We start from the raw sequence: 144,179 nt of genomic DNA on the forward strand, positions 1-144,179 counted from the left end.
GAAAACCTTTCTCCAATCATTTCATTTAGGAATCCAAGAATATTAGGTGCACAAGTTGTAGTTTTCGGCTATACTTCACAAAGATGCTCTATAGGCCTTTTTAGGATTAAGACAATATTCTTGTTGGGACAGGTACATAACCAAAAGCCAAGTGACTTTTTCTCCTAATGATTTTTCCTGTAATTTTTTGCCCTTCCTCCAAAAGAAGCCCAGCTCAATAAATCACAAAGCAGCAGAACAATGCAATTAAATGTAATAATAAAAATGTTCAAAAACACTAAAAATGTTAAAAACCTATGCACTATAATAATGACAACTTGGTTGGCTACCTGCATTTTGTTTAAAAGATTACTTTATTTTATTTATTGACTATTCCACTTTCAAACAATTAGGTAAAAGGTAAAGGGCCAGACTGGTTAAGTCCAGTCAAAGGTGACTATGGGGTGTGGCACTTATCTTGCTTCAAGCCAAGGGAGCCAGTGTTTGTCCACAGAAAGCTTTCTGGATCATGTGGCCAGAATGACTAAACCACTTCTGGTGCAATGGAACACTGACAGAAACTAGAGCGTACAGAAACACCGTTTAACTTCCTGCTGCAGCAGTACCTATTTATCTACTTGCACTGGTATGCTTTCAAACTGCTAGGTTGAAAGAAGCTGGGACAGAGCAACGGGAGCTCACCCAGTCACATGGATTCAAAGTGCTGACCTTCCGATCGGCTAGCCCAAGAGGCTCAGTGGTTTAGACCACAGTGCCACCTGCACCCCTTACCTTACCTTTATCTTTAAACAATTATGACTTCCCAAAGTAAATCATACCAATTAAAGAAAGAAAAACAGACACACAGACGTCTGCCAGCAAGCTTACAAATAAAAATAAAGGGTATGAATGGAAGTAGAGTGAAAGGAAAAGGCAGAGGAAGGAGATCAGTTCTTTAAGATCAGAATGTAATGGTAAGCAATAAATGGACATGATTTCTTCCAGTTTGGACCAGGCTGATCTTCCCTTGCATCCTCACGTTTGTCATTGGATGCCCCATCCTTCCTCTTCTTTTTCATATGTTTTACTTTCATGCCAAGACCTTGCTATGGAGTTTGTTGGCCCCATATTCAGGGTGGAATTCGGGAATTTTTTCCACTTGGCAAATTGGCACTGGCCATTTGATTGCCTTCCTCATAGCAATCACCACAACGTTGTGAGGTTAGGCATTGGGTAAGTCTTAGCTGTAGGGGAGGTTGTAGCACCTGTCTGCCCCTACTTGGTTAAGAGTATCCCATTAAAGGGATTGTCAATGGGTTCCTTCTGTTCAGATGCCCAGGTGGAGGCTAGGGCCGTAGAACACCTCCAATGGGCACCTCTCAAGGGTATCCCTATTTGATGTAGGTCATAGGGCCCCCCAGATGTGGTTTACCCTTAGATGAACTCCCAGCAGTGCATCTAAGGGACTGTGGTGGAATAAATGACTATACCCAATGCCTACACCAAACCATTCAAATCTATAATAAAGTTGTGGCCTATTTGAACACAATTTTATGTTGTTGTCTTGTCTGGTTATTCATCACTTAGGGATTGATGGGGTCATGGGGCCTTGGCATACAATAAAATCTCAGGCACTCAGTAATATAATACAAGACAAACTAAAGACTCAAAAACCATAGTCTCTGAAGGCTGGAGAAAATGAGTAAGTTGTTGTTGTTGTTTAGTCATTTAGTCATGTCCAACTCTTCGTGACCCCATGGACCAGAGCACGCCAGGCACTCCTGTCTTCCACTGCCTCCCGCAGTTTGGTCAAACTCATGTTGGTAGCTTCAAGAACACTGTCCAACCATCTCATCCTCTGTCATCCCCTTCTCCTTATGCCCTCAATCTTTCCCAACATCAGGGTCTTTTTCAGGGAGTCTTCTCTTCTCATGAGGTGGCCAAAGTATTGGAGCCTCAGCTTCAGGATCTGTCCTTCCAGTGAGCACTCAGGGCTGATTTCCTTGAGAATGGATAGGTTTGATCTTCTTGCAGTCCATGGGACTCTCAAGAGTCTCCTCCAGCTCTAGAGTAAGTTTTACCAAGTGGCAAAATCCCTATCAATGATGTGGCCATTGGAGAGAATTCTAGAGCTGGGGCACTACTACCATGCTGGCACCATTTGGCTGCTCCTTTATGAACTGATTTAGCTCTAGTGATAGAGATTATCAGAAAGAATGACTTTCCTTGTGTTTCCGTACACCCAGGCTAACTGGAACATGGAGCCGAGTGTTCCTTGCATTGGCGAGTAAGAACCAAGCTCCCCGTTTGTTCTCTAGCTGTTGGAGGGCACCAAGGTAGTCACCTGGCCACAATGTTCATCCCCTTACATCAGAGTTTATTTCCCTTTAGCAGTCATAGGGCATCTGGAGGTTGGAGCAGAGTGCTCTGTTGCTTGTACGTGGCTCAGGAATAAGCTGGACTCCCTGTCTGCTGTATGTGAATAAAGCTGTTTGTGTCTGAGTTTACCTGAAGTGCCTGGAGTCTGGTTCTAAGAAAAGCAGCCCAGCTGGGCAACAACACAAAGATAATGAAGAGGGAAGAAAGAGAATGGTGAATAGCTATCAGAAGCCTTGGCAACCACCTGCCTTTGTAAAACAATGGCTTTGCAGCATTCCTCTTCGTACAACTACGAGGTGATGTGTCTTTGCGGTGTGATGCAAAATCTTGAGTAGCAGTGTGCTGAAACGAAGGCTTGCCTAGCATACAAGCCTCTCCTGTAAACCTCACAAACCTACTACAGAGGAAAGAAAACAACACACAAACCTGTAAATTGGTTGCAGGACTTTCTGCTGAGACTCTAGTTTTGTTCCCAACATGCATTTCCTTAGCCATTGGCTCCTCTTAGTTCCTGTCCCCAATCCAAGACACTGAAGGTGTTGTTTTTTTAAATGGTGATTTGCACACACAGGGTTATATGGATGCTTCATGAAGACGGTGACACTGGTCATCACTCGGCAATTATCACTTGGGGACTTCCACTGTGGGTAACATTTCTGCTTGTTCTTGGGGCTTACCCTCGTATTTCACATGCCATTGTCTGTTTTCAGTGGACGTTCTTTCTAGTGGTACAGATCTGCCTTAAGCAACAAGATGATGAAAAAAGAAACAAAGTTTGTGTTTAAACACTGGCAAGTGCCTCTCCTGCCTGAAGGAAGATGTATGGAGAGCTAACCAGATGACCATGGGCAGTCCAACAGCAGGCAAACATGTTTTGTGTTTTGCCTGGCTAAAGAAGAACCCCAGAATCCAGTGACATCAAAAAGTGTTTAAAAAGCAGGGGGAAATGGGGAAAAGTCCCACAGGTTCAGAGAAATATCTTCTCTCCGCACACACCCTGTGATTTTTGGGAGGATTTTGTTTTATCCCCATCCAGAGAGTGAAGAAATTATATCTTCGGCAAAGCACTAACTTAAATCTACATCTTCATTAAAACATATGTATTTAATTAAGCATTTCTTTTTTAATAAATAAATATATACATATTTAAGGCATACTTTATGGGGAGTGAGCCCCACGGAATGTTTGCTGGGTACAATTGTGTACTAAATGTTACATAGAAACTGAAATCCCAGGCATAAATACCACTGCGGTCAATGGGATTTGCTTATCAGTATAAGTGTTTAGGATTAGAGTGTTTGTGGTTTCTTTGATGTTCAATATTTCTCCAGGAATGAATTTGCAGCATATATTTATTAAGAAATAAGCTACTTTGTATGGCAGTGGAAGAGGATCCCCTTGCCCATCACACACAACACATTTGTAGACATCACAAAGTGCTTGCCTTAACTAAGGGCAAGATTTGTGTTGATAGTATTGCTCAGAAGTGCTAGACAAAAAAATTACAATTTTTTTATAGAAAAAAAATGCCAAATGTGTTCCAAAAGATAATTTCCATATCTCTTCATGAGATCCAAGTCTTAAGTGTTGTAGCACCCAACTGTTAACTTTGATCTCTGAGTGCTGAGGATTATGAAGCACTGAAGTGGAAGACAGCCCTGTGATGGCTGCTAATTACAAACTTCTCATTTCATGAGTTGAAGAATAAAAACAGGTTCACCATAAATTACACAGAGAAGCTGGCTTTTTACCCATTTGTACTGATTTAACTTGTTGAAATATGTTCACAGAAGCCTAATTACAAATGCACAGATAATATTGTTGTCAAACGGCACTGACTTGATTTACAGTTCTCTTAAAAGATAGGAGTACATAAAAATCCAAGCTGTTAGTTATTATTTTGAGGTACTCAGAGTAATGTGCATGCTCAATTAAGGAGAACACCACACTTGGTAGACCACTGTAAGTCCCCAGCTGCACTATATTTTTCAGGCAGTGTCATACCATTTTCAAACAATTATGGCTTCCCCCAAAGGAATGCTGGAAACTGTAGTTTGCTATGGGGCTGAGAGTTGTTAGGAGACACCTTTTCCCCTCACAGAGCTACAATTCTCAGAGTTGTTCAACAACCTGTCCTTTGGGGAACTCTGGGAATTTGAGCTCTTTGAGGACAATCCAAACACCTAAAAAACACTCTTAACAAACCACAGTTGCCAGGATTCTTTGGAGACTGTTTACAGTGGTGTGATGGTGCTTTAAATGTATAGGTTCCTAAGTCCATTGCTCCACTTTCCTACAGCTTTTTCATTTTTAAACCCAAACCAAAAAAAATCAACAGCTTACCTCTAGATAAGTGTTCGTATATATATATAGCTTGGCTACCTTCACATTTCTTCACTTGACCAATGCTTCTGCCTGAATAGCCAATGCTGTAACTTTAGCTGCATCTCCAATAGGGAGGTCAAAGATGAGAATTGATTTCTGTCTCCAGGAAATTGGAGCTGGAACACACTGATTTCCATAGGGATTCTGCCACACATTATTCCTTTATATGTTTCTTCACCTTTTATCTGTAACCCTTTGAGTGGCTCACTGTGTGGATAAGTCACCTTGCCACAGAAGAAACTAGGGCTGAGTGCAAGAAGATTCTCCATTTTATGGTGAAACATTCTAAACAATACAGCTTGATGTGTGGGGGTCTAAGTGCATGTGCACACACAGATACCATTCATTCAGAATCTGCCATGTTTTTAGCAGCATCACACATCCTGTTCTCCCATTGACCAGCCAGATGCTTATGAGAACTTTGCAAGCAAAAATTGCATTCTCCATTGCGTGTTGAGTCCCACAATTACCACCCCAAAAAATTCACACTTCACACATCAATTTTTGTTTAGGTTTTTGGCATAATTTTGGCCACAACTTTATTCAATACAAAAATGTGAGTGGTTGCTTAGGCACTGGTTAGGACTATCTGTCCATGCCCTCAGGGACAGAGCTGGCATTCCGGACACCAGCGGAATCCAGTGTGGGAAACAAGAATTGGGTGAGAACGTGAAGCTGGGCATCAGTCCCGCACTTCTCACCCTCTTGTCCCTTTGGGGCTTGCACGGCCTAAGTCCGATGCCAGGGACAAAGACGAAAAGAATGGCAAGCCCCCGGATTCCTTTAACGGAATTCCCATCGCATCATTTGGAGGGGTAGGCACTTACCCCTCCAAGCACCACTTTAACCAGTGCCTAACCGCCAAGGAGCCCTCAGCTCACCACCAAACCACTCACAACCCCAGCCAAGCCTTAAGCTTGGCTACCACTGCACCCAGCCAAACCTCATTTCCCGAGGCTGAAAGATGCACACCATCGGCTCTAAAAAGGGATGCAGCCTGAAATTGAATCATTGGGTGAGAAATCACATCTCCACCCATCTCGGCCATCTTTTTTGCCACCGCAGCATTGATGCGTTTCCTGGCCCTTTCTGTGGCTGCCGGGCAACGACTGCCTCTCCAAATGCGGCGTCGCAGCAGCTTAGACCAAATAATTTTTGCTGTTGGCACCCAAGCCTGCAGTACCTCCAAGTCATTCAAAATTGCAGCCCGAAGTGAACGACAGTCCATGGACACCAAATCGTTCTCTCCCAGCTGCACCACTATAGCCGTGGGCGGCTCTTCCAAGAGCAGTTGCCTCCGGATTCGCGGCAGGAATTCTGACCAGCGCATTCCCCGCCTGGCCAGCCACGACAGCTGTACATGTGGAGGGAAGCCGAGGCCTGGACCCAATCCGGACTGCCGTGCTGCGACGCCCGCCCAATGGACGATGCTGTGCCCCACCAACCATATGCGGACAGCCGCTAGACCTGGGTAACAAAGCAAAAACAATGTGAGAGTCTGGAATTGTTAGCGGACATAACTTTGAAACGCATTCGACTTCCAACGGCCCAAATCCTTTATTCTCTCAGTCGACAATCCCCAATGAGCCGCTGTCGTTGCTGCCCCAATCCGAAAGGAGTGAGGGGCAAAACCACTGGCCGTGCCGTCACAGGCCAGAATCGCCCTACGCATCACCTGCGCGAACTGGCGCCTAGTTAGGGGCAACCCATTTTCATGTTTAAGCAGAGGCCCATCGCCTGAGGGGCGCATAGCTAAGTACTTGCTGACATCCTTTACAGGGCAAGGGCCAGCCTCCCCCGTAGCAGGGAGGCGAACTACCGCACCTTTGCCCTTCTGATCCGTCTTTGAATTCCTTATTGTAAGCATTAGCTCCGCCAGGAATAACTGCAGATCCCGGAGCAAAAGGCCCCGGGAACGACCATCCCTGTGATTTTCCAACACAAGTTCACCCACTCTCAATGCTCCGAAAAAGGCAATCGAAAAAGCAGCCGAAAAAAGGCGGGCCTCATACCTTGACCAGCACACCACCCGCAGCTTCTTACGCATCCTGCACAACAAGTCAAAAGAAATTGGGTGCCGGGAGGCTGGCTGAGGGGGACGAAGTCTAGACCAGCCTTCCAAGGCCTTGCGTACTAGAAACTTCGCACAAGGGTCTTTATTAAAAAATGTCTTACAGAAAAATGCTATAGCAGCTGCCTGTATCCTAATAGTCTTAGCTGCACGCCCCAGCTGAAATAGATGCGCCAAATAACTTAACACCTGAGAAGAGGTGGGCGGGACACCTACAAAATCACTGGCAGCCCGACCCAGGAATGCCAAAAAATCAGTCCAAGCTTTTGTGTAGGATCTAAGGGTAGAAGGGGAAACAGATGCCGCTACTCCCTGCAAAACTAATTGCTGCCAAGGTTCCAGAGATGATCCGGGAAATATTCCGGACGTATCCGTGCCTCTGGAACCAGAAGTCTGAACCGCTCCATCTGCAAACGGGACAGAGCATCAGCAATTTCGTTAGACACCCCGGGGATAAAACGTGCAGAAAACACTATATTATAACGCAAACAGTGCAACACAAAGGCCCGCAATAAGGCCGACACCCTGGGTGAGCGTGATGACAGCTTTGCCAGGACAGACACCACCGCCTGGTTATCGGTCCAGAAGCAGACACGACGGTTCCTGAATTCCTCGACCCACAAATGCACAGCCACTGCAATGGGAAAAAACTCGAGAAACGTTAGGTCCCGTGTAATGTCTCCTCCCCGCCAAGCGGGCGGCCAACGCTCTGCACACCATCGCCCTTTCCAGAAAAGACCAAAACCCAGGGAACCCGCAGCATCTGATTGAACCTGAAAATCATTGTGCAAATTCAACGTATCTTGCCATAAAGAGACCCCATTGAATTCCTCCAGGAATTCCAACCACATGGAAAGATCCGCCCTCACCTCACTAGAAAGGCGCACTCGATGATGAGGGGCCCTCAACCCCACGGTGAGACGGGCCAGGCGTGAACAGAAGGGGCGCCCTGGCGCCACCACCCTACACGCGAAGTTCAGATGCCCTAACAAGGACTGGATTTGTCTCAAGGACACCTTCTTCAAAGGAAGCAGTTCCTCAATGACAGTCTTCAAGGCTACTAGCTTGTCACGTGGTAAGCTAGAAGTCTGGGAAACCGTGTCCAATAGGATACCCAAGTAAGTAAGCTGGGTTGACGGACCCTCCGTTTTTTCCGCTGCCAGTGGAACCCCCAGCTCCTGCGTGAGGTCTGCGAAGGCTTGCAGCAACACCGAGCACTCGCCAGTGTCGTGAGCAGAGGCCAATAAAAAATCATCCAAATAATGAGTGACTCCGCCCAGTCCAGTTTTGAATTTGAGGGCCCACTCCAAAAAGGTACTAAAGGATTCAAAAGCAGCGCATGCAATTGAACAGCCCATAGGCATGGCCTTGTCAAAATAAAATTTTCCCTCGAACTGGAAACCCAGCAACCAAAAATCATCCGGATGGATCGGGAGAAGGCGAAATGCTGACTCGATATCGCATTTTGCCAATAGAGCAGCACGGCCAAACTTCCGAATCATCTTGATAGCCTGATCAAGTGATGCATACCTCACGGAGCATAGCTCCGGAGGTATAACGTCATTGACTGAAGTGCCCCTGGGATGTGACAAATTATGGATCAAACGAAATTCACCTGGCGCTTTCTTCGGCACGATACCCAGTGGGGATACATGCAAATTATGAAAGGGAGGGGTACCAAAAGGACCAGCCATCCGATGCATGGCGAGCTCCTTTGCAATTTTCTTGCGGGCGACCTCGGGTAGCTCGCGAACTGATTTTTGATTAGAAGGATTCCGTGCCACGGGTGGCATGGCTACTGGAATCCGAAAACCGATAGAGAAACCGTCATTCAAATAACCTGCAGCGTCCCTATTAGGGTAGGACTGCAACCAATGTTGAAGGGCCGGCAGACGAATAGGGGTATGAGCCAAGGCGGTCAAAACCTCATTTCCCTGTGCCTGATGTAGAAGGGAGAGAGGTGTTTTGCTTGGGGGGTTGTTGAGAGCCCCCCTTTCCCCCACGAAAGGGCCGCCGGTACCCAAAACAAGAGGAGGCAGGATGCGAACCGTTGCATTTTTCGCACATGTGTGCGTACCTACACCCTGGGCGCTGGCAGGAACCCTTATTATACTCCCAGCAAGGTAGGCGCCGGCTGGACCGAAATGCAGGGTTCTTCGACTTCTGCTGCTCTGGCCCCTTTCTATCGATGAGTGGAGCAACGTAGGTGGTCCACACATCAAGATCCTTGCGATCCCATCGAGCTGATGGGATCCTAGCAGCACGGCACCTGAAATGCTCATCATATTTTATCGCCGCTTTTTCACCAGCTTTGGTGAAAGCAGAGCGAACAATAGATAAGTAAACTATCAAATGGAGAGACCTCCGTGGGTAGGCCGCCACCACCACGCCAGCAAAGACCTGGAAACAATCAAGCCATTGCTCGAAAGTCCTGTCCATGACGGGGGCGCCCAATCGCTTCTTTGACAAATTTCCCTTCTCCTGGTCCTCCGAAGGAGGAGCCAGTTTGAAAATATCCACATAGCGGCCGTTCAGTATCCTAGACCGCCATTTTGTAGACAAATGCGCACCTGGGATGATGTCTCTGGCGGAATTGGTAGAGACCTTAACGTCAGGTACCAATACGCCATCCCTGCATTCTTGAACGGCCCCATACCTGGCTCGGTGCGTATTGGCCCTCCGATCCCAAGCCCACCGAGGCAGCCCTGAGGCCCACTCACCAAAGCCCCAATAGAGTTCCCTAGAAGCGCCCGCCTCATCATCAGAACTGGAAGATGACATACCAGAGGAAGAGGAAGATGATTCACCCCTCCTTCGCTTGGCATGTTTCCGGGAAGACCTCTTGCGGCGACGTTTTCCACCCGAAGACTTCCTGGCGGGAACCGGCAGACTGTCCTCTATGGAAGACTCCGAGGCAGGGCTCAGCTGTGGAGTACCTGGGGCTGATTGAGGAGAAACAACACGTGAGAGGCCTGAACCTGACGCCACTTCGACCGAAGGTTGGGTGAGTACACCTCGGCGGGTGGAAACTGCCGCCTGATTCCGCCTTCCCGGGGGCCTCCCGGAGGATCGACGTGGCCGTCGCGAACGGCCCCGAACAGCAGGTAAGTCGCGGGGCTGGGCTGGCTGGGAGTCAATCATCAAACCCCCAAATGCTGAGCCATCTCCCCCTTCTTCACTAGATGATGGAGACACTGGAGATGACGCTGCTACTGGACGAGGACGCCTTCCAGACGTGTGCGGCTGGGCAGAGCAGTGTTGAAGGAGGCCGTCCATTTGAGCAGCGAAGCGAGATAAGGCTGCCGGATTGCCAGCCATGCTTTCCACCAGAGATTGCACCCTTCCCACCGGTTGACTCGGGGTGGGAGAGCGAAGCGCCTGCGATGGACCTCTAATAGGCCGCTTTGCACCAGAGGCTGAGCCGGGACGGGCAGCGACTTTCTTAGGAGCCATACCTGCTATTAAAATCAAATAGAGAATTAACGATTGCTATAGTCTGGCGTCACCGCCAACCACAGATGGTGTATGCAAGCAATACTATTATTCCAACTGCTGAAGAATATGCAAAATAAAATCAGTAGGAACAAACCTATCTATCTATCTATCTATCTATCTATCTATCTATTATTCACTAGCTACTTAAAACCCAATATTTATTTATATATTTATGTATTTATGTATTTATGTATTTATTTATTTATTTTAGCAATTTATGATTTATTTTATTATTTATTTGCCTTCCAGTAACTGAATCTGCAATTAAAAGGAATGTACTTACTCCCCTCAACCAGCAGAGGGCACTCGACAACCCCCTTAGCTCAGTCAGGGAAGGCGCAACCCTGCCCTGAGCCACCAGGGGGAGCTCCGAACAGCTCACCTAGCTGCAGAGACACTGCTTGGCCACAAGGTGGAGCCGTCGGGCAAACTAGCAGCAACCGCGAGGAATTGACCTCGCGCGTTGAGCGCAACTGAGGCCCTTAGCCAAAATGTCGGGCGCAGCGCGGGCCGCCGCTCCCGGTCACCGGGGAGCGGCCCCGCCACCTCTTGCTGGAAGGGAAGGGGGAAAGCTGGGCGACCCGAAGGCCAAGCTGCCCGACGCCGCAGCGCCGGCTCGCTGAAGCTGCCGCCGCCCGGCCAAATCCCCCCCAACAAAAACAGGCCGCTCGCGTGCCTCGCCGCCGGCGGGGCCGACGAGCGGCGGAAGGCCTCCTCCGCGCCTCCGGGGAACCATCCCCTCACCCACAGCAGACGCCGCCGCGGCCTGGGGAGAGGCCAAGGAACCGCACCGTCCCTTCTCAATCCCCGGCAGCCGCGAACAGGTAAGGGGGGGGAGACTGATTTCTTTATTTTTATTTTTATTTTTATTTTTTTAAAAAAAGAAGAGAGGGGAAAAGAGGAATAAAGAAGAAACAAAAAGGGGGGGCTTAAGGCAGCAGGTCCTCAAGAGGCCTGAGCAGGCCCACCGCACGCCTCTGCCGCCGACCACCAGCTCCCAGCCGCGGCACCGGGCACGACCGCAAGCAACCCCAAATTATAAAAAGACCAGGTACCTAGCCCGAAGGCAGGCACCCGGAAGGCCGGGGGGGGGAACCCACCCTCAGGCCTGTTGCTGTAGCCCGATCAAGTTAAATTAAAGAAAATTAAAAGGAGAGGAAAATAAGGAGGGAGAGGATCAGGAAGGATGGGGCGATGAGAGGAAAAAGCGCTAGGAGAAGGTAAGGGGGAGAGGGGAGGACAAAATCAAATAAGGCCAGGGAATGACGAGGGGAAATAGGAAAATTTTAGGTAGGCCCAATGAAAGCGAAAGCAAAAGGTGAATACAACCGTCTCCAGCAGCTCCTGATCCGATGGAAAAACGGCCAAGAGGAAGTCCAACTTCTGGCCCCCTGTATTTATAACCTCTAACCCCACCTCCAAACTTGCTACAAACAAATTACCCCAGCAACCCAATCTTAACCCCTTAGGAGGCTTGGGTTTGCCAAACTGCCTAGTCATGGCAAGGTGGCTTGTTTTCCCCAACCGCAACACGTGCTCTCTGTTAAGGAGAACCCGATTTGTTAGCTATTAGATAGATCTACTTTCCACGATTTCTTTTCATCTCCTTTAAAGATATCTTAGCTAGTGGCAGTCACATCTTATGGCAGTGAATCCCACACATTAATGATGTTCTGAGTGCAGAAATACTTCCTTTTATAAGTCCTGAACTTCCTGTCAATCAGTCCCACGGTGTGGGCCTCAGCTACTGTTTATAAACTATCACCCAGTCATTTGACTTTTAACTAGGGCCATATATCATGGTCATATCCTAGTCTGTATCTGTGTCCATATAAAGTTAATAGTGTTTTAATATATTTTTACTGTATTTTAAATTGTGTGTTATGAATGCTTTTAGTCACTTTGGGATATTTTATGTAGCGAGCCACAAATAAATGCAACACCACTCTTCGTCTTCATCCCCAGGGCCAGGGAACCTTTTTTCTGAACTAAAAACCTTTCCTCATATTCCTTTCCCCTGGTCGTTTCTGTCGCTATCTTATGCATATTTTCCAACTCTACAATATTCCTTTTCAGCTGGAACAACCAGAACTACACAGTGAGCCAGCTGTAGCCACACCGTAGAGCTGTATAACAGGAAATGGACACTTTTATAGAAAAGTAGTAGCTGTGTCCATGATCCTGAAATGACTCTGAGTTTAAACCAAACCTCCATTCTCCAATTCAAAAATGCCCTAAGGCTGCAATCCTACACCCACTTACTTGGAATATGTCCCGTTGAACTCAATAGTACTGACAACTGAGTAAACATGGATAAGACTGGGGCAGTAATTCTTCCATTTCCATTCCCTGACGTGCAGGCAAGTTTAGACAATAATTTATGACAGGAAAGAGCATTCTGGGGATTTGCCTCTGCATTGTCAGATGTATATATCACTGTATTGTTTCAGCCAGCATCTCATGGCTCAGAGACTGATATGGAAGCAAGGGATGCAGTTAAACAGGCTTGGTGATATAAGCTGTCTGTCTGGGTGGGTGTCTGGCTGCAAAGCATGCATAAGCCTCTGTGAGCTCTTCGGACATATCAGTTTAACGACAAATATATGAAACAGCCCCATCCTACCTGACAGCAGGCTGAGAGTTCAAAAATAAATTTTGGCAGACCTGCCTTTAAGCCAGAATAACAATTCCTTTTATTTCTCCCACCCCACCCCTTCTGATATAACTACTATGAAAGTGAAAGACCATGTCAGCCTCCCCTTGGATTCTCTGCCTCGTGCCAATCGTGACACAATCTTGTTTATGTTTCTTAATTTTTCTAGCCAGACAAAAATGTGTTCCATGTGGCCTTAGCAAGTGTTGAGGCAGGAGGAGTGTAAGGTTATTGATGATGATGACAAGCTTTGTTGCAGATTTCATCTCATTCTCCTTCAAGCATTTTCATCTGTGTACTGCTCCTTTAATCAGAACCTTCTGAATCTCACGGCAGCTGCACCAGAAGCGATTATTATTATTATTATTTTAAAAAAATCTATGGTGGAATGCATCTTCAGAGATAAAACGGTGAAACAAAGCAATAAAAAAATGGCAAATCATATTTAGATGAATGAGAACTGAGGGCCATTTGGCTAAAGGGGGGTCATTTTCAGTGTAATGTGAATTCATCCCCACACATCAACTTGAATCAGAGCTTGTGTCACTCTACTGTCTAACTATGGAGTGTCACAAGTAAGGATGGAAGAATCTCTGTAAATTGTGGTTTATCTCAGCTTCTCATTTCCCCCAGTTTTAAGTTCAGCTCTCTACACTTCCCCTTCACTTTGCAGAGTTTTTTTAAAGCCCTTGTGAAAATTCATCAGTTTTTCAGCGTCCATTTCCCCTAATACTCACATGTGCAGGCATTTTTTGTCGAAATAGACAGTTTTCCACCACCCCCAAGCACTGACCCCTATAACAATGTGTTTTTGTATATTATCATCCCCAATAGCTGCATCTTTGTACACATTATTCGGCTGGAGAACTGCACCACAAAACTTGGAGAAGTGCGGATTTTGAAGGATAGTCAAGGTTCAGTTTGCACACCAGTATGGTAAATGTGAATTAGGAAGGTTGGCATTAAAATATGAACCAACCTGTTCGCTGTCTTTAATCACAAATTGGCGCAGTCCATTGTGCAAATCCCACTGACATGGATGAAAACTGAGCAAAAGCAGAAGGTACTTTTGTGCAGTTCCCATTCAGTTAGTGGGAGCTTGTACAATATTCAATGGCTACCAGCCTTAAGGTGTTTCTTTTCCTGCCTCTACTGTTGGAGGCAGTATGCCTCTGCATGTCAACTACTGGGAATCACAGGTCTAGAGTGCTGTTGTGCTCAGATCCTGGTTTGGGGCTCCCCATAAGAACCAGATGATAGACCATATGGGCCACTGCAAAGTTCCCAGAGTATTATATTGCAATCTGGTGCATGTTTACTCAGAAGTAAGTCCAAATGTTTTCACTAGGGTCTGTTCCCAGTTTACGTATGCACTGGATTGGTTTGTCAGCTTACAACATTTTTATGTGTGAGGCTAAAATGTCTTTGATCCTCCCTCATAGTGTAGCTGGAATCTAAGCTGTGATTCCTTATTAATGCAAAACACCACAATCAAAACATGTAATGTGCATCAGGATTCTGGCTAATGTAAGCTTTCTATTCACAGTTAAAACCTAAAACTTCATTAAAGCAAAACTTGAAAGACTTGTGTGTAACACACACAAATCGAATGGTACAATTCTGCCATACCTAATATTAACCCAAATGCCACTTCTGCACTGCAAAGCGTCTTTGGGAGTAGACAATTTTCAATGGAGGAGAAATGGAGAGGTGACATGTCTCTTGTTCCAGAATACCCAGAAATAATCTAGGAGCCATTTTCTTAAAAAGGCAAGCAATTCTATGCCCTTTTAAAATATGTGTTTAGTGGTTTTTATTTTATTTTATGTACTTTGTAGTTTTATATTCTGATTATATCCTGTGAATCGCCCTGAGACCTGCAGGTATAGGGCGGTGTAATAAATAAATAAATAAATAAATAGGATTCTTTCCCCTCTTTTCCCCTGTCATATTGGACTTCGAGGATCGTTCTAGTCTCTGCTATACTGATAAAATTAGTTGCTATTAATAGTCATTCTGTAATGCTAGAGTAAAACTGGTGGCATAAGATGAATTATTTGTGTAGCCCAATATAAATTTACAACTTGTATCACAAAGAAGTTGTAATTCACTTTCCACGAAGGTCTGAAATGTCAATAATCTGGTCACTTGTATTGACAAGGCCATCTGCATTTGATCTATCTACTTATAATTGTGGTTGGGTTGGCCTGAAAATCTTGGCTGGAGATTTTGGTCGAACATTTGTTCTTCATTGCCATAAGAAGGCAAAGCAGTGGACTTTTTAACCCCATGGTGGGGAATCTCTGGCACACAGTCCTTATTAGCCTTCCCCGTTTGGCTTCCCAGGCTGTTCTGGCCAAGCCATACCCACCTGCCATATCCCTGATCTCATAAGATGTCAGGTGCGTCGAAAGTAAAGTCACAGGCCAAAAAGGGACTTGCAGGCATTGCCAACCCCCTGATCAGTGGTACTTTGACTCTCTGCTAATCATTTCTGCATCATCTCTCTACTATTAGTCTGTGACTGGATTCCTTACTAAGGAGGTCTGGACAAGACACATTCTTTCTCAGTTTCTTCCCAGATATTGCCCATTAAAATTACGAAACGATTTCCCTATAGCAACAGTATTTTTAAAAAGTACAATGATATGGCATGCAACCCCTTTGTTAATTGTCATTCTTTCGAGAACAGCATACAGTTTCTGGAACTAAAATGCAGTCATTTTAACCTTTGAGTTCTACAGTGGATTCTCTGTGAAGGTAATTACAGCCATTCAGTGGGTTATGATGTTACTTTCGGCTGAGAATTCATTTCTAACATTCTCTCACCTTTTCATAGCAGATCAGATGTTCTTCCACAGCAGGAACCTGCATATGCAGGATGTTATTTTATACATGTCTTCTTCCCTACTTAGAAGTCAAAATGAGTCACACATATCATCATTCCTTAGGCTTTCTGCTAAAATTACTTAACTGAAAAAGGAAGATTCGAAACAGCCCAATGCTACTGTTTTATTTAGAAGCAGAAGAGGTTTACATTTCCTCCTTACAGTCTTTTTAAAAATACATTTTTACCTTCAGGAAGGACTTTTCACAACATTTTTTTACCTGCAGAAGAATCACTATGTGTTGCAGTTACATTCTGCAATGCATTGTATGGTGCACTCTGAATTCATGAATAGCACCCCAGGCGTCAAAAAGAACCATACAGTATTATTTAAGAACTAAAGGTGTGCCCTTAGATCATTCTGAACACTTCCAATTGATTATTCATTGAAACTTAAATTGGTAGTGGTGGATAAACTGCCATTCAGGAAAGCTGCTCTGCCAGTAATGATCTTCTCAGTGAATAACCCCTGATGGTCTTATGAGGAACTCCAAGGTTTCCCCAGAACAATGGAACAATGACATTACAGGAATGCTAACCTTTCAAGCATGATAGCCTTTTCAAAAATATATGAGACAAGTCAAAATATCTACCTTGAAATCTGGACTAGTTTCTTGCTATGCTAAAGAAATTGTCCACTGCAATATCCACTTGCTTTTGGAAAGTCTCTTCAAAGGACTACATGAGAACTTCAATATGTAGGTCAGGTATCAGTACTTTAGGTGCTATATCCAATGATGTCACTCAGTGGACAGTAAGGATTCTATTACTGTTGCCCTAAATCTACTTGGAAAGTCCTTGAACCCTTTGGAGCAGATTAAATGGGGATTGGGGTCTGGAGGGGGAAGAGTTGGGCCTTGTTTCCTTCACTGTTCAGCTGACAGAAGTTTTACCATCTGCTAAGGATGGTCAAATTTGGCTTTTCGCATTTCCATAGCATTTTCTATATTTTTTTTATCTTCCTGAAAATTCACCAGAATTTTGGTGTGAATTTCTCTTAATATGCACAATTTTGTACACAGTTTTGACTAATATACACTGTTTTGACTAGCAAGTTCCCCTAATCTAATTTTTTTATTATTTTCACTAATACGTGCATTTTCGTGCACATTTCTCTTTAGTATATGCATATTTTTTGCACACATTGTAGAGGGAACTGCATTACAAAATTCAGATAAGTGCAAATTTCAAAGGATAGTTGTGTTTGGGTTTGTGATTAGTTCAAGATGTACAAATCAGGTGGTTCCTCATTAAAATGCATAGAAAATATGAAATTCTCCCCTTTCTCTACTATCAGCTGAGCAACACTGTTGTATCTAACCCCAAACAAATATTCTACATCAATAAAAGCCAATTTGCAGCCCTAATTACTTAAAGATTGTGCAAGCATAGACTCATGGAATTCTTTTGGGGGGAAGGCTATTGGGTTACTGCTTTTGGTTTGAATTCATATGTTGTGGTCTTGTTGTGAACTGCCCTGAGACCTCTGGGTATAGGGCAGTGTATTAGTTGAATAATAATAATAATAATAATAATAATAATAATAATCCATGATGCACCATCCATTGGTCAGTGAAGGAGCAGCTGTTCTAAGGCTTGCTTTCATCTTCCCTCCCCATTCCCTTTTCCTTTAGTATTATAAGATTACAAACTGGTAGGCAGGACTTATCTTATGGTATTTATTGCATTTATATCATATCCTTTCCTCCATGGAGAAATACATGCCTCTCTCCCTCAATTAATCCCCACAACAAACCTTTGAGGTGGGGTAGGCTAAGAAGTAGAAACTGTCTGAAGGTCACGATATGAGCTTCATGGCAAATTGGGATTTCAACTGTGGTATCCCAGGTCCTAGTCCAACACTCTAACTACTGCAACACACTGACTTTCTATAGCCACTTTAAATATAAATTATGCAGTGCTTAGAAAAGTTTCGGTGCTTTATTATTAATAATAACAATAATAATCCCCAAACCACAGCAGTTTCACTTTTGCATTTATCTACAATGGTAAAAACAGTCCTGGGGAATGTGAGTGTTATTGCTGTTATTCTAGCATTATTGTTGCTGTTATATTGCAATTTACTTTTAATGATGAAAAAGAGGATTGACTCGGTCCACTCCAACCTACAAACCGTCCACATCAATCTCACGCATCAGCTTTAGCTGTAGAAATCAGGGCACACCAGTGCTAGCCAAATGGGGCATAACTGATTGGCTCTGCTCAGCTTGCAAGGAACTAAGCCTCACTTCTTATTATGACCAGCTTGGAAGTGTGCAAGGCGAATCAATAATACAGCATACATAATGGCTGTAATATTCATATGCCTCACCATGTGGATGATTCCTTTTCTCCGTGCAGAATTTCTACGCCACCGGTAGCTGTTATCAAGAATGTCTGCTGGTGTTGTGGATACTGTCTGTGCGCTGTGGGTGATCCACCTGGCAGGCTGTTTTATATCTTGCACTTGTTGCATAGAGTGGTGATTTCTCCCACCAGGCCCTTTTGAAGATGAGAACACCTTTCGTACTAGTCCAGGCACAAGCCAAGAAGATCAAATAATTGATTGAGATGCATGCCAAAAAGTTGAGTAAATTACCCCTGTAACTTGATGACAATTGACACTGCCCAACTAATACTGATAAAACTTTGTCGTCGAGTCTTGTTTTGTTTTAGGGCCAAGAAACAGGGGCTTATCTACTATTCCCTGTAATGAGGTTTTCCTCTGGTGACAGCTTGAAACAAACCCTGCTTTATGAAGCTAAACAAGCATCTGTTAAATGCCTGCAGCGCTAGCTAATTCAGGTAGCTGATTTTCATAGTATTCTAAATATAAATGTGTCGAGTAGTCAGCAAGTTGGAAGAATCAGTTCCTGTGACTTCTGTGTGCCTGTGCGTGGTTTAGAAGCACTGAGAATTTGAAACAGTTGACAGAAAATGCAGAATCCACATTCAGTTGAGACCGAAGTCCATCTATGAATTGAAATGCTGCTGCTGTTGTTAGTGGGGATGAGGAAATAACAAAATGAGCGATGCAGGCTCTGCCCTCAGGCTTTCCAAGCAAAATGAGATCAGAGGCATTGCCAGGTTTTAGAGGGCCCTGGGCATGGTGCCTTTGAGGGTGAGAGCACTTCCTTGGCCCTGGCAGCCTTGCTAACTTGGCCACTCCTTCTCCCACCTTGCTGCTGCTATGTATTTTCAAAACTTTGGTGGTCAGCAGGGATGGAGTGGGCAGGTGAACAAGCAAGTGGGGAAGTCTGCCTGTCAGGGCAGAATAGGAAAGGTAGTGCTGTTGAGGTAGACAGGGTTCCAGCAAGATGCCTGCCATTTTGAATTAGTGTGGTACCTTGGGTTAAGAACTTAATTTGTTCGGGAGGTCCGTTCTTAACCTGAAACTGTTCTTAACCTAAGGTACCACTTTAGCTAATGGGGTCTTCTGCTGCCACCGCGCCACCGCACGATTTCTGTTCTCATCCTGAAGCAAAGTTCTTAACCTGAGGTACTATTTCTGGGTTAGCGGAGTCTGTAACCTGAAGCGTATGTAACCTGAGGTACCACTGTAAATCATTTCCCAGGGTGAGAACAACAGTGGACAACAGGAACGGCTGCCCCTTTCTGCTCCAGTACAGTTATTGGCCCTACAAAACCAAAAGCTTCCTGCTCGCCCACCCTTGGGTTAGAGCCTTCACTGAACAATTTTGGGTCTCTGGTTGACAGGGCCAGAAAGGATATTTTTCTCTTAACCTGATTGGCACTTGGGGTTTTCTTAGCCTTTCCCTTAGTGAAATTACGGCATTCCTTTGTTAGGATGAAGAACATTGTTTGCATGGGGGCAGAAATGGCATTGGGCAGGATCAACATAGAATATGGGGGCCTGAGGGTAGGATTGACTGCAGCACCCCCAAGGTCGGATAGGGCTATCTGCCTGGTTAGAATCTGCACCCTAGTGGCCCAGTGAGACCTTGCTTGCTTGCTTGCACCACAGAAAGGTTCAACACTGGCCGACTCCCATGTAACAGGTTTGGGACGGTTCAAACCCAACGGATCCATTCCATCAACATGGGGCTTGTGGAATGATGAACTGATCCTGGACCCAGTGCCATGCCAACCCTCCCCCTTGCCTGATGCTGTCAATAAATATTTGGCCTGGTTTTATCCCACCACCATTCTACAGTCTGTTTATTTGCTGCTCTCATGGGTCACATAATGCACCTGCCTGGGCAAGTATGCACATCATCTGTCTTTCTACGCCTAAAGGAAAATGTGTGTGTTAAATTAACCTCTGAAATCAGTTACTGTGGAAGACAGACATATGTATCTCCAAGGAGTGGTCATTCCACTTCTGAGGAATGTAACAGAGAAGGTTCTGCTCCACAGTTTCATACCTTGCGTTGCAGCTGCTGAACTCTAGCAGATCTTAAGCCACGTGGCTCTAGGCTGTTACTTGATTAAGGTCTTGGATATATTCCTTAAAAGAGCTTGCAATACAAAAAGAAATAAAGACTTTTTCTTTCTGTAGGCAATTGCCCAGTTATTTTGAGTCGGTTTCCCTATAAGGAATGCAAACTTGTTTTCCCAACGAAAGGAACATTTCCTCACCAATAAGAAGGTGACTAATGTGAAGGGTTGATGTTTAAGGTCAAAGGACAAGTTCCACTAAGCTTTGCTGCATGGAGCCAGAGACATACAGCTTTGTGCTGTACTTTAAAAACACTGCTTTCTTTTCTTTTTTGCTTTGCCTATATCTCTAAAAAAGTAAAGATAGGCTCTTTACTATGTAATCCAATAGTTTAAATGGAAAGAGACATTTTCAGCATGATTTCTGACCTGCAGTGCATTGGATCAGCATATCTCAAACTCAAGGAATTATAATGAAGAGGGCCAACCATCCAGACTTTAGCAAGACGGGCTTGGTGCCAGGAGTCTAGTATTCAAACCCTGCCTTTCTCAGCCCCCTTGGTACAATTTAACCTGAGTCCCCAGCCTTTGACACAGGCCTGTTCCTTGTCCAAGATGGCAGAGGTCAGGGTTGAGTTTGTCAGTTTCACATGGCATTGCCCATCTAACCATCCCAATAATTTTTACCTTTATTCTGCAAGCATTATTTCAGGCATAATGTGCCACAAAACAAGAAAGCAAATATAGCACCAGCTTAAAGAGATAAAAGGGTTTTTGGAATGACAAATGGATTTTTGCAACACTAATACAGTGGTACCTCAGGTTAAGAACTTAATTCATTCTGTTCTTAACCTGAAGCACCACTTTAGCTAATGAGACCTCCTGCTGCCATTGCGCTGCTGCTGAATGATTTCTGTTCTCAGCCTGAAGCAAAGTTCTTAACCCAAGGTAATATTTTTGGATTACTCAAGCATATGTAACCTGAGGTACCACTGTATCCTAATATTAAACATTTGGACTGAGATATCAGCCTGCAGCCCATGTATAATGTTTCACCAGCACTGATGTCCCATAATGTTTTGTGAAGTTTCAGTAGCCCAGTGTTAAAGATGCCTCATATGATTAGATTTATGCTACAATTCTGCACACATTTACATGGGAGTAAATTCCCGTGAACTCGGGGACTTGCTTCTTTGTAAATATGCATGAGATTGTGCTACCCAATTTTCTCCAGTCAGGGCAGCTTCGCACATTCATTGCTGAGCTTATATCCTCTCTTCATGGTGTTTTCCACCATGTAGAGAGGCATGCAGGAGAAACCTAGACGTTATGCCAGAGTGTGTGAAACATGCTTCTGCATAACAGGCTGCTATTTTGCGCCAGTGATATTAACCAGAAGTGTGTTGGCAAAAATAAAAGTGTCCCAGACGTCATAACAGCTCTACTTTGAATAATCTCCATATTGCCATGCTGGGGAGCTCCACACAAGGAGAAATTGCAATAATAAAAAAAATGAATGTATGGAAAACTGTCCCAAAAGTCACACTATAAAATACTTGTTTAAATAAATAAGGATTATATAAGAGGAACCTATTGGATCTGGTCAATGGCCCATCTAGTTCAGTATGCTGTTATCACGATCAGATGCTATCTGCTCCAAGTGGCTTATTGTCTTTCTGTCTGTCTGTAAAGGAAGAGACCAGGCAGCACTGCAGCCCTCAAACTGCCTTGTAAAGAGACCCACAGAACTCTGGATTCTGATGAGGATTCATGATCTGAACCACTTTGTGAATGGATCAAGTTGTATCAGCTTTTCTACTTTGGAATACCAGGTGGGTGGATTCCTTCTTCATTCCAGTATGTACTGTAAAAACATTGCTACGAAAGCAGCCCTTAATAACAGATTAAGCTGGATCATACAATCAACTTGGTGATATCTATCTCTATCATCTCTATCTATCTATCTGTCTATCTATCATCTATCATCTATCATCTATCTATCATCTGTCTATCTCTATCTATATCTATCTATATCTATCTATCTATCTATCTATCTATCTATCATCTATCTATCTATCATCTATCTATCTATCATCTATCTATATCTATCTCTATCTATCATATCTATCATCTATCTATCTCTATCTATCATCTATCTCTATCTATCTCTATCTATCTATCTATCTATCTATCTATCATCTATCTATCATCTATCTCTATCTATCTATCATCTATCTATCATCTATCTATCTATATCTATCTATCTATCTATCTATCTATCTATCATCTATCTATCTATCATCTATCTCTATCTATCTCTATCTATTATCTATCTATCTATCTATCTATCTATCTATCTATCTCTATCTATCTATCTATCTATCTATCTATCTATCTATCTATCTATCTATCATCTATCTATCTATCTATCTATCTATCTATCTATATCTATCTATCTATCATCTATCTATCTATCTATCTATCTATCTATCTATCTATCTATCATCTATCATCTATCTATTTCAATTAGTCTAAGCTAATACCTGGTGGTACATTGCTTCTTCCACCAGCAACTTGTGTCTACTTTTACTTACCCTAGAAACCCCAGTTCCCACTTTCAGCATAACTGCTCATTCCCCATTATAAAAGCTTTTCATTCCCTTGGCTCCCTTGCCTTCCATCACTAGACAATTTTTTAAAAATTTTCATTAAGGTTTTCCCTCCCTGGCCTGTATTTGAAGATACAATCAATAACATGCAAGGGATCACCAGAATCATTTATTTGTAAAAACCCTTGTAATGAAGAGACACTTCCTTTATGAGGTAAACAGGCTGCAAGGTGACCTTTCATAAACTCATTAACCAGTTTCCACAATCTTCCTCCTTTTTTGCTCCCAAGCTAGGACACACTTGAGAGCTACAGAAATTAATCTGAGGACAGGGGAGCACTCATAGCAAGCCTTCCGGTTTTCCAGGGAAGTGCCCAATCCATGCAATAACACATCATAAAAGCTGGGGGCATGAGAGATCCTGAGCAAGAAGAATGTTGACCACAGAGCTTGAATCAAAGCCTTTTAGAAAAGTACTCAAGATAAAGTGAGTTAAGAGAGATAGGAGGTTGCATCCCAATGAAAATAAACAGCTATTTCCAGACTTCATACCGTGAGTGTTTTTAAGAAACAACAGCATCCTTATTTGGGAACCCTCTGGAGGATGAAGCCAGCATGCTGTGATCTTTAGGTGTTGCATAAACAGAAGGTGGAAGCATTTAATCAGCCAGGGTCACATGGATGACAATCTTAGCACCTTGTTTTGCACATGGAAACAATTTTAAGAGGTGTAAACTAGAAGAAATGTCACTCTTCACTTTCTGCTAAATGGATTAACATGGGAAAACGTTATCTTGATGTGTGTGTTGTTGTTTTTTTTTTGGGGGGGGGGTATTTTTTGCAAAAGCTCTGATTTAGGCTACCTAGTTAGCCATCTTTCTCCTGCTTAAGGATAGGGTCTTTGGTAGATAGAGTGGTTTTTAAGAAGAAAACAGGGTTGAAGCTTTGGATTCCATCACAACACCTAATATGGAGATGGGGAATCTGTGGCTACACTGGATGGTGTGGGACTCTGGCTTCCATCAGCCCCAGCCAGCATGGTTAATGGTCATGGTTAAAGAGGCTGGGTTCTATAGCCTCTCTCTGTAAATACTGAATAAAAAGGAGATGGTAAGAAACATTTCCTTGTCTTTGTATGTTCTTGGGCAACCGGCCGGGAGTTGCTGGCAGCAGCCTGACAGCACAACATTCTCTACTAAAGGTGTAGACAACAACTGAGTTAGCTGTATGAGGTTCTTTCCTGTGTGGAGGTCTACTCTGGCTCTTGAACTTGGCAAGTGGTCTGGAGATGTGTGCACTTGAGGATTAGGAAATAGATCCTTGCTCAGGAACACTATAGAATCCTCATTGGCAAAAGAGAGAGAGAAAGAAATCCATCTACTCTCAAGTGACTGAAGAGTGCAGAGGACTAGACGTTCACGCAGGCAGAATTTTACAAAGCAGTTGATGGGAGTTGATGTGCAAAATGTCTGGAGGGTCTCAAGTTGGGATTAGATACCCTAGAAAGTTACTGTAAATTATGAATCCAGATAAATTGCAGATATCAGATTGGATCCAGGCTGTCCTACCTGTAAGTCCCACTGAATTCAATGAGACTCCTCAGAGTAGCTGTAGTTTGAATTGCAGCCTTAGTCACAACTGAGGTCCCATTGACTTCAATGGGTCTACTCTAAGCATGGCCAAGGCTGGATCCAACCCATCCATATCCATAGAGATATTTTTGTAATTGTGAAATAGTCATGCCCTTTTGCAGTCTACATTTGAGGAGGGGAGAGGAACCTGTGAAACAGCCAAATCCAGTTTTAAAATACTGAGATGCTCTCCCATGGAATCACACAGTTTTAAATGGCTGACTTACTGCTAGCAGCAAGTGTAGGCTTGCATAAAAGGATTTAATTTATCAAGTGCTTGGGGACATTATCCAATTGCTTAATACCTCCTTGACTGACGGTCAAACAAGATAATTGTAACGCTGTATTTGCAAATATCTGAATCTTACTAGAAGTGTGATGTGTAATCCCTTAATCTGAGGGGAAAGGTACCATAATGATTAAGATAACTGCCTGACAGCCCTTGAACATTCCTTATGTTTTTAAAACATAAAGTAAACACTTCTATTGAACTGGGCTGTGCTCAGCATGGATTACTTTAGCTTTGAGAACAGCAATAGAGAACAATAAAACAAGGCTTGCTTGGAACACGCTCTGTTTATCAGATGCAGTCCACACAACTTCAGTTTTGGAACATCACCTGTTGAATATCAATAAAATGTTTACTCAGATGCTGAAAACACATTTTCAGTCATGCTGAGTGCCATAAGCCTTGCCTTTGAAAGCTGGTAAAATATATATAAAACATTTTTGGAATCAATTGTCTTGTAGCTCACAGTCCTTGTTCTTATGATGTGAAAATATTTTTTCCCACCTCTTTTTCAAATCTGTTTGCAAATGATTAATGTCATTTTCAAAAATGTGTTAGATAATGAGCCATATTAGAATGGCACTTTAAGACTTGTCCTACATTTCCCCCCAGCTGTACCGATGGTACAATATGTTCAAATTGTTAACAACAACAACAACAACAAATTTTATTTGTATCCTGCCCTACCCTTATTGGAGCTGGGCTCAGAGCAGCTAATATAATATAAAAACACAATACACATAAAATCAATCAATCAATCAATTAAAATACATCCCAAAATTAATTCAAATAATTAATTCAAATAAATTAAAATGATGGTGAAATTATGAGGGGATTACTTTGAATGTATGGGGTGTTTTATGAAATGGTGAAAGCAGAATTTTTTTGCCATTTATATTCTGACCATTAGATCTTTCAGTGAAAGCGGACTTTGAACAGTAGTAGTAGTGATAGTAGTGGTAATAATAAAGTTGGCCCCAGATGGTATGTTTGATGTTGTTGGGTCCAGTAATTGTGATGTCTGGCTGTATGTGGCAGCAAAGTTGGCATCTGGTTTTATTGCTACTTTTGTTACTAGAACTGCTCTTTCAAAACTCCACCAATAGGTACAAGTGCCAGTAAAGATAAAGGGACCCCTGACCATTAGCCAGGTGTTAAACTGAGGGACGCGGGTGGCGCTGTGGGTAAAACCTCAGTGCCTAGGACTTGCCGATCGTATGGTCGGCGGTTCGAATCCCCGCGGTGGGGTGAGCTCCTGTCGTTCGGTCCCAGCTCCTGCCCACCTAGCAGTTCGAAAGCACTCTTAAGTGCAAGTAGATAAATAGGGACCGCTTTATAGTGGGAAGGTAAATGGCGTTTCCGTGTGCTGCGCTGGTGCTGGCTTGCCAGCTGCAGCTTCGTCACGCTGGCCACGTGACCCGGAAGTGTCTTTGGATGGCGACGGCTCACGGCCTCTAGAGCGAGATGAGCACGCAACCCTAGAGTCGGACACGACTGGCCTGTACGGGCAGGGGTACCTTTATCTTTAAACTGAGAATCAATTACAGTCAGTTCATCATTTGAAAAATAAGACTTTAGAGCAGTCTTGCCCCCGAATAGCAACTAGGCATTCCATTTTGGCAACTGTAAGGTAAAGGTAAAGGGACCCCTGGCTATTAGGTCCAGTTGTGGCCGACTCTGGGGTTTTGGCGCTCATCTCGCTTTATTGGCCAAGGGAGCCGGCATACAGCTTCCGGGTCATGTGGCCAGCATGACTAAGCCACTTCTGGTGAACCAGAGCAGCGCACGGAAAGGCCGTATACCTTCCTGCCGGAGTGGTACCTATTTATCTACTTGCACTTTGACATGCTTTCGAACTGCTAGGTTGGCAGGAGCAGGGACCAATCAACGGGAGCTCACCCCGTTGTGGGGATTCGAACTGCTGACCTTCTGATTGGCAAGCCCTAGGCTCTGTGGTTTAACCCGTGTCCCTTACAAGTGCCAGTACATAGTTTCAAAAAAGTAATTTCGTTACGGAGAAAATAGAGGAAGTAAAAAACAAGCAATATAATATCCAAGAAACCAATGTTTCCCCCTGCCTTTCTTCTCTTCTCTCCCTCTTTACTGATTTTCTCTTTCCTGATGTGTGCAGAAACTGACACACTATTCCTAATGAAACACTCTTCAAATGCCATAGAGAGGCAGTGGCTCCTCTCTACTTCACATCAGGATTCTTTTATCTTGTCAGCTGTTATGTGACATAAAGGAGGTGGGGAAACCTTTTCCCCCCAACACTAGATATTTTTCAACATCTACAGTTTATGAGTTTCTCTCCATAGTTTGAGCTGGCAGATGTCGCTCATTGCTTTCCTGGCAATTAGCTTTCAGCAGGAGGACATTCATAATAGATAGACAGCCTGGAAAGCAGACGACACAGTATTGACATTGCATGGACTTTTAGATACTATTTGGTTTTATTTTTATTTTTTAAAAAATGATGTTGTTTTGGCTCGTCAGAAAAAGCCCGAAATGCAATACTGGATAATGCATTTATCAGCTTTATTAAAATGTCACAAACGAGCGAGCAAGCTTTTGAATTCTCCATGACCCTTCATCAAATATTTGATGAAGAACTCTGGAGAACTTGACCACGATTTGGTGATATTTTATTGGGCTACTGATGTCATTGCCCCATTATGGAGTTTGGTTTCTTGTGTGTCTATGGCAGCGTTTGTATTTTTCTCAAGCCATTTCACTCCAGGGAAGACTAATTCCTGGATTGTGACACAAAGTGAAGGAACTTAGATAGTAAACATGCTATGATTTGTAACATCCACGGTGTAAGGGTTGCCCACCAGCAATCAGCAAGTGAGAGTGCAGGAGTGTATCCTTATTCCCCAAGAGATGTGTTCCTTTTCATGTCACCAGACACTCTTTGGAGAGTGAGCTTCAGGCATGGTTGTAAACTTGGGGTTCTAAAATGCACAAGGAGCCTGTACAAGCACAGGAGGTTCCCTGCTGCCCAAACGGCTGTTGCGATGGATGTGGACACACCGAGTGGAACCAAAAGTGGTGCCGGCAAGAAGCGCTTTGAAGTAAAGAAGTGGAATGCAGTTGCACTCTGGGCTTGGGACATCGTGGTTAATAACTGTGCCATTTGCAGAAACCATACAGTGGTACCTTGGGTTACATATGCTTCAGGTTAGAGACTCCGCTAACCCAGAAATAGTGCCTCAGGTTAAGAACTTTGCTTCAGGATGAGAACAGAAATCGTGCTCTGGCGATGCGGCAGCAGCAGGAGGCCCCATTAGCTAAAGTGGTGCTTCAGGTTAAGAACAGTTTCAGGTTAAGTACGGACCTCCGGAACGAATTAAGTACTTAACCCGAGGCACCACTGTATTATGGATCAAACTAACCAAGCATCAGATCCCTCTGAAGAATGCACTGTTGTCAACACACTGTCAGCAGGTGTGTACATTAGACAATCGAGAATGGGAATTCCAGAAATATGGGCACTAGTAGGAGAGAGAAGACCACCAAGTTTATTGTTCTGTCCTCAGATAAGCCTTTCACCTTGCAAGCAAGTTGATGAAGTCTCTGTAACTTAATAGACACGTACCCTGCTATTTGTTTTCACCTTAAAATAGTTATTGTGAATAGTAGTAAACATATTTGTCTCCTGTCAGGAGGTTCCCACTGCCCAAGTTCACCCTCCACCTCTAGGAAGGCGATCAAAATACAGTGGTACCTCGGGTTAAGAGCTTAATTCTTTCCAGAGGTCTGTTCTTAACCTGAAACTGTTCGTAACCTGAAGCACCACTTTAGCTAATGGGGCCTCCTGATGCTGCCGCACCGCTGGAGCATGATTTCTGTTCTCATTCTGAAGCAAAGTTCTTAACCTGAGGTAATATTTCTGGTTACAGATAGGTAGCTGTGTTGGTCTGCCATAGTCAAAATAAAAAAATTCCTTCCAGTAGCACCTTAAAGACCAACTAAGTTAGTTCTTGGTATGAGCTTTCGTGTGCATCTGAAGACGTGCTACTGGTAGGAATTTTTTATTTTTAATATTTCTGGGTTAGCGGAGTCTGTAACCTGAAGCATCTGTAACCTGAAGCGTTTGTAACCCAAGGTACCACTGTAGTGAAGACAACATGCCAGCAGTGCGGTCTCCTCCCCTGCTTCCTGTGAATAAAGAATAAATTTATTCCTGCAAATAAACTGGTTCCAGCATATTAAGAAGTCATTAGGATTACAATTGCATTATGCCTCATTGATTTCAATCGGACCAAAGCATACTCATTTAGACTAGATCCAACCTGTTTAGATTTTCTCTTGCAAAAACTAACACTTATGATTGACCAGCATCAGCTTTATATAACACCAAGAGCAATGTTGGAACTAACCTCCTTATCAGTTTTGCCTGCCTACGATTTCTTAATTAAGCATATCACATCTGCGAAGTGCAGAGCCGGTTTATAAAAATGGCTTCAGGTTCTGGGGATGGTGGAATTATTCTAATCTCATCTGAACAAAACTCTTCAAGATTATTCTACTCAGAGTTTTCTAGGACAGAGATATGATTCTGAAATTATATTTGCTTGTCTGGCTGAAAGCTGCTTGTTTGGAGATTATTTTTTGAAGTACAGCTGCATGTTTCATTGTCAGATTAAAATGACCACTGTAGGGGTGGGTGGGTTAATAAATAAATAAATCTCAATCTAAATGGGTGAAATTTGTTTCTGTGGTGGGGTGAGGAATGCTCAGTTGAACCTGCATGGCAGCAAGTTTTCTTCTTTTTTAATCACTGCCTATGAAGTTCTGAAGAGACTCATTCTGGAACCCATAATTGCTAATTTAGTGAGGTCTACAGCCACTCATCACCACCATGTGGAGGAAAGCTATCTATAGAAAAAAAATGTCAAACCATTTGTATGGGATGCCAGCTTTTCAAAACACAGCTTTCTTAAACATATGCTTTGTCTTATTCTTTCTCAAAATAGTACTTTGGAGCCACACTTAAAAGAATGCTGTAAACTTTGGTGGACCAAAAATTGGGCACATCTTGTTTCGTTCTCTATAAACATCTGTTGATGGCTGCCATATTTATTGTTCACATGGCATATTATGCAGGCGAGTCTTACGATGTGCAAATCCTTTTCATCTATTGGCTTATGGGAAAATATTACAGAAAAGATTTTAAATTCCGTGTGAATAAATTAGTCTCCCACCTTCTTCTTTTTTCAGAATGCCTCTTGAATGATATGAAAACGGAACTGGAGGTACAGGCCAGTTAACTTATCTCTGTAGTGAGGTCCCGAATGTTTTTGAGGATGCAAGCCTGCAACTCTCTCTACCTTCTTCTGAAGCACAGCAATAGTCCCAGCTTGTGCAAAACTTTTAAGACTCCTTCCAATTACCTATTTATTGCACATTAATCCTGATTTGCTTGCAGGGGGATTAGATCATATTCAGTCTTTAATGAGCACTCATGGTGATTTGGTTTCAGGGAAGTTATACAACAAGGAGGGTTGGCCCTGCATTCATCTTGATATGTTCATGCTACTCTTTTCAGTAATTTTCCTAACCATAAAAAGTCTGCTTCTTTTTTAAACTGGATTTGTTGCATTAGGATGACCGAGTACTTTAATCCATCATCATCATCATCATAGTCCAGCATTCTAGATTCATAGAATTGTAGAATTCTAAGGGACCACAAGGGTCATCTAGTCCAACCCCCTGCACTACAGATTTTTTTTTCACCCAACATGGGGCTTGAACCCTGAGATTAAGAACCAACTGAACTATCCCAAGTTGCTCTAATTGTGCAAACTTAAATTTCCCAGGATGCATGTAAATCCCTCCCACAAAATACCAACGGTTTACAGGTACTCTTAGATAGTGGGGAGGGATTAGAACAGGGTTTCCAAAACTTTGGTCTCCAGCAGTTTTTAGACTACAACTCCCATCATCCCTAGCTATCAGGACCAGTGGTCAGGGATGGTGGGAATTGTGGCTCATAAACAACTGGAGGGTGAATTCTGGGACACCCTGAACTAAAATATAACATACTGTGTAAGCCAGTGTGGTGTAGTGGTTAAGAGCAGTAGTCACGTAATCTGGTGAACCGGGTTCGCGTCTCCGCTCCTCCACATGCAGCTGCTGGGTGACCTTGGGCCAGTCACACTTCTTTGAAGTCTCTCAGCCCCACTCACCTCACAGAGTGTTTGTTGTGGGGGAGGAAGGGAAAGGAGAATGTTAGCCGCTTTGAGACTCCTGAAGGGGAGTGAAAGGCGGGATATCAAATCCAAACTACTACTACTACTACTACTATTCTTCTTCTTCTTCTTCTTCTTCTTCTTCTTCTTCTTCTTCTTCTTCTTCTTCTTTGACTTCTCCATTAATACATCCTCCTGCAATGCCCATCAAATCTAGGGATGCCCGCCCCCCTCAAATATTTTGTTAGGGACCCCTAGAAGTTGGCTCTGATGATGCCAAGTTAGTCTAATGGGGGCTTGTCTTGTTCATGCACTGGGCTTCTTACATGGGGAAGGGACCCTTGGCCAACCAGTGTTCCCATCCCTCTATTGGAAACCCTATGCATAAGTAAAGCAGCCTTCCTCAGCCTGACACCAATAATGCATTATCTAGGGAGGGACAGAAGGAGCATGGACCTCCAAAAGATGAAAGCAGAGGCCAGACCAGGCTGCAGGTCAAGGGAAGCAGGAATAGTTAAAAAGAAAAAAAAGAAGAAGTGGAAGAGAGAGTGAGGCTCCACAAATGAGGGGGAAGGAGTTGGAACATAGGAAGCCAGCCCATTCAGTACTGTCTACACCAGGGATGTCCAACAGGTCGATCACAATCTACTGGTAGATCCCCGGGAGGTTTTGGTAGATCATGGTTGATCGCTGGGTCCCTTTCCTTAGGGTTGTTGAAATAGAATCCCTTTGCCCCAACCTCCATTGTTGCACGATCCGGAAAATAGAAGATGAAGTTTACTCAGTGAGGCTGTTTGTTTCCCCAGTGATCTGTTGGTGAGTGGCTGTTCCCCTTTCACCCTAGAGCTTAGGCTTGAACCCAAAAAAACTGGGGCTTTCCTCCCCCTAAAAAAGCTCAGCAACTTTGACCTGAACCCCCCAAAAGGGGGTAGATCACTGCCAGTCTTTAATTCTGTCAGTAGATCACAGTCTCTTGGGAGTTGGCCACCCCTGGTCTACACTAACTATGGCGGCTGTCCAAGGTTTCAGACAGGAGTGTCTTCAAGCCTTAAAGGGGATGCTGGAGATTTCACCCGGGACTTTCTGCATGCGAAGCAGATGCTCTACCATTAAGCTACTGCCACGAAGGAAAATTGGAACAAGCAAAGAGGAGAGATGGACATGACTACAGATGAGAGAGGTTGAAGTTTCTATATGGTTTTGTAATAACAGCCACATTTTTGGCTTCAGGCTTGCGGTATTTATGCATTGTATGATAATACAATCTGACAATAAAACAGTGTTGTAGCCCAGCAGGGATGATAACTCTGGAATTACAGCTACTGTCTCGAAATGGCATAATTCATGGAGGAGGGGGACCACTTTGTATCATTGAAGACATATTTGCAACGGAGGCGTCATTGTTAAAGTAGGTTTATGAGATTTTTTTATATATATAAAATACTTCTCTGCATCTTCCTTTCAGGAGAATCTGCTCACTTTTTCTCTCTTTCCATAACTGCATTGTCAGAAGAAAGACAGCAATTGTCGCTTCTCCATTTTTCATACCTGGCTGGCTGGCATAATTGTAGCTGAAAAGGAGAATGAAGTTTGAAAAAGAAAAAGAAAAACTAGTATAGTCAAACGATCAGCAGTTTGATATTGTCTTCTTTGAAGGGTGCTTGCTTTTCAGTGGAAATAATCTCTTGGCAAACTACCTAAATAAAACTTCAGAAATTGGAAGACACAAGATTTACCCACACTGGAAGAATGGCAGATGAAGGTGATGGACTCCATGGAATCTGCTGCTCCGGAGAAGCGGACACGGAGCAATGGATCCAAACTACAAGAAAGAAGATTCCACCTAAACATTAGGAAGAACTTCCTGACAGTAAGAGCTGTTCGACAGTGGAATTTGCTGCCAAGGAGTGTGGTGGAGTCTCCTGCTTTGGAGGTCTTTAAGCAGAGGCTTGACAACCATATGTCAGGAGTGCTCTGATGGTGTTTCCTGCTTGGCAGGGGGTTGGACTCGATGGCCCTTGTGGTCTCTTCCAACTCTATGATTCTATGATTCTATGAATTGGCAGAAATGACTGGCAGAATCCGAGATCAGGGAGAAGAGGTGGTGTAAGAAGACTGGAAGAAATTTAAAGACTACCTGCAGAAATACTGTAAAATTAATGAATGTTGAAGGGATGTTGGACTGAAAATAAGCGGTATTGGTAAAAAGATGAATAAGAATATGTAAATGCGGATTGACAATGGTTGGAAATATATAGTTATAATAGGTTAAGATAATAAGAAAAGATAAATGATAGAGGGTAAGGATTTGCTGAACTAACTATGTGAACTAGAATACAGAAAAGGGGGTGTGAGGAGGTCAGGAAATAAGTAAATGAAAGATATGACATGAAAATATTGATTGTTTTTCTCTTTTCTTTTTTTAAACTTTCTTCTTTATTGTCTATGTATTTGGTTTTCATATTTTTTTATTTTTTCTCCCTCTTTTATTATTGTTATGCTTCTTTTATTTTCCTATCTACAATTTTGTAATTTTTATTGTCTGGAAAAGTTTAATATTTTTTTTTAATAAAAAAAAAAAGTTATTGTTGCATGAGTGCAAGCATTTCTGTGATAGAACGATCTCCCTTTCCTCATCTGAATGCTCTTCTGGTGTTATCCCCAACACCACCCAAACTGATTTGAGGGACCCAGGGGCACACAGGAGGAGAAGAGGGGGTGAAAACCCAATTGCACTAGTTGAACCCAGTCCTCACCTATTTATTATGGCATAACCTTCCTTTGAGCACTGTCCTTTTCATCAGATGTATAATGTGTTGTTCTCGTAGATATACAAATGGTGTGTGTGTGAGAGCTCTCAGGTCAGAGGGAAATGAGGCGTAGAAAGTACATACAGTGATATCATCATCGTCGTCGTCATCAGTGCTTTTTTTTCTAAAAAATGTTTAGGGATACTCTCATTTTGACTCAAGAAAATCACTATTTTATAGTTCAAATTGGGAAAAATAAATACAGTAAATGGTCAAAAGTACAAAGATTCACAAAATGTTTAGGGTATGTGTACCCCTGCATCCCCCCAGAAAAAAGCACTGATGACGATGACGACGATGATAATAATAATAATAATAATAATAATAATAATAATAATAATATACTTATTTATTTATACCCCACCCAGCTGGCTGGACTTCCCCAGCCACTCTGGGCGGCTCCCAACAGAATATTAAAAACACGATTCCAATATGTCATTCCAACACTTCTTGCATTAGCACAGATATCCTGCCATTGTAAGCCAAATAACAAATACAGTGGTACCTCGGGTTACATACGCTTCAGGTTACAGACTCCGCTACCCCAGAAATAGTACCTCGGGTTAAGAACTTTGCTTCAGGATGAGAACAGAAATAGGGCTCCGGCGGTGCGGCGGCAGCAGGAGGCCCCATTAGCTAAAGTGGTGCTTCAGGTTAAGAATAGTTTCAGGTTAAGAACAGACCTCCGGAACAAATTAAGTACTTAACCCGAGGTACCACTGTAATCTGTAATGTGCCACCCCAGATTCCTTTGATAGGAAGGGTGGGATACAAATTTAATGAATTATTCATCATCATCATCCTAAAACTTGGTTCAGCCCACAAGAGATCCTCTTGATGTATTGTTATTGAATGGGTTTATGGTGCAGTTTCCCATTGAATTTCCTAGGTCTGGAAATGTATAGCAAGTCTTCACTTTTATGTAAGGCTGCTTTACCTTACATATCTCCAGTGACCCCCTTGTTTAATGGTACTTTTTTATAGTGTGGCAGAACTCAATTATATGTTGTCATGAGAGAGCAAGCAGGGACTTGCACTCCTAATGACAAGGTGGCATCTAATGTAACACAAATAGAACAGGGTAGCATATCTTTCCTCCAGTAGCTTTTGAAGAAGCCATACAAATAGTTATTCCCAAGCTGTTTGCCAAGTCACACTTGAATGCTGTAAGATGAGTTGAAGTGTGCCCTGGAGAATGAAGTCGTATTACCAAACACATATTACAGGAGGAGCCAATGAGATGCTCTGCAGACATTATTGGGCTACGATTCCCCATCACCCCTGACTATTGGCCATGCAGGCTGGAGCTGATGGGAGTCCAACACAATGGTCGAAGGACCCCAAATTGGTTGTCCTTGCTCTATTCTATGACTGCAGTCCTTGAGCAGCACTGAGCTTTCTTTTCTCTCACAGTATATGAACCATGACATCCTCCTGAGAAGGGATGCTGATCCTGACAGATACCTGGTAAACTCAGAAGCATCCCTTTGATGAAGTTTGCAACCTTGGGTGTCTTGTAGATAAGACAGAAAAGGCAAGATATAATAAAAGAATGTACAATTACAAAACATGCAGTCAAAAAATTTAAGGACCCCCAACCCTTAAGTCCAGTCACGGACGACTCTGAGGTTGCGGCGCTCATCTCGCTTTACTGGCCGAGGGAGCTGGCATTTGTCCGCAGACAGTTTTTCCGGGTCATGTGGCCAGCGTGACTAAGCTGCTTCTGGCAAACCAGAGCAGCACAGGGAAACGCCGTTTACCTTCCCGCCAGAGCGGTACCTATTTATCTACTTGCACTTTGACATGCTTTCGAACTGCTAGGTTGGCAGGAGCTGGTACTGAGCAATGGGAGCTCACCCCTTTGTGGGGATTCGAACCACCAACCTTCTGATCAGCAAGTCCTAGGCTCTGTGGTTTAACCCACAGCGCCACCCACATCCCTAGTCAAAAAATAGGGTGGCAAAATTCCACAGTGGTGTACACAATCAATAAAAGCATGCAATATATAAGCAGCAGAAAATTCAAATTCAAAACCTGCTTGATAAAAAGAAAAGAAAAGTATTAGGGTGATCCTGATCCATGTATACAAGGCTCACATTGGTGTGTATGTGCACTGATGCATATGTAGGTTCCCTTCTCATGCTCCTCAAACATAAAACAATGTCAGTGCCTGCATTGACAATGAGGTGATGTGGAAGTTTCACCAGCTCTGTGGTGCTATATCAGAAAGTGGCCCATTCACACATGCAAACCATTACTTTGCATTATAGTGAGCCTTTGCAAACCATCCCCAGGAACATAGCAAATCAACTGTCAAAACATTTCGGGATGCATGTGTTTGTGTGAACCCGTCCCCTTCAAAAGGCGTAAGGCAGAGTCAAGTTAGGAATGACTGTTTGTTCAATATATATTGTGGCCAAAAACAAATAGCCATTAGCAAATGAGACAGTTTTTGACTTGTAGCCATGAAAACACCTTTGGCTATCACCGAAAATTTCATTCCTCACGCAGATTAATATCTAGAAAGAGCAGGGGATGAAGTACAATAACGATAACATTGTACCAATTTATAATGTTTATCAAATAAGTATTGAGTTTTCCTTCCAAATGCTGGGATTGATTTTTAACCTCCTCCCCTTTCCACTTTTACAGCTAGGGCAACTATAAATAAGTTGCAGGAAAATTACTTCTCCACTGTTTCACAATGCTTTTCTTATCTAACAGGCACAGCTGTCACAAACCTAAATGCTTTTATTTACAATATCTATTGCTGAAAAATGGTAGAGACGGTGTCCTTTAATCAAGGGAGTTAGCATTATCAAAAGTACTTTATGAATTTTAACTAACTTGCCAATTTGGAACTTATTACAGTTCCCTGTGCCTGTTTATCTTATCCAACTCAAAATATTTCATCTTTCCCCCCTTTCTTGGCATAGTAGTTTTCTGGTGGCTGTATCAGGATTAAGCAACTGAAGTGTTAAGTCTCTCATTTCTGTCTATATTAAAGGTCAACCTCTATCTCTGGTTCTTCACCTTTAACAAAAACTGGACCAGGGAAAACCAAAATGAAGTGTAAAGTGGCGCTAAGTAAATATGCTCTGTGAAGCCCACAGCTATACAGGGTTTGGAAGAACTAAAAAGGAAAAAGTCACCCCGAAAAGAAGCAGCAAAATTTACCTTTCACAATTTGTCTTCTTTATTGATATTGGCATTGAATCCAGATAAAACCTGACACCAGCGAAGTTCATTCAGTTTATGACTATTATAAGTAAATTTGCTCTGCAATGTCCGGTTTACGCATTTACACAAAGTGTGATCTAGAACAAGGGAAATGCTTTTTAAGTCCCATTGATTTCAGTGTGAGAGATGTTTCTTTCAAGTTTAGTTTCAGTGCTAGGAAGGGCTCTGTGGGCACCAGGAAAGGGAATGTGACAACTCCTGGTGACATGCAATTATTCTGCGGTATAAAAATGGCAACCACAAAAAAGGCTCTTCAAGTACACTGACCGCAATACAGCACAGAGTTCCAAATGACTAAATCTATTGAAATAAATAGGCCTGCACATGCCTAACTTTGTGTTGATTGATTCCACTGCTTTTTTGCAGTTGAATATTGAATGTATCCAAAAGAGCAAGTGAGCACACACACACACGCAAAACGGCTATCCTGTCTCATTGATCGCTATAGGTTTCATTCTATTGTAGCCAATAGAATAGGTATGGGTGGGTGTGGGAGAGAGAGAGAGAGAGAGAGAGAGAGAGAGAGAGAGAGAGAGAGAGAAAGAGGTCCACGAGTTTCTTCTCTTTACAAAAATGCCCATGAGCCAAAAAGAGATTGGCAAACCCAGATTGTGTACCTAGTACCCAGGCCTACATAATCCTTTATAATGAAGTTCACTATGTGTCAGAAAGACCAAGGATTAATGCAAATTCTGTCATGCTGGCTCTGTGATGGCTCCAATTCCAACATCTCTGAAGAGGGGGGTACCAAGGAAAAACTATACACACCCTTCTTTTTCACATGCACCTGGGTCTTCATGGGAATAAATTTGGCCAATAGTTTCACCCACTCCTTACATTTGAAGGGAATGAAAGGTATCTGTGATGGGATCTGTCAAGCCATTAGGAGTTGTTGTTTTTTTAGAAAGAGATGCTTGATGGGTTCCAATGGGTCTTTTTTACCATAAATATGCAATAATGAACATGTTCGCATCTGCAGCCTTATTGATCTCCAGAAGCCTTACCTACTCCACCTGGACTGTGTGAGAGATTGTTTCTTGAATTATTTGTGAATTTCCACAAGCACGCAGCTGGTAACTAGCATATGCAGCTGAAAACGTCATTTTATCTTACCCCTTCAGGTTCCTTTAATGGTAATGTTTTCAAATGCTCTGTGAACATCATTTTTCTATCCCTTGTTATATTTCAGTACCAGGGCAATATTTTCTAGTGTCCAGGCCATCAGATTCCCCCCCACACACTTTCTTGCGAATTCATGAGGGTGGCCACACCTTACAAACTGGATGGGGTACTATTCTCTGATAACTATGCCATCAAATTCCATTATCTGTCCAAATCCGTTACCCTGCTTCCTGTATGTGGAGGGAGACAGTTGAATGGCACTGTGACAAAAAGCTGGAAAGGCAGGATTAAAAAAAGGATTTCCTGATTCATAGTCCTTGATTCTATCCTACACAAAATCGTCACTTATATATGGCATCAAGTGAAACAAAACAAATGACATACTACAGGTAGATTCTATCAGTAGTCTTTACAAATGAGATTTTAAAAGCAAGTAAAAAATAAAGGGTTGTATCCAATGGTGTCCATGCACAGGACCCTCTAGAGCAGATTTGGGTCCACAAAAGAGGGTCTTCCTCTTCATAACAGGGGAAAAAACCTTCTGTGTATATTTATTCTCATATCTATCCTGCCTTCTCCACCATCATAAAACTCAGGTTAGTGTACACATGGCTCCAAAGTGATATCCCATCCAGGCAGTTAACCAGACTCAGACCTGCTTAGATTCAACAAGGTGATGGCCCCATGTGCCTTCAGGCCACTCACTGGTGTGAGATTATCCAGCTGTAGATGTGAAAATGTATTAGCTACTGGTAATAGAAAGGAATTTGGAATGGTAAAAGAATCGCCAGCTAAAAACAAACATTTCTTGCTACTTCTGGGAAGCATACATGGGAAGCATGCATGGTGCAAATGCTCTGGCAGAAGCACTGGTGTTTCAGCATGCTAACCGGCACACCGCCTCACTCCTCTGCTTCCCAGTATTCAACGGAGACCCACCTGTCAGGAAGCTAGGCTTTCCCCAACCCAACAAGCCACTTGATGAGGCTAATTTTAGGAGGAAAAAATATAATCCCTGTGACCCACACATGTGGGGTAAAAAACAAAAGAATTGGCTGGGTGCCTGGGTTCAAACTGTGGGGCTAAGCTTACTCTCCAGCAGGAGAGAGCCACCAGAAGCAGAATTTAAACTCACAAAAGTCAAGCAGCAGTATAGTGTTAGGAATATAAGTTGTTAGAACCCTTTATCCCATTTAGTCCAATTGCAAACAGTAATCCTCTTTCTACCCCTCTTGCAATGAACCCACTGTTAAGTAAGTTTAAAATGCTTTACTTACAAAATGTTACAAAGGTCAAATAGATGCATTTATCCAAGCAGTGGCAAAGAGAACATAGGCATTTTCATAGAAAATACAGAAAGATAGCTTCAAACATGTGCTCTAAGCTTTGAACTTTCTTAGGCACATCTTCCTTGGTCAGTTATATGTCACAGAGAGAGTGAGAAAGAGAATGCTTCACTTCCTCCCTCATCAGAGAAGAAGGAGCACAACCAAGTCTAGGAATCTAACTCTGTGGTTTTAACCCCTTCATGCACTAACTAGCACTCACACACAGTTATGTTTGACTGCAATTTCCCACAAGTACAACAAAGAGTAGACCCAAGTCCAATTTCTCACTCTCTGTGGCTGTGTGAGTTCACCTTTTCCCCAACCTAATGCCGTTACTGTGCATGTTTTTGTGTCCTGCTCATAGTATTGGTTGCTGCTTACAGGGGTGGGGGTGTACTCAATTTAATGTCACCAGGATCTGAGGTATAGTGAACTCACAGCTACAGAGAGGAAGGGGAAAATCAATATGAGGCTGCTTTTCTGCAGCACCAGGCCAATAGTTTTGTAATGTCTTGCTCTGCTCTCAGCTTTTGAAATAATGAGATTATACATTTTTAAAAGAATGAGTTTATTCGACCAATTAAAGTTTTATGAATTATCATAAGAATTTGTGATCCTTCTCAATGTTCCATTTATTGCTCCCTTAACATGAAAGAAGCATGTGTGTGTGTGTGTGTGTGTGTGTGTGAGAGAGAGAGAGAGAGAGAGAGAGAGAATGCAAGTGCTACAGACTCCTATCATAATTTATACTGCAGATCAAACATTCAGAACTCACCTGAAAAACATGAAATAGAAAATGACACACCGTTAAACCGTTCTCATAACAAAATCTCTCAAGAGATTGCAGGAAATATCACATTAAAAAAGGAATGCTCCTACACTCTCATTTAACCCGCCTCCTAGTAATTCAATACCACAACATGTTGGGCAGAAATGATCACAGGACTTTATTTACAATACCTAATGCATAGCCAGGGGGTGGCGGTAAGCAATAATTCTGCAGAATGCACTTGACTTGCAGGAAAACCACCATAGCAATTATAGGAAAGCGGCCTTTTCATAAAGGAGGATGGCATCTCACTGAAAAGCTGGGCCTCCTACACAACGCACGATGGATACATTTCATTTCATCCATATTGCAACATGCCAGTTCCCCAAATGTAATGGAGATAAAAACACACACAAATCCATCATTTAACCTACTTGTGCTAGAGATTTCCAAAGGCCTGATTTCCAAAGTCAGTGCAATTGTCACCTGAGCAAAAAAGAATTAAATATAAAATCTTCTCAGCCAGTGTAATTCTCAGTTGGAATTGCCGTGCCACTGTTACTGGTCCATTAAGCAGCTCCAGTGCAGTGTGGTTGCTACCGAGGCCCAAAGGAGTTGGTAGAACTGATGGTAGCTTTCTGCAACTTTTTTGCAAAGCATTCGGAGGATAATATTGCTTGCATCCGCTGAGACCTTGACTCCACTGTTAAAGCAGATGAATTTTGAGAGGTGTCCAGAACACTGTGTAAAACTGTTGTGTTGGATGAGTTCCAGTAAGCAGGGCCTTAGTATATGGACAAGATGCTTGGATTGGTCCATGCAACTGCCTGTGTCCTTGCCCTCTTGACTGATAAAAACTAGCAGGGAGGGGACAACTGGCTGGGCCAGGGAGGTGATTGATGCCTCCTTGTAAGAAGGAGTGGTCCCTGCCTGCTTGAAGGAGGCAGTGGAAAAACTACTCCTCAAGAAAAGCTCACTGGACAGTTGCCAATCTCCCCTTCTTGGGAAAGGTCCTGGAGTGGGTAGTTACAGACCAAATCCAGGAGTTCTTGGAGGAAACTGATTTTCTCGATTCATTTCAATCAGGGTTTAGGCCTGGTTTTAGCACAGAAACTGCTTTGTTGGGAGGGAGACAGGAGAAATGTGTCCCTGTTAATCAGTGCTTTTGTTGGGGGGGGGACATAGGGGTACGCATGTCCCTAAATATTTTGTGAATCTAAGTTTGGCCTCACTGAGGGGCAGTATCTCAATATGAGTAAGAAAATGAGAGTATCCCTAAATATATATTTTTTAGGGGGAAATGCACTGCTGTTAATTCTCTCTGACCTTTCATTGGGTTTTGATACCACGGACCATGGTATGCTGTTGTCCGAGTTAGGGATGGGTGGTTCTGCTCAAACTGGGATGGTTGTTTCCAGAGGCTGATGGTTGGAGGGTGCTCTTCAGCCCCATGTAGTCTTCAGTGTGCACATCCTCAGAGTTAAATTTTACTCCCCATGCTGTTTAACATCTACATGAAATTGCTGAGTAGGGTCATCCAGAGTTTTGGAGTACATTGTCAGTAATATGCTGGTGCCACGTAGCTCTAGTTCTCCTTTACATCTGCAGGTGTGGCAGTAGATGTGCTGGACTGAAGTCCTGCTTCAGTAATGACTGGATGAAAGCCAATAAACTGAAGCTCAAGCCAGATAAGACTGAAGCACTCTCCCTACACCAGATGAACGGGAGGTGGCCTATCTGGACAGGGGTAGCTTAACTTCTGTTGTCTGTGCTCTGGTAACCTCTAGGTTAGATTACAGCAATACATTAAATGTGGTGCTATTTCTGAAGATGGTTTGGAAACTTCAGCTGGTGCAAAATTCAGTGGCCAGGTCGCCACTGGGGCAGGACAGTTTGAGCATATAATGCCAATGCTGGCCCCACTGCACTGGCTGCCAGTTAAAAGTGCTGGTTTTGACCTATAAAGACATAAAGGCTCAGGACTACAATACACAAGGACCACCTGTCTCCTTATGAAGTGCCCCAAGCCCTGCAATCATAATAGGAGGTACAAGAGGTCCGGAGGGCGCCAACATGGGAACAGACCTTTTCTGTGGTGGCTCCCCATTTGTGGAATGCTCTCCCTAGGGAGACTTGCTTCGCACCATCATTATCTATCTTGAGATGCCAGCCTTTAACTATCTGTGGCCTTTTAGAAGTTGATGAGGTGTTTTTAATGTATCTCTGTGTGGTTTGTTTTGCCTGTTCTGTCTTATATTTGTTATTTATATGCCGCCCTTCTGACTGGGTTGCCCCAGCCACTATGGGCAGCACCCAACAAAATATTAAGAACACAATAAAATACCAAACATAAAAACCTTCCCTATACAGGGCTTCCTTCAGATGTCTTCTTAAAGTCAAATAGTTGTTTATTTCCTTGACATCTAATGGGATGTCTGCTTGTTTGTAACAACAACAACAACAACAACAATTTTATTATTTGTACTCTGCCCATCTGACTGGTTTGTCTGGACAGCGTTGGGTCACTTTAGGTTGCCCTGGGCAAGATGAAGCAACTAACAAGTTTGATCAACAACAACAACTTATTCACCCTTTGGACACAAGCACTTCAGTCTACTCCATTTACAGCACAGTGAGAGGATGGCAATAGATGGTCATAGTAGATACTGGACATTTTCTAATGAGCAGGAATAATTTTATGAGCCATCCCTCAGTTGGGGAATCATGTTCTCTGCTATCAAATTGGATGGGCTGGCTTCCATTCCAGAAACAGCAGTAAATGTTGTTCATTAATGTGCTGTAATGCATTTTCATTCAATTAGTCAGTGTTAATTGATATTTTGTTGGTAAGCATTGTTGTCTTTACAAGGTACTGGGAGAGTTCCACCAGCGTATTTGTCATGGTGGAGGTGTACCTGCTGTTACACTGGCATAGCTTGCTTCTGTCAGATCCTAAATCCCTCAAGTCATTGCAGGAAGGGTGCCTAATGGACACATTCCCTTCCAGGGGCAACATGCCAATAGTGGGCGAGACCAGAGGCAGGGCAACAAATATAAATATCACCTTTGTACAGTAGGCTAGCTTCTTCATACTCATACATCCACCTCTGTGCACCATCCAGAGAAGCAAGAGGCATTATCAGAGTTGAAGGACACATTTCAGTAATGCAAAAGCACACGAGGATGTCGTGCAGTTCTGGAGAGGGGTGTGGCCTGGGGAGAGTCCCAAGGGCCAGATAGAAAGGCCTAGGGGCCACATTTGTCCACTGTGCTTCAGGTTCCCCATTATAGAATAGCACCTTAAACTAGAATCACCATATTTCAAAAAGTAAAAACTAGGACACCCCAAAAATTGTCGAGCTTTTATAAAACAAAAAATCATGACAAAGTGCCACATTTTGGAATTTCCCCCCAGACGTCAATTCCGCCTTTGAAATTCTGGTAATGTCCAGGGAAATCTGGATGTATGGAAGCCCTACCTTAAACAATCAGACTGCTAGGCACACAACCAGAAGCCGCTGCATTCCTCTCCAGCCCTCAGCCTCTATCAATTAAAAGCATATCAATTAAACTGAATCAAAGGTGTCTTTTTCTCTCTTTGCATTTAAATTCTCACCTTTTGCTCCCAGCATTGCGTCTTTTATCTGTCGTTACGGCTTCTTTTTCCATTTGCTTAAAATAACGTAGGGCTCGTTGCAACATGATAAAGAAAACAGAAAGGAAAGAATCCATCCAACACCTGAAAGCAATCTCTAAAAATTCAAAACAGGTAGCTGCCAAAATGCAAAGCAGTGACTCTCTAAAGAGGCAAGTTTAGTCTGTCCTCTTTGTTCATCTTGCTGATGTTGTATGTTGGGAAGATTTGTCTGTGATTAGCCCAACTAGGAGGCTCTTATGGGGCTTTTCTTTTTCTTTCTTTTTTAAAATCCACTACATACACACCAAAGCAGAAGGATGGGCATATGTACTACAGATGTGTGCAGTATCTATGTCAGGATTGAGAAATCCATGGCCCTTCAGATTTCTTACTATTGACTATGCTGGCTGGGGCTGACAAAAGTTGCAGTTCAACAACCTCTGGAAAGGCAGTGGTTTGGGGCCAAGGAGAGATAAAGATGTACCTCATCTCCATAAATAAACTTTAACACCCTCTTGCTATTCTGAACGAGGAGAATTGGAAGCCAATGTTTTGAGCCAAAATAGGCCCTTGGTGCAATACAACAGGCCCACTAGAATGTTTGAGGCACACAAATATTTTTACAGATTCAAACCTCTTTGTCTCTGTTGTATGAAGAAAAGTGCTATGTAAGCTTGGTGGCTCATGAATATAAATGTCTGTGTGAGCCAATCAGATAACAACAACACCAGACATGTATGAGTTGTTGTTCTCGTTGTTATATTTACATCCCACCTTTCCTCCAAAGATCTCATCTTCCCCTCTCGACATTATCCTTGCAAGAACCCTGCGAGGTGGGTTAGGCTGAAGTTGGTGACTTACAGTGTCACCCAGAGAGCCTTGTGGCTGAATGGAGACTGGAACTCTGGTCTCTCAGATCCCTAGTCTGTTTTGATGTGCAACACACTATGGAAAGCTGAGCCAAGCTGTCAGCTGTGGAATGGAAACAGGATCTGAAGATACTAAAATCTCAAAAGGAGCCTCCATCTATCCCCATTCTTCACATAGAGGATGGCACCAGACTCTAGCACTGGATTTATTGCTGATTTCATTTATTGCTTCAGGAATAATATTCATATCATATCTAAATTTATTTCATATTTATGTATTTAATTTTGTTTTGTTATTATTTCTTACAAAAGTCCATGTTCTGTGTACAAGGCTTCCATAGAACTCGCCATGTGTTTAATGTATAGATTCAATCAAAGAAGTATTAAGAGTTTTCTTAAGCTTTCAAATCAGCCTGCCCTACTGGGACCTGAATGTGCAAGGAAGTTTTCTACATAACATGTTTATTAGCCATGCCAAGAGACTGCTGGCATTTGGCAAAAGCCAAAGAAAAAGTGGGCAGGTGTCATAAATGCCAAGAATAACCAGCAAACAGCATTAGGAGACACTGACGAACCTCAGTTTTAGGGCAGAACAATAGCAGAAAGTCACTTTGTTTCAATTTAAAGCAAAGCGGATGGAAACAAGACCTTGAAGCATTAAAGATCCATATTCAGGAACTTTGTAAGATATTTCCACATGCCTTAATATTTGAAACAATGCATTTCAGAATTCTCTCTAATGCTCCTCTTAAGCCAGGCCCTACTCAGGATACAGATGGCACATCATTACAGCCAACTGCTAACAAGATTTCTATATTTTATAGCTCTCAGTTTTATATTTTCTCTGTTTACAGCCCCATCTGTGAACTACTCCACTGGCACGGAAGCATTTAAGATAGGATGTGACCATCACTGACACACCACAGCCTGGTATCCTCAGACAATGGAGGGAATAAAATTCACACAGAAGTGCAAATTAGTAGCAATAGCAGCACAACATTGTGGTGGCATCGAAAACTGGGCGTGGAGGGTGGGACCAGGAATTTGGAATCAGGATTGGAAATGGAACTAGAGATGACTGAAAGTCCATCTTGCATACCACCAAGACAGCTATCATGGAACAACTCTATTCACTTCATTCAGGAGTGGGGAACCTCAAGCCCAGGGGTCAGATGCATCCCTCCAAGCATGTCTGTCTACCTGCCCAACATTTTGGCTGGAATGTGTCCTTGTACTGTAATAAAACCTATTGCTTGTCTGGATGAAGGATAGACAGAGGAGTGTGTGTTTGTGGAACTCACTGTCTTGTGTGGATGGAATGTACTCTACTGTAGAAAGGTAAATGTTGCATTCATTGGTCTGGCCACCCTCTGTCAGGCTTCAGGAAATCCAGTCGCTCCCACTGTGGCAGCCAAGAAGCAGATAGACAAGAAGAGTTCTTACCAAGTCTTTTATTCAATATTCACAGAGAGGCATAGAAATGCCGTCTCTCTTAGATAATAGCATTGCTCCAAGTAAAGTCCTATCCTCTCTGTCTCTCCTACTATATATCATCCCTGTATCAGCTGATCTGTGCTTTCTGCCTCTGAGCTTTCTGTTCTACTACTCTCAATGCACACCGGGTCCTGGGGGGGGGGGTCAGGAATGCTTTCTGAAGACACTGAGTCTGTCAGCTGTCTCCCACCCCCCGTGCTTATTCTTCCTGCTGCTCCTCTCCCAATATTTCCCAGCTTCTCCCCTCTTCAGCCTCTGTACTATGACCTTCTGCAAACCACTGCTATAAATCTACACTGTCCTCCTCTTCTTGGGAAGGTTCAGGAGTGGGGATGGTCCCCACCATTCCTCCTCAGTCCAGTCCCTGACACCCTCCCTCCTTGCTCCACCCAACAATGGAAAGTAGCACTAAGAAGGCTATCCATGAGGGAAAGATTTTCACTTGGCATCAAAAGGACAAACAGGGAGCCAGGCAAAACCATTGTTTAATAAGCAAACTTAATTGCCAAGGATGAGAGATAATATATTTATCATTATTATCATTATTATCATTATTATCATTATTATCATTATTATCATTATTATCATTATTATCATTATTATCATTATTATCATTATTATTATTACCCTGCCCTTCTGACTGGGTTTCACCAGCCACTCTAGGTGGCTCCCAATAGAATATTAAAAACACGATAAAACACTAGAAACTTCCCAAAACAGGGCTGCCTTCAGATGTTTTCTAAACGTCAAGTAGTTGTTTATTTCCTTGACATCTGATGGGAGGGCGTTCCACAGGGCGGTTGCCACTAATGTCTTTCTGAGACCCATCTGCATGTGTGTTGTGGCTGCTGAGGATGGCGGCAGAATGCCAGGGTCTGCAACTGTTTCCCACCCGGGAAAGGGGCAAGCGACCATTTCTGGCTCAAAACTCACACACTCCAGCTCCTTGTTCCTCTACAAGAAAGTATTGTGTGTATAGTTTTATAACATGGCTTATGATTGTTAGGGAATTAGGCAAATTTTCCACATCATTTTATGAAAACAAATGGAAGAATTTGATTTTATATCCTTGTGCCAGGCACCTAGCCCTCACAATAAGTCTGTGCAGAAATAAAAATAGAAGCTTAGCCATTTTCCTGCTGTTGTCAATATGTCAGACACTTAAATGGGTGATTTACCCATTATTTCTATTCATTCCATTTCCGCATACACTATTCTTATCTTGCAATGGAAAGATAGAATGGAAAGATAGGGTTATTGCTGCTAAATCGACATGAAAGAACTAATTTAAGCTACGTATGGGAAGAAAAATGTCTTTAGCATATCTGTGTCTTGAAAAGCACCTTAAAGGTACTAAAAATATGACAATATGCATTCTGGAATGTTCCGGATGGTCCAAATATATTGTTAAGATTCTAAATCATAGCACATAATATAAATTACAATCTTAACTCAATAATAGTGTGCCAATGAAATAGCTAGCATTCTTTTTCACCCTTGTAACAGTTATACTGTGTTACTGACTGAATATTTTTGGCGATGTTTTTCAATGGCAATTGTAAAAGAAAAGGCCACTTTGGCAGTTCTGCTTGTGTGGTTGTCTAATAAGTCCTCAGTTTTTCATTGGGATGACCAGAAATTAGGTTCGGTGCCAGTTAAAAATAAAAGCTGGGTTAAAAATTTAAGCCCTTTTTTATCCATAGATAGGGCAGTCACAAAACTGCATGATAATGAGCAGCCTAGGCAGCCAGTAGCAAGATGCATGTAGGGACCCTAGTTTCTCAAATCCTGACACACAAGCTTCCAAACAGCCCTTTCAACACAAACCAGAGCTTTCCAAACTGATGCTTTAATGTATTTTTAATCTCCTGTTGGAAGCCGCCCAGAGTGGCTGGGGAGACCCAGCCAGATGGGCAGGGTTTAAGTAATAAATTATTATTATTATTATTATTATTATTATTATTATTAGTCTCGCGACACATTAGTGTGTCGGCTGCATTGTGTAGGTGTGTCACACAAATGCTCCCCATGCTCCTCCTGGGGCTGGAAAGGGGTTAGTTGAACATCAGAGTGGCTGAGGAGACTCAGCCAGATGGGTGGGGTATAAATAATAAATTATTATTATTATTATTATTATTATTATTATTATTATTATTATTATTATGTTTGCTAGTAAAACTGAATTACTGTGTCTCAAAGATGCGTGTCTAAAAAGTGTGTCACCACAATATAGACTAAAACCTCTGGGAGAAACTTTGGAAAAATGATTTGAAATTTACTGCATGCTACACATTGAAAGAGAATTATATGAAAATGATTCACATGTGGCATTTAACTTTGAATAGGTTGGCTAAGATGTATAGAGCAGAATCAGATATGTGTTGGAAATGTAAAGAAATGGAGTAAACTTTTTTTCATATGTGGTGGACATGTAACAAGGTAAAAGAATATTGGGAAATGAACTACAATGAGTTGGAAAAATGTTTAAAATAACCTTCCCCAAAAGACTGGAGTCCTTCCTGTTGAGAATAGTTCAGACAGAAATTCCTAGGTGTCAGAAAAATTTATTTATGTATGCAACAACGGCAGTTTGAGTTTTCTTAGCCCCCAAATAGAAAGTAATGGAGGTCCCAGGCAGGGAAGATTGTCAACTTAAGATGTTTGAATATACAGAACTAGCAGGTTTAACACATAGAATAAGAGAGCAAGAAGGACATGTATTTAAAGAAGAGTGGAAAATATTTATTGAGTATATGGAGAATAATTGTTTACAGTTGAAAATGCTGGCAGCATTAAGATAAATTCAACAGTGTAATTAATATTTGAGTACTGTAAAAGTGGAGAATCATTAAAATGGTTAAAGTAAAATATGCAGGAATGATAGAAAAGCCAAATGAACCATGGAAGGAGAAGAAGGGAAGTCATTGGATATATAATATTATTTAAAATATTTTATTTGAGATGCTAAATTGAAAATTCATACATATATATACAGAGAGAGAGAGCGTGCGCATGTCACCAACATAAAAATTTAAGAAAGCTCTGACACAAACACTGAACATGTGGAGGAGAGGAGCAGGATCACACCTCTTTCTGCTCCACAGATTCATCTGAAGGTGTAAATTATAGATTTATTCAGATGAATACATAACAACTGGGGAAATTATATGAGGTCTTGCTCCTCCACACCCGCATTCAGGGATTTCTGTGTGAACAGTTTATTCAGAAGAAAAATGTGTAGTGCTTTGTGAGGTAGAGTCACTATAGAAGCTGGGAGGACCTCATAATCCTGAATACTTTTTCATCTGCAGTCCTAAGTAATTCACCACAAGCGGGACTAGAGCACAGAGCTAGATAGTCCTGGTTCCTGTTTTCCCAGATGCGATCTGCTGCCATAGTCTCTCCGATAGGTCAGTCGGTAGAGCATGAGACTCTTAATCTCAATGTTGTGGGTCTGAGCCCAACGCTGGGCAAAAGATTCCTGCATTGAGGAAGGTTGGACCAGATGACTCTTGTGGCCCTTTACAATTCTGTGATTCGAAGGCATTGCCTTAACTCATAAGGATATTTACTAAAGCAGTTGACTAAGCCAATCAGTTTGCTAAATCAATTAGTAAACGTCTGATAGCATTTATAGGAATCTGAGCATGACAAGGCCAAAAGCTTTGCAAGTTTGTCTGCTTTCAGCTTCTATACCTCGTCCTTTCGAGCAAATATTCAAGTCAGCTTACAAAAGAATGATAAAAAAGGGAAACTTATTAGTAAAACAACAGAGCAATCTAAATAAGGCTCATGGGGGAAGGTGGAGGTCCTAAAAAGCAGTAGCAGCATAAATGAAAACTTTAAGATAGTACTTTGGAAAAGTTAACTTTCATAGTCATAGTGAGGGAGAGAGCTTAAAATTGACAATACTTTGGGTTGATGAAACTATTTTGTACATATATAGGCAAAAACACATAATGTTAAACTATCTCAACATAGTATTAATTACTAACCTATTTAAATAAGGTGTCCCACCCCTAAAACCTGAATTCTGCTGCCATTGGAACATCTATTTTCCAGTTTTGCTTTCTACGGGGAAGAAAAGAAGCTTGTAGTATGTCACTCTAATTACCCTAATTTAGCAACATAACTGCAACATAAATTTAACAGAAGGAAGAGGGAGGGAGAATGTTTTCTATGATCCAACTTGGCTGTCACCTCATAAGCAAACAATCTTGGCACTGGAAACTGCAATATAAAATATGTGTGTTCATTGATGTAGGGGGACTTGTGGCTGCTTTCTTTTGAAGATCTGCTAGACGTGTTTTATTTTTGAGATATTAACTGGTTTTTGCAAGCCTTCCTAGTATGTTGCTTCTGGGTCAAAATTCACAAAAAGTGAATTAATTATCAATATACTTCACACAATTCCCCCCTCCCTCTCATTGCTCATCAAATTACAGGGGAAATTACAAAAAAAAAGTTTTATGGATGCATAATCATGACCAGCATTGAACAGAAAATCTTCCAGCTTTATCTTCTGTCTTGGAATGAAAAGGCAGTCAGAGTGGAAATGTGTGCATGGGAAAGTGATGTAGATCATGGCTGCTGGTCCTGTCATAACTTCAAATCATTGGCTATAATTTCTGCATAGGGGGCCTACATACATTCTCCCCAGGATCTGAAGTCTTTGAATGCATGAGCTGTACTTTCCATTGCTGCAGGGTACTGATCACACAGGCCAAGCCTACACAACTGCTCTATAGGACACAACCAAAAGACAATTGCTGCCATTCACAGAGGTCAATGTTATACATCCTTAGACCTTGGGACTCACACAAATGTCTTGGGCCACTTCTTGGTACCCAGTTGTAAGGATCCTGTTCAGGCCCCCTAGACACCTTGCTTTCTCTGTGCTTTATGTGTGTTTTCCTGTAACAGGTAAGGTTAATAAATACACATTGCCATAGACATTCTGAAGCAGGGCTGGGAGACCTTGGGCCTGGGGGATAAATGAGTCATTCTCTGTCTCTCCAAAACATTATCCTTTCCAGGCTTCTGGCCTCACCAACCCTGATCAATACCTTCTGCGAGTGATTCTGCATATCTGGAAATTTTCCTTGAACTGTAGTAATGCCTCACATTTGCCTGGATAGAGGATGAAGGTGTGTGTGTGTGTGTGTGTGTGTGTGTGTGTGTGTGTGTGTGTGTTGAAACATCTGACTTTTGCTTCTGACATACCACTGTCATATGGACTCTGGAAGTCTGCCCATGAAAGGGTGTGGCCCTTGAATTGAAAAATATGCACTACACATTTACGAAGAATCAATGCCGCATTTGCCACTGCAATGCAAAAAAGTAAATCTATTACAGCCCTATGTTCTGACCCTGTGGTGACCAAAACACCATGCCGTTGTGAGAAAATGAAATCAGTGTGCAAGTGCTTAATGCAAGCTCTGCTGAACTTTTCAACTAACACAATTATATTTCTTCTGACCCATTTTACTCTATACTTACTCTCATATTGCTTTGTGACCTTTATTGTCATGCCAATTCATTGAAAATGGCAGCATGAAAAGTGTTGGGCCGCTGCAGAAACTTCAGACCAAGCACATAACAGATTTCATCATTTTGTTCTTGTTTTCCGAGACAAATCTATATGGCATTGCTGTCATCCCAGTGCAATGAAAATGAAATCAGATCCCGAGTGTTCAAAAGCTATAGAAATATAAGAAATAAGACAAGCATACTGGTGCATGAAAGGAAATGAGAGTGTTATGATTTATTATCCATATAAATTATAACTAAACAAAAGCAGCATTTGTAGTTTTGGTGATCAATGGTGCTCATGGCTGTCTTAGGGTCTGGGATATTATCCCAGTGTGGGAAAAGGTTCAATGTGCATATTGATGTATGTATGTAGAGCTACTCCATGCAAGGATTAAACCAAGTCCCCTCTTAGTATGGAGGATCTATATGTGCTTTCAGCACTGTGTGCATGGAACCATTTCTCACACTATCTGCATGCATGGGCAATGGGGAAGCATTTCTGCTGTGGGTGTTGGGGACATGAACGCAACATGCATTGACTGCAGGTGGAAGGTTAGTACGCATGACCCCATGATCCCAACCTCTCCTTGTGTTAGAGACCTCTGTCAATATCACTGATGATGTCATGACAATAGTATTGTTTCCATCAATGGTGATAGGAGTTGTCCAAAATAACTGATGAGCACAATGCTGGGGAAGGCTGATCTAGTCCAGTCTGTTTCCAACAGCAGCAACAGCAGCAATAATAACAACATTTTTATTATTTATACACCGTCCACCGGGCTAGGTTGCCCCAACAACTCACAATGGCCAGCAAGACACTGCTGGAAGCTTGCCATAAGGACAATGAAGGTATTGACCATCCCTTGCTGTTCAGCCCAGGGTTCTGGTGCTGGAAAGCATTATTCTCATTTCTTATTTTAATTAATCAATTTTGTTGTGCATTCTCTTGATTCAGCAAGTCCGAGGGCAGTGGTGGCCAAACTTGGCCCTCCAGCTGTTTTGGGACTACAATTCCCATCATCCCTGGCCACTGGTCCTGTTAACTAGGAATGATGGGAGTTGTAGTCCCAAAACAGCTGGCGGGCTGAGTTTGGCCACCACTGCCCTAGGGCAATACATATTAAGCATGGATTGGAGCCTTGCAGCAACTCTAGAGAATTCTGCCACCATTGTTACATACCATGGGCTAGTTGTCTAGTAATCCATCTATAGTCCAGAGTCTAGAATCCTTTTCTAGACAATCAAATACTCTGCGTTGTTTTGGAGTAGCTATTTGTGCCAATTTCTATAAAGAGATTTGGGAGATGACCGGAGGTGAATGCCTTGGTAATGAGAGTCAATCATAATAATGAAGTGAGGCAATGTCGAGGGTGTATATACCACTTGCATTTTCTGTGCAGGTTTGTGGTTTTGAGAGAGGCAAGTAGCTACAGCATCCTTGAACCACATTACTTGCGCCTATCACCAAATGACTTGCTCCTACCCAGAGGGTAAAGTGCCTTTTACATCAGGATGCATATTAAATGCAGCAGGAGGAAATCCAAATCTTTGAATTTGGCAAATTAAGCTAAACTGATGCTGTATTAAAAACTCATTTAAGTAATTTGTTATTTGAGAACAGAAAAAGTAGCTATTAGATAATCCTTATACTTTCTTTTCTCAGTCTGCAATTCACAGTGGACTAATTAATAAGCAGAAAGATGTGAATTGCTCAGATTTAATAAAAGTCAGAACATTCTCATTGTTTCCAGAATAATGATTTGTGTGTGCCTTTGATGACTTGTTGTAACCTGGTTACCACATTCTTCAGAAAAATCTTCTGAACTTTGTGGATACTAATCCATATAATGACATTACTATTGGGAGACTTACGACTGAAGATAATTTGCAGGTTTTTTTTCTGAGTAATTTGCTAATCACACATATTTTAAAATAGCTTTCCAGAACAGAATGACATGCTTCTTCTTCTTTCCTTTTAAGATGTTCTGTGATTTAAAATAATGGTTTAGGTTGGGTTTTAATTTCCACACAGTAGCAAATTGTCTAGTTAATAATATTCTTATGATCAGTGATTTTTTTTCTTTTTAAAAAAGTTTAGGGGTACTCTCATTCCGTCTGAGCCTCAGGAAACACTGTGACAGGAAATGAGGCCACCATCGAGGGTAGCAATGAAACTGACGATTCACCATGCTAAAGAAGAACTTTTTAATAAATAAATAAATAAATCTTAGTTTCTTCTATCGTTAGGTTCACAAAATGTTTAGGAGGTATGCGTACTTCTGTATGCCCCCAGAAAAAAGCACTGCTTATGATGCAGAAGAATGAGAGCCACAAAACTACTTTGGATACAGGAGAGGCCAGATCACAGTGTCAGAGACCATGCTCTGAATATAGAAGATTCAGTCTCTGGCATCTCCTTGGGGGGTGAGAAATACCCCTGAGACCCTACGCAAACACTGTTAATCACTGTAGAAAAAACTAAGCCAGTGGGGACTACATGAGGCAACTTCTTATGTACATTCAGTCTTCTTTAATTTGGGGCTCTGCAGGTGCATTCGGACATGCATGTCCATCTCTGAATGATTGCTCAAATCCTGCACATGCATTAACCCCTAAAATCCCAGATTCAACTGCATGCGTACACCCTGGGGGCTGCTTTGCATGCACAGTCCTGGCTGGATAATCAGTGATAGAAGTAACAACACTGCACACAAAAATATGTCAAAGAAATGAAAATTTTGATTATTCAAGTTAATTGTCCCTGCCCCCTGTACTGCTCTAGTTAGGTATCATTATACATATACTAAAGGAGACTTCCACACATGCAATCCTAGCTGGATGGAATGTTGTGCACATAATTCCCCTGACCAGTCTATTAGCTCTACCACCACATAATGGCGTTCCACATGCTTAGCCCTATAAAGATATGTGATATCCTTCCAATCAGCTACTTGGGAGGTGTGCCATGACTAGAGTCAGTCTCCTCATCACTTCCTTTCCCCACCAACATCTCCGTGGTATGATTCTGTCTTCCCCTAAAGCAGGCATGGCCAAACTTGGCCCTCCAGCTGCTTTGGGACTACAATTCCCATTATCCCTGACCAATGGTCCTGTTAGCTAGGGATGATGGGAGTTGTAGTCCCAAAACAGCTGAAGGGCCAAGTTTGGCCATGCCTGCCCTAAAGTGTTGCCCACACATAGCCTAGCCACTACAGTCACATGTTCTTGGACCACAACTTTGCATCATTATAGGGTTACCACCTTTGGTTAGGCAAAATATGGGACCGGTCAGGGAGGAATTGGGGGGCTAAAAATTACTTTACCTGGTGTAGAAATGTGTATTTAAAAACATTGCCACATTGGAAAAGAAACTATTGCACCCCACATAAATCTCATTTTCTAAAATAGATGTCATAAATACAATCAGAGAGCTCTCCTCCTTCCATCAGGCCTACCCTCTGCCCGCACAGTTTTGAGGAGGAAGAAAAGGATGAGCTTGAATATGTGAAAAAAGGGCATCTGTTTGAAGTCCAAACAGAACAGGGAACATTTTTCTCCAAAAAAAAAAAAAAAAGAAAGAAAGAAAGAAAGAAAGAAAAAAGGATGGTCACGTGGCAACCCTAATACATTGAACCCATGCTGTTGAGCACTGCAGTCACCATAGTTTGTCCACATAATGCCCTGAAAAGTGTATGGACAACATCGGATGACATGAGCTTTGTGTTCTAAATTTGTCTCTTATTTGCACTCTACAATTGTTCCAGAGTGTTGCAATTAAGCAAATGGTTTGAGCAACAATTAAGCAAATGGTTTGATATACCCAGCACCACATGGCTATGCTGACACTTAACAGTCTAGCTAAGCTGGTGAGGAGGTTTAGTCCATCAAAAGCATCACGGCAGTTGTGCATTTTGAAGGCCTGTTTCCAGGCATCTGTTTGTTTGGCCTAAGAATCTCTGGCCAAAGCCATGCAAGCCCATGCGTGTAGCTGATGTGCCACATTGCATCATGTTTCTTTTAGATCTCTTCCCCTGAACCCCATGTCTCAAGAGCACATCATATTTAATAGCTCAAATGCATGCAGGAGAGTAATACCAGATGACTTTCCTTTTATTTCAAGTTGAGGTTGCTGGGCAATTAGAGTGTTTTGCTTTCCCCTCCTTGCTCAGTTTTGATGGAGCCTGGTGACCCCGTACTTGGCAATGTGTCGGATGGAGTGAACAGCCTATAACAAATTGAGAGCCACTCTCCCATCTGCTAGGCTCATAAACAAGCAGATAGAAAAGAATTCTTTCTACGCCTCCTCTGAGGAACCAGCTTGACCGTGACAGGAAGATGGGCAGTAACCAGAGCTATGAAATGCCAGTGGGGAGGTGGGATGAGAATTGACCATTTTCTACACGCAACCATTGATTAAATGGCTGTGGTTGAAATGCTGAGAGCCCCAGGATGGCCAGCTGGATAGCTGTCATGTCTATGGGAGTATGGGAGGAATATTTTTTTCCATCATTGTTCTTAACAGCTATAGAATGGGAATGTGCCCAAGACATCAAGAATTGGCTCCATTTCCTAGCTTACATATCGGCCTGCTTCTGTGGGAGGCAGCATTCACTCATTATTATTTTTAGTAGTTCTGGATGCTCTGAGGATTAAAATGGTCAAAAAGCTCTGGGACTAAAGATAATTGAAGATAACTGAAGAAACGGAGTAATTTTCAGACAGGGTTGGGAGAAGATTGTGAAGTAATAAGTAGGATTTGGATGCTAAATCAGGTGGATATTTATCATTTGAAGTATGTGGCGGTGGTGGGGATCCAATTCATTGAATATAAGGGCCTTCCTTATCCAAGCAATTGCCTGCTTGCAAATCCTTTCATTAGAATATGCCTTTTTATCAATTGGAGTCAACAGAGGTGGTGTTTGTCATTGTGTTCTATTTTGGTTTTTGGTTGTTGTTTTTTGCTACTGCATGCATTTTTCTTAAATATTTCTTTTCTCTTATTTTGGTACCACAAACAATTGTGGCTTCAGAAAGATTTCTCTAGGACAGGTATTAATCACGGCTTGGAAATGGCAGCGAGAAGCTGCTTGGCTGTTTCCCCGAGGAGAATTGAAGACAGAGATCATGTGTTGGCCAAATGACTATTTGACATCAACCACTGACTCACTTTGGAAAACAGTTGGGAAAATGCCAAAGGCTTTGGCTGCACTTGCCTGTTTCCAGTATGGGCTAAGATGATGCAAAGCAAATGTGGATGTCCTTTGAAAAATAAAGATTTTTTTTTAAGTGACTCATTTTGCAGCAAAGCTGAATAGATAGATGCTTGTGGCCTATTTTAATAATTTATTTGGAACTATTTTTTGGCTTGTAGCCTTTTTTATTATTCCACAGATATGCCCACTGGAATGCAAGTTAAAGGTAATTAACATCATGACCCATTAAAAATGTACGTTGGTGCTAAATTAACTAATGCACCGTGGTCACTTTGGCCTTCTCCGCCATCTTTGTGAATTACATGGGTCTTACTCCTGAGAGGACAGCTGGTGCTTTCAGTCTTCAGTTAACCATGGCAGATAATCAAGGCTTAAGGGTCACTCCAGATCAAACAAACCCACAGTTTTCCCTCAGTATAAAGAGGTAATGAGAGGTCTAGGGAGCCTGGGAGGTTGCCTAGAACAAACCATACCATAGCCTCCGACTTTGAATTTAAACTACTAGTTGCCTCCTCCCATCAATCAGTTCTGAAGGAGAATTTAGGCAGATCAGCCATTCCAATATGCCATAATGTCTTCTCAGTAGTTTGTCTCTGTGAGCTTCCTTTCATCTGTTCATGACTAGCCCACAACCAAAGGAGGCAAATGATCTCCAGGCGTTGTGAGAGGAAAAACATTTGAGTTTTGGAAAGGGAAAGAGAAGAATGTTTGTTTTCCTAGAGTTCAACGGTTCCTTCCAACTCCACAACTCTATGATTTCTCTCAAAGAACAACTGTGCACTCCCCTCAACAATTCTCTCTCTCTCTTTCATCTGACCTTTACACTGAGATGTTTGCCTAGCGGTAATGGAGTCAAAGAAAACAGCATAGGAACTTGGACGACATCAGGTGAAGGAGTGACAAGGGACAAATGGGCTGATTCCTAAAAGATCTCCTCAGGAGACAAATTGGCAGAAGCCACTTTGCTTTCCTATGGTGCACCCAAGATAGCAATTCAATAAACTTAAACGAAACCCACTTCAGGACTCATAGGTTGATATCCGACTAAATCATAAACAAACCCATTAAAATAAATGCAACTAAGTTACTTAACTCCTTTGATTTTGATGAGTCCACGCTGAGTATGGTTTACATTGGATATCACACATTGTTTCCTATGCTTTAAAATAGTATATATATATTTAAAAAAGAAATAATAATAATAATAATAATAATAATAATAATAATGATGATGATGATGATGATGTTATTTATACCCCGCCCTCCCCGGCCAGAGCTGGGCTCAGGGCGGCTAACACCAATAAAATCACAATAAAAACATAATAGGGGGGAAAGAGGGGAAAAACAAACAAACAACAATTTAAAATACAGGTTAAAATGCAATTTAAAATGCAGCCTCATTTTAAAATAGCCGATAAATCAAGACCATAAGGGGAGGGAAACATAAGAATCAGACTGAGTCCAAACCAAAGGCCAGGCAGAACAGCTCTATCTTGCAGGCCCTGCGGAAAGATGTCAAGTCCTGCTGGGCCCTAGTCTCTTGTGACAGAGTGTTCCACCAAGTTGGGGCGAGTACTGAAAAGGCCGCAGCCCTAGTTAAGACCAATCTAACCACCTTGCAATTTGGGACCTCCAAAATGTTGTCATTTGTGGACCTTAAGGTCCTCCATGGGGCATACCGTGGGGCATACCATCTTGCTTAAAATGTGGTAGTGGTCATATGGAACCAGATAATATTGTTTCAAGGGCCAGATCTAACTTGAAGTCAGTTAGCTGTCCATTGTTATCCTATAAGCATGGAGCATTTAGATTCTTTCACCTGCTTTTCAACAGTCTCCTTTTCCAAATGTAGACATGGGAGGGGGCTGGAATCATGGTCAAGAATGCCTCAGGAGGGTGTCCTCATCAATGGTTCCTCTTCATCCTGGAGAAGAGTGACTAGTGGGGTGCCACAGGGTTCTGTCTTGGGCCCGGTCTTATTCAACATCTTTATCAACGACTTGGATGATGGACTCAAGGGCATCCTGATCAAATTTGCAGATGACACCAAACTGGGAGGGGTGGCTAACACCCCAGAGGACAGGATCACACTTCAAAACGACCTTGACAGATTAGAGAACTGGGCAAAAATAAACAAGATGAATTTTAACAGGGAGAAATGTAAAGTATTGCACTTGGGCAAAAAAAATGAGAGGCACAAATACAAGATGGGTGACACCTGGCTTGAGAGCAGTACATGTGAAAAGGATCTAGGAGTCTTGGTTGACCACAAACTTGACATGAGCCAACAGTGTGACGCGGCAGCTAAAAAAGCCAATGCAATTCTGGGCTGCATCAATAGGAGTATAGCATCTAGATCAAGGGAAGTAATAGTGCCACTGTATTCTGCTCTGGTCAGACCACACCTGGAGTACTGTGTCCAGTTCTGGGCACCACAATTCAAGAAGGACACTGACAAACTGGAACGTGTCCAGAGGAGGGCAACCAAGATGGTCAAGGGCCTGGAAACGATGCCTTATGAGGAACGGCTAAGGGAGCTGGGCATGTTTAGCCTGGAGAAGAGGAGGTTAAGGGGTGATATGATAGCCATGTTCAAATATATAAAAGGATGTCACATAGAGGAGGGAGAAAGGTTGTTTTCTGCTGCTCCGGAGAAGCGGACACGGAGCAATGGATCCAAACTACAAGAAAGAAGATTCCACCTAATCATTAGGAAGAACTTCCTGACAGTAAGAGCTGTTCGACAGTGGAATTTGCTGCCAAGGAGTGTGGTGGAGTCTCCTACTTTGGAGGTCTTTAAGCAGAGGCTTGACAACCATATGTCAGGAGTGCTCTGATGGTGTTTCCTGCTTGGCAGGGGGTTGGACTCGATGGCCCTTGTGGTCTCTTCCAACTCTATGATTCTATGATTCTATGATTCTATGATTCTATGATTCTATGTTTTCCTCTGTGTGGCTAATAACAACTGGTGGTGGTAAGGATTTGAATTATGAAGTCACAGCACAGCTTAGGTGACCACTTGTCTTTGTTAAAGGGGAAAAAAAGAGGAAAAGGAGATACCTTTTCACCTCAGCTGTCATGCTGCCACCATTGGATCTGGAAGAAGACCGATGGTCAATTGCTATCCTCTCATTCCTGTCAGGAGATCAGATAGTGGATGTCCTGTTACACTTGCAGTTGTATTTCATTGTTGCATCCTTGCATCTCATCCTCACAGTTTGTATTAACTATTTACAGAATAATAATTAAAGAAAAATGAAGTCATAGGAAGAAACCCCAAACCAGCCAAGTCATGCACAGTAGGGCTGGCTCCTTTAATATTTCATCCAAAAATATTTGGATGTTTTCATCAAAAAGTATAGATATCTCTAAGAAATGTAACACACTTGAACTTCCCTTTTTAAAAAAGGGCATTTTGAACACTTTAATCCTATTCATCACATTGAAAGATGCACTACCTATGGAGGAGGAAAAGCAAAGCATGTTTCTTTCAAATGAAATACTTTTTAAATGGAATACTTCACATGCATCTATTTGCATTTTTAAAAATATATATATAGCACTTTCAAAGATAATCTTTACAAAACATGCTGCACTTTGCTTATCATCAAAAGACATCCCGGTTATAAAAAAAGGACTGCTTTTTCTTTTTCTTTAACCCACACATTTGTCATTATAGCAGGCACTAAGTGGTTATGTAGGACACAAATCACCCACCAATATTGCTTCTTTTTTAGAAACTGCCCTTCTTAGTGCTTTACCTTCAAAGGTTAGGTGGACTCCAATATTTGAACCCTAATTTAAAGAGAAACTATTGCCAAGTGATTTATAACTTGCCCCATTTTATAGGGAACTTTACCCACATGACAGATAATTCTCTTATAATAATTCTACTGATATGCAATTATGTACACTTGGCTTTGCGACATCTTTGTCTTCGAATCTGGAGGTAAACAGTGGAAAACAATTGGATAAGCACAGGCTCCATAGCATGAAGTGAACAGTCTCAATTTTGTGCAATCACATGGTATTTTAGAAGGGATAATAATAATAATAATAATAATAATAATAATAATAATAATAATAATTTATTATTTATACCCCGCCCATCTGGCTGGGTTTCCCCAGCCTCTTTGGGATACATTGTAAGCAGGGGCAGAGGAAGGGGGTGTGGTGGGTGTGGCTCGCCCCGGGTGTCACCAATGAGGGGGGTGACAAAATGTTGGGCGGCACTCACTGTGTGGCCTGCAGTGCACCGAAACCACACATCACTCCTGGGCTGGGAGGCTCTGCGTTGCCCCAAATGGTCCTCCTGCTGCCTCCCACCCAGCTGTAGGGTGGCTGAGTGGGAGGAGGCAGGCAGACTCCAGAGGCCCCACCCCATGGGTGGCTTGCCTCACCCACCCTGCCCCTACGGGCGGCTCACCCCGCCCCTGGGCGCATCGCCCTAGGTGCCCAAGTGCTTTCTCCACCACTGATTGTAAGCCATATAATTTGTTACTTGTACCCAAATTGCTCTCCTTCACGTGGTGGAAAGAGAGATCCTTTCCCACGTAGCAGGATGACACTGTGACCTAAATGCTTACTGTTGTGGCAGATCCTCATGGAATATCTAGAGCACAATCTGGTTGATCCAAACAAGACTGAGACACTCTCATTCCTCTGTCCTAATAAGTAGGACACACCCTGTTTTAGATGGGGTCACACTCTCCCTGAGGAAGCAGGTCTGAAGCATTGGGGTTAAATTATGCCCATAGACTAAACCAGGCCTCCCCGACCTGGTGCCCTCTGTGAGCTTTGAGCAATTAACCTCAACCAGCATGGGCAAGTGATAAGTGATTGTGGGAGTTACAGTTCAAAACATCTAGATAGCACCAGGTTAGGAAAGAATGGACTAAACCCAGTCATAAGTAGTGCTGCCACTGCAATGTCCTGGTTTGAAAACATATCCTGGTATTCATAATATAATGATCACCTTCAATCCAAGGCACACATGCACTTCTATGAGTTCTTCTTTAGCTCAGTTTGTGATTAAAGCCAAGGGGTAGAACTTGTTTCTGTTTCTGTCTCTCTCTGTCTCTCCCTGTCTGGCTCCATTTTAATTTACCTGTCCTGAATATCCTCCCTTTCTGGTGCCTGCTACAGCATGTCCCAAACTCTAATGGACTGAGGTAATGCAGACCCTAGGAAATGTAATTTTCTCAGGTCACCTGAATTCCTTATATGGACACCAGACATCATGGGAAATAATCTTCCCCAGGACTCCAGGTGCATGGAGAACTGACACGGCAACATTCCAGTAGCTGTCTGTTGCTGCCAGCCTGCTAGGCAAGTTGAAAGGTGGATAGGGCAGGCTACATAAGCTTGTGGACACAAGTTGAGAACTCTTCCCTTGGTCACATTTGGTGGGGACGTGGGAGAGGGATTTCGGGATTCACAGAATGCTGTGTAAGTAAGTCTGCAGGCTTGAGTGTGCTAGTTGATGCAACAGGCTGGTGCAATACTTTCTATGGAGGTGCTGGGTCAGAATGACTCAGCAGTAATGTGCTGACAGTTGATTGGCTCTCATTGGTTTAAAAGGGAAGCCTGTCTCAGCAGTAAAGGTGGTGGTGTGGAGGAGTGTGGTCAGAGAGAAAGAGTCTTCCTATTTGCCATAAGGTGCAGCCAGGTACTCTGTCTGACTGTATGAACTGCTTCTGTAGATATTTGTGTATACAGTGGTACCTCGGGTTAAGTACTTAATTCATTCCGGAGGTCTGTACTTAACCTGAAACTGTTCTTAACCTGAAGCACCACTTCAGATAATGGGGTCTCTTGCTGCAGCCGCGAGGCCGGAGCCTGATTTCTGTTCTCATCCTGAAGCAAAGTTCTTAACCTGAAGCACTATTTCTGGGTTAGCGGAGTCTGTAACCTGAAGTGTATGTAACCCAAGGTACCACTGTATATAGCTCACAATAAATAATACTGCACTGAAGAACCTGGGACTCTGAGCATTTCTGCTAAAGCGCTGCGAGGAATTCGCGACAAAGGAGAGGGCTCAATTCCAAATCAAGATGTGACAAGTTTTTCCATTTCTAGTCACGACGAGTCAATACTTAAATTATAATAAAATATATGTCAACTATATAAAGCCTCACTATTACAAAAAGAGCACACATATTTTTAAAGCAGGAAAAAGGAGTTACTATATAATGGGCTTTTTTAAGGGGATGATTTTTGAAGAGGACAATTCAGTGTTAAGCAATGTATAAATTGTTAAATTAAATACTGTAGTTTACCATGGTTGCCTTACCTATCCATCTGTCCACCTACTCATCTTTAATATTTTAACACCATCACACAGGAGCCTTAACTGCTGTGTGTTGGTTTTGCAGAAGGAGATTCTGTGGGTTGGAAGAATGATTTCATAAACTCTTGGCGGCCGAATGTCAGAACTGAACTTCCGTGAGAACAGCTGCTAAAGTGACTGTATCCTTTACCCCTAGCCAGTGAGGTTTGGCTGAGGAAACCACTTCCTGGTGGGTATTGCAGCTCTCTGCTTCTTCAAACACCCCTTAGGTATTTTGGCTAGAGATCACACAGCGCAGGTTTATTGCTAACAATGGGTGTGGAGTCATTTCTGCATTTTTCATATCCTGTTGCCACTCAGTAGAACACAATCCACTTCCACTATATTTTTTACTCCTGTCTGCCTCGAGGGATGGAAATGGAGAAGCACTGACCTATAAATATTGGAATTCCCCTCTGCAGCCGGTGTATTTTCCATAGAATACAATACCGTGTGCAGGGCTACTAGCAATCATAGTTTCAGGGGTTTTCCCCACACATGTGTAGCTTAAATTGGTGAACCGATTTATAACAAGCCAATTTAAAACTGGCATTGGCTGGAATGGACACAGTGCTGCTATTGTGTTCAGATCACATGATTCCTCTTAGGAGCACATATATTTATGACCAACCCACTAGATGAAATTTGGCTGAAGCTTCATTGGTCGCCCTGGGAGATAACATGTGCTGGGAAAGCAACAGGGAGACTGCAAGCTTGTTGGTTCTTCTGAATCTCTCAGCAGTGTTTGATGGTATCAACTTCCAGATTACATGTCCAGCATAGGATTTATGGACCATTGCTCATTGATGACTCAACTTCCATGCCACAAGTAGATTCCAGATAGTGCTGGGGGAATTATGGTCAAGCACCATGACACTTGTATTATAATGTTCCCCAAAGATTTTCTCTTATCCTCCTTATTGTTTAATATCTACATTAAGCCTTTAAAGCACAGATGGGAAACCTGTGGACCTCCAGAAGTTGTTGGACCAACTGCTATAAGCCCCAGCTAGCATTGCCAGTGGCCAGGAATAGTGAGGGTTGTGCTCGAACAAAATCCATACAAAGTACCTGAGTACCTAAGGAAGGCATCTCCAAACTCGGCCCTCCAGCTGTTTTGGGACTATAACTCCCATCATCCCTAGCTAACAGGACCAGTGGTCAGGGATGATGGGAACTGTAGTCCCAAAATAGCTGGAGGGCCGAGTTTGGGGATTCCTGACCTAAGGGCTGGTATCCTCCCATATGAATCTGCTCAAAATTTAAACTTTGTCTCAAAAAATATTCTCTAACTTCTTTTGTTAAATAATATTAGATAGGTCACCCAACCAAGAAGAGGGCCTTCTCAGTGGTTCCACTCAGGTACGCTCTTTTTCAAAAATAAGGGAGGCACCAACTCTTTTACCATTAAAGAAACAAATTGAAACTGTTTTGCTCGCCAAGTGAGGAAAAGCTACCAAGTCCCTGGTAGCTTTTAAAATTCCTCTGCTGCCGTTTTTTAATTCTTAATTTAATTATTGTTCTTTCTTTTTAATTTTTCTTTACTCTTTCTGTTTAAGGTAAAGGTAAAGGTACCCCTGCCCATACGGGCCAGTCTTGACAGATTCTAGGGTTGTGTGCCCATCTCACTTAAGAGGCCGGGGGGCAGCGCCGTCCAGAGACACTTCCGGGTCACGTGGCCAGCGTGACAAAGCTGCATCTGGCGAGCCAGCGCAGCACACGGAAACGCCGTTTACCTTCCTGCCAGTAAGTGGTCCCTATTTATCTACTTGCACCTGGGGGTGCTTTCGAACTGCTAGGTTGGCAGGCGCTGGGACCGAGCAACGGGAGCGCATCCCGCCGCGGGGATTCAAACCGCCAACCTTTCAATCGGCAAGCCCTAGGCGCTGAGGCTTTTACCCACAGTGCCACCCGTGTCTTTCTGTTTAGAAGGTCTTAATTATTAAATTTCCTTATTGCTTGTTCATTTTTACAAAGGGGGAGAAGCAAGGAACATAGCAAGGAGTGGTTAATATGTACACATCCAGTGACATGCATTTAGATTTGTTTCAGATAAAGATGGGAATTTACGGCTTAAACCAAAGGTGTCATTGGCAGAGATGAAGTTTGAGAAGAGACTTGATAAAAGATGGAGAGGGGGTGCTCTAATTACATGTTCTAGGTCAGAATTCCAGCAAGGGCGAAAGAAGATTCCACAGATGTAGGAGACTTTTGACCAGGCAAAGGGCAGAATTTAACTGCTCCCCTCCCACTCCTTTTATTGGCCATCACATGCAACCCTTCATACAAGTGACTGCTTGGAACACTGCTCAGCTAATGATTCTGGTTGCCTTTGCTGTTAGGCTGAATACCTTCCACTATGCTTGCTTCACAGGTTATTTACATAAGAGATACATTTGTGTAATTCCATAAGGCTAAGGTGAAGTCCTCCACTGCTGATCTAAAATGATTTAATTGAGCACTCGTCTATCAGGCATTCTAAATTAGCTGTCACTTGTAGAACGGGCTTCGAGAAGGTCACTCGGCTCTTTCAAACATGGCTTCTGACTTGAAAACACCAACTATGATAAATTGCTTGATTTATGTTTTTCTGTTTCTTTGTGCACTTAGCTACCTTGAACACAATCAGGGTAGCCTGTGACCGCCAAGCTCATTTGAGTCTCAGCTAATCCCTTTATCTATCAAACCCACCAGCTTTCTGCATATGATCTTTTCCTCCTTTAAAGGATCTCTCACAGGCAGCACAGAATGGGCATTGATGCTGAAATGCAACAAACTCTTTCTAGAGTTTCTGCTACATGCTTTCTAAGTCTAGGTTCCTACAAATAATACAGATACTCAAGGTTAGTCCAAGGATTGTCACTGTTTATCTATTACTATGTTAATATCCTTCTAAAAGCATTGTTGTCCTACAGTGTGGTTTCACCTAGGGATAGGAGTGGAATTCAATTCAATTTACATTTAAAGGCAAGCCTACCTCTTTCTCACTTTCCAAAACAATATGTCAACTCAAACACAACCATCCTCTGAAATCCACGCTTCTCCGAATTTTGTAAGGCAGTTCTCCAGTCAAGCAATGTTTACAAAGAATGCATATACTAGGAGAAGGTGGGCATAAAAACACACATATTAGTGAATATTGTATTGACAATGCATTATAACAGGGGGAAATGGCTTGCAAGAATTCACAGGCTAGGCAAAATTGCATAGGAAAATGTGTATATTAGGAGAAATTAATACCAAAATACTGATTTTCACAAGAACCAATGCAGAAATGTGGCGAACTGAACTTCAGTCTGGGAAAAAATGGGAATCCAAACTGAACGATTAGTTGGACAGTTCCCTCACCAAAATAAAAAAGTAAAATTAAAGGAGATACACAGAAACACTTTCCACAAATGTGCAAAGGTGAATCTGGGGCTGAAGAGGCTAGCCCCATCTGTCACTATCATTGTGTATCATTGTCATGCTCCCCTGATTATGTCTGATGTTCATCGGAAATAGTTCAGTTGTGTTTTGCATGTCTAGACCTTGACAGTCCTCTCCAGTTCTTTGATTTCCATCTTGCTTGCTTAGCTCCAGCTCCCACACTAGTGGCTGGTGATGCTCAGTGTATCTTCCTACTGAGGAAAGGCTACAGAGCCTGGAACACTTCTTTTTTTTTTTAGTTAAGAAAAGAGATGGTCAGAATTTCAGGGGAGAGGATAGAAGTGTTTATATGATGATGAATGGTGCAGCCGCAATAAACATTTTCGCTCTTTCTCATGATGCTGATCCTTGAGGTCACCCAATAAACTTGATTTGCAATAGATCCAGGACCGACAAACAAAAGTACGTCAAATTGTGCAATAACTAGCACAAGATGTGCTGATGCCAGTAGCTTAGATAGGTTTCAGAATTCTAGTGCTATTTTGGAGGTGTTTATGAATCAGCTTAGTTCTCACTTTCTCTCAAAAATTGATAAGTACAAGTCTCAGTTAATCAACACATCGTATTTTTCTGATTTTTTTAAAGAAGAAAAGTTACCCTTTACAAAAATAAAAAGGATTTTTTTCCAGCTATCATATTTATAACTCACTTTATTAAATTTGTGAGAAAGGAATCATCCTCTCTCTTCTTTCTCTTTCTCACATACACAAACACCTACACACCTATCCTATCTTTCAAGAAAGAGTGAGAGACACCTTTGGAAAGGAGCATAATATTTTTCTTCCTGCGTCATTAAGAAAATGTACAATGTGCACATTTAAAATTCCATTAGAGTTGGTCCACAGGTGAACTTCAATAAGAAAAGAGTACATAGTTTTCTCTCATCTTTTCATAAGATACAGAGCTAAAAACAAAAAGTAGCAAAAAGTAGTGTACTACCTTACAGATTAGCAAGCTTATTATGACATGAAGCTTTTATGCACAAAAATCCACGTGTTAACTCACTCGGTAAGTAGGTGTGTATAGAGAGGGGGAAGTAGAATGTAGACTCAAATGCCAATGAAATGAAGAAGAAAAAATACAGCCCACGACAATTCAATCAGAGCTGAAATGTATGCAAAATAACCACAGTGACCATTTGCTATAGCAACAAGGTGATAACACAACCATTGTTTTTGCTGCAACAGACTAAAATGGCTACCCCTCTGGGAGGGTGAAGGGTGTATAATCTCTTAGTTAGTGAGATTCAACTAATGCATCACGCTGGTTCCAGGATTCCTGCTCATACAACACAGCTCCTTCCTCCCCATCCCTTGTGCTCTCCCCAAATCTCCTCCAGAGGTTGGAGAAAACACCAGAATGAGATACAGAGGGCACTCTGTTTTCAGTAGCATGCCACAGCAAAAGAAATGGCTTTGAGCCTCTTTTCTGTACCTTGCTTGCTTGGTCTGGGGCAGACTTCGGTCTTCCAAATTTCAGCGGCACCCTGTGTGAGGCCAAAATTCAGCACCCTCCCATCTCTTGCCTTCTGTTCTGCTCATTTCACTATGTCATAGTTGCAATGCCCTGTAGCGGCCCCTAGGCTTGGAGCCCAGTGCAGCAGAAACGGGTTGTGCTGTCCTAAATCTGCCTCTGGCTTGGTTTTAGACACAACTTGGCACTATTTTATTTTGCCAATTAACTACAAAAATTAAACCTTTTGTTTGAACTTTGGTCGCGTTAATTAATAAAATAACAGAGTCCTGTGTGAGGGCCATGGCTTCTCATTTATAGCCAGCATGAGAACAACATTTATAATTGCATTCTTGATATTGTCCTAATGCACGTAGATGAACAAATCTTTATGCAGAGGACAAATGGATTTTGTTCCCTTAATATGCTGTTCTCAGTGAAGCTGCATTTTAATTATAATCAGTTGCTGCTATCTTTTGAACTGCCCTTGTATATGTTGACACTGCTTGATTTATTTTACAGCTGATAGTATTCTTGCCATTGCCAGCACTCAACATGTGTCAGTTGGCCCGGCATATCATTGCTCTCTGATGATGTACTGATCCAAAAACAAAAAAGAAATCCTCCCTCCGTCTAATAGTTATGGTGTGATACTGGCAGTAGGGTCAGGTATATTACATTCTCTCCTGTTAGTCATAACATGCCGCTGCTGGATTTGCAATTAATCATTTTGTGGATTTGTGTGAGTGCCAGTTTGAACAAAGAGCACATTTCCCCGAAATAAATTAATGCACATCTCATAATTATAAGTGTGAATGTCTTCTTGATATTGGATTTTGACTATGACTGTTCAGAGAACTGGGAACAAAAAACACATTCACTTTACTGGAGGGTGGGGAAGAGAGATGAACACGTGCATGTTGATTCTGACTGCTTTTCAGAAATTTCTACAAATATCCTGAACTAAAATAAGCAGTCATTGAAAACTGTATTTGTAAGACAAGGCTCTAATCCAATGTTTGTTTAAGATATCATTGTTGACACTTTGTTTTTTAAAGGCATTAGTCCATGAATATTATTTGTTATTATTACTACTACCACTGCTACTACTACTACTACAAATAGTTCCAGCTTTTGGAGGGCTCACGGCAAGAGAACTTCAGTGTCCCACTCCCTCAATTAATCTAACCCCTGACTGCTATTGTAGCCGCTCCTCTGCCTTACGACTGCTTCCCAGTCAGAGCCAATGAGCAAGCAAGCAGTGAGACTCCTTCTCCTTCTGACCACTGCTGTCATTTGCTTAGTCATTCCTTCTTAGCCAGATGGAGAAGGAAGTGAACAAACAGTTTACTGTGTTAAATACGATGAGCAGGTCCAGGGAGCTTTGCGGGTGAGTAACCTGCTGGAGTGTGGGCCCTTAGCAGGTGCCAGATCATAACAACCCCTTGACACTTGTCCAGGTTGATGACTTGCCATAGCATGTAATATTGGAAGCAGCCATTTAAAAAAGTTTTGGACTAGCAAAATGGTCTCCATTGTGACAGACACTGATTGCATTCAGACAGTACTATGTTCCCTTTCTCCAGTGTTTCCTTCCCTGGTGTCAGGAACGTGGCTCACCAGAACGCAGGGCAAGAGTCAGACTCAGAATTGAGCTAAGTGAAAGAGGGACTGACTCTTCAAATGAGGACTGGCTGACAGAGTCTAGAGAGGGCAGTTCAAACCCCCCCCTTTCTCGAGGAAGACACTGTTGGCTCTCAAGAAGAGGAAGAGTTGGAAGGCAGCTAGAGCATTGCTAGGCAATCAGCAGATAAGCAGAGGTCTGAGACTGTGTCAAGTGAAAGTGGGGACGGCAGAGGCCAGCTTCTCAGTCCATGTTCTAGGAGACTGGATAAGATCAGAGGGCAACGGAAGGGCAAGAGGGGAAAGGTGGGAGTTTGGTGTCCTTCCTGCTGTGGAAGGGGCAAAGATTCAGAATGATCTACCATCATCAATGTGAGCAGAGGAGAAGCTGTGCTTTGGGTGTGTTTTGATGTAAATAAACATACGTAAAACTGCCGGAGAGTCATTACTTCTTAGCGGGGCTTGCTTGCCTGCCAGAGATCATTACACCTGATAAAATCAAATGAGTGCCAAGGAGAGTGGTGGCTGTCTTTTATGGCCTGGGAGCAGACTGGAGTGAAAACTGCCACAGTCAGGTTTGCTCCCAAAGCTCTATCTCCCAAGGCCCAGCCCGATTAGCTGAATTCAAATTGTGGGTTTGGCGGGAACACCATAGTGCCTTCCGGACAGCCTGGTGATTTTCAACGGTCAACTGCACAACAGAGTTTGCTGGGGGGGGGGATTGCATGGCCTGACACAATGAGCTGTAACCTCTGCCCACCTCAAACTTGGTAAACACCCATTTTTGTCATAGAGCTGTAATTCTCAATATTGATTTAACAGTCAATGCTTCTTCCCAGGGAGCTCTGAGAGTTAAAGCTCTGTAAAAGGAATAGGGGTCTCCTAATAACTCTCAGCACCCTTAACAAATGAGATCTGATCCCCCACCCCCCGCAAATAAAGAAAAAAAGATATATGTGCTGAATATCAGCTGAAGATTGGAGGTGGTCTTCGGTTTGGGCACTTCTTTTTCCCCTTCAAAGAACCTCAGAGCTACACAAGACCCATGGAACACTGTTCCTCAATTATGCATTGCTGTGATCTACTTTGTTGGGTTGAGGGCAAAGAAGAATGGCATCAAATAGCCCACCTATCTTTGGGGGATTGCCATTTAAACAGTTATTTTCTTGACAGAAATAATGTTATACCCTGCACAATGTCATTGGACTACAAAGGAGATGGCTTTACTTCACACTTATACTCAGGGTTTAACAAGGGTGCAGCTGAAACCATCTTTGGCAGTAAACAATCTGTATTGATCTGTATCTCGCTCAAATTCTCTATGATCGTTGTTCCGCAGCAATCAGCCTCTTCTAAACATTGAAAGAACAACAAAAGAAAATGGTGCCTTGAAATAAATTTTCTCCCTACTTTTGGAAAAGGAAAAGTGCATGTGTTCACATATAACACACTTAAATGTAGCCTCCCTTTGATAGGCTTATTTTAACTTTCCTTTATGGCATCTATTTTTGTGCCTCTTCACATTGTTTGGAATAGTAGCTAAAAGAGTTTGCACGCTCTCTGATTAAGAATAGGAACAAATAAGCAGTCTGTTCGTGTAGTCTGCTTTCTTTTTCTCGGTTTTACAATTTCAGACTATGAGGTGGAAAAGACATACTAGATTTCCCATTTTACCTAAGTGGCAATCTATAAGCAATTCTTTGGTTTTAGGGGATTAATTCTTTTTATGCTTTTTTATGCTGCTATATTTTATGATGAAGTTGTATATGGTGGATATTTTCTGCAGTTCTGTGTTGCTAGTTGGTTTCCTTTGTATAGTAAGCAACTTTGATGACTGGTATAAGAAGTGAGGTATAAATAATCTAAACAAATAAATGCATCAATCTCCTCTGCATTAAGAAGCAACACCATAACACCTACCCACCCCTATACTCACAAAACAAATATGATAGGGAGGATAGATGACAACTCTTTTCTGTATACAGTTTCCCTTTCCTAGGTTTATATGTACCAGGAGGTCTTTTTATTATTATTTTAAAATGAAAGCATTCAAATATGTAACCCCTGGCTTGCCATCTGAAATGGTACAGCCCATCAGTAGATACTTTGAGTGAGTGCTATTACTGTTTGAGCTGCTCCTAGACTATACCCATGTATGATTACATAAAATACTGCAAAGGTCTATAGTATCTATATCCTGCATTGCAGGGGGTTGGACTAGATGACCATTTGGACCCCTTCCAACTCTACAATTCTATTAATTATTTAAGAGGCCACACAATGTTCTGTCACAGTCTAGTTGTATAGTCTGTTGAAGTATGAGATCACTGCTTTCAGGGTCCATACATGTGTTGGTAAATTAGCAGGGTTATATACAGATCCTTGGTGGGGCTCTGATCACAGACCTGGAGCAGAGTTTCGCCCAACAGAAGTGGTGAAGAGAAAAGGGAAGTCTAGGAACTAGACTGTATTGTGCATAGTTAATTCGCTGGATACTGACTAAGACGGATGTCAGGGGTTCAGGAGCAGAGGCGAGGGCAAGGGAGGAAACAGAGAGCGAGGGGGAGGAGGCAGAAGAAAAGATGAGTGATGACGACGACCCGAGATCTCCGAGTCTTTCCAGTGAATCAGAAGATTCACAGGAAGGAGCGCCAGTGGCCAGAGCAAGGGGGGAGCTTAGGGGGACACCCCAGGAAGAAGGGTCCAGAGGGGGCTCAGAGAGCAGCAGTTGGAAATCGGGGCCAGCATCACCAACAGAACGTAGTGGAGAGGAAGGGCACCAGGTACCGAGCTCTGGCAGCTCGCAGCAGGAGGGAGGGCATGAGTCAGGAGTGGCCACACCTCCATCGGGGAGCGAGGAAACGGTCAGGCGGCAAGTGGAAGGTTGGGCGCACGCGCCAAGTTCAAATACACAGGAAGGTGGAGCAGTATGCAGCCCGGAAAGGGAGCCAGGTCCTAAAGCCCGACGCAAGGAGACAGAAGGATCCGGGGGGTCAGCGTCAGAAGCGTCCAGAAAGGAAGAGACCATGGGGGGCAGAGGGACCCAGAGAAGAACGGTCAGGCGGAAAAGGTGGAGTAAGGCTAGGGTACTTAGCTGGTGTACAGGGGCGGAGACTCAGACGGAGCTTCGCCGGTCTAACCCATAAGACGTAGAGTTGCACGCAGCAGCTTGAGAATGGAAACTGTAATTCAATAAAGACTTTTACTAAGTAACCGCTGGCTAGCGTGATCCTCTGTGAGCTAGGATCTTGAAGCAGCTCTGACAACAGTGAACAAGAAACTCAGCCCAGGAGCATGACTGTGAAGATAGGAATACATTTTATTGCCAGTGGCTATGAAAGTCATCAAGCATAGCTCTTACCTTAATAAATGGGATGCAGGTGGTGCTGTGGTCTAAACACCACCTCTTGGGCTTGCCGATCAGAAGGTTACCGGTTCGAATCCTCATGATTGGGTGAGCTCCCGTTGCTCTGTCCCAGCTTCTGTCAACCTAGCAGTTTAAAAGCATGCCAGTGCAAGTAGATAAATAGGTACTGCTGTGGCGGGAAGGTAAACAGCTTTTCTGTGTGTTCTGGTTTCCGTCACGGTGTTCCGTTGCAAGTGTTAGCATGATGCTCTTCCTATTGAGGTTAATGACAAAGCTCCCATTCATTGTACTGGAGCAGGACATCAGCCCATGCAATTTAACAGGAGAAGCCTGCAGAAAAGTTCATCACCAGAGTACTGAATCACTAGTTGTTCTTTGCCTCCAAGTTCCTTCTGCTGTCTGATTTGTCTGCATGTTTACTGCAGCGGTGGGACATTATGGCTCACCCATTCTCCAGCTGGTCGTGTTAATGCTGCCTACCATGAGGTAGAGGTAAAGGGGAAGGAGGCAGTGAAGTCAGCACCATGCAAATACACTGGCAGAAACTGAAGATTGGCAGTTTCAACCACAGTTGAATTGAACTGGCAGTTTCAAAAGTGTCAACAACAAACTATGGTGCAAGCAAGAGCTCTTTTATTCTGGAATAAGCAACCATGTAAAAAAGATTCACTTTTATGGTTCAAGTTCTCATAGTTTGTAAGCCCGTTTCAAGAGTTCTCTGCAGATGATTTAACTAATTGGTGGTGGTGGAACCTATCTATCTATCTATATATCTATCTCTATCTAGCTATCTAGCTATCTATCTATATCGATCTATCTCTATCTATCTATCTATCATCTATCTATCTATCTATCATCTATCTATCTATCATCTATCTATCTATCATCTATCTATCTATCTATATCTATCTATCTATCTATCTATCTATCTAATCTATCATCTATCATCTATCATCTATCTATCTATCATCTATCTATCTATCTATCATCTATCATCTATCATCTATCTATCTATCTATCTATCTATCTATCTATCTATCTATCATCTATCTATCTATCTATCTATCATCTATCTATCTATCTATCTATCTATCTATCTATCTATCTATATCTATCTATCATCTATCATCTATCTATCTATCATCCATCTATCATCTATCTATCATCTATCTATCTATCTATCTATCTATCTATCTATCTATCTATCATCTATCATCTATCTATCTATCTATCTATCTATCTATCATCTATCTATCTATCTATCTATCATCTATCTATCATCTATCTATCTATCTATCTATCTATCTATCTATCTATCTATCATCTATCTATCATCTATCCATCTATCTATCTATCTATCATCTATCATCTATCTATCTATCATCCATCTATCATCTATCTATCATCTATCTATCTATCTATCTATCTATCTATCTATCTATCTATCTATCTATCATCTATCTATCATCTATCTATCATCCATCTATCTATCTATATCCATCAATCTAGCTACATCAGTTATTTCCAGATTGAGTGCCTGTGGCTATGAAGATACACCGTGGCCTGTAAATTATCCAATAAATTGAACAACATGGAAAGTCCCTGGAACGAGAAACCCCACTGCTTAAAATAAACCAATGGCTGTAGAAAAAGGCACCACAGGTTATTAATCTTGACTACTCACCCCATTCTAAAAGGCTTTTCCAGTTGTTCCAGGACAGTGCTGAGACAACTTGCTCTTCTTGTCTCAGTTGTGGGACAATTGACTTTGGTTCTGAACCTACAGAACCTACAGCACCTTAGTCCTTGTCCAGAGTCCTGGACTTGTCTTGATTTCTAGCCTATTCTAGAGCCCTCGTCCTACATGTCTCGATTTTGCTTAGGCCATCACTTCCTGTTAGTGGTGGACGTCACAAAAGATCAGGATCCACTTCTATAGCAGTGCCTCAAACCTGATTATGTAAACAAGCTCTCAGAAAAGAATACTGCCAATTCAATACAATTGCTCTGATGCAAGTGCTGACCTCAGCAGAGACAATGCAGGAGAAGGCTAAGCTGACTTATGCATGGTTCACCCTGAATGCTATAAATGAGCAGAACTCTGATGTTGCTTCAGCAACAGTATACCTGAGACTAGACCTTGCATAGGAGCAGCAGTTCTGCCCTGAATGCTAACTCTGCTTTCATGCAAGGCGCCTCTGTCTCTCTGAAGTTCTGTCTAAAATTGAATTTTTCCACCCAGTCTAACCCACATCCACCCACTCCACAGAGAGGTGTGGAAACAGTTCTTGTATCAGTAGTTCAGACAGCTGCAAGTAGGAAGAAATGTAAAAGCTATGCTTCACATGAAGCATGGGGAAGAGGGTCCACCAATGATTGTGGTTACACTTGTGTCCCATAATGTGAAAGACACTTGTTGAACCTTCTGCAGGTAGAAGTTAGTGCTTGGCATTATACAAAAATTCCCACGAAACTTTGGAGGGGGTGGACTCTCAACAGAACCCCTGCTGTTTCTTCTTAAAGTTTCCCACCCATGAAATAAACATCAGGGAAAGGGGTTAACAACTTACTGAAGAGCATTTGCCATCATTGTCAGCTTTGTAATCATTAAGAGAAAATACTGTAGTGGTTTGCGTGACAAGAAGATAAATGATGTGGAGAAATTCATTAAATCTAGCTTAATTCGTTGACAAAAGGGCACTGTAATAGAAGGTCTTTTTCTTCTCAATTTTTGTGTGCAAGTGACTGGATGCTAAGGGCCAGACATTATGCATTACCTACACAGAAAGCACTTCTGGAGCATGAAGGCTGGAACACATAGTCATGAAAATTGCATTTCTGTCTGTTTCAGTACAACCAATGCACTCTAGGCGGGGCCACAATTTGTGTCTGGTCTGGAAACTCCAGCTTGTGCAAAAAGCTGTGGCTAGGCTGTTAATGGGGACAGACTGCCACCAGCACAAAACTCTGGTGCTTAAAGGTTGTTACCTGCTGCCCATATGCTGCTGGGCCAGATTAAAAGTTATTGTATTAATTTAAAAGCCCCTTAACAACTTGAGTTCTGGATTTCTTAAGGACTGCCTGATTCTTTATATCACTGTCTGATCAATACGGATGGAAGGATCTGTCAATTTCAGTTTTCACAGTTTCTCATTTTCACAATCTTAAATTCGGTTCTCCACTTTTCTGCAGCAGTTTGCAAATTTCTTCTAACAAACACATTTTTGTATGCAGTTTTGACTAACGTATACATTTCTGCAATTTATCCTAACATAGAATACAATCATAGAATCATAGAGCTGGAATAGACCACAAGGGCCATCGAGTCCAACCCCCTGCCAAGCAGGAAACACCATCAGAGCACTCCTGACATATGGTTGTCAAGTCTCTGCTTAAAGACCTCCAAAGAAAGAGACTCCAACACACTCCTTGGCAGCAAATTCCACTGTCAAACAGCTCTTACTGTCAGGAAGTTCTTCCTAATGTTTAGGTGGAATCTTCTTTCTTGTAGTTTGGATCCATTGCTCCGTGTCTGCTTCTCTGGAGCAGCAGAAAACAACCTTTCTCCCTCCTCTATATGACATCCTTTTATATATTTGAACATGGCTATCATATCACCCCTTAACCTCCTCTTCTCCAGGCTAAACATGCCCAGCTCCCTTAGCCGTTCCTCATAAGGCATCGTTTCCAGGCCTTTGACCATTTTGGTTGCCCTCCTCTGGACACGTTCCAGTTTGTCAGTGTCCTTCTTGAACTGTGGTGCCCAGAACTGGACAAAGTACTCCAGGTGAGGTCTGACCAGAGCAGAATACAGTGGCACTATTACTTCCCTTGATCTAGATGCTATACTCCTATTGATGCAGTCCAGAATTGCATTGGCTTTTTTAGCTGCTTCTAACATTATGCATTTTTGTATGGTATTTTCATCAATATGCACGATTTCCCCATATATAGTCATCTTTGTAAACACTGGCAGGTAGGAGAGCTGCATCACAAAATTCAGATAAGTGCAAATTGCAAAGGCAATTTGGTTCTCCTATAGTTTCAGAACATGTGAATCTGATGGATTTAGCTTTAAATGTGAGCTGAATTTATTTCTCCCCCTCTACCTACTGATCACCCAGGTCTTTGCAGGAGTCTCTTTTGGTGCCTGTCCCCCATAATTAAGATGCACAGCTCCTAACTGTCACAAACCATGCGTTCACTATTCTGTGCCCAAGCTTGTGTAAATTCTCCTGAACGAGATTAGACAGGCCCCTTCCTTGCTGAACTTCAAACATATGATCAAGACTTACTTTTTTAAATTTCAGCAAGTATTTTAAGGTAGTATTTGGCTTTATGAACATTTTTCATTGTTCTGTTCTCTGTATGGTTAATTTTTATGTACACCACTTAGAAATGCTAATGATTAAGAAGTATATAAAAGCCTTCAAAAAAAAATTTATGTGGCAAATAAGAATTTCAGCATGCATACCCACACACAGAGAGAAAATACATGTGTGGGGTTGTTGAGCATGGTGATTTATAGCCATGTAATATTTGAAGATCCCCTCTGCTCAAATCATGGCCTTTCACACATGTATTTAGCACATACTTGTACTGTAAGTGGATGGGGTGGCACTGTGGTCTAAGCCACAGAGCCTAGGGCTTGCCGATTGGAAGGTCACGGTTCAAATTCCTGCGATGGGGTGAGCTCCTATTGCTCAATCCTTGCTCCTGCCCACCTAGCAGTTTGAAAGCACATCAAAGTGCAAGTAGATAAATAGGTACCACTCCGGAGGGAAGGTAAACAGTGTTTCCGTGTGCTGCTCTGGTTTGCCAGAAGCAGCTTAGTCATGCTGGCCACATGACCTGGAAGCTGTACACTGGCTCCCTCGGCCAATAAAGCGAGATGAGAACTGCAACCCCAGAGTCGTCCGCAACTGTACTTAATGGTCAGGGGTCCCTTTACCTTTATCTGCACTGTGAGGGAAACAAATGTACAGTATTTTCACATCATGTATATTGGGTACATATGTGGCAGCAACCTGCAAATTGTAGCCAATGATTCCTTTGTCATTTGTTCATAAAAAAAATACCTCACAGCATCCCCATTTTTGTTTTGTTTTTGAACAGTTGTGACACACCTTAAAGCCCTTTTTACAGAAAGATCATAGGATGGAAACTCAATTTGAATGAATGACTAAAATATCAATTTCCCAAACATACCAGGACCTGTACAGAAATGCTTCTGATTGGAGGCACAGCTGAATACCTGAAAGCTTTGACACTGTGTCTGTGGGTCAACAGGAATATTTTTCAATTTCTCCTGAAAGTGTATAATGAGGGAGGGTATTCCACAAATGGGGAACTCCCACTGAAATGGCCCTGTCATGGGTCAATGCCAAATGAGTAGTCCCAGGTGTCAGTACTACCACCTGCCGGTCCTAGGGTCCAAGATGGTTGATACCGGGGAAGGCAGCATTTTAGGTACTTGGGTCCTGCCTGAGGATGTCACATACTGTCCTATGACTCATTTAGGGCTTTATATACTAGTTTAAAGACCTTGAATTGAGCTCGGAAGCTCACTGGCAGCCAATGGAGTGCTTTCAGGCCTGGTGGGTTCTAATGACCATTCACTCAGCTGTACTTTCTCCCTTCTTCTAAATGCCGGGTAAAGTGTTGGTTCAGAAACACTAAAGGCACACCTCTCCCACACACTGTGCAAATTCATAACCATCGAAGAGCTTTTCATGATTCCATTTTCTTCAGACTATGCCCAAAGCCAGAGTAATAAAATCCAGAGTTCTCACAAGAAATGCAGGCACAACCTAAGAAGATATTAATATTCACTCAAGGATTATATTGTTTTTCTAACTCTCTTTGGAGCTTCCAGAGGAACAGCACATTCACCCCAGGACACAGGGAAGCATTTTTAATGTTTTGTTTTGACATGAAGAGCATCGCAAGCTGTTTGCCACAAACCAAAAAAATCTGCACAATCTGAGGCGCATATGCCAAGTTAATGGAGGCAATAATTGAATCTGGGCTTATCTTTTGGAATTTGCTGAATGCAATTTAATATACTCAATATTAAAGGTAATTGGTGTGCAGAGCAAAACAGCACTATGATAATGCTGTCTACTATGATATAATGGTCAGATTCCAAAGAGAATATTTCCCTTTATTTTCTCCTCTGTGCTGCTGCCTCTTCAAACAGCGCTCCCCCCCTCTTATAAAAAGACATTTCCTTCCAGGATGCCTGTGTTAAAATGGGCTGGCTTTTTAAAACATCTGTGGACATAAACCAAGTATTTATTTTACAATTGACTGCTGTACCACTTAGCTGAGCAATACTCTTAGTTCCTGCTATGATATCTCAAGTTATTTATGCATCTGTTTTCATAGAGCTACACCAGTGACTAAATGGAGATGCTATGAGCGCTAATGGGCTAGACTTTCAGACAATTAAAACGTGGCACTGCTAGCAGTGCTGATGTGTCGAGGCTACAAACGCTAGCAGCTGCAGCTGTTGTGGAAAACTTTTAAATATTCCACTTCTCGCATGCATCATTAGTGCAAGTAAACTAGCTCAGTGAGGAGCACCTCGCATTTAAATAGGTCCTATCCATGCTAATGCAAGGGTAGTCACCATGGTCTCTTCATGACAGTATTGGGCCAGAACTCCCATCGTTTACCATTTGCCATGCTGGCTGATGGCAAATGACATATGAACAGCCCCATTTTGGCTTCCCCTGGTCTAGAGTAAAAGTTCTCAACTGTGTCTGTTGGTCTTGGCAGTAACTAGATTGGCATTGACACTTTTTGCATACATCTTCTTTAACCTGGGATGCATAAAGGTAAAGGGACCCCTGACGGTCAGGTCCAGTCGTGGCCGACTTTGGGGTTGCAGTGTGCATCTCGCTTTATGGCCGAGGGAGCCGGAGTACAGCTTCTGGGTCATGTGGCCATCATGACTAAGCCGCTTCTGGCGAACCAGAGCAGCACACGGAAACACCGTTTACCTTCCCACCGGAGTGGTACCTATTTATCTATTAGCACTTTGACGTGCTTTTGAACTGCTAGGTTGGCAGGAGCAGGGACCGAGCAACGGGAGCTCACCCCGTTGTGGGGATTCGAACCGCCGACCTTCTGATCAGTAAGTCCTAGGCTCTGTGGTTTAACCCACAGTGCCACCTGCGTCTCTTAACCTGGAGTGCATGGCACTGGTCAAATCTCTTACTGTTGCAATGTTGGCAGGAATAGTGGTCGTACCTGTCTCCTCTTCCCCTCCCCAAGTTACTGGGGAGCTTGCTGGGACAACATTTGAACACTGTAAATTTCCTTATTGTCAGACTGTCCCAATTTGAAATGGGTGGCTCTATCTAAGCAAGCCTGTCCTGTGGGAAGTGGGGAGGTACAGAACACCTTTCTATTTTCTTGATTATTATTAGGAGCTGGTGTTTATTTGGCACAACACATGCTAGTAAGAATGCTTCTTTCCCTACACTGAGTTCATGTTTATTATTTATCATTTGTGATAATACATTAAGAATTTCTCTCCCATAGTTTATGTACTCAACAGCGGCATTACTTCTTTGGACAAAACAAAGATCACCAGGGTTGAAGCAATGATTCTTCAACATCAGCTTTGTTGGACTTGTCATGTTGTTCGGATGCCTGATTATTGTCTTCCAAAGCAACTGCTCTATTCCCAATTTAAGAATGGAAAGCAAAATGCGGCAGACAACAAGAGGTTTAAAAACACTCTTAAGGCAAATCTTTAAAAATGCAGTATAAGCAAAGATAATTGGGAAACACTGGCCTGCAAGTGCTCCAACTGGAGAATAGCCTCTACCAAAGGCATCATGGACTTTGAAGAAGCACAAACTCAGGACGAAAGAAAGAAACATGGTAAGAGGAAGGCATCCTCACCATGATCAACTCTCGCCTGGAAACCTATGTCCCCACTGTGGAAGTACATGTGGATCCAGAATTGGCCTCCACAGTCACTTATGGACACACTGTTCAGTCTGTTCAGCTACGAGTGATAGCCAAAAAAGAAGACAACATCTTTGGGAATCAAAACAAATACTTTGTTTTAAAAATGCAAAAATGTCCAGCAAGAAAATCTGTAGATTTATCTAGCTATAAATTGGCTGGATTGAGCCACTCTGAAGGAGTTCATGCACCTATAAACTTCATTCACTTTGATCTAAAGGGTAAAAAGTTATAGCTTTTTGTAGATTTCCACATTATAGTGAATGAGGAACACAGAGCTTCATTTCCTACTGAGTGGCTTGGAACCCAGCATACAGACTGAAGCAGATAGTGCAGAAAGTAATGAAGAAGAGATAGGAAAATTTAAAAATGTACAGATGCAAGGCGAATCTTACAGCCTGTGCAGAGCTGTAGTATCTGTAAATCAAATAAGAGCAACAACTAAGGCCATCATTATACGGGGAGTAATTCAAAACTGGCAATTTTGAATAAATGTTTCTATAAAAGATAAGCATGTCTCTTCTAACTTCTGCTGAAGCCTTCTAGGCAAGTTAGGTGTCTGCATTATAGTATCTAAAGCAGTCAGAAACTGAAATACTGCTGAACCTCAACCTGAAAATCCACATATATAAATATCATCAGAGCCCAATGATTGTTATTAAAATAGAGTATGTTTAAATAAAATAACATTAAAAGAGAATTATAGTTTGTAAATAAAGGTAAAGGTACCCCTGCCCGAACGGGCCAGTCTTGACAGACTCTGGGGTTTGTGCGCCCATCTCACATCTATTGGCCGGGGGCCAGCGCTGTCCGCAGACACTTCCGGGTCACGTGGCCAGCGTGACAACGCTGCTCTGGCGAGCCAGAGCCGCACACGGAACGCCGTTTACCTTCCCGCTGGTAAGCGGTACCTATTTATCTACTTGCACCCGAGGGTGCTTTCGAACTGCTAGGTGGGCAGGCGCTGGGACCGAGCAGCGGGAGCGCACCCCGCCGCGGGGATTCGAACCGCCGACCTTTCGATCGGCAAGCCCTAGGCGCTGAGGCTTTAGCCCACAGCGCCACCCGCGTCCCACATAGTTTGTAAATAGAACATTGCTATCCATGTGCTCACTGTGCATGCCCTCAGAAATATCAGATTTTCAAACATTAATTCTGTTTTTTGTGAGTTCTCCTGTAGATGAATCATAATTTCAGAGAATTCTTTGTAATCTGGTGCAGAAAGCTGCTGCCCAAAGAAAACCACATCAGGTATTCTGCCGGCTGCTCCCAAGCCCCTGAGCACCTCCTAAAATCTACTTACCAGACTGTGGCTTTGAACCACAAAGCACCATCTAAAGACAGATGCTGCAGTCCAGGAAGAAGTATCTACAGATGGAAGCAGGCTTTCAAACACACATCCCCTTGCTGGATCTATAAAGCCATGTGTAAGGAACGCATCTGCATCTCAGTGCTCATCCAAGTCCCATAGATCTTGAAGGATGCATCTCCACCTGGAGCCATTCACTACCATTGGCATGCAGAAGCTGAGCGGAATTACTGCCAGAGAATTCAATATAACGGGGAAATTTAACGAGATGAACTAATGTTACCTAACATGTATGTTTTGCAACCTATCGGCTATACAAAGTCGCAATCAATATATCATAAATAAAACCTAAGAGGAGCAGGCTGCCATAGCGGTGGGTACCGTATTTTTCTGTGTATAATATGCCCCCATGTACAAGTCAACCCCTATTTTTTTAAGCCCCAAATTAAGAAATTAAGTTGTTTAGCTTTTTGGGGGGGTGGGAGAGGTCACTTCTGCCAATTACTCACCCACCTGCCTGACACTGCCAATCGCTTGCCACGGCCACTGCCGATCGCACACCTCGCTGCAGCCGCCAATTGTCTGCGCGTTTGCCACCACCACCAGCCCGCCCACTTGCCGCAGTCACCAATAGCCTGGCTGCCTCGCCACAGTCGCCAATCACCTGCCCAATTGTCGCAGCCATAGCCAATCACCAACCCACTTGCAGCTGCCAATCTCCTGCTTGCTGCTGCCATTAATCACACATCCCCCCCCCCCGAATTCACTATCCGTGTATAAGATGACACCCAATTTCTGCCTTTTTCTTTTTTTTAAGCAAAAAGCATTGTCTTATACACGGAAAATACGGTATATAGTAATCCCACTGCTGATATCAGTACTTTGTAGCAACCTGATCATTTGACTTTTTAATTCTTTATTTGTATGTAGGTGTTAAGAGCTCATGACACACCATCGCCTCTTTAGCATTTGTGTTCTAAATACTGTTCCTTTAAGAACATGTGCTTGAGATTGCTTTTCCTCCCCCCCCCTCATTCTTTTTACCTGGTGTGTTACCTGCTTTTTAAATTGCAAGCCTGAAGGTCTTAGCAGCAGACCCCAAGAGTGTCCTGGAAAAAGCAGTAACACCATTTTCTTATTGCAAGAGAATAGCAGGCATTCGGGTGGCTGTGATCTCATGTAGTTTTGCACTGCAATGCCTCCCTCTCAAGTGTTTTTCTTTTTTGGGGGGTGGACTCCAGCCAAAATCATGTGAGATCATGGCAACCAAAATGGCCGCCAAGTTCTTATGATAAAAAAAGAGAAGATAGCGTCTAGGGTTTTGGCTTCAAGTATATAGTAGTGATATCTATAAACCACTCTGGTGTTTTTTTTATTTTTACTGAGGGGTGGAGTATAATTGCTTTAAGCACACAAACATCACCAGCCTAGTTTGTTCTTAACCAGCTGCCAAATGCAGAACCTCTATACAGTGTATGTCACTAGCTTCAGATGTAAGTAAATGGTAAATCCTTTCCCCATTCAGTCAACTGTATACAAGCAAACAGGAATATATTTCTGTTTGTTTGTATGTAGTCTATATTCTCTCCTTAGTATAGAGAGGATATAACGTTTTAACATGCACACTTCTCCTTAGAGTGTTCCACTTTCTCCACAGGCTGCAAGTTCCCTTTTAATATAGAGGGCATTCCAAACCACATTCTTGTTCTGTCAGGGACTGTCTTCTGAAACTGAGGGAGAATGTTACCTAGGCTTTGACTTTTGCAGAGTACAAGAACAGTGAAGAAGAAATTAGCCTGAAGAAAAGGGCAGAAGAAAATAATCCCTCTGGTATTCATGCTAATTCTCTTTTAAAAATAAATTACGTGCAACAGAACTGACAAAACTACCCAAGGACCAGCTTTAGCAAAAAAAGAAGAAGCCCTTTTGAAATATGATTGGAGATATGGAAGATGCATGCTTCCCAAAGACGTTTCCCTAGACAATGCAATGCATTATAAAAATAATAATAAAAATATAAACAAGCATAGCACTCACTATGAGGTTGTTTCCTTCAAGAGCAAGCTTCAGTGGTTTTATGGCCTGGCATTTGCCAGGGCCTCAAAAGAGGCAAAGAACCCATCATGCCATGATCCCACTCTTTCTTTACAGGGAGAACCCAAGAAGGATAAAGAAAGGGTGAGAGAATGACCTGCTGAGACTCTTTGAGAGTGCCTCACCCAAAGGGCCCCCAAATCCTCAAGCTGGCATTGTGTCTTCCTTTGCAAAGAGCAGATAAAGTATCATTTTTCTGCACATTCTCCTATTCTGCAAAACACTTCAGCCAAAAAAGTGCCGCTGTTCAATTTAATAGCTTTCCTTGCAACCGAAAAATAAGTGTTTAAGTCTTTAACATGTGGCTCAGAACTGCTATTTAGTTTCTGTCATTTAGTCATGTCAAGCTCTTCACATCTCAACAACAAAGTTAAGGCAGGCAATCATGTGCCTATTTCCCCATAATGTAAAGAAATATACTTCTATTTCCTCCTGAATATAATTCCATTTGCAGCTGAAGAAAATACAAAAATAACAGCGCCCTACTTTAACACCTCAGAGAGCTGCAGAGATCAAATCCAATTCTAAGGAAGTGTGTTTGGAGTATTGGATGAGGAGGAGGAGGAGGAGAGGAAGAAGAAGAAGAAGAAGAAGAAGAAGAAGAAGAAGAAGAAGAAGAAGAAGAAGAAAGGGGGGATGCTGGAATTCCTCATGATTGATTCTAATGAGAGATTATTAGAAAAAAGCTGTTTCTTCAAGGCTGGCATCTGCTGGCCTGCCTTCACATTCTAGTATAAAACCTTTTGAAACATTTTCCAAGAACGTCTTCTAGGTTTGTTTGTTTTTCCTTGTGATAACACTTCATCCCATTCTATTCACCATTTCTTTAATTGCTGTAAAGTTACCATCTCAAGGTAATGGTTACAGCACTGCTAGAAACAACTAATGGTATTCCAGCCCCTGCAAGATATGAGCTGGTAACATTTGATTTTTTTTCTCCAGCAGTGACTGCATGTTCTGCTAGAATATCTGTTAGATATCCGGAGCCAGAATGCACTCACAACCCAGCAGCTGCACATACAATGCTGAAATACTGTTTCAACCTTTATAAATTCTATAATTTTTGCATGATACCTCTTGAAGGTGAAAACAGTTGTAAATTATTTTTCCCCACCCATCTCCTTCTCTCAGGCTGCTAGCCCCTAAACTTCTTAAGCCAGCAGAACCACCAATAGGGCCCCCTCCACTGAGGTGGTGGTCTTATTCTGTTTTAACTATATTTGATGCTCTGCGGTAACTTATAGTTGGTAGCTCTTAACATTCAAACAGGGAGTGCCAGTATTTGAATGCAATGTGCTTTGCTGAAGGAGACACACTGCTGTGCTCTTATTAGTAGGAATCTTTCTTTTATTTCCTATAGGATTCTATGATAGTCACCCAATGTCTAGCTTTTCTGTTCACCTTTGGGGAAAATCCTTATGGCATTCATTGCCAGCACACTGTCTCTTTGTTGGATACATACATTGTCATTAATACAATTTCTTTTTAATATTAAAAGCTGGGCATATGGTTAATCTTGTTCTGAATCTCCTGTGGGTACTTGTGAGACTGAAAGAGGGGCTGAAGCCTGAAAGACATCACCCATTTCAGGCTCATTTCCCCAAAGTTCCTCTCACCTGCCTACTCTCAGTGATAGAGCCTTACTGGGTTATTTTAGTCACTGGTTGTTAGGGTCGGAAAGGACTCACCTCTTCCCAACTTGAATTGGCTCTTGGTTGGGTTTTCTTTCATCTTTACCTCAGTGAAAATGCTTGATTATGTTAGTTGATTAGACATTTTTGTCACAACTTCTTCAGAAACGGCAGTGAGCAGAATCAGCACCCCATATTGGGCCTGAAAAGGAGGATTAGCTCAAGAGATGTCCTAAGATGGAGTAGGTCCTCTTCCTGGCTAGAATCCCTTCTTCTGGTTGCCCAGTGGGACACTTGCACTATGACAGGGTTCAACACTGACCACCCCCCATGGTGGAGGTTTGGGATGCTTCCCAACCCTGACAGAGTGCCCTTCCATCAAGCAAGGGCTGAGTGGAATAAGGAATTGATCCTTGCTCTGCTGTTATGCCACCTCCACTTAGTCAATAAACTTGTGGTCTGATTTTGCACAACACTGGTGTCCAATCTGAGTTATTCCCATTGAGTCATAATTATGTACCTGCCTGGGCAATTTCTCAGGTGTGCTGGATGTTAGCTGCCATTATGCAGGATGGAATTCCTTTCTGTAGGTCATCGCTGGGACAGTTCCTGACTTTGTGCACTCTGGCGATGTTCTGGAGATGTTAGGAGCAAGTCTGCCCTTTTGACACTTGTGATTTTACCCTGTGATTCCCCCCTCCTTTCTCGGGCTGAGCAAGCATTTGATATGGCAGCCATTTTGTCAGCATGTTACAACAGCATATCTTCAGCTCCTGTGAAAGATGATTATCGTAAGGGTAAATAACATGTTATCTTTTGGATTTTGTTGGATCCCAACTCCATCAGCCCCAAGAAACACAACCAATGCTTATGGTTGATGGGACTTGTAGTTCAACAGCATCTGGAGGGTACTACATTGTCTTCCTCTAGATTGCTCTGATAGAAAACTGCTTCCATTGTATTAGGGCATTTTTGTTTTATCGTCTCCTATGCCCTTTTACGCAAAGCATGCAAACCTTCAGAAGATTAAAATTGATGGCAACTCCAGTTAAGAACCAACTCTGGAGTTTATGTATTAAATGGATTTTCAGATTAATGGAAATGGTGTGCAACTGAACATTTATGGGCTTATTCATTAAACTTCATTATGCCCTTTATAAATCCTTTATGCTTGCGGGAAACAAATGAAAACAACAGTGGATTTGTGGAACATTTCTAAAGTGAATTAAATTTAGCATTAGTGCAGGATCAGTGCTCTTATAATCAGAGCCCTTCAAACTATTTCAGCACAATTCCCCAAAGCAGAAGTACATTGCAGAAAACCAATACTGACATCTTAACCATGCTTTGCAGCAAATACTGAATGAAATGGACTTCTTCACACCAAAAGCAGATCGACATAGTTGTGTGCTATCAGTTTCACACAGGAAAGAAATACTTTTAGGAAAAGCTTTATATTTTTGTGTTTTGGGCATGATTCTCCAGGTAAAATTTAATTCAGAGAAACAGCACCACAGAATGATCCTATCATTTAAAGTGAAAACAAACAGTTGATTGATGCTTTCTTGTGTTTAGGTTCAGGTGATATCAAGTTTTGTGAATGTCACCAATCCCAGATGAATTTGGTGACTGTCCAAATTTCCTAATAAAAAAGAACTATGTTGAATTATGCCTAATAAGAAAATGTATCTGGATCTTTTAGAACAAGGCTGAGAATGAGCGAGTTAAAAAAGGAGCTGTCTGGCTTCTCCTGGAATATTAAGAGGATGAAAAATAAGCCATGGTACATAATTATTTCCAAATAGTTACCTCTGCTAGTCTGTTGCAGCAAAAACAACAAAGCATCTAGTGGGACCCTAAAGACTTACAAATTTATGATGCCATAAGTTTTTTCTGATAAAGTGGATTCTAGTCCACGAAAGCTTATGCCCAAATATACCTTAGTAATGTGAAAGACAACTTTCTGTTTAATCACAGAACTGTCTGCAAAATGGGTTGCTCTTTCATCAGACCTTCAAATTGCAAAGCTTTTGCAGTTCAGAATCAAGAATCTGAAACTTAAATGGTTGCAAGGACAATGTGTCTACTATTGATGTATCTAAAACTAACTTGAAAGTTTTAATAAGAAGGGTATATCAGGGGTCAGCAACCTAAGGCCCATAGGCCGGAAGCGGCCCATGAAGGTCGTTTGACTGGCCCACAAGCCGCCCCTGAACCGAGTTGCCTGCTCACATGCTGCGCTAAAATCGCGAGCGTGTGTGTGATCCTGCCCACGGAGGGATCTCTGCAGGACCAATCTGGCCCAGGCAAGATAAACCTTGCTGACCCCTGGGGTATATGATCCAGATATAAAATATTTTAAGTCCCATATAGTACAGTGGGTACCAGTTCAATGCTTGCTTGACTCTTCTGTAGGGATGGAGGAAAAACCCAGTTCAGTTCACATTTAAAGGCGAATCTACCTAATCTACCGAATTTGCACTTTCTGAACAATATGCAAACTGAAAGTCTTTAGAAATTCACTCTTCTCTAAATTTTCCTGTGCAACTCCAACCAAGGGATGTACATCTACTAGGGTAAAACCCATATATAAATGCATACATACATTAATATAACATACAAAAATAAATTATATTAAGAAAATTCCTTTGCAAACATGTTTCTTTTAGGCAAAATTGCATTAAAAGGTGTATATTAGGATAAATTTGGACTGATGCTGATGGAGTTTCATGAAGACCTTAAAAAATAAACAAATATGGAAACGTGGAGAATTGACCTTAGGGCTGAAAAAAAATGAGAAACTGAGAAAATCTGAAATTGACAGTTTTTTCTCCATCCCTACACTGCTGTCTATCTCAATGGCTTAGATCTTGAGAAGCACTCAGGGAAGATGGTTGTCAGAATGTGATTCCACACATTCTCCCCTCTGCAACCCCCATGCCCTCAAGACTACTCCTTAGGGAGAGAGGCCCAGCTGAATGGAATGGCTTTCAGCATGGGAGACTGAGTTGATGGACCATCACTCAAAGGCAAAGTGGAGTCACCTTCTGTAAACATAATTTCAGGGAACCTGAAGTCCATAATTTCAGGGAACCTGCCTTTGGGTGATTGCAAGGGGAGCTGGTTTCAGTTCTGACTCCATTCAACAAGTTCCAAAGCTTTAAAGCCACAGCCCCTTGCCTCGCGTTCAGGCAGCAGCTGTTATAAAATGTTGGCTGTAGAAACTCTTGCAGACTCTTCAGGTCCAGTGGGAGAAGATCACAGGTAATAAGGAACAGTGGGAAGCAGTTTGGGAGTATTAAGGTCTAACTGTACATTTTCTTGGCTACTTTTGCTAAGTTATAGCTTCCTTTCTGCTCCTACGCAACTCCCCCTAGAGGATGTTCTACTGCCATATAGCAATGTATGAAGTCTTGTGTTCCATGGAAAATAATAGATTTCTCCCATTTTCCAGGTAGTTCTAAACTTAGTAACAACCCATATGATTTCCAGTAATGCTGTTGTTACAGTTAGTCATGAAAAAAAGAGGAAAACCAGTATAAATAAATTAGCTGCATTCTGAAATGCATCGTGAAGAGACCAGAAATTCATTTTGCCACCATTTTCAAACTGTATCTTGTTTATTTTGCAGAATTGCAGGTTGTTTTAGATGTGCTTGAAAACACAGCAACTAAGTTCCACTTCTTCCAATTTGTCACTATGTTACGGGAATTTTTCTAACATTTCTCATTAATATTATTTTTCACTTTCAGCAGAACCCAAAACTTAACCTGTTTATTAAATGAGACAACTCACTGGGAGATATATGATTGGAACTCCTATGGGCTGACTTGTTTTGTTTTGAGTTCAAGGCAGCTGTAAAGGCAAAGGTAAAGGGACCCCTGACCATTAGGTCCAGTCGTGACCGACTCTGGGGTTGCGGCGCTCATCTCGCTTTATTGGCCGAGGGAGCCGACGTACAGCTTCTGGGTCATGTGGCCAGCATGACTAAGCGGCTTCTGGCAAACCAGAGCAGCGCACGGAAACGGCATTTACCTTCCCGCTGGAGTGGGAAGGTATCTATTTATCTACTTGCACTTTGACGTGCTTTGGGACTGCTAGGTTGGCAGGAGCAGGGACCGAGCAATGGGAGCTCACCCCGTCACAGGGATTTGAACTGCTGACCTTATGATCGGCAAGTCCTAGCCTCTGTGGTTTAACCCACAGCGCCACCCACGTCCCTTCAAAGCAGCTGTAGAGGAGTCCAAATTGGATCTAAATATCTCCCAAGCTACTAGTTCTCACTCAGAGGGAAACCTATTGTTATCTGTATGGTTTGTCCTGCAGGATAAATAACATCTGCAAGGAAGGAGATTTAGAATGGGGAAATGGCACAGGTAAAACCCCTCACCCAACTGCGCACCTCTAATCCAGTTTTCCCCAAAGCATTTTTGAACTTGAAGAAAACAGCCACTGGGAGATCATGGATCTCCTGCCTAGCTTGATCCTGATAGAAGAATAAATGGTGGGATTCCTTGAGAAAAATATTTTTGTAGCCATTATTTGCTACCATCTTGAATAATAATCTGTAATGGTATTTTCCCATTACCTAAATGTTATAGTTCACCGTTATTTGTCTAGTCCTGATGAAGATCACAGCTGGTATCATCCTTAAACATCAGCTGCTGAGGACTGGAAGGGACCAGTCCTAGCCACTGTTTCCTTCTCTCTATTGCTGGTTGCTAGAGGTGAGTGGATGAATGGAGATGGTGGCAAGGAGCAACAGCTGATGATCACATGTTCTCTAATGGGTGATGGGGCAGACTTATTTATTTATTTTAACTGCATTTGTATCACACATTCCCCCCAAGAAATGAGGGTAAGCACATGTGTTTGTGGCAATTTACAATGATATAATGCAAATAACTCTTCTGCCAACCTAGTTCATGTCCTCCAAGCGGGGTCTAAACCACTGAGTTCCTTGGGCTTGCCGGTCAGAAGGTCAGTGGTTTGAATCCCCATAATGAGGGGAGCTCCCGTTGCTCTGTCCCAGCTTCTTCCAACCTAGCAGTTGAAAGCATGCCAGTGCAAGTAGATAAATCGGTACTCCTGCAGTGGGAAGGTTAACAGCGTTTCCCTGTGCTCTGAACCTAGCCCCTTTAGAGGGAATCACTCAGTTTTCTTGTCATGCAATTAATTTATTCATATGTTCTTAGACTTTTATTAAAATGTAGCTCTTTTTGTTTACATCCCATTTTGAGAGCATTTAAGTCACAAATGGGGGGCAGTTTATTAAAAAAAACCACTCTATTTTTCATGGGGGATGCTTTTAACATTTGAAGAGAAATTTTAATTGCTTTTTTTACCGTAAATAATATCTTCCCTAAGTCTGTATTATGAAGCTTGATTGATTCATTATTTTAAGTCTCCGGGTACCACATGAATGATTTTATAATAAAACTACATTAATATTAGAAGTTATGTCAATTATGTTTTTAAATTGAGCACTAATGAAAAAAGGTCTCCTGCACAAATGTATAATTAATATCTTCCCCACCAAATACTTATACTGATAACTAGTAATAGCTCTGTCTTATTTAAAAACCCTGTCTGGAATGTCCATAAAGGGGGAAAAAGAGGATACTTTGTTTTAAAATAAAATGTGGAAATCCATTTTGTTTTCCCAAACTGAAGGTTTTTTCGTTTTTCATTTTTAAAGCAGCCCTCACCTTTACACAACATGTTCTTAAACCACATTGGGGTTCCTGTCAGCAACTAGTCTTTGTACTGTCAGAAGCCACATTCATATTATATATTTAAAGCCCTTTGCTTCCACCAAATAATTCTGGAAACTGTAGTTAAGTCTTCACAGAGCTACAATTCCCAGCACTCTTAACAAGCTACAGTTCCCAGGATTCTTTGGGGTAAGCCATGGGCTTTAACTGGACAGTGTAGGTGTGACCAGAGAATAACTACAGAAGAGGAATGGTGGACCAAAATTCCAAATGCCACTCTCAGAGTGGGCCACTGAGGACCAAACTACACATTAATTTTAATCCAAAGTTCTGCGCTTGAGTGCAGGTGCTTCTCACATATACATAGATTCTTGATGTGAGGACCCCAGCATGGATTAGAATACAGTGGAACCTTGGTTCTCAAACACCTTGGTACTTGAACATTTCGGTTCCCGGACACCAAAAACCTGGAAGTAAGTGTTCTGGTTTCCTAATGTTTTTCAGAAGCCGAATGTCCCAATGCTGCTGTCGGCTATTGTTTTTGGGATGCCTGCACCAATCAGAAGCCACGCCTTGGTTTTCAAATGTTTCAGAAGTCAAATGGACTTCCGTAATGGATTATGTTCGAGAACCAAGGCACCACTGTACTAGAATGAGAAGTGGGATATTTTAAGCCCTTTCCTCATGCCGTGATCTCAGTCTGGATCTCTCCTTTCTTCACAACTGCAATTTGTATTGCCAATAAATAAACAAAAACAACCTAGTTATTTCAATGGGACCTCCTTTTTTGCAATTCGATTGGAGGTCCAGCTCATCCTCTGATCCAGATTGGGACCATAGTGGGAGGGAAAGTATTTAAGTTCCAGGAGTCTGCTGTCATAACCATGAATATATGATCACTTGTAGTCCCCCACCCCTGAGGTCCTAGTGATACAGGCACCCTGCTCACTTTATAAGTCTGTGTTGGAAACTAGAAGATGGATTGGCATCCCACTTGTTGTCAGATTTGTCTCAGGAGTCTCCCATTGCTGAAGCTTTATTTTTTTTTAAAGACATAACAGCTTTCCATCCACACTCATGGTCAGGAGGCTGTTGAATCATAGAATCATAGAATCATAGAATCATAGAATCATAGAGTTGGAAGAGACCACAAGGGCCATCGAGTCCAACCCCCTGCCAAGCAGGAAACACCATCAGAGCACTCCTGACATATGGTTGTCAAGCCTCTGCTTAAAGACCTCCAAAGTAGGAGACTCCACCACACTCCGTGGCAGCAAATTCCACTGTCGAACAGCTCTTACTGTCAGGAAGTTCTTCCTAATGATTAGGTGGAATCTTCTTTCTTGTAGTTTGGATCCATTGCTCCGTGTCCGCTTCTCCGGAGCAGCAGAAAACAACCTTTCTCCCTCCTCTATGTGACATCCTTTTATATATTTGAACATGGCTATCATATCACCCCTTAACCTCCTCTTCTCCAGGCTAAACATGCCCAGCTCCCTTAGCCGTTCCTCATAAGGCATCGTTTCCAGGCCCTTGACCATCTTGGTTGCCCTCCTCTGGACACGTTCCAGTTTGTCAGTGTCCTTCTTGAATTGTGGTGCCCAGAACTGGACACAGTACTCCAGGTGTGGTCTGACCAGAGCAGAATACAGTGGCACTATTACTTCCCTTGATCTAGATGCTATACTCCTATTGATGCAGCCCAGAATTGCATTGGCTTTTTTAGCTGCCGCGTCACACTGTTGGCTCATGTCAAGTTTGTGGTCAACCAAGACTCCTAGATCCTTTTCACATGTACTGAGCTAGACTGGAAAGAGGAAAGAGAGGCCAAGCATTCTAGATCTTTTAATATTGATGGGAAATGTGAATATTTGAATTTCCGTGTAATGTCCTTGCATTACAAGATGCTAAAGGTTAATGAAGTTTCAGCCATTGCTCAACGTTTATGGCTCTATTAATTTTATGTTAGAAGTGAAACTAAATGCAATTTTAATGCACTCACACATGCATCTAGTCACAAAGTATATTGATCACCTATCAGGCTATAAAATAAATTCTAAAAGTAAGTAGATAATAGTGTGTGTGTGTGATTGCATCATAAAAGACATTGGCCAGTCTCTTACAGTAACATTACTAAAAAGAGTATACATCTTCTTCTTTTTTATGTTATTTTAAGCAGAAGCTTTTTTAATGCGAGAAGCCATTACTCACTCAAGAGCTTAAAGCTATCGCCAAGAGTCAAAATGGAAATACCAATGCCATGACAACATAGATGAATCTTTGGCTTTCCAGACAGCGGATTTATTTTTAAATGGTGTGAATCCAATCTGTACTGGGAAGCCAACTTTGAAACACAAAGGAGGGATTGGCAAGGGGAGGTTTTCTCTGGCTCAGCTGAAGTGAGGCTCTCCATTGCATTTTCATCCTAGCAGAGCGCGTAACTGTGAAAATCGTTCAAATTGTAATTCTCATCGGCTTGCCAAAAGGGGATTATGAATTAAAGTCAGTGTTGCAGGAAATGTCACCTGCCCTTCTGGAAAGACTAACAATAAATCAAAAAAAGGGTCCTTTTGTTCATCCTTTTTTAAAGGAAATAAATAAATAAAAACCCTCTTTGCTCTTTATCGTTAACACAGAAGGTCAACAGCCCACCAACCGCTTCTTATCAGTGTTCATTTTCAAAGCTTTTTTTTTCAAAGTTTATTTTATTTTATTTTTTAGAAACCTAATTTGCTTTTGAACAAAAAGGAATATAATGAGTGAGTTCAATGAAACACTTTTTGTGGGAGGGGGAGGCAGGTAGCCCACAAAGAAAGTTGCATAGAGGAAGACAAAGGTGAACTGAACAATGCTGGATGGGTTTGTAGCGCAGCTTAACTCTTACAAGGTGTTTATAAAGATTCAAGAAGATGGGGACCATGGTTTGTTTCTGCCATCAGCCTGAGCCAAACAAAAGAACAGCATTCTACACAGAGAAAGAATGTGATCAATAGTTCTTTTGGAGATAACCAGAGTAATATATTTAATTGGGGCACACTTATGAAACGAGGCGAACGAAGGTGTAGATCCACAAGCTATTTTTTCCCTCTTTTATCTAATATCTCCTGAGACTTCAACAGAAATGGGGGTGTTGACTATGAAAATTGTTTTTATCCCACACCTGGGGTGGCAGGAATTACCTGCTGTCAAGTGATACTTCCTTGCATTCATTAAAAAATGAGAATGGACACAGAAGGGGTTGCTGATAGCGCCACTTCTATCTCAAACAAAACCTGCCATTGATATGTTAAGGTTTCCTGCTATTCCGAATATACGAGGAAGCAATTGCACTGAAAGAGAAACATCCAGGAAATAATTCTTCTCTGTCAGGACTACCAGGGCATACTAACAAGGGCATGAAATGTACTAAAAACTTACAGCCACAGGAAAATATGAACGTTTTGTGGGGACTGCCAACTGGGCCTACATGTGGCAATGCAGAAACCTCATAATTGGGCGTACACCACTTTTGCATCCTTCTGTTGAGGAAGGAAGCAGAACACCTCACATGAACAATGACAGGTGAAGGACAGAAGCCTCAGAAAATAATATTAATAAACCCCAAACCCTGCATAGTTCAAAACCAGAAAGCTTGATGGCCAACAAACACAGAACGAAGATGGTGAGTTAGGAACTCCAAGCCTCTCTATGTGGCCCTCAGGACTCACACCACACCACCCATCCTCACCTGGACTTCTTCTCACAAGGCTATTCCCCCTTACTAATCCTCCTTTGCACCCTTCTTCAATATTTTTGCCTTTCTGGGATGTGACCTTCAATTCTGATAATGCCTCATGTTTGGAAGGAGGACAAAATGGGATGGATGGGTTAGTAGAAACTAGCCTACTGTACCGCCGAAGAATCAATGCTTTTTAATTATGGTGCTGGAGGAGACTCTTGAGAGTCCCATGGACTGCAAGAAGATCAAACCTATCCATTCTGAAGGAAATCAGCCCTGAGTGCTCACTGGAAGGACAGATCCTGAAGCTGAGGCTCCAATACTTTGGCCACCTCATGAGAAGAGAAGACTCTCTGGAAAAGACCCTGATGTTGGGAAAGATGGAGGGCACAAGGAGAAGGGGACGACAGAGGACAAGATGCTTGGACAGTGTTCTCGAAGCTACCAGCATGAGTTTGACCAAACTGGGGGAGGCAGTGGAAGACAGGAGTGCCTGGCGTGCTCTGGTCCATGGGGTCATGAAGAGTTGGACACGGCTAAACGGCTAAACAACAACAAACCTACTGTACAAAGGTAATTTACATTTGTTGCTCCACCTGCTTATTGCCTCTGGTCCCCCCTGCCATGTGGTCATTGAAAGATTGCACAGAAGGTAATATGTTCCTTGGGCTGAAACATTTATCCATAGAAACTATGAGTATAGATGGGTCCCAAGACCCATGAGAACTGAAGTCCCAGGGCGCTGTACGTGGATGGACATTGCCATTCAAATGGTGTGCATCTGCTGTGTCATGTGATCGATTATGCAGGGGCTTACCTGCCCCTCCATATTTTATTCAAGTTGGCACCCCTGACAACTAGTTTCCAGGATTCTTCTGGAGGGGTGTGTACTTGAAATGAGTTTTAATTGTATGATGTGCATGCAGCCTTACTCTACCCATGACAACATCCTCTTTGGCTGAAGGGTGGTATACAAACTGAATAAATAATAATAATAGCTTCTCGGGGATTTTATTTGACAGAAGTCTACCAAATAGTAGAGTGCTTCTATGTCCCCAGAACCTTATGCAAAAATAACCAGTGATTTTCATATCTCACCTTAACTCCAAGGAATTCAAGATGACATGTGTGATTCGCTCACTTCATTTCCTCCTACTCCACCCTGTGAGGTAGATTAGCTATGTGGGCTCCAGTTCACCTATGGTTGAGCAGGGATTTGACTAAACTGGTGGTCATTTAAAAATGAAGCAACAGAACAGTCTGACCAACACTATACAAAAGTTGTGGTATGATATGTATCCTTACAACTTTCTGAGTTAAAAGCAACAAACAAAATGATATATTTCCAAGGATGCAGAAGGCTCGTGTATCAGTGGAAGGTTTTCAAATTGGGCCTTTTTGTAGCGATACATTCAATTTGTTTCTCTCTCTCTGCTTTCTAGAGTTAATATTGTTACTTTGAAATGCTCCTAGCATTCTGTAAGTAGGAAGAGAACAGTTATTTTCAGCGATTGGTTTCAGTTTTGTCCCCTGCATGCTCACTTCGATATGAGGTGTAACGAAATGTTACAGCTTGCATTCAGTTGCATAAATGACGCATGTCCTTGCAAACACAAGCTGCAGATTTCCATAACAATATGCTATATTGGGCTTGTTTGCATTGCCCATCTTCCTGCTCTCACTCTTCACACTTTAAAAGGCAGCTTTATGTGAGGGAGAATTAAGGAGAAAAGGGGGAAATGAATTTTGGATGAGATTATGAGCTGACCTCAAAAATGTCCATTGCACAACTCGAAGCTAAAGCGTTGCCATGAAAAATCGCATTTATAAGTTATGTGCTAACTTACAGACATCACAATGGCATTTTGAATTATGACACCGAATGCTGAAGCTTGATTTAATCTAAAAGCCACAATTTTGTCCAGATTTTAGTTCTGGAAAATTGTTTGATTTTTTTTTTTTTAAAGAGGATTGTGTCTGGAAGCAAAAGACTTGTTTAACCGTTCTTAGCTTTTTCAGTCTCTCGTGTTGCAACAGTATGGAAGCATGTAATTTTCATTTAGCAATTGAAACAGATTGAGGAAACAAAGAGTTTTCTATCTTATCTGTAAACAACGACTGCACTGAGCTCCAGACAGTCATCTTCATTGTTCATCAGACTAAAGAAGTGGATTACAATGTTCTGATATAGCGGAACATACAAGGGAGATCACTAAAACAGCAGACCCCCTCAAGTGCCCCAATTTAATAGGGACATCCCAAATTTACAGAAGCAGCCCCGGCTTCTGAACTTAATCCAGGATCCCCCCAATTTCCCCAGAAGCTGCTCCAGGCTGAAATATACTTAGAGTCGCAAAGTGATTTCATGCTCTTTATTCAGCTCATAGTGGTGAGGAGGAATGAATGAATGTCCCCTCAAAGTATCTGCTTATATACATTATTTACACAATGGGCTGCACATGATTGGTTAATTCTGGAATTCTACTGTAAGCCAATCAGGTTGTGGATTCACTTATATCTGGAGCATGATTGGGTGGTTCCTGCCAACCAATCATACTGCTGCATTGTTCTTGGACCAATCAGACTGCTGCATTCTGAATCCTATTGTTCTAGGACCAATCAGACTGCTGCAATTTGGATCCTATTGTTCTAGGACCAATCAGACTGCTGCAGTTTGGATCCTATTCAACTCAGTACATAACACCCCTCCCCTCTAAGTTCCAGTCCTGCCCGGGAGGTCGCATTCATAATCCTCGAGGTACGCCGGCGGCCTACGTGTGCGTTGCGGCCTGTGGTGTTCCCTGGTCCGGGGTTCAGGTTCTGGCTCGTGTTCCAAGGATGCTGGCTGTGATGGGCCTGTTTGGTCTGGTGCAACCGACTCGCTCAGTCGTGGTTCTGGTTCCGGTGTCCTTTCGGCCTCGCAGGTCCTCTCTGTATTTACTGATTCTGCCTCTCCTGCTGGCCCCTCCTGCTCTATGGGCCTCACTGGCCCGCTGTTCCCTTGGGACTCCTCTGACCTGTCCTCCTCCTGGTTTTCTCCCGGGAATCGTCGCCGTATCTGGTCGCAGTGGCGGCGCCAGCATTGCCCCCCATCCGTTAGCACCTCGTACGACACGGGGCCAGTGACCCTGGTGACTGTGGCGGGTACCCATGCTGGGCCTGCCCCAAAATTCTTTGCGTACACTGGGTCCTGGGCCTCGAAGGTCCGGGGGTTCCTGCCTTCCCCCACCACTACCTCATCCTGAGCTCTATCGGGGTGAAGGCGGTCCAATCTGATTGCAAGGCGCCGACCCATTAGTAGTTCAGCGGGGCTCCGGCCAGTCGTTGAGCTGGGGGTGCTGTGCTGTGCTAGGAGGAATGTGGCAAGGCGGTACTCCCAATCCCCTTGCGTCATGCGGCGAAGGGTGTCCTTGGTGGTCCACACCATGCGTTCTGCTTGGCCATTGGTGGCAGGGTGGAACGGCGCCGAACGGATGTGGCGGATGGCGTTCTGTGCTGTGAAGGTTTGGAATTCTCCTGACGTAAATGCAGTCCCGTTGTCTGAGACGAGAGTTTCAGGGAGCCCGTGGGTTGCAAACAGCCTGCGTAGTATCCGGATGGCTGCGGACGTGGAAGTGGACGGTACCAGTGCGACTTCCAGCCATTTGGTGTAGGAGTCCACCACTATGAAGAATGTTTCCCCCTGAAAGGGGCCAGCGAAATCCACATGCAGGTGTGACCATGGTGCTCGGGCGGACTCCCAGGACTGGACTGGGGCCCTTGGGGGATCTGGGCGGGATTCTTGGCAGGCCTGGCAGTGTTTGACCCAGGCCTCTATCTCTCCATCGATCCCTGGCCACCACACATAACTCCTGGCAAGAGCCTTCATTCTTACTACCCCTGGGTGTGTCTCGTGTAGGGCTGTGAGGACCCTTTTGCAGAGGGGCTGGGGAACAACGACCCTGCTTCCCCATAACAGGCACCCCTTGTGGGCCGACAGTTCATGTTTGCGGGTTGTGTAGCCAGCGAATTCTGGCCCAGGGCTGCTGCTGGGCCATCCCCTCCACACCCAGTCCAGGACCCGGGAGATGACCCTATCTTTCTTGGAATGGTGTGCAACTTCTTGTGCCTGAATGGGGCGGTCGGGAAGCAGCTCCAGGCTCATAACCTCTTGTGCAGGTGCTGGGTCGGGACCTGTTTCTGGTAGTGGTAGCCTGCTGAGGGCGTCCGCATGGCCCATTGCCTTCCCCGGGCGGTGAATCAGTGCATACTGGTAGCTGGCAAGGAAAATTGACCACCTGAGGACGCGAGGAGACAGCACTTGGGGGGTCTGCTTTTCGGGGGCAAACAAGCCAAGCAACGGCTTGTGGTCAGTCACCACGGTGAAGGGCCGCCCGTACAAGAAATCATGGAATTTTTTTACTCCCTTCACGATTGCCAGACCCTCCTTGTCTATTTGCGAGTAGTTCCGCTCGGTTGCGTTGAGTGTCTGGGAAAAGTATGCCACCGGTACCTCTCTTCCATCCGGGAGTTGGTGTCCCAGGACAGCGCCAATGCCATAGGGTGAGGCGTCACATGCTAGCACCACCGGCAGCCTCTCGTCGAAGTGTGCCAAGACCGAGTTTGAGACAAGCAAGTCCTTGACTGCCTGGAATGCAGCCTCCTGGCGCTGGCCCCACACCCAAGTGGCCCGCTTGTCCAGGAGTCTGTGTAGGGGCTCTGCTACCGCCGCCTTGTGGGGAAGGAAGGAATGGTAAAAGTTCAATAGTCCCAAGAAGGCCTGAAGTTCAGTCTTGCTCTTGGGCGCTGGGGCATCACAAATGGCCCGTACCTTGTCCCCAGTCGGGTGGACCCCTTCTGCGTCCACCATAAATCCCAGAAAGTCCACCTGAGGCACTCCTAGTAGACATTTTTCCCGCTTCACCTTGAGACCCGCCGTCTGGAAACGGTGCAGAACGGTGCGGAGGCGGTCCTCAAACTCCTCTGGTGTGGGCCCGGCAATCAACACATCATCGAAGAAGGGGGTGACGCCAGGAATCCCTTTAAGGAGCGAGTCCATTAGATTCTGGAATATGCCTGGTGCCACACTGACACCGAATTGCAGCCGCTTTACCCTGAATGCTCCTCTGTGCGTCACAATCGTCTGTGCCTCTGCTGTGGCCTCATCTACTTGCAGCTGTTGATATGCTTGGGCCAAGTCCAGCTTGCCAAAAATTTTCGACCCAGCCAGGGTGGCCAGGACATGGCTGACCACTGGCACTGGGTATGCGTGGGCCGTGAGGGGCTTGTTTATGGTGCATTTGTAGTCTGCGCAGATGCGGACTGAACCATTAGGCTTGACGGGTGTGACGATTGGGGTTTCCCAGGGGGCATTAGGCACCGGCTCCAGCACTCCTTGCTCCACGAGCCGGTCCAATTCCTCGTCTATACGGGGTTTCAGGGCGAATGGGACCCGGCGGGCCTTGAGCCTGACCGGTCGTACTGCGGGGTCAAGCTGTAGAGCAATGGGGGGCCCCGTATACTGTCCCAATTTCCCATCGAAAACCCCTGGAAATTCCTTGCAGATGGCATCCACGTCCACTTGTAAAGTAGTGTGGTTCACCCCAGTGATGGCTAGCCCCAGTGGTCCAAACCATGCCAATCCCAGTAAGCTAATGTAGGGGCCCTTGACCACGAGCAAGTCCAGTTGCCGCGTCCGCCCTCGGTATTGCACCCTGAAGGTCCCCACCCCCATTGTGGGGACCTTACGTTTCTGGAAGTCCCGGAGGGTGAATGGGGCCGGCCTGAGTTTGGGACCCCCAGTAGGACACAGTTTCCTTAAGGTCCTTGCTGAGATTATGGATAGAGTTGAACCCGTGTCAAGCTCCATGCGGCATGGGGCCCCCTCTATCTGTACCTCTACATAAATTTTCTCTACGTTGGGGTGGGGCAACTGGTATACCTGGAAGTCCGTGAGCTCTGTAGAGTTGCCTTGGTGCATTGGGCCCCGGGACCTGGGGCTCTTGGATTGGTCATCTGATGCCTGGCGTCGGGTGGGCCGAGCTCGACACACCCGGGCGATGTGTCCCAATTTTCTGCACTGCCTGCACTCTGCGTTGCGGAAACGGCAGGTCCTCCTCTCATGACTTTCCCCGCAGCTTGCGCAGTTCCCTCCTTCTCGTCGAGGCAGCTGTGGTATGTGGGCTGCTTGAGTGCGCTGCTGTACTCGGTGCACCTCCTCCCTGTCAGATCCTGAGTCGTCGGTGAGGTCTTCATGGTGGACCCTCGGTTGGGGTGGCAGGCTCAGCCGTGCCTCTTGCGTCGACCTCTCGGCAGCTTCCATTGCCAGGGCCTCCTCCAGAGCGACCTGGAACGTTAGGTCCTTCTTGGCGTAGAGGCGTCGTTGCAGCTTCTCATCCTTCAGGCCACCGACGAGGCGGTCACGAAGCATGTTCTCCAGCTCTGAGAAGTTGCAGAACCGGGCAGCTTGGCGGAGAGAGGTCACAAACCCAGTTATGGTTTCCCCAGGGGCTTGCCGCTTTGCGTAGAAGGCATTTCGACGAACCACCACTGAGGGCTGCGGCGAAAAGTGCCCCTTCAGCTGTTCCATTATTGTTTTGTATGGAACAGTAGCGACATCTTCAGGTGCAAGGAGAGCCCGGGCGATTTCAAATGTCTCCTCTCCACAGATGCTGAAGAATATCGCCCTCTTCTTGGCGTCTTCTTCATCGGTGACCCCTTTGGCTTCTAGGAGGAAGGTGAAACGGGAGGCGTACGCTTCCCAGTCTCCAGATGCTGGGTTGAACGGCGAGAAGCTGCTGTCTGTTGCCATTCTGAGTTCCTTGTGTCCCGGAGCTGAAGCCTGGATACACGGTGCGAGGCAGCGGTGCGGCAGGTGGCGGTGCTGCGGTGCTGTGTGTGGCAGTCAGCTCAGCGGGATCCCACCTTCGTCGCCAGTGAAATATACTTAGAGTCGCAAAGTGATTTCATGCTCTTTATTCAGCTCATAGTGGTGAGGAGGAATGAATGAATGTCCCCTCAAAGTATCTGCTTATATACATTATTTACACAATGGGCTGCACATGATTGGTTAATTCTGGAATTCTACTGTAAGCCAATCAGGTTGTGGATTCACTTATATCTGGAGCATGATTGGGTGGTTCCTGCCAACCAATCATACTGCTGCATTGTTCTTGGACCAATCAGACTGCTGCATTCTGAATCCTATTGTTCTAGGACCAATCAGACTGCTGCAATTTGGATCCTATTGTTCTAGGACCAATCAGACTGCTGCAGTTTGGATCCTATTCAACTCAGTACATAACACAGGCCATGCCCCATCTACTGATGTGGTATAGACTGGAGTGACCTTCATGGGACCACATTAGGCTTTGTACTGTCTCTAGCAGCCGCCAGGCATGGCGTGGTCTTGTGGGGGCCGCTCTAGGCCTCACACCATTTGTGGTGGCTGCCAGGCCTGGCACAGCCTTCCCAGGGCCACTCTAGGCCTGGCATCATCTCATTTTGTGAGAAGGCTGAAGACAGCAAAGGTAAGAGAGGGGAGGGGTGGAGGGGGTGAGCAGGCAGGCAAGGAAGGGGTCAGCAGCCAGGAGGGGGTAAGTGATGGAGATGGGGGAGTGTCCTGGATTTTTCTCACAAAGTGTTGGAGGGTATGAAAGGGGTGAGGAATTTATAGCCTTCTAAATGTTGCTGGACTACAACTCCCATCATCCATGACACTTGTCTATGATGGCTGGTGAGGATGGAAATTGGAGTCCAGTGATAACTGGAAGGTCACAGACTCCCCCCCCCCATCCTTGCATTATGAGGGCACAATTCATTTCTTTGCTCTGGTTTTGTGTCCCACGATGTTCTGTTGAACTGGTGTAGCAATAAGAGATAACTCATCTGTTCTAGTATCGAGTTGTGCACCCTTCAACCCCCCCCCCAAAAAAATACAATTAATAATTTTTGACCATTCGTTGGCTGGGTTGGGACAAAACACAACTCCTGAAAAGTCATAGGACTAGGGAGAGAAGAGAGATTTCTTTGAAAATTTCAGGAAAGAGTTGTCACTTATCATACTTAACCTTTATGAGGTGGTGAGTGATTTTCCATGTTTCTTGCTTTTAAAACTATTTTAGTAAGCAGCTTGCAGCAAAAATAAGCCTCTTTCTGCATCTTTTCACAGGCTGGAACACCTTGGGAATGAGGCAACATTCACATCATGTTGCTCCCAAGGCATTCTGGGATGTGTAGATGGAAGAGAGCAGTGCTTTTCACTAGTAACACTGCCTGGTGAGACACAGTAAGATGATGACGATGGTGATCATCATCATCACCCACCCATCTGACTGGATTGGCCCAGTCACTCTGGGCAGCTTCCAATAAAATATTAAAACCTCCCTGTACAGAACAGCCCTTTTGAACATCTCAAAATAATTCATCTCCAGAAAATCACCACACACACACACTCATTTTTGCAGTGGGGGTAGGAGGGGATATTTTGGGGGAGTGAGAAGGGATTTTTCTTAGAAAGGAACACTTGCTCTCCATCCTTCCTGGTGTACTTGGGACTATTTAGTAGTAGTTAAAAGGCCATATATGTAGTGAGTCTCTCTTATTTTGCTGGGAAATTGTGATGCTCTGCTTCAAACTATTTTAGGTCAATGAAATAATTATTATGAACTTGAGATTTCAGATTGTCATGGGAGATGGTTATTCTCTGGAGCTTAAAGAAGGCAACCAAAGTCTAAGTAGCTGGTGAGTGGTGAAGTGATCGTTTTTCCAGATGAACAGGGAAGATGTTTTATGAGTCTCCCCCTTCCTTCAATGTCTGCCCAGTGGTTGCAAATACAGCTGGCAGATTGAGTCATAGCTAATAAGACTGCTTAATTGATAACCGTGAAGCTTAGGAACCTTTAGAGACAAGAAACAGGAAATGTCTTTAAGCCAGAGCTTACCTCCTGAGTGACTTGAAGCAAGAAAGGTAATCATTCGAAGCTGGAGGCTTCAGCTCAAACTGAAAATGTGTAACAAAGGATTTAAAGCTGTCTTGGATTTTATATACATTTTTTAATTGTATAATTTGGACTTTTTGTCTCTTATAATTTGTTTTAAACTTTAATAGCACGTGAATCTAGGCGTACTCTTATGTTACACTGAACACAACTACAAGCTACCACTACACCTAAAATAACACTTGTTGGTTTGTGCAGCTTAGCTGTGCTGTACACAGGTACAAAGACTGATATTGATTCTGTCTATCATCTATCTATATCTATCATCTCTCTCTCTCTCTCTCTCTATCATCTATCTATCATCTATCTATCTATCTATCTATCTATTTATCTATCTATCTATCTATCTATCATCTATCTATCTATCTATCTATCTATCTATCTATCTATCTATCATCTATCTCCTTTTTAAATACCTCAAACTGTACACTTGTTATATGAGTGTGGAGGTCAACTATTTCTGTACACAAATTATATATGTGTTGAATATAATGTATGAACACCCCTACAGAAAACAATTCCCAGCAACTGACACACAGCAGCGTATGGCCTGCAACGCTGGACGTGGTACATAGTCATCATGGCTAGTAGCCATCCAGCTTGGGGTCTGTCACTACATCCTGTTTCTCTCAACCCACCAGAACATGCAGTTGTTAGGTGATGCAGAAGGGAATAGGCAAAAAGCTCACCTCCCTTCTCCTCCGTCAGCGGTCATCTTCCACAGGAGCAACAGTGCTAGGAGGTTTAATGAGAATCTGTCCTCAGTTCTCTTTTAGTTGACCAGGCCATTCCCTTAAAACCATCTCTTCCTATGCCTCATTTCACACAGCAATGTAAAGCCACCTCTCCTCAGCCTTTACCACTCTGCCCAAGCATCAATTCAATGCCAGCCTCGTAGTTTCATTTGGTCCTAAAGTAAATTATTCACATAGCATTGTTTGCACCTGGTGATTTTTTATTTGAAAGCAATTTGTATTTGAATGAATTCATATTCCAGAATGTGCAATATGGATGTTCAAAGGTGTGTTTTTCCATTGTGGAGCATTCATCCATTTCATTGTTTGTTATTATTTTAGCAGGTTTATGGTATTGCAGAGGCAGATAGTTTAAATGAAGTACGGAAATTTCAAATGGTTGAACATCCAAGAGAGGAAATTGCTGAAGTAAAGCAAAGTGACAACAGGAAACTAATTTTTAATCTTCAGAGGATATGACTTAGAACTTTTATTAACTCAAGTGCACAAATTCATGAGATTGAGTCCCAAATGTATAATGTTTGACTTGTTAATCAAACAAATTATCTGAGTCATATTAAGTTTAAAACAGCTTCTGGAGACCTACTGAGATGTTATCTAGATGCCCAAAGTGATGCCAACCAGATGTTCTGGACTCCAATCCCCACTGGTCCCCATCAGCATGGCCAGTTAGGTGAGCTGTGTTCCACAATATCTAGAAGGCGCTATATTGGGTTCTCCTGGTTTAAATTATTGCTGAATTCTGGAGGGTAGTGGAGAACTTTTGTTTCTAGAAACAAACGATGCTTTTTTCAGAGAGTGGAGAATTGTGAAACAGACGTATAACTGCCTGTCGTGTGACAACAAGTTTTACAGGTATCTGCAGTGTTTTTGTTTGTTTGTTTTTTAAATGATGTCCAGAGGCAACAGGTACACCAATAGCAATGATGCCTCTATCATCCAACTGTTCAAAAACCCCGCAAGTCTCCAACCTAAGAGGATCTAGGCAAACTGTCAAGCAAGTCCAGACACTCGCTTGCAAACTGGTGGGCTATTGCTGGTGCACAGTTCTAAATTAGAGCTAGATAATAAAAGATAATTAACTCTGGGAATAATACTGAAGTACCACAGCCCACCATACAGATGCAAAATCACAAATAAAAGGCATACTTAATGTATAGAAGGGTGCCTGAACATTTTGCTTCATAACTTTCTTTCTAGGAGGGCTAGAGATTTACTGTACAGTTACAGTAAGAAGTGACACTCAGCCCCCCCCCCCACACACCTTTGCAGGCCTCATGGGGTCCTCAGGTACTGGGTTGGTGATCATCATCCTGAGCTTTAGCCCAGAAAGATGCAGCCATTTAATAGGTGCCTTATTCACTCTCCAAAGTGCTGTAGCCATATTTCCTCCCCCCCCCCAGGGTATCTTCAGTGGCCAGGACTGTTGCTCCAATTGAAGTCCTCTCTGTTAGCCATCTCCACTTTAAGGCTACCTGTTTTCTGTTTTCTTTGATGTCTCTGATGTTGTGGTAAGCCTCCCTCTAAACTCCCACCATTTGCTACTACTGCTGCATGCTTCTCTCCCCCAATCCCACCCTTGTTTTAGAGGCAGGCAGGAAATTGGTGGGCATCTGCAGGCTGTTTTCACACCCATATCCCATCCAGTCCAGTCCATGTTTGCACCCAGCTATACCAGATCTCTTGTGGCAGCTCAGTCCTGACAGCATAATTCACGCTGGCCTGATGGGCCTCATGCCCTGCGTGAGATGCAACAGCATTCTAGATATTTCCAGCTAAGGAAAGCTGGTTAGTGGCAGTCAGGTTGCAATTTGGGTAAATTTGAGCACCATCCCTGCTTCTGAAGCATAGTTTGCTACAAGCAAGTTATTCAGAGCACACATCACCCGAAATTATCATGCTAATACAGGAGAACCTGTTCACCTCAAATGTGCTCTTTAGTCATGTTCTGAATTCATGGTTTACTTTCTGCCATTAGTCTGTTTTGCATCCCAATAATTCTGATTTCATATGTTCTAACATATATTCCCTTTCTCGCTCCCTGTTTTAAAAACATTTTTATTGAGACTATTAAAAAATATACAGCGAGCATGAATTAAGCCCACTAATTAGGAGGGAGGAGAAGCCACAAGGAAGGAGAAGCAAAAGAGAGATAATATGCATCACAGAAAAAGATTTGGTGAAGGAACAGAGCACAGTGGTGGGGGCATCTACTTTTAATGCAGAATGTCCAATGGTTCAATTCTCAACATCTCCAGGTAGGGCTAGGAGAGCTAGATAGACCAACGGTCTTATTCTGCAGCTTTCTAGTCTTCCTTTTGTCTTCTCTCTAATGAACAAAAAGATATAGGCCACAGCACATACTTTGTGGTAACTGAGGAACATTCACCACAAACATTCACCCTAAAGTTCAATAGGGGGAGGTGCCTAGTTTAATGGAGTTTTTATGTGTGCATTTCCTTTTCTCTTTTTTAGTATATCCAAAAGAACCTTTCACAAAGGTTCCTCAGACAACTTGGCTCTTTCATATGCTGTAACAAAGACATGAACCCTAGATTTGTTTTCTGCAGCATTTTTCTATCTCTTGTATCTTTCTCTTATATCCTATATGTGGCTTCTATCCAGGCATTGACTAGATCCAATCCTGGTGGTTTTAGGTGCCTGAAAAACCAGACTAAGACCTTTCTAAAAGCAAGCAGATCAGAGCTGCATGTCTCTGCCCCCCTTTTGGGGCAAAAGGTAGTACAGTGGTACCTCGGGTTAAGCACTTAATTCGTTCCGGAGGTCCGTTCCTAACCTGAAATTGTTCTTAACCTGAGGTACCACTTTCTGTTCTCATCCTGAAGCAAAGTTCTTAACCCGAGGTAATATTTCTGGGTTAGCAGAGTCTGTAACCTGAAGCATCTGTAACCTGAAGCGTATGTAACCCGAGGTACCACTGTAGCTGCTTTCTTATACAGATGCAACTAAGCCTAGTTCCAGGGTGGCAATTAGCAACCCAAAGCTTCTCTATCAGTTTGTGGGATGGGTCAACCATGCTTATAGCCCAATGTACAATCTGTCTGGCAGGCAATGAGAATTCCTAAATTATGTTTTGCCAACCTTGTTCTAAAAGGCCACTTTTGTGTGTGTGTTTTCATGCTGCTTGTATACACACACCTTGCAGGCCATCACAATCTATTAAAATAATTCAAACAAATCCTCATTAGCACTTCATTTTATTGAAGCCCATCTTTTGTTTGTACTGCCACAAAAGCAAAATAACCACTTGAGTGTAAATCAAAGCTAACATAACAGATATAACAGATTTTATGCCCGACTGTTCAGACAGATTAAGCTGCCAAATGGTTTTAAAAATTTAAGCAACACAACAATTGCTTTGTTTCTCCCGCTATTGATGGCAGTTGCATTCTGCAAGACTTTCCCTCTGTGTCATTCATTGTGCCTCTGACAAGTTTCTTCCTAATTGTAAAATTACAAACACCAGAAATGGGAGAGAACCAAGTGATAACTACAATTTATAGGCTCAAAGAATGGCCCATTCGCTCGCCCCTCCTTCATAATGATTTGCTAAAATGTTGGCTGCAATCCTCACCATTTGGCTGACTTTTTAAGTGTTCTCTAGATATAACTTTTCAGATTCGTTACACGGCAACTGCTAATAAATGCCGCAAACTTCATCAAGTCATCCAAAACATTTATGTACTTTTAGAATGCATTTAAATAGTGTTAGGAAAATGCTCGCAAGTTGCTCAGCACCAGAAAGGTAGCATTTGCTGCTTTGCATGGGATAACTTGGGACTTACGAAAATCTTGGGTAATGTGTGCTTTATTAATTTGGCTTTTTCAAAGCAGCAGCAAATCACAACTGTTTTTATCTCTATCTGTATAAGAGACTTGTTCACACATTGCAGTAAACCCAGGAACAAATGGGCTCTGCATAGGTACAGGTGGTTGTGTGAAAGGGTGTACGTTTTTTGGTATATCCTGCTCAGCCATGTACAAAGGTATATAGATTGTACTCTCATTGAATGTAACATATTACACTCCTAAAGAAACTCAGTTATCTCTAGATCTGTGTCAGAAGTGTTTGTTCTCATGTTTACCATAAAAGTCAATCTGTGTACATTTCATATTTAGGGAGGATATCTTTAGACAAAAGGCGATTCATGATAATATTCCTATGTATTTAAAAGTAGCAAGAGAAGTGGCTTTCCATTGGTGATGTTGGCTCAAAATGGCAATGATCATTTGCAAGATGTTTCACTCACCTTGAAATGGATAGCTTCAATTTATTTTAATTTGGGGTAGAGGGGTGAATAGCAAAATACAAGCTCCTGGCTGCTCATCCTTGCCTCTCTGGACTAGTGCTCATTTCTTAATGAGATCAAGGAGCAAGATTTGAATTGGGGGGGGGATCTACACAGTTGAGCCCACCATCATGATTTTCAGATTATTCCACCCGTATTCCGTTTTTCTCACTTTTACTGCAAACCTTCCTCCCATTCCTTAGAAGCTGAAATTTACTGCACAGCCATGCCTCAGTGCCTCCTCCTCTACCTTCCTTCATGGGAACCCTCCAACACTAAACCAGTTAATTGCTATTTTGTTACATATTCTCAACAACAGCAAAAAGCAATTTCTGGAAAAGTAATGGCAGGGATTGAAGTGGGCCTCTTAAAATATATTTGTAAAGTCACAGTGTGCAATGCCATTGCATTCAACCATTATTATTATTATTAACCAAGGAAAAATGAACCTGAAATACTTTTATGTTTCAGTTTATTTCTTTTTTCATAAGAATGTCTTGAAAAACACTGACAGATCTTGGGGAAAACCCTCCGATGCTTTATTTTCCCACCAAAGAAAAAGTTTTTAAAGGCGTTCCCTATCACAAAGACACACAGAGTTCAATAATGCAATCTTATGACACAACTGCCACAAAGTTCAATGGGTTTCTTTCCCACGGAAATGTGCTGAATGATCGGCAAAATAATTATGTGGCAGCATTTCAGCAAACACTTTATTCTCAATTTCTCATATATTTGGTCAAATCACTGGAGAGGAAAGGCAAACAGATAGCAGAAGCAAGAAGGAGTAGCCAGTGCATTGGGGTGATGGCTCTCAAAGCATATGCAGATTTTCCAGAGATCTGGCTGGGATGCTGCCTAAGAGTTCAGCCAAACAATTGTTGTGGTAGGACCAGACAGAATCAGAGCTCAGTACAGTGGTACCTCAGGTTAAGGACTTAATTCGTTCTGGAGGTCCGTTCTTAACCTGAAACTGTTCTTAACCTGAAGCACCACTTTAGCTAATGGGGCCTCCTGCTCCCACTGTGCCGCCGGAGCACGATTTCTGTTCTCATCCTGAAGCAAAGTTCTTAACCCGAGGTACTATTTCTGTGTTAGCGGAGTCTGTAACCTGAAGCGTCTGTAACCCGAGGTACCACTGTATTGTTGTGCATTTGACAAGGCCTACACTCTAGCAGGGGGCTGAGAGATAAATCAGATTGCTTTACTTTTAGTTGGCGAATCATGTAAATACATGAGCCATCCTGTCTAGGTTGCTTGTTTAATCAAAAGGATTCCCAGGTAGGCATTTTGAAAGAGTCCTGGTTCATTAACCATCCAAGAAAGTTAAGTAAAATTTATTCTGTTTTTTCTCTAGTTGTCATTTCCTATTCGGGTGTTTTTTCCTCCACTTGATTGACATCTGTATAGTACTGAGACTTTTTAACTGCAGTACAAATGACAAGGGAATCACCGCAAATAGATAACGTCTAGTTTGAATAATATTGCTTTTCTGAGCGACAATGCTAAATTGACATACTTTGGAGTATTCTTGTTGACAATGGAACTTTTTAAAGTGAGTATTTTCCTATATATTTTTAGCTTCAGTTACAAGTGTACAATACTGAGTCAAGGCTCCATACTTATCTTTCCAAATCTGGGTATCTGTAAATGAATAGTTCAACTATATGGTGAATAGGGCATGTGTTTGAATCAGAGACTAAACAATTTCACACTCAGAATTACCAACTTATTTCACTTGTTTTTTAAAAAAGTTGCCATACATGTTTGGACATTTTGCTCCGAAATTTCATGAGGGTTTATTTTAAAACCCCAGTGCTTTTTTTCTGGGGGGACTCAGGGGTACACACACCCCTAAACATTTTGTGAATCCAAGTTTAGCGTCATTGAGGGGCAGTATTTCAATCTGAGTAGGAAAATGAGAGTAACCTTAAACATTTTTTTTTTAAGAAAAACTGCACTGTAAAATCCTATCTCAAGGAATATATTAAAGGAACAGAGTAATTTGGTATTTTAATGGTTAGGGGACACACATTTGTGAACATTTATTATGAAGTTAACCAATGGAGAAAATTTTATATAATAAATGTTATATGTGCATACAAACAAAGAGGCACATACAGTGGTACCTCGGGTTAAGTAATTAATTCGTTCCGGAGGTCTGTTCTTAACCTGAAACTGTTCTTAACCTGAAGCACCACTTTAGCTAATGGGGCCTCCTGCTGCTGCCACGCCGCCAGAGCCCGATTTCTGTTCTTATCCTGAAGCAAAGTTCTTAACCTGAAGCATTATTTCTGGGTTAGCGTGGTCTGTAACCTGAAGCGTATGTAACCTGAAGCGTATGTAACCCAAGGTACCACTGTATTGCAGAGGGCAGAGCTGTTCGCCCTTAACATGGCCGGAAGGCCCTTGAAATAGCTCCCTTGCTGAAACTAAGAGGTTCGTGGTTAATCAGCGCCCAGGCAGAAGACTGCCGCTAAACTCCTGATGGATTAAGCCAATGACCTATCAAGTTCAGGTTCCTGTTCTCACAGTGGCCACCCAGATGCCCATGGAAAACCCATATGCAGAACCCAAGCACAAGAACAGTCTCACTTTCTGTGGCTTCCAGCAACTGGCTTCCAGCAATTCAGAAGCTTTACTGCCTCCAACCATGAAGGCAGAGTCCAATTATAATGGCTAGTCACCATTGATAGCCTTACTCCCCTTGAATTTATACAATCTTCTTTTAAACCCATCCAAGTTGCTGGTCATCACTGCCTCTTATGCACTGCATTAATAAGAACTTTATTTCATCTGTCCTGAGGCTCCTTCAGTTTCACGGTGGAAGAAAAGTGGGGTATATACGTACCATATGATTAAAAATAAATATAATGGTAAGTACTCAAATAATAATAAAGCTCTGGAGAAAATGATCTGCTATTTAAATAGCTCAATAATACTTTCATTTGTGTCTATAGTGCATATGCTTGAAGTCTTCGTTGCTGCAAGTCACTTTGAGTAGGCTTTCCCTGGTATATACAGATTTTTTAAAAGTCATTTTTCCACTCACTGTGAAGTTAGAACTATAAGAAGTATAACTGTGTTTCACCCTCCCCTGTAAACTGATCCTTTAAAGACCTGTGCTACTGAAAAACATTTTGTTTATTGCTGCAGCTCGCTCGCTTCTTTTGCCATTATTTCCCAACCTATTCTCACATTATAGGAATGCCAGGAGATAAATAAAAGCTCAAACTGCTCTATAGAAATATAAATCCAATGAAGAAATGGCCTCAGAGACAGCAGTGAATTATTCAGACCCATTCCTCTTGTATTTTCTGTGGCTGATTAATTCCACCGGGTACTACTGCTTGAGTCTTCATCAATGGGCCACAGTTGTGCATATATGCAAGTATGCTTCTTATATCTTTCCAATTGTGTTTGCTATTTTAATTTTAGATTTGCATTGATTTTTGAATGAAACACAGAACATATAGACATAACAGGTGCCATATTGCTGTAGAAATAACCATTACAGCTAAGTATACTGAGAGGGAAAGAAAAATACAAAACTGCAACTGAGCTTACAAAGCAGCCACAACAAATATCTATCATAAAAAAGATATTTGTGCCAGAAAAAGAAGAAATAAAAGTTCTGAACTCTTGGAAGTCAACCTATATTTTGAATAATTCAGTGATTTCAAGGAACTGAAATATGTTCATGCAATCATTTGTTTGGGCTCACAGTAAGCAATGGCATAGATTAGAGGGCTTGCTTTTATTTGTACCTCAATCAATTTAAATTATTGGTGTCTGGATTAAAAACAAGATGTATCCGAAGCACAGGCTGAGTTTTCATCTCCAGACATGAGTTTGTGTAGGGAGATAAAGGAGGGGTAGGCAAACTTCAAAACAGAAATAATTCTGAGAAAACAAAATAGAAGTAGCAGCAAGTGTCTCAAGATAGTAATACTTACTGTTCCTCTTCCTCTTCCTTGCAGCTCAACATTTCCTTGAGATTGTCCCAAATAATGGAAAGATGATATGAGGGACTAGGCAAGAAGCAAAAATCCTAGACCTGCTGATTAGGCTGCACTAGTGCAGAGATTTCAGGGATCATGGTTCATTATTTTCTCTTTCTAATGTACATAATAAAACCAAACAAGTTTCCCATAGGCAGCATGAAGCCTCAGCATAGGACATTTGAGAGGTAAGGATGGGGTAACATTGGGGCAGTCAAGGATCCACTGAAACTAAGCCTGTCTAGCAAGCCACAAGTTATATTAGGGCCCCAAATGATGATGGTTGGCTGTGGCAGCCCTGCTGGCAGTGCAGCAAAAGTGCTTTTCCTAACCAGTGCAGTCCAGCTCTGTCACTCTTGTTAAGCCAGCCGGTTATTCACAATCATGCCTCAGATATGTCAGTTTGCATTTCTTAGTGCAGAAAGTATTGATCTGATGTGTAGAGATCTTTTCTATACCACTTAATTCAAGAGGGTTCTGGAAGATTCTCTGCGTGAAAGAAACAAGCAGAAGCTTCATATTTGGGTTATAACTTCAGAGAAGCCGAGTACAGCTGACTTAAACTGGTTTCTGTTATCTCTTCTGTCAAGGACATGCTGAGTATAAAATTAAGGCCAAAAGGAACCTGGGTTTCACTTTCACTTTCTATCTCTTTTCCTTCTGGCGTGGTGTTCTGTACATAGTATTCATAGTGTTAAGGTTTATTGTAAGTTATTGTAAGTTTAAATTAAGTCTGCTGGATTGCTTATGGTCATTGACAACCCTGAATGTATTGGATTTGTGACCATTATGCTCATTTGCCTTCAGTAGCAGTGAAGCTCTGCTGAATGAAATACAATTGCCTCTGGTCTATCTTTTGGGATAGTTTTTTACTCTGCTTACTATACATTGTAGTTCTGCTCTGGATCAATACTGAGTAGAATTTCATGCTTGTTATCCTGTAACAGAGGTTATACTGATCATTTCTGTGTCTATAACCTTAATATACAACTAGAAGGCAATTCTGCTACAGTGAAGTAAAGTCTTTTGCATGTAGAGAAAACCCAAAAAGAACATCTGCATACACTGATTCAGAGTAAAAATATGTTCATGTCTGGAGGAAGACTGCAGCCTCCAGGTCCGCTCCCCAAGCCACGCCCCCCAGGCCGCCACGGATTGGCTAGTTTGAATTGAGGGCCTGGCGGCAACAACCCGTCAAGCACCACAGTGGCCAGGGAAGCAGCAATGGCCTGAACAAAGATGGCAGTGGGGTGTTCTGGAGGTGCCACATTGGGCTTCAACTGCTGCTTACCCAGAAGACGGGTAAGTGGCCATTGCAGATATTTGAGGCAAAACAAGCTACATCATTTTGATAAAAAGGGGGAAATGTAGTTATTTGGGGGAAGGAGTGCAGGGGAAGAGGGGGCATCGATATTATTAATATTTCCCCTAGAGAGATCATTAAACAGTCTTTGCAAATGTGCAAAATAATTTATACTCTACAAGCAAGATCTTGCAAGAATTCTTCACCCCTGGAAATTTGCCGAGGAGCCAAAAATTAATTATGACACTTAAAAATGGAGGGGATTAAGGCCACTCTACTTTTCCCAATGTCTGAATTAAAAGAAGCCATGTGACTGAGAATAAATAAAAATGACGTTCTCATTAAAAATCAATGCACTTGGTATAACACCAATTCCCCTGGTGCAGCAAAATATCCTAAAACAGTATTTCAAATACTGCTAATAGTGGAAGACCAGAGCCTTCCAACTTCGTACTTCACTGAGAGAAAACAAATAACCTAATTCTGAAAGTCAAAGTAGCAAGACCATTTGACATCAATACTCATTGGATTTAAAACATGGCCCTCCTTTTTTATTGCATATCCATGACAATATCTGCTTGTTATGCTATGGCCACACATGAGCCTGCTCTTAATAGTGGTTGTGTCTGCAAAAGTTTTGGGGCAGTCACACTGCTTCCTTTCTAACCACTGCATATCCCATAATTTCCTGTTGAAATCCCATAACTTTGTATACCACAAATCTTCTGGTTGATTTTATCCTGCTTTTGTTGTTCTATTACCCCTCTGGACAGCAATAATGTGGTAGCATCAGAAACGCAGAAAAAAATCCACTACGGATGCATTATGGTGTTAAGACCATGCTACAGAATACATACACAATAAAACACCAGTCCAGAGGAGTCATTACTTGCTCAATCCATATTTTATTTTTAGGTGTGGGAAGAAGATCCATTGATGGGCACTCAATGCAGAGCACAAATTGGAAAGTGGAGAGTTGTGGTTCATATTGTTGTAAGATTTGGGGTTTGGGACTGGAAATAGTTAAATAAAGAGAAAAGGACCTTCAGTGACCTTTGTCTGAAGGCAACAAAATGCAGGTAACAGCACAATTAAACCATTTCTGCTGAGAAGTCCTATTGAATTTACTGGGATTTACTGTTGAGTAAGCGGGTGGAGCTGTGGTCTAAACCACAGAGCCTAGGGCTTGCTGACCAGAAGGTCGGCGATTCGAATCCGCGCGATGGGGTGAGCTCCCATTGTTCATTCCCAGCTCCTACCCACCTAGCAGTTCAAAAGCACGTCAAAGTGCAAGTAGATAAATAGGTACCACTCTGGCAGGAAGGTAAACAACATTTCCGTGCTCTGCTCTGGTTTGCCAGAAGGGCTTAGTCATGCTGGCCACATGATCCAGAAGCTGTCTGAGGACAAACGCCGGCTCCCTCGGCCTATAGAGCGAGTTGAGCACGCAACCCCAGAGTCGTCAGTGACTGGTCCTAACAGTCAGGGGTACCTTTACCTTACCTTATCTAAGTGGTATTAAGGTTGCAGCCTGAGTGCAATCCTCTGCCTGGAAAGTGAGGGGAGTGTAATGATCAAATCAGCACCATCCTCTTGTTTGTCATTTTCATAATATGAGCTGCTCAAATGAGCTAGCAAATGTTTTACAGTGTTATTCTGAGACATGTCACCGGTATGAACTTGAAAACTCCCAATAAATATAAACTAGGAGATTCCCAATCAGACATTTTCTGAGAAGTGGAAATGAAAAATCCCAATAGCAAGGTAGAACCCATGATCATTGCTCATATTTTAATACACTCCATAAACCGCAAAGCAGAGAAAACGGTCTTGCATGGGAGAAAAGAGCATTGTGGGAACATTACTCTGTCTGGGAACTCTAATTGAAAAACAGTGTAGCTTGCAAATTCTAAAATGCTTTGTTTTCGTTATTATCTCCATACACTCCCTTTGCAATTAGGGCATGAGTAAATCAAAACCACTCTTTTGCTCTTTCTAATATTTTGAAAGCTGTTGAAGAAATCGTAATTTCCTACTGAGCAACTTCCACTCTTCCAGGCTGTGGGCGCAAATGGGGAGGTGTAAATGGAAGCTACATTGTTGGTGAGTCTCATTATCTAATGAGAGATCTTTTATAGGGAGCCCATTTGTATTCACTTTGGATTTATAAGATTACTTCCATCCACTGACAGCTTTTGGACTCCATACTTTCTAACTATAAACAGGGTGCAGATGTGAGAAGAGATTGCCAAGAGGGGGGGGGGGAACCAGCCCAAAAATTCAAAAGCTCTAAAAACAGCAGAAGCTGGTCTTGTCTAGTTTGATCAGGATGAAGTTGACAGTAGAACAGTAGGAAAAATCCATATTTCTGTGACAAGCAGTATATTCATTTCAAAACTAATGCTATATATGATACTTATTTATTTATTTAGCAGGAGGTGGGGGAGAGTCTTGAATACAGCTATACACGGGAAGTTTTGATTGCATATTTTGCGGCCTGGGGAAAGACAGTGTAATGTGAGACTGAGCAAATGTTAATGTTAAATTAGGGAAACAGATGCAACCCAGGACACTAGACAACACTCGAGGACGGAATGAATCCCCCTTCGCTATGTAAGGATGGAAGTACTTCGCCCATCACAGCTCTTATGGTCACATAATCTGTGTTCCTTTCGTTGCTGGCTGTGGTTCATCCCTCTTCACTGTTCTGTGGGATTTGTGACTGGCATTATGCAGTGTCCTTGGTCCAGTGATGAGGCCCGGGAGATAGAGACTGTAAGGCTGTTTTGTTTGTTTTTTAAAAAATAATTTTTATTAACTGGCCAATCACATCAAATTAAATCATATCACATAAATTCCGAATTACAAAGCCAAATTTTAAATTTTGTTGGGGGGACCCATATTTCAAGATCCGAAGGGGAATTCTGATCATCTTCTTGCTGCTGCGTTAATGTCCCAATCAGTCCCAATCAGTCCAAACAGAGTCCAAACAGAGTTTCCACATCACATCTGTAAGGCTGTTTTAGAATGCAATAAGTTGATTTGCATTGGAATTGCCACAGTTTGCATGGTGACAGCATGGGTTAGGAAGGAACGTAATGTTGGCAGGGCACTTTGAGTGCCTCTTGGTTTGGATGAGTCCTATTTGGAGACAGCTTAGCCTTCAGATACCCACAGCTAAATGATTAGGGGCTTCAGGGACTGGAAAACCCTCACACAGAATTCAGAGATGCTCCCTTCTTCATGGGGTGAGGCAATAAGGAGAAGAAAGCATACTTTCTGATTCCATTTCTGGAAATGAACTAGGGTAGATCATCCCTATATATCTTCAGGTGCCACACTCTATATTAGCACCAGTTATGCACAAATCAGGTCCAAAGCATTATTATTACTATTAATTGCATTTATGTCCCAGCTTTCTCATTTAACCCCCACAACACCTTTGTGTGGTAGGTTAGGCTGAGAGACAGTTAGAGGTCCAAGGTCAGCCAGTGAGCTTCATGTCTGAGTGAGGAGTCAAACTCTGGTCTCACAGGTCACAGTCCAACACTATAAACTATACCACCCTGGCTGAAATAATGTACTCTGCATTCGATTGCAATTACATTAGATTAGATTACTCTATATTAGACTGTAAGATTGTTCAGAGGTCACACTGAAGGCAAACAAGCTGTCTCTGTACAAAAGTTCAGGTGAAAGATTGTACAGCTCAAATGTTTGTGTTTACAAACTTTACACTTGTTGAATGCAATGTACAGCTACCCCTTGTGTTAGTGCCTGACCTGTCCAGTGATACCAGAAAACTCTTGGTGCTACTTGTGGCACCCAGGTGGATCCCTGAATAGCCACCGATGGTTAATGATATTTGGATTACAGTGAATAGGCCATTTGCAGATCTTTTAATAAAGTTGTGAGCTACTTAATTCCAACCTTGATTTCCTGTCTTCATTCAAAGGCAGATGGACATAGTCTCATTTGTCACGCATTGTACACATAGGTAAGGTGGGGCCTATGGCCTGGATTAAGGCTGTTAAGAGTTTTTTTCCTGGCTCCAAATCATAGTTATATGATAGCTCAGCTATAGGCTGGTTCTTGAGGGGAAATAACATTTTCTTGAGAAAAAGGCTTGCAGGACTGACATTATCTGCTCCTGTGAGCGAGGAAAGACCTTCTGAGCAAAATGTTCTTCTCAGTATTCTATCATACCTTCCAACATTTCTCCAGTGAAAAAAAGGGACATCCTAGAAAGGAAGAAAGGAGGAAAATAATCTAGAACAGGTAGCAGGCCTTGGACTTGGTGATATTGGGCATATATCCAGTCTGATGCACAACACTGATTCCTGTCCCAGTTGAGCTACCTGATCTGGCATTGGTTTTGACTAACAAATTAACACAGATGCTGTAGCAACTGTTTGTTCTATCTCCATGCCAGCAGTTTCAAAACTTCTGGTGCAGGCTTCCATTAGAGCAGAACAAAGATGTGCAACAGAGGAAAGGCTAGCAGTGATGAAACAGAAATCTTGCTCCCATAATTATCTTGGCTTTTCACAACATAACATGGCAGTTAGATGGAGATTCAATTACCTGCAGCCCTCTTGTGGATACTTTGTATCTCCAGAGCGCTCAGAAGAAAGGTTGCACACAATTAACCCATTACATGCAAAAGTGTGAGATCACTTACATATTCCTTTTTCTTTTAATTGCCCCAGAAATAATAATAAATATGATTTCTTCACAGATGTCTAGGCAGGGAGATCTGTGAAGAAATCTCTCCCCCCCCGACTTGTAAGCACTGGTTGGTCACCGAGAGAACAGACTAAGTAGATTCAGCAGGGATATTCTTAAAATGGACTAGATTAATCTCTGACCTGATCCTGCACAGCTAGCTCCTTCTATCCAAAAATATCCAAGGGTAAGGCTATGATGGGGTGGGTATACACAAAATGAAGATAAAGGCCTCTAACCTTAAGAATGCAAAGAACAGTTGATTTGGTTACCGATGGAGCCAATGCTTATTGGGGAAGGTGTTTTATTCTTGACAGGGCAACTGAATTTAAGAAGAATGTTGACAAGCTGGAACATGTGCAGAGGAGGGCAACCAAGATGATCAAGATAGCGAATATCACAAGGGCTGTCACATAGAAGATGGAGCAAGCTTTTTTTCTCCTGCTCTGGAGGGTAGGACTTGGATCAACAGCTCCAAGTTACAAGAAAGGAGATTCTGACTTAACACCAGGAAGAGCTTTTTGACAGTAAGGGATGTTTGGCAGTGGAGTGTTCTTGCTCAGGAGTTGTGGACTCTCCTCATTGGGGGTTTTTAAGCAGAGTTTGGATGGCCACCTGTCATTGATGTTTTAGCTGAGATTCCTGCATTGCAGTGGGTTTGACTAGATGATGCTTGTGGTCCCTTCCAACTCTATGATGGCCAAATTATCTCTGACTGCCCAGAACTTTTTAGCATCTATGACCATCTATCTCTGACTCCCCAGAACTCTTTAGCATCTCAGATCTCAGGCAGAAATCCTTTTCTGTCCTGCTGTCTGAAATCCTTTAATGGGCAATTTGATGTATTGGACCGAGGACTTTCTGCATGCAGAGCTGTATGTTCCTACCCATATTAGCCTGCTCCCTAATACCCAAATTGCTAAATGGGACCATTTTAGAAATTCTAAATGGAGGCCTCCATTTTGGCAAAGGAATGTAGGAACTAATAAAATAAATTTTAAAAATATCCAAGGCTCAGAAAGCTGCTAGCTACATTATTAAAGCTTAGCCGTGATCCACTCTAGTATAATTCAACCAATTCTCTTGACTAGGAGCTTTCCATCTTCTCCCTTCCAAAAAAGTGTCAATTTATTGAGACATATACACCAGAGGAAACATCTGTTTCATAAATGTAGCTAAATCATGGCACAAGGGAGATGAAGATGGAGAGATATACAACACTTCTCCACCCATTCATATTATGTGTGTGGAACAAAACATTCATCTGCTGAAACTCTGTTTTAATTATTATCCATTTCATCTCTTGTCCACTCAAAATTGGACTCAAGTCCATCTCCTCTAAACATTAAGTACCAGGATGGTTGCTGGCAAGTACAAAATATAAGACGATTAACTGAGCAGACGTGTTACTGGAAAACTGTTCACATTTATCTTCACAGTACATTGCCTTTGTGGAAGGGGCTCTGAATCCACATTTAATTAAACTGTGTGTTCATCTTCCAGTGAACACTCCTGAGTGAAGGGAGAAAGTCAGAGAACTATAGATTGTTTTGCATAAAGCACCCACAAGGAAGCAAGCACTGGAAGGACTCCAAAGCCAACTGACTGACACCCACTAAAAGAATAGCACACACACAAGAAAAATCACCTCAGTGTTTATTGGCATCGTTGCTGACATTTCTTCTGTCTTAGAGAACCACAGAGGTTTTATAGTTATAACTTTGGTAGAACCAGACTTGGAACAGTTTGCTTGCAAACAAAGCTTTAGGAAAACCTCCAGCAACTTAATCTAAAATAGCCCCTGAGCACTCTCCTTGTTTTCTCCAAAGTGGTTGAGGGATTGCAACCCCAGTTTGTGCTCATGCAACATACCACTTCAGTTTGAAAATATGTCGTCTTGAAATTGCTGCTCTGTGAACAGGGATGGTAATGGGGGAACACTGCTTTGCTCAGAGCAAGTGGAAGAATCTCACTTTAACAAACACAGCAGGCCACAGTGGAGGTCTACCAGTTGGCCAACAAAAAATACAGAAAATGGTGATATTATGTGGTGCTGAGAGATTTGGGGACAACCACTACCTGTTTCTCAGAGCTGATATATACCAAAGGCCAAGAGATTGCTTTGAAAGGCTATGCTCATTTCTCTCTATCTTTCAGACACCCTGTGGATGTACATTTAGCTAGCCAGTTTGCATGCAAGCTTTCCTAACATCCCTGCAGCTTTTCACACCACTGTCCCAGCAAATAAGGTCATCAGGAAGCTGATAAACCAGATAATTTTCTAGATTTGCTCCTGTAAGTTAAGCCCTGTTCATTTCAATGGAAACTCCTTAAAAACAGGATGGAAAGCAAAGGCAGCAGTAGAGGTGTATTTCTACCAAACATTTTAGTTGAAAAAAAGAACTTGATATGGATCCAAGTGTTTAATATTAAGAAGATAGATAAGTATGGGTTTCAACAAGCTTTTTTTTTACTACTACTACTACTACTACTACTACTACTACTAATATATCTATAAATTCACAGAGAGGCTAAAAATGGAATCCATGTTCCACCTCAGAGTTTCCTGCCCTCTCAAATGCCTCAGACTTTTCTCCTTTGCTGCTCAGATCCCTTGACCTAGGGATGCACGAGAAATTTGTTTCAGGTAACCTTCCTAGTTCATACTTCCCAAAATGATGTAGATCAAAACACAGCTATCCTTCACACTTCCTGTAAGATTTCTGTTTTGGAAAAGTACAACAGATGAAAGTTTAAGGAAGGCTGAAAAAGACAGAGAGAGCTAGCTTTTGCGCTCTGAAGGTCAGCTTTCCCCAACTTTGTGCCCTCCAAGTATTCTGGAATACAAATCTCATAATTCATTACCATTGTCCATGCCAGCTGTGGCTGATCTGAGTTGTAATCCAAGTACATCTGGAGAGGACTAGGTGGAGAAGGTTAGGGAGCTGTAGCTTAACAGTGTTTGGGAGTGCTGATTGCCTCCCTGGAGATCTGATGTGGAAGCAGTAGTCTTTGGCTGTCGTTTGGAGTGTTCAAGCTGCGGCTCTGTCTATGCTCAACTGGTATATTTGTAAATAAAGGCAAATATTTCATAACACCAAGAAGCCTTCTGTCACCTCCTTCCAGAGGTAAGCCAATCAGGGTAAACACTGCACCTCTGGAACTTTTCACTGTTTGGAAAAGCAGGGCAAGCTTAACAATGCCTTTTCTACTGATGTGGAGCTACCATAGTTGGATTTAGCACCAAGATTTCCATAGATCCCTGTTCTGCATTAAAAAAACAAAGCAAACACATTAGCTGGACATGAAAAACTGCCTTTCTCACACAATTCAGGGACAGCAGTTCTGGATCTGAGTTAAATGTATGCTGCAAATGACAAATTAGGAACATCATTATACCACCAAATGGATACAAGTAAGCTTAAATGTCCCCGTTTAATTCATTTCTGTTCATATTATCCATACCCCAACTCAAAATCATTGCCTGTACAAAATATAGCAATTAAAACAAGTTATTATGAATTGGGTCAACTTGAGTTTGCTGGCAGAACTGTCTGAAGATTGAAATGAAAGTTCCCGTACAAGAGAAATTCCTGGTAGAAGAAATTTCTCATAAACATCACCCACAATTTTAGTCATAATTCCCAGATTGCTGCTTAAAATAACAGCGTTGGGTTTGTGGAATCATTTTCTTTTTCTCAAGGAAGCAGGAAGAAAACTCACAGCAAGTTCTATTTTAAGCAGCTTCCCTGCTCAGGACAGATTGCCCCCTGCTTCCTCTGAGTAGCAAAAGGGAGGGTAGCCTTGCCAGGATGACAAGGATATCAAACTATCAGCGGCACATGAAACATTTTCACAGCCGGGAGCCATCTGGAATGTGTCCACTGCTACTGCAAGTTGTCTCTTAATTGCAGCTGTATGAGGACCAAAACACAATGTTTCTCCTAATGCAAACTCAGTTGAACCAGGCACATTTTCCACCACTCTAACCAAACAGGGCTTGATTTTTATCAGGGGCTGTCCAGATAGTACAAACTCTTCTTGTGTGCTGGGGACCTATACACTAGGAAGCTACAAATACTGGCTGTTGCCCAGGCAGGCGCATTATGTGACCCACGTGAGCAGCACATAACCAGACTGTACAATGGTGATGGGATAAAATCAGGCCAAATCTTTATTGACAGCAGCAGGCAGCAGAAAGGTTAGCATGGCAATGGGGAAGGATCAGTTCATCATTTCACAAGCCCCATGTTGATGGAATGGGTCTGCTGGGTTTGAACCACCCCAGACTTGTTCCATGGGAGTTGGTCAGTGTTGAACCTTACCATGGTGCATGCTAAGCAAGCAAGGTCTCACTGGGCAACCAGGGTGCAGATTCCAACCAGGCAGATATCCCAACCCGAGCTTAGGGGGTGCTGTGGTCAATCCTACCCTCAGACCCCTTATGGTCCCTTACTATACTTTGTTGTTCCAACCCAATTCCATTTCCACCCTCAACAAACAACGTTCTTTACCCTAACAAAGGAAGGCCATAATTTTACTGTGGGAAAGGGGGGGGAACCAAGTGCCAATCAGGTTGAGAGACAAAAAAAATCCTTTTTGGTCCTGCCAACCAGAGACCCAAAATTGCTCAGTGAAGGCCCTAACCTGAGAGTGGGCAGGTGGGAAGCTCTTGAGAGCCAGTGTGGTGTAGTGGTTAAGAGTGGTAGACTGGTAATCTGGGGAACCGCGTCTCCGCTCCTCCATGTGCAGCTGCTGGGTGACCTTGGGCCAGTCACACTTCTTTGAAGTCTCTCAGCCCCACTCACCTCACAGAGTGTTTCTTGTGGGGGAGGAAGGGAAATGGAGATTGTTAGCCGCTTTGAGACTCCTTCGGGTAGCAGTGGCGGAGCGTGGGTTGTCAGCACCCGGGGCAAGTAAAGTAATTTGCGCCCCCTAACCTGTGGATTTGCGCCCCCTTACCCCCAGATGTTGCGCCCGGTGTGGCCGGCCCCCCCTGCACCCCCCACGCTACGCCACTGTCGGGTAGTGATAAAGCGGGATATCAAATCCAAACTCCTCCTCCTCCTCCTCTTCTTCTTCTTCTTCTTCTTCTTCTTCTTCTTCTTCTTCAACCAAAATGGCCCTGAGCTCTAGGGGAAGCAACCTTATATAGGCTTCCCCCTACCCTTTTCATGGGCTCATGGGACAGCTTTTTCCCATGAGCCCATCACATGGTCAAGATACTGGGGGAAAAGTCCCATGTGTTTATTGGCTGGAGAACAAAGCTTATAATGGATTGAATATGTGACCCCTAAGCACTCTAGTTGAAATTCCACTTGATGATGCTGTGGGGATGAACACATTCACGTGCGTAACAATATTGTTTTTGTTTCTATTTTTATGTGGGTGACAGTGCAATTCTTCCTTCTTGAACATTTTGGCTCCCGAACGCTGCAAACCCAGAAGTGACTGTTCCAGTTTGTGAACTCTTATTGGAAGCTGAATGTCCGACAGGGCTTCTGCAGCTTCCTGCAGCCAATCAGAAGCCGCACTTTGGTTTCTGAACGTTTTGGAAGTCAATCGGACTTCCGGAACGAATTCTGTTCGACTTTCGAGGCACAACTGTAATTGTTTTCTATGGGCCATTAGTTCTAGCTTTGTGTTTGGCAGCTAGCCACACTGGCAATGTCTCGCCTCCGCTGTCAAAGGCAGCACACCTATGAATGCTTGTTGCTAGCAATCACAAGTGCTTAGGTCCTGTTTTCAGTTTTTTCCTTGGTGTCTGCTGGCCACTGTGAAAACCAGATGGGCTGAAATAGATGGGCCTTTTGTCTGATCCAGGAGACTTTTCTTGTGCTCTGTTAGGGCATGTATTTGCTTTATGTAATCTTGGAACAAGGATAAATGTTAAATATCCCAGCCCTAAAACTAGGTCTTTTGGTTACAACTTGACAAGTAGGATTCTAAAAGAGAATCTGGGTCATGTAGATACCAGACTTAACGAAGCCCCTTCTTTGACATTAAAATTCCTGCTGCTTTAGCATCTGGTTGAACAATCAAAGAACAATACTTGGCATTATATTGCTTCCTGGGACAAATTTTATATGCCACATTGCTCTCATAATTTTGACACACTTTAATTTGATGGTGTCACAGGGGATGGACAGCTGGATTTATCTTATCATGTTCAGTCTAGTGGCAGTAAATGCCCCTAAAAAGAAAATATAAACAATACAAAGGGAACCTGAAGCTGGATTTATCTGCCATTCTGTTCCATGCTCATTAGCTTTGGTTTCATGTTCTAACTTACGTGACAGATGGATTCTAATATTGCAGGTTCCCAGAGCAAATTTTGGAGACAAATGTCACGAAACAACAACCTGTATAGAGACAGGAGGAGAAATCTGGTTCACCGTTAAAGGCAAACTTACTTAACTTGCACTTCCTGAAACAATTGAAACAAACACAGCCATTCTTAAAAATTCACAGTTTTCTGAATATTGCAATGCAAATCTCCAGCCATGTAGTCTTTACAAGATTGCATTTACTAGGGTAAAAATGTGTAATAAATTGCATATAGTTCTGAAAATAACATGAAAAATTGCAAACAAGTGTATAGTAGGGGGGGAATTTATCTGAAATGCTGGTGAATTATTCAATGACTTAATCTCTACACACACAACGACAACGACAACAACACACAACAACACATACCACACATATACCCCAAACTGATTTGGAAATATGCAAAACAGAAGATTGGAAAAATGAGAAACTGAGAGAAAACCAAATTGGCTGATTCATCCATTCTTACTTCTGTGGTAAATAAACTCATCCCAAGGGAATATGCAAGAACATTATTCATTCCCAGGTGGACCTGCCCTGCCAGACCTTTAAATTTCGTTGTGAACCATCTGCTTTTTGCTGGTTGAGAGAATGGCTGCTTCTTGAAAACACTGAAGTGTTGGACAATGGCAGATGAAGTTGATGGACTATATGGAATTGGCGGAAATGACTGGCAAGATCCGAGACCAGGGAGAAGAGTCGGTGGAAGAAGATTGGAAAAAGTTTAAAGACTATTTATAGAAATATTGTAAAATTAAGGAATGTTAGAAAAATGTTGGAATGAAGTTATATGGCTTTAGTAGAAATGTCATAAGGAATTAAGTATAAATAGATTAATAGAAAATTAAAGGAAAAATAAGGCAAGAATGTGTTAAGATAATTATAGGATAGAAAACAGAGTAAGATGGAAAGGAATTGCTGAAACAATTAATAGAAGTGGAATACAAAAAGGGAGGTGTGAGGAGGTCGCTGGAAATAAGTGAATGAAATATAAGATATTGAAAATGTTTGAGGTGTTTTTAAATTGTTTTTGTTGGTTTTTGCTTTGTTTTGTTAGTCCATGTAGCGTTTTTGTATTGCATTTGTATTGTTTTTCTCTTTTCTTTTTTGTTTGTAGTGTTGTGTTGAAAATGTTGAAAAAGTAATAAATATCTTTTTTTTAAAAAAAAGAAAGAACATTATTCATTCCCATGTGTGGCAGGAGATTCAGATACAGCATGTAAGTGCAAAAAAATCCAATTGTGCATTGCTTTTCTTTCTTTCTTTCTTTCTTTCTTTCTTTCTTTCTTTCTTTGGAGCTCATGAAAGCTTCAGCATACTCTTGTGCTTACCATCTGCAAGTCAATAATTATTTGTCAATAATTCATATTTTAGAATAGAGCTTGTGTTAAGCAGGGATTATAGGATTACATAAGGCAGCCTTCTTAAGGCAGGTCAGAGGGTTCAGCATCAGAATAGAATTTAATTAGCACTTCCTGAAGAACTTTCTCTTGGAATGAGTGGCTGTTGTGTTTTTCCCCCTTGAGGGATAGGCAAAGTGTTTGCTGGGGACATGTAAGTTTATCATGAGAACAAAAGTATGAAAGCAATAATTTTTAAATTCCTAAATCCACAGTAGCGCAGCCAAACAAAACAGTGAACAAGCTTTTAAATTCCACAGACCTCTTTACTAGGCTGGATGCTAAGGAAAACGGATAGGTAGAAATGGGTGAGTAATTTGATTCAGTTTACAGTTGAAGGTGAAGCTACCTAATTCACACTTTCTGAAACAATAAGCAAAACAAACTCAGCCATGCTTTAATAATAATATAATAATAGTAATTTTTATTTATACCCTGCCCTCCCCAGCCAAGGCCAGGCTCAGGGCGGTTAACAAGCAATAATAAAAACAAGTCGAATGAATACAACTTAAAAACAAGATTATGCTTTGACACACATACATATCTGAAATTTGCAATGCAGTTCTCTAGCCAAGTAATGCATACAAAATAGCATATACTATACTATACTATACTATACTATACTATACTATACTATACTATACTATACTATATATATAAATGTATATAGTAGTGAAAATTAGATACCAAATGCATTCTATATGGGGAAATTGATTTGCAAAAATGTGTATATTAGAGAAAATTGCATATAAACACATCTATTGTAGGAGGAATCTGCACAAGCAAGCTGACAAAGGGTTGTGAAAACTTGGAATTTTTTTTTAAGAATGGCTGTGGAAATGTGAAGAACAGAACTTATCATTGGGAAAATGAGGAACTCAGAGAAACTGAAATTAACAGAATGAGCCATCCCTAATACTAGTTGGGAGAGATAGAGGAGACAGGGGGAAGCTGGTTTAGTGTTAAAGCCATTGGTCTCAGTGCTGAAAGGGATTAATCTCTCCTAGATGCTGCACAGGTTTAGAGGCAGCCTTAAAATATGTTAGCTGAGAAGACAAAGTGGAGTTAGGCTACATTCATACCATACATTGCAAGCACATGGCTTTGCCCAAAGAATCATGGGAACTGTAGTTTACCCCTGACAAAACTACAATTCCTAGAAATCTTAAACCATAGTTCTTGGCATTCTCTGGTGGAGCTATGTTCTATAAATGTGTGGTGTGGAAGTAGCCCTGGCGCACACGCATTTGTTGCTTTTCTCTGGGAAAATTGAATGCTGCAAAAGGTTTTCTTAAAAAATAAATAAATTAGGTGCAAGTTCCAGATCTTTATTCGGTGCTACAAATGAGGCCATTTAGCTTGACACAGCACTGCCCGATCTTCTAGTGTTCCTGGGCAGATCTACACAGTGCTGTCCTCTATCTCCACACATAAACTGGACTGTGCAAGCTCTTATTGCCTGAATATATTTACAGTCTTCGTTCCATGATGTTTCAATCCCCATCTGCTACAGTTGAAAAGAGAACAAAGTGTGGGTTAATTTCCTACAGCTGGTTGCTTGCACCTTTCCCTGAGCTAATTAGCATTGGCCCAAGGGACAGAGAAAAAAGGTGTCTCCAAGGCAAATATCTAAACTCCCTTCTGACATGCCAGATGCACAGGAAAATGATGCAGTCTAGGAATCCAGAGCACATGAGAAAATATGGTTGCATTTATTCTTATACTAACCTAGTTGCAAGGACAATAATATAAATCATTGCAACCTTCTCCTAATCCAGTTATTGGTTCAGTCTTATTCTGGTGGGTTAGACCTTTAGGCTGCATCGACACCTACATTCAAGTCATGTTTCCCCCCAAAGAATCCTGGGAAGTATAATTCACCCTTCACAGAGGTACCATTCCCACCATCCTTAACAAACTACAGTTTCCAGGATTCATGTGGGTGCTTTAAATATATGGTGCTTGACCCAGCAAGGCACAAAGGTCATGTGGCCACAGTCCTCCCTACTGTGGAGAGACGTATTTTATTTCTCTTCAAATTATAGTAATTATGTCTAAATTTGCATCCACCTATAAATTAGTACATGCACAAATCTGTGTCCTCTATTGTCTTCTTCTTTTTGGTTGATGCCTTTCCGCTTTCCTTTTTTCCTCTGGCAATGCATAAAGGACCCCTGGACTGTTAAGTCCAGTCAAAGGCAACTATGGGATTGCAGCGCTCATCTCACTTTCAGGCTGGTGGAGCTGGCGTTTGTCCACAGACAGCCTTCCAAGTCATGTGGCCAGCATGACTGTTTCTGGCACAATGGGACACCGTGATGGAAACCAGAGTGCACGGAAATGCCATTTAAATTCCCACCGCAGTGATACCTGTTTATCTACTTGCACTGGCATGCTTTCAAACTGCTAGGTTCCCTGTTGAACACCCTCCCATCAGATGTCAAAGGAATAAACCACTATCTGATGTTTAGAAGACATCTGAAGGCAGCCCTGTTTAGGGAAGTTTTTAAATGACTTATGTTTTAATGTATTTTTAATCTCCTGTTGGAAGCCGCCCAGAGTGGCTGGGAAGACCCATCCAGATGGGCGGGGTATAAGTAATAAATTATTATTATGATTATTATGATTATTATGATTATTATGATTATGTTGGCAGGAGCTGTGACAGAGCAACGGGAGCTCACCCCGTCATGGGAATTCAAACCGCCGACCTTCTGATCGGCAAGCCCACGAGGCTCAGTGATTTAGACCACAGCGCCACCCACATTGCATATGTAGCCACCCAAAAACACTCAAACTCCAGGACCCAACCTTGAGCGCACCCATGGACAACAGGTTCCCAGTGCACACAATGATCAGCCTTCTAGTGTTTTCCTTTTGTTTTCCTTTCATAATGGCTGCAGAGAAGTTCAAATGGCCCCAGGTGAGCTTGCATCCCACTGCAGAGCAAGGTGATGGATCAATTGCAGGTGCCAACAAAGACGCCAGCCTCAGCATTCCACAAAATGGGAATTGCTGCTACGTTGAGTCTTCCTTCCTTTATTTAACTCCCCTTCAAAATCACTCTAGTAGGAGTGAACTGAGCTATTGAAGCCTGTGGAGGATTCTTTCTTTCTCTTGTACTCAACAGTTCTCCTCCCTAATTCAGTCAGGCACTGACCTAAAGCCACAGCATAGCTTTCTATCTGCTTCTCAGCACAGATCATTTTAATCCCATGTATAACTAACTGAATAGATAGACCTTAATGGCTCCTAGGGAACCATTATAGTTCATGCTGTCATGTCTGGTTGATGTACATGTGAACAGTGCCTTTGCTAAAAGACCTGATGCATTCAGTTCCTAATGCACTATAGCAGCCAGCCTTTTCACTCAAGTCGCAGGCTGCCTATGAATGCCATGTTTTCTGGCCACCTACTTTTGTAGATGCTCTCACATATTCCTGGCCAGTTTTGGTGTGAGTGTGTGTGCTCGGAAAGGTTGGTTTTTGACAATGATTCCAAAACAGCTGCATTGGGAACTCAGAAACAGCCTGATCCTATGTGGAATTAGGCAGACTTACACTTTTTGAAATAAATGGGCTTATGTATGTTGATGCTACTGAAAACTGATCAGGGAGGCTAAACTATACTACTGATATGTATATATGCATATATTTTTTTTCCTGTAATAAAGAACATTATAAGGCCCAAACAACAGTGATAATGTTCAGTATCTCAGTATCTCTTCTCTAACTTCGATCTGATACAATATTTAACTTTCAATGCAGTTGAGGTTCTTGTTATTATTGTATTATTGTTGTTGGTTTTTTAAAAAAAAAATAAAATATTAAAACATTAACTACCACAAGAGATATGCAGTCTGGCAAAAAAAGAGAGAAAAAGATAAGGTCTTAATCTCCTTCAGCCCCCAAACTACTACTTCATTTAATATTTTTAAAATGACAATATGGAAGGAGAATAGCCACACCTCCACTGAGAGTTCCACAACTGGGGTGCCACAGCAGAGAAGGCCCTGCCCTGTGTCCCCTCAAAATGAGTCTCAGGTGTTGATAGGATCACAAGCAGATCTTATGACTCTGACCAGCAAGCAATGGGAGGTGTGCTTCTTTAGGTACAGGTAACTGGGCCTTTAGCAACAACTGTTGTAAACACACTGATACATTCTTGGGTGAAGAGCACTTTTCCAATGACTTTTCATTGCTAACCAGTTTGGTAAATCCTGGGATAGATGATTTTAGGACCTCACTTGTGCATTCTGTCAATGCTGGACTGGACAGGTACAAATATCCACTGCTCCCAAGGTCAGGGAGAAAAAAGTAGTCTCCTATAAATTACTCAAGGTGATGGAGTTCACCCAGGGTTGAAAGGAGGGATATTTCCCTCTTATGGTTAGTCTGGCAGCCTGTATTTTTATATATAAGCTGATCAGCTGAAGTGCTTAATCATTTCAGGATAATGGGCTGGAGAATATAACCTTTAATCATTATTTTGTTTCTCAAATCTGAGTGCATGTGCATTGGCCCAATCTATGCAAAGACCTCTTCACATAGACATATTTCTCTATTCCATACCAAAGTGGCGGGCAAGTAACTGGTGGGAGTTCTATTCTCTGAAAATATGAAACTATGATATGAAACCATGCGAGATTGTGGTTAATATTCTGTAAGGAATGTGATTACTGTTTTAGCCTGACAAAACAAATAGTGTGCAAATCTCGGCTGAATTCTCACCAAAAGTGTGTTTTCTTTCCTTTTCTGAAAGGAAGGCATTTATCATACCTGTATTGGATACAAATGCACAAAAGGGCATCCCTTGCCAATCAGACATTGAAACCAGTTTTTATAGGCTTCCACATCTATTATTTTGTTCCCAGGAGCTGCAATGAAACAGATAACACTGTAAAGCTAATGATTTTTAAAGAATAATTTGCAGCAGATGTTTGCTCTCTCCAGTGCACACAAGAGCCCCACGTAAATGTGCAATATCTCCTCTGACTTGCAACATTCTCTGCAGGTTGCGGTATAATTTTGTCTAATTGGAAAGAATGTGTGATCATTTGAATTTTATTCTGTGGGATAGAAGTGCTATGATCCGTGGAGGTTCGTGAGGCAAAGAAGCCAATTCCTTTCCTGAACCCACATGCTCCCAGTGGCACTTACCTTCAAATATTTCCCCTCTCCCTTTTATACAAGAACCTCAGGGGTGTTCAGCATTTTAAGAGCACACCTAAAAGGCAGAGGTATATTTATGGTGTCTGCCACCACCAGGCAGAATTTTTTTTTTAGTCCATAGAGAAACTATTTAGCCTTGCTTGAAGTATTAACTGACATTCAGACACCAGGGAGGCTCAGGAACACATATCCCAAGACATGCACTCTGTTATCCTCTTCCAGAAGCTGCTTTGCCTCCCCTTACCCAGGAAGGCAGGATGTGGAAGCGTTATCTGAAGACAGAGTGTAGTAGGGTCCCCATAAAATTAGCAGGTGAAGGTGGCCCCTGCCTGGTTGAGTCTGCATTACCTGAGAGTAAGCCTCGTTGAATATGGTGGGGCAGACTTTTGCATTAATGTCAGCGACTGGGCAGAGGAGGAATGGTGGAGACTGCATCCCCAGCCTGACCATCCCAGAGAATAAGAAGACAGTTCAGAATTACAGCAGGGCTTTGAGGGAGGTCACAGCTCAGAGGCAGAGGAGGGGGGAAACTGGGAAATAATGGGAGAGGAGGAAGAAGAAGTACAGGGGAATGACAGCTGATGGACTCAGTGTCTTTAGAGAGCATTGCAGAACCTCTTCCAGAACCTGGCAAGCCTTGAAAGTAGTAGAGCAAAGGACTCAGAAGCAAAAGGCCCTCAGCACCACCTGCAGGGGAGAAGGTGATGAATGAGGAAGTGGGAAGAAAAGGGGATGGAAAGTCACCATTATTCCAAGAGGCTGCATTCCTAGCCTCTCTCTGTAAATACTGAATAAAAAAGCAGATGGTAAGGACTTTTCCTTGTCTTATCCATTCCTGGCAACCTGCCATGGAGGTTGGTTCCTCCGCCACCTGACAAATAACATGCATAGGACTGGCCAATGAAGGGGAAGTTTCAGGAGCAGTGACAGGTGGGGAGTGGGAAGGAAAAAGCAAACAAGAAGTAAATGATTCTCATTCCCAGGGACCCCATGCTAGAGGCTAGCATTCCCTCTCACTAGCCAGTGGGTGCAGGGAAAATTGGACAGTCCTATACATACCATAATCCCTCACCAACCCACCCTAAACCACTCAGGACAGTTCATCCCATCCTGCTCAATTTTATACCTGTTTCTTCTACCCCAACTCCAAGCAGGAGAAGTAAGAAGAGGAAGAGGAAGAAGACAACCAATCCTTTGTTAGAATTATTGAGCAAAGTCAGATAAAAGACTGGTGGTACCTTATATTTTATCAACTGACTGATGGCCACAGTCAAAATGAAGGTATGCTTCTATCAAAGGCAATGGAACAAAAAAGGAGCTTTAATTTGACTGGCTAACATTAGAGCATTTTCACAAGTGATGCTTAACTATGGCCATTTAGAAATCACAGAAGCTGACCACGTTGAAGTCTTTGCTACCTGGCTGGTTGGCATCTGTCTGTCTCAAGAGACAATGGAGTGTGCCTCCAGGGGTGAAGTCTGGCACAGCATAGTGTTTGGCACCAGCTTCCCAAAAGGAGGTGTACAAGGCACTACCCAACCATTTTAGGCAGTCAAATCCAGATTTGTGTAGGGCAGGGATCGTCAACCTTTTTATACCTACCGACCACTAATCATCTTTCTTGATGATAAAATTTCCTTATCGCCCACCAGTGCTTGATTGAAGAAGGATTCATCTTGTGCCATAGAACCCCCTACTGCTCACCTGGAATCCTGAAACGCCCACTAGTGGGTGGTAGGGACCAGGTTAACAACCTCTGGTGTAGGGTTTACTCCTTAGCCTTTTCTTCTTCTGAAGATATCACACAAGGCAGTGGAGGTTTAGAATCAGAGTTGATGAGTCCCATCTGCCCCTCACTTCCTTCTATAGCATGTGCAGAAACCAACTTCTTGACCACTGGAAGCACTATTGGTCTCATCCGCATAATCCACCACCTGTGTCTTGGCCAGGAGTCACAGTATTCGGCAAAATTCCAATGTTGTCCGATTAACTCAAAAACGATGCCAAACACCTGCAAATTGCCCCCTGCAACATTTGGCGGTATAAACGCCGCATTTCCAGGTAGGCCAAAAAATGAACCATTGGAGCCCTGACCCGTGTGTCATGGTATTCGCCAAAATTATGACATCCGATTCACTTGAAAATGGCACCCAACACCTGCAAATTGCCTCCTGCAATGTTTTGCAGTGCAAAAGCTGCATTTCCAGGTAGGCCTCCAAATCAGCCCTCAGTGCCCTGACCCACGGGTCACAATTTTCGTCCGATTCATTTGAAAACTGTGTGAAACACCTGCAAATAAAAAACATGTTGTGCAGCTTTCAACTAGACTGAATTCACTACCATGCAATGTGAAATAAAGTGCAAGTGTCTTTAGTGACCATTTAAATGCATATGTTTATTTGGGCTTATTTTGCTATGTGTACTTTAAAACAAATGGAAAGTTATTTTCATCTCAAAAAGCAGGTTGATTGAAACTCATTTCAGCTAGAAGTTCTATGTGCAAGAACCAAAGAGCAGGACAATGCTAATATTCAGCCCTCTATGTTCCCCCAAAGTAGTTATTTTATGTTATTATCTGAAGGTGAAATATTTGCAAGCTATGTTAGCTAAACACACAAGCATAGAAGACAAATGTAAGATTTTAAAAACTGTACAACAATGTGTTCTTCAGTGATAAACAAAAATAGGGAAGGAATTATTTTCAGATAAGTAATTTTGGGAGAGATTCATTGGCCACTTAAAATTTTCTATCCTCCCTAAAATTGCAGATTCATTTGCTAGAGTGGGAACAAAAGACGAGCTTGTTAAAGCCTCAATGACACACTGGGCAATAGATATAGGTCACAATATAGATTTTAACCTCTGGAAAAAAACTCTGGAAAAGTGATTTGAAGTTCACAGCATGTTATTCTTTGAAGGAGAACTACCTGAAAATGATTTACAGATGGTATTTAACTCTGAGTGGGCTTGCTAAGATGTGTAAGACTAAATCAGATAAGCGCTGGAGATGCAAAGAGGTTGAGGGAACATTCCTTCATATGTGGTGGACTTGTAAAAGGGTAAGAGAGTATTGGGAAATGATCCATATTAAATTGAAAAAAAATGTCTAGAAGTACTTTCCCCCCCAAAACCAGAGATCTTGTCTGAAGCCCGGAAAGGGGCTAGGACCATGCCATGACCCCAACAGGGACCCAGGAGGAGCTCTTAGTTAGGGCTCCCCCTATTGGTGGTTGACCCTTACTGGACTATCTGCATGGCGGGCAGGAGTCAGATATAGTCAGTTCAGTTCCAATGCCTAAGCCAATACCACTCACATTCTGTAACCAATAAAGTTGTGGCCTAATTTTGGCCATTAACCTAATATACCGTGTCCAGCTGTTATTATTCAATATAAGGGGGAGGCCTCGGGGTCTTGACATGCAAGTGCTTTTCAGCAGCAAATAAATAAATAAAATAAAAATGTAATGGATCTAGGTTGTATGTGGACTACGTAGGAAAAACAAGTACTCAGTCTCCATTGGTTGTAGATTAAAGTGTTGTGTGTATTGAACCTCAATCTAAACTGGTTTGAAACAGGTTTAGCATCCATTGCTTTCACCAAAGACCCTGGGGAGCTGCAGTTCTGAGATGGTGTTGGGAATGCATTGTTTGGGATCCTAGCTCCCGCAAAGAGCATCAAATCCCACAGTTCTTGTCTTGAGATCCAGGGTAGTTAGGTTTGAAATTGATTTAAATTTGTAGCGCAGACATGCTGTGGCTCTACCAGTTCAATAAGTTTATGAATCACGCCTTTCAAGTATAGGAAGGAGAGGAATTTGTCCATTGTCAAATATAAAATCAAAATAAATTATGACTAAACCATAAATATAATGCCAACACATAGTTATCTAATGTGTCATATGCAAGAGCAAGAATAACGACACAAGGGAAGGTTGAAGAAACTACCATAAAAAAACAAAATGCCAAACAGAACATTTTCATGGGTCAGAAAACCAACTGTTATTATAAGAAATAAAGGTGGCAGTGACCTATACAATGGCTAGGGGAGGGGGAAACGAAGCGAAGTTAGCATTACTTCTGCTGCATTTCATGTGTCAGAATTCTGTTAGGCAGATTCCTTCTTTAGCTACACTGACAGATGGCTAAATTGGTGAGTGCTATGTGAAAAGCTCCTTGAAAAATTGCTAGCCTAATACTATGTGATTGACAATCAATGGGGCAGGAGAGTAGCTATAAAGCAGGTTTTGAGGAAAGAAACACCCTGCCACTGAAGGATTAAGGGTACTAATATTTGAGAAGCTGTGCACCATAGGCTATTGGGAACTTTCCCTAAACCAATGCTGTTTCATATAATTTCTGACACCACCCATCACCAACATGTCTCTATTCCATTGCAATGGTGTGTGTAGGATCTTGTACAGAGGTACCCAGTGTGTGGTCCTCCGGGAAGTCATTGGACTGCAACTCCCATCATCCCTGCCTGTTGGTCATGCTGGATGGGGCTAATGGGAGTTGTGGTCCAGCAACATCTGCAGGGCAGCGTGTTGCTCTTCCTGCTCTAGTATATATTTATATTTCAAGGTTGTGTGCTGATAACAATCTTTTTGTGGCAATTCTGCAACATGTCCATGCAACCATACTGCATCCACACACCGTTCCTACAACATTCCGCTTTGTTAGTTGTTCTGCCATGTTGCCCCCATGTTACTGCCCCCATGCAGTATGGCCATCTGGAAAGGGAACTCCTGCACTATTGCACATTTGAGCAGGACAAAAAACAAACAAAAACAAAATGAGAAGAGAACAGTTGTGTAGGAATGATCGCTGGGTGTGGAGCACACTTCCGCTCGAAGACAGCCTCAGCTGTCTGCACGCTTGACCTTGGGGTGCAGAGCACACTCCCCCACAGACAAAGCCACAGCTGTCTGAACATCTTGCCCCCTATCTAACCTTTGATCTCTTAGTGGTTTGCTGTGCCCTGTCTGTGACCTTTGTCTCCTTCGTCATACATTGTTCAAGGGGAAAATGATGCGGTGGAAACAGGTGCCAAAATAACTTTGTACCACCCCATGATCTCGGGATTGGAAATTGTGTAAAGGTCACAGTCCAAAATGTATCTGACTGGTTTTGAATATTGTGCCAATAAAAGGAGCCTCTACAGAGCTAGCCGGCAGCTTGCCTGTGCACAGCTCACCTGCATTACAACTCGTGTCCTTCACTTCACAGTTGTTGTGTGAAAAGCTGCAGGATTTCATCAGAAAGCTATGGGGCATATGCCGATTGCAAATGAAGCGGTATCTCCACCTCAAAACGTCTACAAATAGTACTGAAAGTGGGATTGTGTATAAATGCCCCAATACTATCATGAGCACAAATCATCGTGAATGGACAATAAAAATCATACCTGGTGTTGCTCTTAGAGACTTGCATATGCCATGATAGAGCTGGAAAGATGGAAAGGAGATATTCCACCAGTGAAAAAGGCCCTTTGTTCTAAGGCAGGGAGGGAGCAGGAGGGGAATGGAATCATTGTGTGTGAAAGTGTTACATCCACCATGTTACTTTAGGTGGATGGTAGGGTTGTCTGTCTGCCTACTTTTCCGAGCATGCTGGATCTCTGCCCAGTCTGAACTGAGCTTTTGAAACCAAAACCAAATTTAGTACGTTTTTAGGTTTATTCAACTTTTCCTGGAAAAAAAAATGGATGTGCAGCCTGTTATATGATAGCTATTTCCCCTTTCCTGCGAATTGCATAAAGCACTTGTAAAGCATCACTGAATAGAGTCTTCAAAACAAAGCAAGTCTTTTAAGGCATTGAGAGAGACAGAGTTATGTTGTGTGTCCCCCCGCCCCCCAATATAAGATATTCAAATGGAATTTCCCAAGTGCTATGTCACAACCAACACTCCCTAGGACAAGAGAAACTAAATGATACATCAGAACTTGAAAGAAAACAAAAAAACTATTTTGGAGTGGCAGTGTGCAAAATAAAAGGGAGCATCTGGGAATATGAAATCTAAAATAAGAAGTCTGACATAATATTTACCTGGATTTTCTACTCATGTGCTTTAGTTGTTCAGAAATTTACTTTCGATGCTTTAGGAAGACTTTCAAGTTTGGTTTGTAATCTGGTATGTTTAGAATGTGTGGGATAAAGTCGCTCTTTTTATTATTTTCTTCTAGACTTCACAATCTCCACTCTTGGCTTTTGTTGGCTCCTGACCCTGCAAATAACTTATGTCAAGGCAAAAGTTATTTCATTTGGCACAAGGATTCTTATTTTGGAGTGCTGCATGGACACTTGAGGAGTGCAAAAAGGGAGTAAGAGGATTATACACTCTTAACTCATACCTAGCCATCTGGGAATGTTGGCAAATGAAGATCTGTGAAGATTACCTGATGATCACCTGCTGCCTCGACCTGTGCATACTTATTACATTCAGTAGTGGCATGCTGGGTCATGTCCAGTCCTTGTCTTTTTCATGTTCTCACCCATAACTTTGTTACAGCTCATTTCTGCACTAATGTGCTTTTCTCTTAAAAAAGGAAAGAAATCTCAACAAAAACTTAAATGTGCATATTCTCTCAAAAGGCCAATTTCTCTCAAAATACATATTTGAAAATGAATAGAATTCCTTTTTTTGTTTTATTTTTTGAGTCCAGGACTGTGCACAACATTTGGGAAGTGTGGAATTCAGTGGATAACTAAAGGTAACCAAGCTATTGCTGTTGGTTGGGTTGTCAGATCAGGATGGACATGCACTGACGTCCCTGTTGGCTCCTACCAGTAGAGAGGTGCACCATTGGTAAGGGGAGGGCTCTGTCATAGGGGATGTTGCATCTGTTCATGGATGGCTGATAAACGTCTGCTGGCAGTTATCCCATTGGTGATAAGACGTGCAGAAATCTGAAGTAATACATTTAAAGACAGGGCACTGGATTCAGAGCCCCACAGATTCCCTGAGGGGTCTTCTTCTTGGGCCTCTCTGCTGCACCAATCCTGGAGGTGATGTGCAAATATTGGGATAGCTCAGCAGGTAGAGCATGAGCCTCATCATCTCAGGGTTGTGGGTTTGAGGCCGATGTTGGGCAAAAGATTCCTGCATTGCAGTGGGGCTGACTAGAAGACGCTCATGGTCCCTTTGACCTCTACAATTCTATGATTCTATGAAAACATGCTGGCCAACAGCAGCCCCTCAAAGGCAGTGGTGATTCTATCACTCCACACCTCCCCAGACCCAGTTAGGATTACTCTGTGAGTTGTGTTCTGTACATTAGTCTGGGAGGTACAGATCAGGTCAGTTCATATTTGACTTTTCAAAGATCAAATTCCATAAGCAACCTTTGTTCAGTGAGAGTCTGAGCTTTCTGTAGCAAGTTTGCTTTTGATTAGATTCTTTAAAACCCAGTGGGATGCTCTCTTATTTAAAGTCTATCATAGACTTTGCAGACGCAGCAGGTTGGATCCAGAAATAGCCAGACTGAGAGTACAGTTAAAGGTACCCCTGACCGTTAGGTCCAGTCGCTGACAACTCTGGGGTTGTGGCACTCATCTCGCTCTATAGGCCGAGGGAGCCGGCGTTTATCCGCAGACAGCTTCCGGGTCATGTGCCCAGATAGACTAAGCCACTTGTGGTGAACCAGAGCAGCACACGGAAACACCGCTTACCTTCCCGCTGGAGCGGTACCTATTTATCTACTTGCACTTTGATGTGCTTTCAAACTGCTAGGTGGGCAGGAGCTGGGACCGAACAATGGGAGCTCACCCCGTCGTGGGGATTCAAACCCTCATCCTTCTGATCGGCAAGCCCTAGGCTCTGTGGTTTAGACCACAGTGCCACCAGACTAAGAGTAGATGCATAAAAATCAATGGAACTTAAGTTAGCCAAGAGTAACTCAAGTGATTTGATTCTAAGAATCACTAAACCTGGCTCCAACCCACTATGATTAGTTGTGTGGGCTATGACATTACACCAATGATGTATGTGTGCTAGAAAAGTGGTGGAAGTGATTAGAATGTGGTCAGCTATGCAGATAAACAACTATACCCTTTGTGAGGCCACAAACCTAGTCACCCAGTGGGTGAGCAAGTTCTAAACATCTACCCAGGGATAAGATGAGCATGGCAGAAAAGCAATTGTGTAACATTCTTCCTTCTGATCGTTTGACACACAGATATACCTGCCATCTTCTGACCCATAATTCTAAGAGGTGTTGACTCAATGTGAGCTCTTTCACAAAGGCAATTTTTTTAAAATAAATACACGAAGTAGGAAAGGACAAAGTCTGAGCAGATTTTTATTTACAGTTGTAAAACAGATTTAAAAATAAATATTTTACGGGCACATTACATAAACTTTTCTTTTTACACTTTCCCCTGCAATTAAAAATGGATCAGTAACAGGGCAACTCGGGCTAAAGAATTACTTTAGACATTTACACCAAGCAAATACATACACAAAAATTATCAACATTGTTTATGCTTGAATGTGCGCTGCACTCTGTTATCTACATGGGGGAAAGGAACAAGACAAGTTTTGTCCTCAGTTTGCACATGCATTTCTACTATATTGCAGCCAGAGGTTAAAATTTCAGCTAGGTCAGGTCAAGCAAAACACTGGGGCTTATGGGCCATCTATCTGGCAGTTTCTGGGTCCTGGGTATATTCATGGATGGGGGAATAATTTTGTAACTTGCCAATTTTCCCCCATAGGCACATAAGTGTTGATAAATTCAGCTGGAACAACTGTCATATTATGGCAGCACACATTCCGGTAAGCAAGGAATGTACTCAGCCGTCAAGGATAAACACCAAAGTTCACTAGGTAGAAATTCTTATTTTTGCTTGTTATTCTTTAACTTCTACAGCACTGCTCTAGAAATGATGACTTATAACACCCCTCTGATAGGAGTAGCAGCTATTAAGTTAGGTTATGACTTATGCTGATTAGATGAATGGTTAGATTTACTATTTTTTTTTTAAAAAAACCTATTTTTATTAAAGATTTCTTGGTTTACAAAAGTATGTGCAATATCTCTTTTTCAAGTTACATTTTCTACATATCAGTTTCATTTGCTGAGACATTAGTGTTGCATTAGGAAGAAAAAGGGGAAAGAGGTGGAGGGGAGCATGGCGAGTGGGGGTGAGGTGGGGTGGCAATGTTTCTATTCTACTTGATGTATGTGTGGGGTTTTGTGTCAGCGTCGCTTGTGCAGGTTCTTTTTGCTATTCGCTTGTGTTCCTTTGGTGGTGAGAGAAGTTGGGGTTGGCCTAGGGTGTGATTGTTTGTTTGTGATTGGCTGTGGTGAACTTTGTATTCATGTGTGAGTGGGGTGGGTGGGTGTTTCTGAATCAGGTTAGCCAGATTGATTCAAATGCTGTTGGTGGATTCTTGTCATTGTCTTATTGGGCTGTGTATGTGATAAAGAGGAACTTGTTGTTTAGTCGTTTAGTTGTGTCTGACTCTTCATGACCTCATGGACCAGAGCACGCCAGGCACTCCTGTCTTCTACTGCCTCCCGCAGTTTGGTCAAACTCATGCTGGTAGCTTCGTGAACACTGTCCAACCATCTTGTCCTCTGTTGTCCCCTTCTCCTTGTGCCCTCAATCTTTCCCAATATCAGGGTCTTTTCCAGGGAGTCTTCTCTTCTCATGAGGTGGCCAAAGTATTGGAGTTTCCGCTTCAGGATCTGTCCTTCCAGTGAGCACTCAGGGCTGATTTCCTTCAGAATGGATAGGTTTGATCTTCTTGCAGTCCATGGGACTCTCAAGAGTCTCCTCCAGCACCAAAGAGGAACTATTGCCACATAAATGCAAGTGTACCTTTTGGGTATTTAAGAGAAATGGCAGTCCTAATTCCTAGAGGAATGCCCCTTTGGAGTATGTATTCAATATACTGTGTCTTGGTCACCATAATCAGCTCCACCCCAATTCAGAATCATCGGCTGCTCCCAGTCTATTCACTGGATCCCTTTAATCCCTTCATGATATTTCAGTCTGCTCTGCTTATCTAAGTCAAGCTCACTGTATACTGTAACTTTCAGTGAATATTATCACTGCATAATATTACTATAAGGGAAATCAGCACAGTCATATTAGATGGAACGTTATTTGTAGGCACAGCCCCATTAGCATCAAGTTTCCATCTACTCTCTTGATTAGCCACTGAATTTTCATTTTAATGTTTTGCCACAGAAAGCTTATTGTATGAACAATGAGATGAGTAATGAACATCCAGCATTTCCAGCCAGACAGTTGCAGAATCAATATCGTTTATCTGATTCTGATTGCCGTGTTTTCTCTGCAGACGTTTAGAACTCAGTCTTCAAACCAATCTTGAAATGCCAAGCTTCTGTTAATTAGAAACAATTTATCTTAATTAGCACGGGGAATGGTTCTAACTAGAAATAAATTATTTCGGCACACATAAAAAGCAATTTTTGTTGAATGCGGATGTTGATTTAAAACACCAACTGGGAACTTCAAAGGTAAGGGAGATGAACCTCTTCCGCATAGGTCATCTCAAGCAATCCAGGTGTTGCAGGTGATTCAGCTGAACTTTTTAATACACTATATTCTCTCTCAATCATGACTGTGCTTCCCTTGCAGAAAGTACCTGAGCATGTCTCACTGCTCATTAACTTTTAATAAACAAAAGCCAAAGTCCTAAATGCCCTTTCTTGATGTGTTTTCCGCCTACTTGTAAAATGCATTGGATTGCTTTGTCTGCATTCAGAATCGACAAGCAGTCCCTGAAATCTATGAACTGTATACAGCTTTTAACATTTCACAGGGGAGAATTGGCATAGCTGCACTATGAACTTCTATGACTTTTGTTCCCGTTAACTGCCAAGGCATTGCCTCCATTGATAATGCTGGGGATATACTAAGGATTCTATATTAAAGATAACTGGTCCAGCTGCAGAATTACAATTAAAAAGTCTGGGGAGGGGGTTGCAATATTAAATAGTTGTGCATCTGCTTATGTTCAACAAGTCATGAAAAGCTGGGTGTCTGGCCTCTTTGTTTTGGTGATATACATTTTGAGCATGGGTGGTGCCAAGACTTTATATACTTGAGATTTTATCCACACAGCAGTTGCTCATGTTCTGACCTTGATGCTGTTGTGCTAGTATTCACTGTATAACTTTCATTTTGTGCTAAAGATGCAGCCAGATAGATAGATAGATAGATGATAGATAATCCAGACTAATCCAGAATGTGGCATCTAGACTGGTGACTGAGAGTGGCTGCCGAGACCACATAACACCGGTCCTGAAAGACCTACATTGGTTCCAGACACAATTCAAAGTGTTGGTGCTGACCTTTAAAGCCCTAAACGGCCTCAGCCCAGTATACCTGAAGGAGTGTCTCCACCCCCATCATTCTGCCTGGACGCTGAGGTCCAGTGCCGAGGGCCTTCTGGATGTTTCCTCGATGTGAGAAGCAAAGTCACAGGGAACCAGGCAGAAGGCCTTCTCGGTAGTGGCGCCCACCCTGTGGAACGCCCTCCCATCAGATGTCAAAGAAATAAACAGCTATCAAATTTTTAGAAGACATCTGAAGGCTGCCCTGTA

At 42.5% G+C, this 144,179-nt stretch overlaps 1 long non-coding RNA gene across 2 annotated transcripts; it reads right to left on the reverse strand.

Annotated features, from left to right (window-relative positions):
• Positions 1–28,863: 28,863 nt before the first annotated feature.
• On the reverse strand, positions 28,864–85,089 carry LOC309540962. Of its 2 annotated transcripts, XR_014223581.1 has the most exons (4): positions 84,513–85,089; positions 60,048–60,214; positions 32,415–32,541; positions 28,864–28,937 (listed from the first exon to the last, which is right to left on the reverse strand). It is a non-coding gene; the product is annotated as an uncharacterized lncRNA (long non-coding RNA). The 2 variants fall into 2 exon arrangements; XR_014223582.1 differs by lacking the exon at positions 28,864–28,937 and having other exon boundaries at positions 31,916–32,541.
• Between the last annotated feature and the right edge of the window lie 59,090 nt (positions 85,090–144,179).

This window comes from Podarcis vaucheri (assembly GCF_965113315.1).
Source record: "Podarcis vaucheri genome assembly, chromosome: 9".
Classification (NCBI taxonomy): domain Eukaryota; kingdom Metazoa; phylum Chordata; class Lepidosauria; order Squamata; family Lacertidae; genus Podarcis; species Podarcis vaucheri.